The 144,179-nt window shown below is 41.6% G+C and overlaps 1 protein-coding gene across 1 annotated transcript; it reads right to left on the bottom strand.

The window, feature by feature from the left end:
* Positions 1–51,592: 51,592 nt before the first annotated feature.
* LOC138598003 (complexin-2-like) lies at positions 51,593–114,730 on the bottom strand. The gene is made up of 4 exons (XM_069669634.1): positions 114,421–114,730; positions 113,377–113,494; positions 61,309–61,484; positions 51,593–55,216 (listed from the first exon to the last, which is right to left on the bottom strand). Exons 2-4 carry the CDS (start codon positions 113,405–113,407, stop codon positions 55,022–55,024), a joined length of 402 nt encoding a protein of 133 aa, XP_069525735.1. The 5' UTR covers positions 113,408–113,494; positions 114,421–114,730; the 3' UTR covers positions 51,593–55,021.
* Positions 114,731–144,179: the final 29,449 nt, after the last annotated feature.

Genomic DNA, 144,179 nt, shown 5'->3' with positions numbered 1-144,179 from the left:
TTGTAGGGATCATTTCTGTAATGTTGTCGGACACCTGGAGTAACAATCTGCCAGTCAGCGGTAAAAACAAGCTCTTTTAGAGGACGCACTTTAATCGGGTGCAGTTGCCCCGGATTACATTGCAGCCATTGCGGCTGTATCGCGGCTACGTCGGAGGCTATCTACTGGACTGTTTTTGTTCCTATGAGTCATTTCAACCCACACATTTGTACATAGGACCCAGGTTTAAAAATGCTGAACGTCTCCTTTAACATGTTACTGGTCTGATTGAGACATTGTTTAACACTGTCAACAGACATATGCAGGGTTGTGTCTAACAGGACCTTTCACATGTCGTGTTTTTTGTTGCAGTGATGGTGACAGAGCCCGAGAGCGAAGAAAAAGTATTTAACTTTTAGTTATTTAAGAAATTCTGGTGTTTTCTGTTGACAGCTCTTAAGCTGACTGTCTAGGGTCTGTAGTGCAACAAAGGAATGAACCATCATGGACCTGTAAGTGGGACGAGAAGCAACATGAGCTTTTGTTTCTTTGTTTGCTCGTCTACAGAGAAAAACATTTCTCTGTATAAACACATTTCCTTGGTAGAACGTCATCCACAGGTGCATTAGTGGTCTTTTGATTTCAAGTCTGTTTGAACTAGACGACAGACAAAAAACCATTACAGCTAATAATACTTTCTTTTTATGTTGAACTGAGCATGTTTTCTCTTGCAAATGTTCAAAGACATTTTCCTTAGTGTACGGCTAGATTGTATTTGAATACAGAAAATGTCCCTCACAAATTAGGGTTCACTCATTTAAACTTTCAGACACTTAAAACAAAGGAGCACATGGCTGTTTTTACTAATGCATATTTTCTGTTTGGATGCCTCACATGTGTCAGGCTGCAAGAAGAAGTCAATTTGACCCAGTGTAGACTGGGCGGTACGGCGGTGCAGTGGTCAGCGCTGTCACCCCACAGCCAGAAGGTTCCAAGTTCAAGTCCCAGCCTTTCTGTGTGGAGTTAGCATGTTCTCCCTGTGCATGCATGGGCTACCTGCTAACGGTCCATTTCCCCACCTTTTTACGACATTTCTTACGGCATTAGTCCCACCATCTATCCGTCCATGGAATAGCATGAAACAAAAGGATGTCATATAGCATGCACAGCATGTCTGCATCAATGTGCAACACCTCTCTGCAAACGTGTGCAACATACTGAGCTGTATTATAGACAAAAAGGTCAAAAGAAGAAGTGTTATAAATTCCAGATCCTCGATAACCCCGCTGCGTGCTGCACACACAGACATCCTGGCAGCTGGTCGCAGATTGCAGATGATACATGTTTGCTTCAGAGCAGCTCAGTGGCCGATCAATCACATGCACACGCGGCTTAGAGAGGAATTTACTGCCTTGGCACGTACACACAGCCGCAAAAAATAAATAAATAATAAACACTAATGGGAATTTCCCTGTGTGTTCAAAGCGACCGAAGATAGCTTTGGGGCTGTCCACATGAAAAAGAAACCAATCACTCTGAGCGAGATAACATGTCGGATAGGACAGTCATGGCGGGGATTGTTTTCACTGCAGACGCTGCGGCTCGGCTCCATGTTGAGGGATCTGCAGCCGATAAGGAATACTGTTTGAGTGGAGCTTGACGGTGATGACAGATGGAGGGCTCCGTTTGGTGTCAACATAGAGAATACATACAGAAAATCTGTGTTCTCATACCTGTCACGATGCAGAGGACGGCATGTTGCAGTGAATGAAACAGAACAGATAACTGGGGTTTTATTTCTAAGATCAATTCTTTCTGTCAACAGACAGAATAATGGATTTGGTTGCTTCTGGGCAATTTTCACCCTTGTATAAAACATGGACTGTGTGGTAGCAGCTACTGTAGAGTCACTAATTGGTTTGTCAACTGCCTTTTTGGAGCCTCGATTTCGCTGTTTTGGTGGTTCGGTTTTCTAGAGCCAGAATGTTTTTGGACAAGAAGGTGGCACTGGAGAACGCTGGGGAATGAGCTAGTTAACCATCAGGTTTCCCATTGGTTCTGACAACCTTTTTGTGGTGGTAGCTAACCAAACATTTTTTAACCTAAGAAGCCAAGAGGAAGTGGAATGTGGTCGACTAGCTGCTCGCTCACCCACACCTATGTGGAGAGCAAGATGCGGGGAAATTACACAAAACGGGTAACTTAAAAGAACCTGTCTTCTGATTACTTTGGCCCATTGGAAGAAGACGTCTGCAATCCTGACTAACCAGCTTGAGCTGCTACAATAAATCATTGTATGAGAACCTCTACCTGACACAGATAGCTGCTAAATAGAGCCAAACAATACATACTTGGATTTTACCCACTTTGACACGATTGTAGCACAGACTTCTTGGACAGCCGGTTATTAACTGCAAAGCAAGCCATATTTTTTGTAAGATACCAAATCTGCTTTTGTAACTGGCTTAAACATGTTTAATTAAGCTGAAAGGTCAGGTGTTATTATGGAGCCAGCCTCAAGTGGCCACCTGAGGAGCTGCAGTTTTTGCCACCTCTACAATGACTTGATTTCCCTGCTCGGTAACAAAAGCAGACTTGCAGCAGAAATGTCTCCTCACTTACACTCTCTGAAATGTAATCCTTATCAAGAAGAGGATAATTTGCAGTTCCCCCGATGCTATCACCAAATAGTTAAAGGATTAAATGTTCAAATTATTGCTTGCTGGGTTAGTCACTGCTGTAATTACACCATATTTCTGTGTGTGTTCAGGCACAGAAAGACTTGGAGTGCAGCCCGCGTATCAGACAATGTGGTTCTTCACCGAATCCACGATCACAAGCAGGGGCAGCAGGGAGGACTTGAAGGGGCTCTCAAGAGCTGAATGTTTGGGGGGAAACGAGGGAGAGAGAACCCGTCAAGTGGAACTAAGCACCCAAAACATGATACATTGACACGTCAGGAATCTTGTGATTTCCAGCCAATTCAATTATGATTAAGAAGCCGGCGCCATTATTTTACATCAGAGTGGGAGTGGGTGATTAATGTGCAGCCCTGTTTGAGTTTGTTTTTTTGTTTATCCTGGTTTGCACAATCAGTGGGAGTGTCTACAGGCACAGCACGCTCATTAGTATGAGGCTATTACTGGTGTGGTCTCTTATATTAAGAGTCTTGGCATTTAATGGCTGCAGAGTGGGTACAAAGGACCAGCCTGGTATCAACAAATGGAAATGAAAAACACGTCAATGTCTTTACTCATTTTGTGCCATCACAATGCTTCTTTTCGAATGTCATCTCATGCCATTGTGTCTCTTCTCTTATTTTACCATTGATGGCGTGGGTCAGGATAGAGCGGGCTGTTGAGGGTTGTCGAAGAGTCCTTGGGCAAGACACTGAGCCCCATGTTGCTCCCAAAGGTATCGCCATTGGTTTATGAATGTGTGTGAGTGTGTTAAGAGCAGAACTGATGGCCAGCTTGGGCGTTTGCATTGCAGCCTCTGCCATCAGTGAATGAATGTGTGTGCAGACATGTAGTAACAACATGTAGGAACATTAAGTTGCACCTTTGACAACAGTTTTGGGCAAGTTACACAACTTTGCTCATCTGAGAGATCTAAAGTATTGAAAAAGCAGCTCCACAGGACACAGGCAAAATTCAAATATAATTTAACAACTTTTCCGTTGCAGATACAAGAAAACAGCTGTTCAGGCGCAGCAGCACAGCAGCCAACAGCAGGAATCTGGTGTAGTGTATTGGGCAGCTCCCTGCGAATGAGTTTAATTATATTAATGTACAGCGGGGCTACATGGAGCAGAAAAGCTCAGCACAACCCTCCCCTCATAAAAATAATGGATGAAAAAAAAAACTAAAAACATTTTGTAATAATTTTAATGCAGAGCAGCCAGCGTGAAAAAAACAAATGTGGTTAATGTGCTCTCCTTCTGTTTATTCCCCGTTGGTTTGAAGGAGCTGCTCAGAGCAAAACTGCACAAGTGGTTGTCCAGCAGCAGCTTCTCCCCCATGCAGCCGGTGTAAATAAGAGCTCTGTTTCGTAAAAGGGGAATTACAACAACAAGAGCAGAAAACGTTCTGCATCATATCATTAAAAGACTCCAATATGCCTTTAGGTATACTTTAGTGGTATAAAACATTGATTCCTTTCTATACATTTTATACTGTCTCCATAATTTATTGCTTTGAGGCACACCACTGAGGTTTACTGGAAAATATCTCATTATTACTTGCATCACAGTTCACAGAAAACTGGTAATGGACATGAATATGTAACAGCAAAAAACACACATATAAACGGACTAAGCGATCACCACTGTGTCTGGTCCTCGTCCAAGAGCATGAAAGTAAATTGAGGCCATTTGTTAGCATTCCCATCACGCGGAGGGGCTGGATAATTAGCAGCCATAATTCAGGAACAATCATCCAGACTCCAGCTGCCCGTGGCGGCCTCCAGGCACCGGGAAGGACGAGATGAACGGCCCCGTTCAATGGCTCCACACATTCAACGGCACCCATGGGTGAAGTCCAAAACCCCCCAGTGACAGATTCTGTTTGTTATGAAGTGGCAGCGAGTAACCGGCTCCCACTCCCATGAACGCAGCCTGGCAAGTCGTTACTCATCAGGTAAGGGGAGGTAACTAATTAATATGCTGGAGCATTAATCATTGTGTAATGAAGTGCAGTTCCTACGTTAATTGAATGGAGAAACAATTGCCCGCTGAGGTGGTTTAAACCTACCAAATGTAACCTGATACTGCCATCAGGACTACACGGGGTTTAGCATTACATACAGCCTTGTACAGAACACACAGATAGAGGTGGAAATGGATTCATTAAACAACATTAGTCCATCTTTCAATTTGTGCTCTCATGCTTGTACTTATAGTCAACCAGGGCTGCAATGTTGGGATACGGTAACCTTTGATTCTTGTCATTTTTAAGGTTTCGTTGAGACCGAAAAATGCACTTTAAAATGTGCTAATGTTCAGCCATGCCCATAGTTTTGGTCTAATTCACAAGTCTTTTATGATAGATTATATGGCAAAAAGAACATGAACCTAAACATTTTGTCCATGCGTGAAAAATGGACAATAATCTGCTGCTGTAAGACCTCTGACTGAGTTGTTAGATCTCTAATAACACTACAAAGCTGCTTTTCTATGGTGAAGGAATAAAAACACTTACTCAAGACTCAGGCAAACACACAATGTGTTTTGTCGAGCTACACTGAATGCAAACAGCACACACAAGTTGTTGTTTTTCTGTAGCCTGACCCTTGGTGACACTGATGTTGGCCTGACTTACAGATGTTGGTCCAGGGCATCCTCACGCCGTTGGATGGAGCTAACGCAGAAGTTGGGGAAAAATGTGCAATTCCTCAAATGGCCACTAGAGGCTTGCTCCAAAAGCGAGTCAATCTCCATAGAGACTCATGAAAACAGCAGAATTATAAATCTTTACAGCCTGGTACAAGGCAAGTTATTAGTCTTTATAGCTCATTCCATTCATGACAAGTGTATAGGGGTTGAATTCGTATATAATTCAAGGGATGGAATTTAAAGTTATGAATAAATAAGAGCATGGCACTTTGAGTGATAATTAGCTGCCCTCAGTCAGCTAGGTGTCACCTCAGCTAATTTGTGTCCTTGAACTTGACGTCCGTCTGTGATTGTCAAAACTGTGAAATGTTAATAATAATACTAGAGTATTCTTTTAACACGTTTTCAAGCAGCAATAGTTTGGATAAAACCGTCTAACCATATGTTTTTTCCAGCACACACACACACACACACACACACAATGATTGGAGCCGTTTCAGTGTCTTGCTTCTCGCTGCATCTCAGTGATGTGCAGAAGTTGAAGCCGTGTCACACTGTCACATGTCAGTTCTTCCTCTGTGACAAACAGATAAAAAAACACTGCAGCATTTTCCTCCTGCAGGTAAACAAAGAGACTGGGCCGCCTGAGTGATGACAGATGACACCTCTGAGTGACAAACACAACGGTGGTCAATAAGATCACGGCTATCTGCTGCTGCTTAGAATAAAAGGCCATATCATTACTTTTGTAAAGCCATCCATCTTCCAACCAGCCAGAACAGACAGATTCGTGTGTGAAAACACAAACATAAATAATAGATGACAGCAGCTCACAGCTCCATTTCTCATATTTTTTCATTTAAAGTAAGTTGGAGGATTGGAAAAGTTTGACAATCGGCTCTCGCAGTTTGTCCGTGTAAGATGTATTTCTATTTAAAATGCAAAAAACAAAAAAAACATGTAGGCTGAAATAAAACACAAGTATAAACTTTTTCCAAAAGGTTCTGATATAGATTAAAGTTATCAATTACATGATATAATCATGTTTTCTTATGGTCAGTGCAGGGCGTCGGCCCGTATCAGCAGAGCCACTGTTTGGTGAATTTTCTCTCTGGTGTATATTTTGAAACTAAAAGTATCTACTCGCATGTAGCCTTTGACATATATGATCACATGTTTAGTTATTCTTTGTGAATTGGGAATAAAACCACAACCTTTCTATCTATCATTGGCCTTATTTAAAAACAGCTAAAGCTTCCCTGTTGTTTGTGGTATAGCAGCAAACTAGCAAGCTAGCTAGCCTAGAGAGCATGCTGTTTGAGTCACAGTACTGAATAAGATATACTATAAAAGAAAATGCCAGGGGAGTATAGATAGCAGAGGACAGATGGCTCAGTACAGAGAAGAAAGAGAGGAGCTTGCTGAAATATTGAGGCTGACTACAGCTAGCATGTTATCGCTGTTTAAGTGGTTAGCCGCAATTTGTTCACCAGTTAGCATTGCGCCTGGTCTCTGTGTCAGCCCCTAGCAGTGCCTTTTTTTTTTTTTTTAAGGATGTGTGGATAAGCTGTAAAGAAAAAGAAGTAAAAACATGCACCTCTCACCCCCCAGGACAGAAGTAGTAAGAAATGATGAACACAAACACACTGACAGCGTCAAGAGGAGAAGGAGTAAAGTCATGTAAAGTCCGTGCAGGTGAATATTTTTTGCGTGGGAGCTTAAAGTAAGCCTCAGAGGAAGTTTACTTTCAACACTCAGTAGAAGTGTGTTTGTCTTAAATTTGGATATTTTGCTGATTCGCTCAGCCAAACAAATTGTAGTACAATTATTAATAACAGTGAGTATTTATGTAATATGATTGGGATCATCAGTATGTTATGAATTGTCAAACTAACCTAAAATATATTTGGGTACAGGGCGATCAAAAGAAGTTTGCATGGCAGCGGTTTTCACACCAGGTTTCAAGGGTTTCCACAAAACTAGTCACTTTTGTATGCATGACAATGATTTAAGACCTAATCATGAACATTATCTTCAACACAAGATAAAAGAGATTCTTGCATGACAGAATAACTTCTCTGAAAACACTTAGCAGGATAAATGTTTGCCATTAACTTCATTTCTCTTGTTGACTGCAGAGGATTTGTTCGAACAGCTATGTCACTGTTGAGCCGCCTAATTTAATTAAGATGTTATCACTTATTCATAGACAATTACATGGACACAGAGCTGTCACCAGGCAGCAGGCTGCTGCCCTGGCTGCCTGCCAGCTAACCCTTAAAGACACCTCCACTGCTAAACAACCTGTGTGAGACACTGCAGCACAGGGTGGAGGGGCCTGACGAGCCCAGGGGTAGTGACAGACACTAACCCGAGCAGGAGGGTTTAGTCTGGGTTGGACCACATGGGTTCGCATTCTACAATAAGCCTGTTTTGAATCCGGGCTCTCGGCTTGCTATGTGACTGCTCATGCAACCGTGGAGTAACTGATTAGAATAGATTGGAATAAACTGGAGATCATTGAAAGTAAAAACCACTAATACAGCTCATAAATAAGCTAATATGTGGCTGCAAACCAAGTTAGAATCTTCCCAAGATAGCTCTGTGGAGCACAACATGCCCTCTTTTTGTGACAATTCTTCCACTTTTCAAATGGAATCAAACACAATTTTGTATTGAAACTGAGGTGTCTTCATACTGGTTTTGCTGGGATTTTTAGAGTGGTGCGGGGCGATATTGAGCAGATATGCTGTGTATGTAAAGTAATCGTCTCGCCAATAGAAGTCAACGTTGTTTTTATAACTCGTGCTTGCTTTCACCACAGCTTGACATCGTGGCCTGCCAATGGCTTTCATTGGTTTTCAGACCAAAGAAAGTGTCCCATATCATCCGAGATGTCATTCGATTTGTTGAATTATCATTATTATTCTTAAGTCTTGACAAGGCAAACTATTTTGTCCACCCATCACTTACACTTAAAAGCATAAGGAGGGGATGTTTTAATGAATATGAACAGGAGGAATAGATCTTGCAGAACCTTTTTAGAATATTCCCAAAGGCACCTGAGCTCGTTTCAAGACAACATGTATCTGTTTGCCATTCAACTACCAGAAACACTTTACTACATTATAATGTATCAGCACATTTATTGATTTGATTGAAGATGAACGTAAAAGTCTTGAATCTCTTTTCACTGCAGTTTGCCTTTTCAGTGATGCAAGTTTGAAGAAGTGTGATGTCATCTTCAAAGTCTTTTCACATCTATCACTGCTGATATAAGACAGAAGGGGGAAGAGAAGAAAAGAGAGACTGTAGTTTGGTCCTTCATTAAGTCGCTGTGCTGCAGTCAAGTGACCCCACTCAAAGGGATTCTCCCAGCTGCTGTTGAGAAGGCGCTCCGCGTAGCAGGTGCTTCCTGTGCCAGAAGCTTTGGCTGCACACCCTCTTCAGAAAGTTTCCCTCTCGAGTTCACCACTTGAGCCTGAAAACTAAAATATAGAGCAGCAGTTTCATGTTTCCAGCCGTGTACACACAGAAAAAAGTTCTACTTAGAACAAAAGAGGTCTACTCGAATTGAAGCTTGTGCTGCAGCGCCGTGGAGATATAAGCGCTTATTTTAAACATGGCTGCTTTGACTCAGCTCACAGCCTCTTTGTGCAGAGAAAGAGAAGAAGGCTTTTCCTCACCTCGCAGAATGAGTTCACTGGCTGTCTCCTTTTTCAGAAGCAAACACAGACGTCTGGCCTCCTGGAGCCCTCGTTTTCCCACAGAAGGCCCACATGTAATTTATGCTAATGTGATCAGGCACTTCCTCCAGCTCTCCAAAAGTAGGCTGTGCCCTCAAGACTTTTTAGAACTAAACTTCTCATTTGTGTAAATTCCCCCTGAACCAATTTAATAACTCCAAACAATACTCTCTCATTTTGGATTCTCTTTTGAGTTTTTTAATTTATGAATGCTGTTTACTTGCTCATTTGTCTGCTTTTACGCATAGTCAAACGTTACAAAGCTGTTTTGTCAGCAGCGGAGATGAGGAACATGCAGGAGGTCCCACTGGTACCGGCTCGCAGCACCCACAACACCTATGAATCATTAAAGGGAGGTTTCGCTTTGATGTTCCTGTGCGACAGTCTGATGACTCCCCCTGCACATCTCCCACAGGAACAGAGATTCTCTTCTGGTCCAGATGCGGCTGTAACCTGGCGCAACCCGCTGCTTTCATGTGCTTGTAGCAGACAGATCGGGACATCACCTCAGTTTGGGACTCATGAAGATGCAAATGCATAAATATAAGATGTTTATTCGCCTCAGGATCATTATCTAGAGTAATTACGTTGTGCTATACGTTGATAGCTTTACTTTAATTAACCTCTCTAAAGCTTTCATTATTTTACATAACACCATCAAAATCTAATCACAGTGCATGTGCAGCTTTATCGTGCATACATCAATGCAGGGAGTTAAAGCTGTTTGGTCACAGAGCTTACTTGAAAGATTAAAATCAGGCTCTCCTTCTGTTCTACTTAAATGTAAAGTAAACAAAAACATGCAGAAACCTCTGTTGTTCCAATGGAGGATGGAAATGCAATGAAAGATTTACACAATGTCTGCCAGGAGCACGATTAAGTTGTTGTTCACACCAGTCGAAAGGCGGAAGCATCCTCAGTGTTTTCATTAAAACCTGACAAACAGCAATAAAAATATTGTTTTGAAACAATTTGCCGCACACACAGTCTGTCTGCTGTGACAACCAGAGGCGATGAAGCCACAGAACAATCTGCGGTATATAAAATGGGCCTGTAAGGAGGGGAGCACGATGCACTTTCCTGATGAGGATGTCACTGTTGGGGGTTTATTTACAAAACAGTAGATATCAGATTATTGTTGCTCTCTTACATGAATCACTTCTGTTGGAAAGGTTTTGCATTTCTGAGGGGATCGGTTGTAGTGCTTCAGTTTCATGCCAGCAGCTATTTTACTATACCAGACTATTTGTTGTTTTCCCCAGGTTGCAGCTCTCATGTACAATGAATGAGTCATACAGTATAAGCTGATGATACCTCAGCGCCTTTAATGTGAAATGTATCCAGTGATGAGAGGCACAGGTGCATCATGGCTGCTGCAACCCCCCCCTCCCACTCCTCATTCATTGGCTCTGCATCTCTGTGCCTGTCCCCGAGCTGGCCGCCGGGAAACAGCAGAGCGAGCCGGCAGAAATCAAACAGGAAAGAAGGAAACAGGGTTTAACGTGGCACCGTGCCTCGCTGTGACAGTTCAATCGGAAAGCGTTTTTGGAACGAGCCTCTGATGAGTTACACAGCCTGTGTGTTTGTCCGTCTCTTTGTAAATGTCAGAGACAAAACACAAATGCCAGGCTTTTGTGTATCTCTGGCTGTCTCGTGTCCTGCAGCAGAACAAAAGGCTATATTTCCATAAACACTGAGCTGATGTCCGTCACGCATGTGACTTGGCAGCGTGGAGCCTCCTGCAGGAGGGAGCACATGCGGCACATTATGGATTTGTTATCGTTTCAAAGGCAGATCTGTTCCTGTTAAACAAGGGAATCTCTCTGTCATCACGTGTTACTCACACGTGTTGTATAGGTGACTGTTTTTATTTCCACTCTGCTGCTCTGTGTATACTGCCATTACCTTACAGCTCAGTGTGCTTTCTGTGCAATTTTTTTGGTGGATCTTAAAGGGAATATTCACCAATTTTTTGAGATGTCCAACCAGTGTTGCAGGTAAATGTGATCAATTCAAACAATAAATATGTCAGTGCATACTGTATTGGCAGAGGAAGCAGCGCCTATATGTAGCAGGATGCATTGTGCATTGCTGTGCTGCATTTATTTGGCTGTATTCAAGTAAACATTGTCTTTCCGAGACCTTAAATAGCGACTCTTTGTCACTGCTGTCGGTGTCTCATACAAACGCACAAGGTACCCAACAGGGTCTTCATGAGAGCCATTGGGTTTTACGGCAATATTAGACAAGCTTAGAGAAGCTGTCGTTTGGGATGGGGGTCAGGGGCGATGGGTAAAATGTATCCTTGTGATAACATCCTCTGCTCTTTGGGATACTATTTCCGCTGTTTGTAGCATTGTTCTTCCGGGTCACCAGCTCGGTCAAATGATGGCGCTCATGTCGGAGGAGCAGATTTTCAAACTAAGCATCAGAGACATCGGCGACTGCAGGCGTTCAAACTATATAACTCGATAAGGTACAAAATCTGTGAAATTTCCTGTTACAGATTTTGAATAAGAACTGGTAGATTCCTGTGGTCGATGGATCAGTATTTAGCGTCAGATGAAGCTGGTTTCAGTTTGAATTTGAGCTTCGAGGCCTGTGTTGTAAACACAGCAGCCGGGTTTCTTCACGCGTCCCTCTGGGTGGTGTAGTTTGTATTGACGCATTTTACTACCAGACTACTTCTCCTCCCCAGGTTGATGAAACAAAGAACAAGTTCATGTTCCCAGTAAGCTACTTGAAGAGCCTGTTATGCTTTGTATCATTCAGGAGATTAAGCAGCCTTTAGAGTGCTGAAAGAATTGATTATCCACAGTGGAAGTGTAACGGGCCACCTTTGAGGAAAATGCTCCCGTTAGAAACATCTTACATGAGTTTAACTCCTAAAAACAGATAAATCCAAATTACTGTACGAGGCGCCGTGAAGGAATTAAAGAAGTCATTGGCACTAGTTTCAATGAAATGTCTAAATGTTTCAGAGATCCTTGAGCAGTTTTGGAAAAGCTCTCAAATTAAGTTGTCTCAGACGACCGACGTCTACAAATCATAGAAACGCTGTTGTTTCTGGAGGGTTTCCAGTTTGAATCTTCTAAAACCCAGGAGTGAGAAAATTAATAACAAATTCATTTTCCTCCATCTTTCCTCACACACACACAAACTGAGTGAGTCAGTACTAAAATATTCATTAAGCAGCAGCTTTATACACTACTGGGTTTTTGTGCATCTTGATTAGAACCAACACGTCTTCATACCTAAATGACAGAAGTGGTCGATTGCCCATGACTGCCCGTGATCTGCCCCAAGGCAGACAAACAGGGGGGGGCGTAATTTGGTTATGATTAGACACAAAATAACTTAATTAGGTTTGGCAAAAGATCATTGTAAAACTTAATGTAACTATCTTAATTATGTGTTTTAATTATTGTTACACTGATCAGCCGTAACATTATGAACACCTGCCTAATATTGTGTTGGTCCCCCTTTGCTGCTAAAACAGCCCTGACCCGTCGAGGCATGGACTCCACCAGACCTCTGAAGGTGTGCTGAGGTATCTGGCACCAAGACGTGAGCGGCAGATCCTTGAAGTCCTGTAAGTTGCGAGGTGGGGCCTCCATGGATCAGACGTGTTTGTCCAGCACATCCTGCAGATGCTCGATTGGATTGAGATCTGGTGAATCTGGAGGCCAAATCAACACCTTGAACTCGTCGTTTCTTAAACCATGTCTGCAGTGTGGCAGGGCGCATTAACCTGCTGAGAGAGGCCACTGCCATTAGGGAATACTGTTTCCATGAAGGGGTGTACTTGGTCTGCAACAATGTGTAGGTAGGTGGTACGTGTCAAAGTAACATCCACATGAATGGCAGGACCCAAGGTTTCCCAGCAGAACATTGCCCAAAGCATCACACTGCCTCTGCCGGCTCGCCTTCTTCCCATATTGCATCCTGGTGCCGTGTCTTCCCCAGGAAAGTGACACACACTCACCTGGCCATCCACATGATGAAAAAGAAAAACGTGATTCATCAGACCAGGCCGCCTTCTTCCATTGTCCCTCATAATGTTATTGCTGATCGGTGTATGTAAGCAACATTATACGCACAAGAGCGTCAATTTTCTGTGTTTGGCCCCTCCGTCCATTCAACCTCGACCTCCTCCTGATAGGTGGCCTCTCTCACTCTTTATACTCGCTGTCATTTTACTAAAGCCAGTAAAAAAACACAGGAAAAAGTGTCATAGTCCTGAGTTTAGTTTTTAGTGTTTCCTGTTTTTGCTCCTTGTGTGTCATGTCTTGGTTTACCTGCCCTTGCATGTTTTCCTGGTTTTATTGCCCTTATTAGTTTCACCTGTTCACCAGCACGGACTCTCCTACCAACACACCTGTTGTACATTTCCTTAATCAGCTAAGCAGCGTATGGCCAGCCAGTTTTCTTTGCCAGTTCATTGCATGTGTCTTCCCTGCTTTTGGATGATCGCCTTTTTGTCCTGTTTCATTGCCCTGCCCACCTGCCTCTCAAATTATTGAGACTGCCCGCCTACTTCACTGGTAAAAATTTACAAAAAGACTAATATAAGTCCATCATAAGAAAACCGTTTGTTACAGAAGCTAACTAGCCACGCTTAAACGTGGTTTACAAAACAACATACAGGGAATAAGAAGGCCTGCATGGCTGGAAGGCTTCAGCAAGTAAGCATGAAGCAAAGAGAAAATGAAAACAGGAAGTGGATGGTGGATATACTCTGGGGTTTAATGAGGGGATGAGGGACAGGTGTGAATCAATAAGTAAAACGTTGCAGATCAGCTAAAAATAGACCTGAAGATAGTAACACTCCAGTGTATTCTGCAGTGTTTAACAGTGAACATTTGTGTGGATTCTGCTGCACGGAGAAGAAAGTGATTGACAGCTTTATGTATGTAATCTACACAGGTAGCACTCCACCACATGCAGCTGCAGTCAATATGTACATGTATGAAGCCTGAGGGGTCAACATGTTCTGTTATTTACAGCGCACACACATGTGTTGGTGTCAGCACGCGCGCTGATTCATTTTAATTTCGGCTTCAGGTTGTTGGAGTGACGGCAGGAAATTGATTGCTGCTGTGAAACGGTGAAAGGAGAGACAGGATTAACATTTACTGTATAGGCTGTATGAGAAACAGCCATGTAAACACTGCCAAAGGCTCAGCACGTGTTCATACATTAAAGACATATTTCATACTTTCACCGCTTTATGTAGACTCAATATCTCTTCGTACTGACGGCATGTTGGCTCCATTTAAGACACCCTCAGTTATTTGGTCAAAGGTAAACGCAACACAAAATCATGTGGTGTTCTCTCGACCATTTCTTTTGAAACATGTCTCTAATTTGCTGAGCCAAGCGTTTCATAAAGTACAAAAGGGACATGGGGCGGGATATTGCCAAATTCTTATTGTCAAGAAATGACAAGCTTATAAATACTTTTAAAGTCAACATCCTATCAGAAAGGATGGGAAGAACTGAACCAAGTCTCACAGCAGCTGGTGAAACAGTCACAAGATGTATTTAATAAGATTTATGCACATGTTTAATCTAGTTGGAAGTATATTTCGTACCTGCAACTTGAAAGTGTTTAGGAGGTCGGGTGATGTTGTAGAAGGACTGTCGATCAGAGGCGATGAAGGGTCAAAGAACACAGGCCTTCCGCTTCTTAAGAAGGCAGACGTGACAGGAAATTGAGTTCATATCCGATCACCTGCGGACAGTTCATGTAACCAAGTACTTCAGTTTCCTTTACTGACGTTGTAGGCCGGAGACATACTTGCTTTTTAACAACCTGTCACGTCATCTAGAAAATGACAAGTCAGATGATTAGAATTGGCTCAGTTATATGTAATATATATATATAATAATTCAGCTGATTGAGTCCATCTATTCATAAAGGACTTAAATAACCACACCTTATAATCACTGTAATTCTTCCCACCACCACCAGCCGTCTTACATAATCTGAATACTTCATAATCAGTTCCTTTGTTTCCTGCTGAAGAACATCGAGTTTGACACCATTATGAGTTTCACTCAATATTACCTTTCTCTCTCTGTTCTTCAAAAGTAAGCACAGGGCTTTCTCACTTGATGATAGATGGCTCGATAGCAAACGATCCTTTACTGACTTACAAAGTGTTATCAAACGTTGAATCGTGTTGTAATAAGAATATCTGTCTTTCTTTCATCTGAGCGTTAAACCATAGTCTGTATAAAAAGATGGACGACATGACAGCTCCCTGAAAGTAAAGCCAAACCCTTTCTGTCGCCCCCTGCTGACTGGCTGCAGTATAGGTCATAAAGCCCGCCTCCTCCATGTTAACAGATGGGACATGAGTCAAACTATAAAATCAAAATACAAGCCAAATGAAATGTTTCTGTCATTATAGTTAGTTCTTATCATGCTGATTTATGTCCAAGTGTCCATTTTCTGACACTTTTAATTAGCTATTTGATGCTATAAAAAGGGGGTGTGGCCTCATGATTGACAGCTCTGTTGACAAATCTGGCTCCTGCAGCGTTCTCTTTCTGAGTAGCAGAGGAGAAACGGTGAGAGGAAACATAAATAACACCAACACTACAGTCATGGAGTAGATGGAGATGTGTTGTCCATCTTTATATTCATTGGTTTAAACAAGTAGAGAAACCTTGAGTCAGAGAGGTATTCCCCGGTGGTTACCTAGTTGTACCTGCACAGCTGTGTGCTCTCTGAACTGAACCAAAAACCTAAATGTGACAGCCGTTCCTCCCATCACCCAATCACCCACATGGGTAGAAAGTCAAAAGTTCAAATGCTTCAGTAAAACCCGCCGTCTCTTTCATCTCGCTCCTCTTGCTCCGTCCTTGAAGTGAAGACGGTGGACCCTTCTCTCAGAAAGCCCAGAAGGCAGCCGGGCTCGCTTCTTTGAAGTTATTCTCTGCGTCTCACATCTGAAGGACCTCGAGCTCAGAGAAAGCGGCTGGAGAGTTGACAGATGAGATACATGAAAAGACAAGTCAGGAGTCCTGTCAATACGATAAGACTGCACTTAAGCAATGAAAATAGCCACTGCATCCAGATTCCTTCTATGGAAAATTAATGATGCAAACAGAGAATTATGATCATTGACAATAAAATCATCATCTCCCTCTTCTCTTTTTTACCTGTTTGCTTCAGGTAAAATTAACACTTTAATTTCAGCACATCATCCATACAGTAAAAGAACGATGAGGACACAGCATCTGAAGATTACTTTTCATCATCGCTTTTTATTTTAAGTCTGACCGAAGCAGACGGCCGATGATCGCTACTTTTGTGCAGAAGAAGCGTCAAATGATGCATAAACGCCCCTTTTTCTGTGAGCACGCACAGAGCCTGAAGCAGAAAGCCTGGGTTAGCAGAGAAAGTTCACAACCACCTTTGTGATACCCGTTATCTCTAACTGATGCTGGAGGCTTCAAAATATCATGGACTTTGAATGTCCGACAGCCGACCGCTAACATTTTAGTCCCGTCTCGTCTCATTAATGAAATCAAAACAAACGCGTCAGAGTTTTTATTATTGGGCGGCTGTGGCTCAGTGGTAGAGTGGGTTGTCTCTCAATCGGAAGATTGGGGGTTCGAGCCCTGACTGCAACGGTCACATGTTGAAGTGTCCTTGGGCAAGACACTGAACCCCAAATTGCTCCCAGTTAGCTCGTCTTTGGAAAAATGATCGTCGCTGAAATTTTTTCGTGAACAAAATTAACACGGTCTGTAGGGGCGCTCCAGCAGGTCATATTAGAGGGTAGAATAGAAGACAAGTGGTTCTAAGGTTTAGCAGAGTTGGAATAGTTTTGGATAAGGGGGTTTTGGGGAACACCAACAAGCACTCAGTTTCAAATCATGTAGACCACTTAAATTAAACCCTTACAACAAATAACCCTGTAGTCCTGGCCACATAATAAATGGTTAACCTTGGGGAAACACCTCGCAATGGAACTACAAGTTTAAATGATAGTACACATGGACTTAAATACATTTCAAACATACTTAAAAACACAACACGTGCAATAAAACCGACACCACACCAAGTGACAACACAACATCAAACATCCAGCCGTCATCATCCAACTACGCAGTCACTGAAATAACATCACTATTACCGTCCTCCATTGGAGGCGAGTTCCTACACACACTGAAAACACTCCTTCCTGTTCATCACAATTGTTTGACTCCTCTGTGAATTCATAACTAAAAACAACTGATCCATCATGTCTTCCATTCAGCTGACGTCTCCTGAGAAACCCGCAGCCTTGCTGTTCATCCCTCATCTTTACTGTGTGTGTGTGTGTGTGTGTGTGTGTGTGTGTGTGTGTGTGTGTGGTCCTGCATCGCCTGAGTACTGCAGCAAACGCGTTCAAAGTGGAAATGTTCCCTCTCTGAGTGAATATGCATGAGTTTGATCAGTTTGTGTGTACAGTCTCATTGTCCCCGGTCTTTGTCTGTGATAATGAGCCGTTCTGTTCTCACTGTTTTTGTCATCACTCATCCATCAGCCTGCGTCTCTGTTCATCTCCCAGCAATTCATCACTCCGAAAAAATCCTTCCTAATAAATCACATTTGTCATTTCCATCCAGAGACAGACAGCGCTGCTTATTGATCTGTGAACGTTTACATTACAGACATCACAGGTCTTTCAGGTTGCTTCTTCTGAAACAACCCCAAATCTCTTTGACAGTCACATTTACCCACACCTACGGGCAATTTAGAGTCCCCAATGAACCTTACGAGTATGTCTCTGGACTGAGCCGGAGGAAGCTGGAGTACTCGGAGGGATCCCACGCATGCACAGAGAGAGCATGCAAACTCCACACAGAAAGGCCCCCTACGCCTGAACCCAGATATGAACCAGGAACCTTCTAGCTGTGAGGCTGATTCTGTGTCAGTAGTCACAGTATTTTTATTCTTCCTAAAGATATCCAAAAGCTCTACCCAAGTGCAGGAAAAATCAGGCGTATCTTCAGGGTATCTACACTCTCAGCATGGAGGTGGCAGAAAGGCGGGGCACAGTTTGGCAGGAAAGCAACGTGTCTTGGAGAGCTGCGTGTTCCTCTGCTCCCAGCGGAGAAGCTTTTGGTTCAGTCAGTTTTTCCATCCACTGCACATTAGGTGGATACGTTTACTTGCTTTGCACCTTTCACCAACAAGACCGTCAATAGGGCTCGAAAGACGTAGCCCTTTACAGCTCCCTTAAGTCACATGGTATATCATTGCTCTTTAGTAACTACACTATGACGTATCTTTACTTGGTGCTTTACTTGAAACTTAATTTTTAATGATTCTTATTGACTGTTTAAAGTCACCCTAAATAAAGCAGACAGACGATAAGGCCTTAAGGTAGGATTTAAGTAAATTTACAACATAATTGTCCTTTTGATGACTTTGGTCTCTGTGTGTTTGCACGACGCCCCACAGTCTGCTCCTCTGAAGCTCCCTCTCTGCACTCTTATCTCTCTGTTGAGGAGGAAACTGTTTTTCATTCAGGGTTTTCTTCAATGTATAATGAATGTATTCCCCCCGAACAACCACTTTTATCTGTACACACACACTCGGTGCAGACGGCGTACCCCGCTTACTCTTCTTCTTCTGCTTTTTGTTGCTCCTACGTTTACCCTCTCTCTGCAGAAGGGAAAGCTGAAAAAGCAGCTGCAGCTTCAAACACTACAGTCAGTCTCTGGTAAAAAGAGGAGGGAGGTTAGAGGATAAAAAAAGAACAGTGGTCTTTAGTCAGGGGAAAATAAATAGGGGATATAGGGGGCCAATGTTTAGCTGTTCCAACTCCTGTGGCTGTTATCACTTAAAACAGTCACATAGGGCTTAAACAGAAGGCCTTAAAAACAAAATTTGCCTCAGAAAATTCTCTGAAACAATCTTTTTCATCAGTTGTGTGCTAAGATCCTAATGTTTGAAAGACTTTCAGCTCTTTCAGGCCAAGAAACTGCAATAAGAAGGCAAGAATAGAGATGTAAAGCCGCTCTGTCAAACAGCAAACAGACGCACGCTCAGACACCAAATAGCATACGGCAAGTGGTGTTAAATGGCTCCAGCGTCGAGCAATAACAGCGTTTGACGTGCTGCAGAGCCCGGTGTTAGAGCGAGGGTAATGGCTTCACAGGCGTACAGAATGTGGAGGTGTCGCTGCTGGTAATCCCGCCGGGGAATGGGGGCCATTATGGAGATGTAGTCGGCAGCGCCCTTGGCCTGCTCTGCAGCGCGGCGAGTGACCTCTAAGCGCTGGCAAGGCAATTAACAGCAAATGAAAAGCATGGAAGAGGCCTGATTGGATTATTTTGGTCATCCCTGTGCTGAGGTTTTTTTTGGCAGGGTGAAATGAGGAGGGAGATAAGGCTTAGGGAGCTGTGTAGCACATCGAGGGAAACCTATTTTTGACCCAATTACTGCGCTGCCTCTGCTTGTGTGTCTTTTTACTAGACAGACGGGAGGGAGTGCACCATGATACGGCTCTCAGGGTGAGCACAGACTCGTCGTTGTTCTGGCTCAGTAAGCTTTGGACTACTATAACATCAAACCATCAAAAGACTTCAAAGCTTTCTGTCGTCATCAGAGAGAAATCCCTACCAGGAGTAAAACCTCTGAAAGGGCCAGACAGAGCAAACAGCCTCTTTTCATATGAATGCCCTCCAACGCCCTCACCAGAAACTTTAATTCTTCCTCTGCAAAAAACGTAATATCCTAGTATTTGGGCTGACTCAAAAAGCATCTCTGCATGCAAACACACCCCTACACCAGCAGCTGCTGTGACTTTGGCAGCGCAATCAGGGTCAACACTTACAGCCTCCCTCCTGTTCTCCATCTGTAGCCTTTGGCTCGCAATATTCTCTCACTTAGTTTCAAGAGTTCACCCACTGACTATGTATGGTCTCTTTAGTTAGAGGTAAGCCCTTGGGATATATACATATATATACACACACTTCAAAGACATGCATATATAGTGCGTTCTGTACTTGGTCAAACCTATTTGCATAGATTGTAATGCATTTATAGGCTTAGTCCCCATATAGCAACATGTTTTGCACTCATTAGACTGGTGGAAGTTTTCAATTAGCAAGGCGGTGTTAAATTAATCATCCAAATGTTGATGAGAGTTTTGTCTTGTTTAAGATCAAATTATGCAGCAGTAAAGACCCAAACACATCTGTCTAAAATACACAGAATGATCATTTCAGCATATATTGCGTGTCAAAGGAGATATATTCTACATAATGACCACCGTGAGCATCGTCCTCTCTGTATTCTCAAAATGCATGTTCAAAAGGTGAAGTCTGAAAGCACTCACTGCATCTGACCAGCTCTTTCCAACTGGTCCACAGAATTAAACTGGTGTCATTCCAGTAACAAATCATTTTCTGCTGCCTTCAGGGTACCTCTGACCTTTGAGGCAGTCAGGAGCAGAGTGACTATTCCTGTAGAGATCCCTAAAGGGCTTCCAATAGAGACTGTAGCCAGCGAGGTGGAAGAAAATAGAGTAAGAGATGAGCTCCAGCCAATAGAGGGGGAAAAAAATGAGTGGTGTCTGGTAGCTGAGAGGTAAAGATGTATAATATAACTCCAACATCACATCTACTCCGGCCTTTGGGGCTTGTGTTCTCCTCTGTCTCCCTGCATGTTCTGACTGTCTCCATCAAATATAGGCATACATGAAAAAATAATGAAAAACACCACTTTTTCTAAAGCCAGTGTCGTCTCTAACTATTTTATAACTGAAATCATAACGTTCTCCTCTATCCATTTAGATCGATATTTTGCACGTTTTGGCAAACCAACAAAAAACACAAACAAGACCTCAACAGCCTTTTCATGAAAAGTATCCACCACGCACATGCCAAACAATGGCTTTGAGTAGAAGAAATACATGCAACATGCAGCGCTCTGCAATCAGCTTACGGATAATAAGTAGTAGTCAGTAATGGCTGGTTAGTCTTCAACATAAAGCTTGCTATGAAATATTTCACATTAAAGGAGTTGTCGTCCTGCAGCCATGATTAACATGTGATTCACTTTGTGAGACAGTCACGGTTTGCTTGTATTTAGGAACTGACACTACTTGGTGAAAAGGTGTAAGTAGGATTTTCCTAGAAAATAAAATATGGACTTTTACAAATATAATATAATATAAATCATCGCTTATGTGTGTTGGTGAGTGTGTGTGCAGACCCTTGTGAGACCCTTCCCTCTGCATCTATTCAGTTGTTTGCTTTGCACAGGACGTTTTCAGGAGGGGCGCTGTTTTGGTTCCCCGAGCCAATCACAGCGTACAGGTGAGTGTGGGAGTGGTTCAACTGGGCCCCATTCGGACCGGCGAACATGGCGAAAGAGCGATGCAGAGTTGGCCTTCTTTCTGCTGGACAGGTAGGTGCTCCAGTCCTCGTAGGACAAAGCTAGCGCAAAGCTAACCGGCGGTTAGCATGATAGCGCAAAGGTAACCGCGATGCTGTCGGTGTTAGCTCGGCGGGGAGGGCTTGTTCTCGCACGAGAGAGTGAGAGTAAGCTTCTGGTGACGAAGAGACCAGGAGGAGGGGCCCAGTTTGAATGTGTTGTTGACAAAATGCAAGGAAAAAATCCTACTTATTATACCTTTACATTTAGGAGTTTATCATGGTTTAGGTTTAAATAGCTTCAGTGAACACACAACTCCCAGTTTAGCTCCTAGCTGGTTATCTATATCCCTAGACCATCAGCAGGAGTTGCATAAGAGTATTGGGCATGTCAGTTGAGGCAGACCGTGGGGCAAAAAATGCATTAAAAACCAAAATAAAACAATCAATTCTCAGAGCAAAGAATCACATCTCATAAAAACATCTGACGCTCTGCAGTGTAAAGACGCCGTATGTAAATCGTCCCTTCTTCTTCTTGAAAGACTGAACTTGTTAAGTCGAAGGAGGAGAGTTTAAGTGTATGCATCAGGGCTGTAATTATGTCTCTACAACCCATCAGTGCTGTGCATATTGCCCAGGGAAGGAGATGTGAGGAACTGATGAAGGCCGGCCCCTCCCCAGTCACTTGTTCACTGCATAAATTTGAATATGGAGTGTCTCTTTACTCAGTGTGACACCCAAATAATAAGCCTCAGAATTTGTTTCCTTCATCTGAAACTCAGTATAATAACTGCTGCAGAATTCATTCTGATCTTTAGTCTGTAAGTGGTAAAATAACCTCGGGATGGACTTTCAAATCAAATCAAAACAAACAGCCGACATGGAAGACGAACTGGAGACAAACTGTGATTAATAATAAGGCTTTGTTTCAATGTAAATTCATGTTATTCTTCAGTGTACACACATATATCTGTTTAACGTGAACACGCTGGATGTGTACATTGTAAAGCTTAAATGTTAACACAACATTTGTGTTTCCTGACAAAAACAAACATCAATACGCTGAACAACAAGCTTCTCGTGTTAAGCAGCAGTGCATGAAGGAGCATCCTCTCCTATTTAAACGTCACCTGCTGGATGAACACACTGAGGCCGCTCGAGCTGCCACAAGCTTTATTACAGAATGCACGAGCATTGGTTTTATTTAAGCGATATTCTAGATCATAAAGAAATATCCCCCATCTGTCTTTGCTATATTGTATGAACACATTTTTTAAATAACTGGATGCATTATAATCTACACTCACCGGCCACTTCATTAGGTACACCTTCACAATCTAATGCAGTTCAATCCAACAGCACTGCCATGAATTCTGCTTTTATGAAGTTTGGTTTGTGTTGACTTTTGTTTTGTTGAGAGTCAGAAGTGTGTAAATTCCATCATGTTTATTAGTGAGGCCGTAGTTAAAGGTGGTGTTGTACTGAACTCAATCATATTGAGATGCGTCTCTTATTTTCTGTCCTCCCTATTTACATACATGAGGGGGCCAGAGTATTAGAAACACCTCTGAATATAATGCAGCTCAGTACAGCCCCACCACCAATTATGACCTTAATGCTGAAATATCACCTCTGTGACTGCTTAGAAAAAAGCCTGTACATTACAGGCAACTTAAAAGCAAATTGGATTACGTTAGATTTCAGGTGTACCTAATGAAGTGGCTGGTGAGTGTATATGAACGCACAAATGTCATAACTGAATAATTTCCTCACACTGAGAACCGAACACTGTATTCTTGAAATACATGGCAACGTGTCAAGATGCTTAAAAACATAAAACCGAAATCAAATCGATCAGAAAATACTAACTGAGATCTGGTCAAAATAATGTGCTCATATCAAAGATACATCATTTCACAATGTATTAACTTACAGGTGATGCCTCATCAAGGGCTATGAATGAAGGATGACCCGATCGTCAGCTTCACTGCTGCACACGCGCCATTTTCTTGACACAGGAAGTAGAAATTCAATGCTCAAAAACTGCACTATTACAAGTGACCAGCAGGAGTCACTATAAATGCTGAAAAACTGGCAGAGCCAGAATAATGTATATTAATGCAAGGAATCTATTTATCTCTATGTATCTACAAAACTGAAGCATCAAGTCTTCTCTTATCGCTGCTCCTACTTCTTAAGATGTTTCTTATCTTTTACATGCATCTTAATTTTCTGTCACATGCTACAGGAAAATCCAACATATAGAATCAGGTTATATAATTAGCAGGATTGATAAGACTGAACTTGTGAACGTACACGGATGCAAAGGCTTAAATGTGGAAAAATATGCAGATTGTGTTGAGGGGTTCAAAACACTGCCTCAAATTGTTTCTATTGGACTCCAGGGAAATAAACATGTACATACATATAAGAACACAGAAAAACATTGCATTTCTTTTAGACCTAATCAGTAAGAATCTTATTAAGCTGCGCCTGCAAAACTGGCTGCAATCAAACATGAAATAAGAAACGGTGTGATTCCAACAAAGATATAAATGCAGTAAATTGGACCTTTGATATCACCACGGAATTCTCTATATGAACATATTCCACTAAATTACAATTCAAGCTACCCTCTGAAATTGTGTACAGGGAGAGAGCAGGAGGGAGACGGAGTTTATAACAGAAAGATTTCAATATTTAATCAATTTCAGCAATTAATTAATTGCTGAATATTTCCGAGGCACTTAGAGCTGCAGTGTTTGCGTTCCATCAAAGTTACTGATTCAAGTTTGTCTTGCCAAGTACCATGCTGGGTTACTGATGACAGATACCAAAATGATGTGATTAAGCCTCCAGACTAACGCACATCAGCCATCAACTAAATCTGATCAGGAAGTTTGTTTCACAGTTCCTCAAGCTGGAGGTGCACCATTTAAAAAGTTGTTTTAGATAAGAGTTTGCCTTACAGAAATTTCAACCCCTGATGGTTCAGTTATTATTGAGTCTTTGGTATTGATCAAAACCCTTCTCAGACCCTTCATACAGATATATGATGGTCAGTTTGCGCCATGATGTAACAATAGTCCATATGCCCCTTCTTTCTGGCTACAAATAGTTGTGTAAAAAAAACACTATTTCCTGTCTTGTGTAATAAAACTGACCCTCATTCGACCTGCTTGGCCGCTGCAGGGTGAAGATAACCACAGCGATACTGAGCAAGATAAAGAAAAGCTAATTTCCATTGTTGTCTGTGACTTTTATGTTTCACTCGTCCCGACAGCTGGATGAGATTTTAGGCGCAGAAGCCCATAAATCAATCCACCTGGGAGTGCGCCTCCAGACAATGCTTTCATGGCACACTGCAGTCGCAATGCTAAATTGGGTGGATAAGGACAAAGGCACAAGGAAGATTCAATACTTTTCATGTAGCCTGGAGTAGAGAACAACAGCAACAACACAAGCTCTAGCAGAGCAAAATCCCTTGTAGTATCGAACACTGACTTTCAGGTAGCCGTATGCAGGATGCAAGATAACCACGACTAAAAAACCACGACTCTGAGAGAAGCTTATCATCCTTTAAGAGATTACAGAGTTGATATGTTTAACACAACATGTCACAAGAACCACATATCATATTTTGAGCATCTTGGTGGCGATTAAAAGAATTAGTTCATTACAAGCATGTATGAGTATGTTTGTTGAATTAACAGCTGTCGTAGCTATCACTCTGAGCTGTGATCATTTTGCTATTTGACCAAACTTTTTCCAAAACCTCCTTTATGTGTCCCAGGCTGAACCCTGTACTTCAGTGCTTCTTCACACTCCTGGACTTTGCAGGCACGTTCCTTGGAAGTCTGTGCATGCTGAAGGCTGTTTTTACCCTCAGTTCGGATCCTCAAGTGGACTTCCTGCCAACTTTCACAAAACTGCTTGGGTTGCAGACTTCACTGGAATTCACTCATTTAGTTACCAACAATTCATCCAGCTTGATGATGGAATAGGAGCATTACAATGTGCCAGAGGCTACCAAATTCAGCTTATACATATCCCTGTGCCCAGCCCTGCAGCCCTCGATCCTCCTCAAACTCATTTAATATTGTAGTCTTTAGGCCTGTCTATCAGTGGCGATTCATAACCAAACCAGAAGGTGCCAAAACATCCTCACAGAAAGTAACATGATCAAAGCTGTTAGATGCAAAAGTAGTAGACTAGTGCTCTCTCTAAAAATGGATTTTCTGTCCCTGGTAAAGGAAGGTAACACTTTTCTTCCTTCCTATGTGAGCCCTGGGGCCAAAGGCAAGAATTTTTCTGTTTGAGTCCCAAGCTGGAAAGGTTAAACAACCTGTGCCTCAGGGGCAACTGGGTGATGGCAGCCCGATAGAGAGTAGCTACTGCTACTAACATGCTGGACTGGCAAGTAAAATGTAGCTGGACGACTGTGAAGTCTCAAATGCTTCAGTGCAGCTGCTCAGCAGACGGCTATGCTAGACTGTGGTAGTAATGTTAAACTCCAAAGTACACATGTGAGTATACTTGCTACACACTAGGAAATCGGAAGAAAAGGGCAGCAAAAACTTTGATGAGTCTTGTATTCTCTGGACATATAATTTAAACTTAACTCGTCATTTATATGTTGCCAAAAAATAACTTCAATCAGCCAGCTCTTGTGAAAAACATTTCTTTAAACCAATAGGGAGTCTTTGTAACAATTCAGAACCAAAACTAGGACTCAAACGCGCAAGGACTCATAAGTTCAGGACACAAAATCCAGTCAGAAAAAGTTCTTTACTTACCGTTCGGAGGTCAAACACAGTAAGGCAGTCAGCGAGAGCAGAATAGTCCAGCAAGGGCAAATCCACAAAAACCAACATCCAGAAATCCAAACAGAGTTCAAAACCAGGCAAGCAAACACGAGGAACAAAAAGGCTGGAGAGCATGAACACACAAAGGCGACAAAGACAATCTGGCAGAGGGTAGGTGAAAACACAGGGGTATTTATACAGGCCGGACTAATTGCAAATGAGACACAGGTGTGGACGGGAAACTGGCGGGAAACTGAACAATGACAGGAAGTAATACTAGACATAAAACACAAGCACCAGGATTTACAAAATAAAACAGGAAGTGAACACAAAACAAATGAAAACAAAATACAGTTGTGTTATTGTGTTTCTCACAGCAGAAAGTGACAATAATAAACTGTCTATAATATATTAGGCACAGACCATCCTGAAGAGGCATAAGCAGAACATTGGCAGCAGCAGCAGAGCTTAACAAGTGGTCTGACACCTTAAATGGACCGCTTTTGGGAAATAGTTCAGTTGGATTGATGTTGGAGTATTTCACATCATCTCTGTGAAGCTTTGCGAATTTGGGAACATCCATCACCACCCAAAGCAAACTATGTCGGACCTTTGCACTTCTAATGCCACATCCCCTTACTAAATTTCATCAAAATAATAAGCTAGACAGAATCCACAAATGGCTCTAGATGGATCCCATCCTACAGAGCCAAATTTCGAAGCCTCATGCCACTGGCCAAGCTGCCATAGATGATGAATTGGGAGTGAGCATAGTCAAAATATAAAGCAATATATACAGAATATCCTTTAGTTTGCTAGTGACCTTTTAAACCTAGAATGGCATTTTTTAAAGCATGCACTGTTACACTACATGGAAATATTTTAACTGCCAAAATCGGCCCTGTGTATGTGGTATTTGTTAATACTTTTGTAGAAGAAGAATTGAAATAAAGCTGTGTGGGTTAAACCGAGTCTTGGCCTCCTATCATGGGTCTGAAAGCAAAGCTGGAGCTACATGTGTGTCTGTTAGGGTTCAAGAGACTGATTTAGATGCCTATACAGCCACACTAATAAGCCCGCCAATGTACTTTCACACAAAGGTGCGTCTATAAATTGGTGGTAAAAAAAAAGAAAGAGAAAAACTTTGAAGACTCTTGTTTTATTTCCTCTCCCACTCCTCAGTTTCTCTTTCTGTTTTTCCCTGTTATTGCCCTCAGCGGGTTATTCTGCCTCCAGGCCTTGTGATGACAGCCAACGGGCACCGTGACCACTGATGTGTTTCAGCTGGCTGCCTCACTTGTTTTTTAAGAGTTATGTGGAGGAGAGTGGGGTTTTGACTGGCCTCCCAGAACAACGTGGGTTATTATTGTCGCCCCCTGAAAGCCCACGAGTCCAAGCAGTACTTTGAGAAAATTTGTGGCCGGCTGCTCAATCAGATCCCAGCATTCATAGCTGGAACCCATGAGAGCTAATTCTGATTTATCTGTTTTCAGCCCTCATTACTTTTTAATACTTCTGTGCTCTAAGGGGGAAACACTTTATTTTTCCTTTCCTCTGTATTTTGATGGAGAGACAAAGAAGAGGCAAAAAAGTCAATTCTATCCTGGAGGCTATGCCAATTAGGAAGTCAGGAAGCTATGGAGGCAGAGAGACGTCTCGGGGTGTGAGGATCTTCTACCTCAGCAGTTTGCCAACCAAGATGTCTCCTGGAGGCATGAGATCGCAGTACCCAGGAATTTTGGAGATCAGCTTGATGCAACACATATCTTCCCAGGTGAATATATAATTGATAATAATATCACTATTAAATATGTTGTAATGTGTAAACTTATAAGACGAATGAAATGGTTTCATGGCTTTGCATACATGTGTTATGCCAGACAACATTTTTTTTGCATCAACAAAGTCCGTGAGAAAATGTTTTAGACGTACATTATGAAGGAATTCTGGTTTTAGTTTGGTTTCATCTGAAGACTGACTCTAACAGAGACTGACGATATTGATCTATGCTCCTGATATCAGAAGGCCATCATTGCATCTTTTTACTATCCTGCATGCTATGAAAACTTCTGAAGCAGTAAATTAAAAAAGGGATTGAACCACCTGATGGCCTGGATAAATCAATGGGATATTTTTCCATTAAATGTTGATGGGAGGTTAAGAGTAAGATTGAAACACATTGTTGAACAGTGTTGCAACTGAACAGCAGCACAGTTGGAAACCAAAGAAACCATATTGTTATTGTTTGGGGGGGCAAGAGCATTTCGCATTGGGTATTTGTCCAATGGAGAACATAAAGCCCTGAAGAAGAACAGAACAAGATCCCAGTTTGGATTCACCAAATGTTTTCAGAACGTATTCCTTTTACATCGGTTCATGGCAACTACAGTAAGGGTAAGGAATATATCACCTTAAATAACTGGTTAGGTTTATAGAAAGAATGATGCCCAACCTCAACAAATATTAACTATATTTATATTCCCTACTTAAAGGGTTCACTACATTCTGAATCGGCATCAACGCTTTGGACATAAACAGCATCCTGTTCCCCTAATGTGGACCAAATGAATTATTTTGGAAATTGGGCCATGGATCAGTTTACAGTTTATTATTCAATAGACAATGTAGGTCTGCTAATTCTAAACGGGAGGTAATGGTGGTGGATGCTTCGACTTCCTTGCCGTACTTTGAATTGGAATTAAAAACCAAGAAGTGGCTAAGAGGCGATTACTCAATAATGAATGCCATCTTTCAGCAGATAAACTCTGCTATCATAAGGTCACACTATCCACTTACCAAGCAGGGCCATACAGCCTGGTTTGTACTGACCGTGGTGAGGTAGAGGTACTGTTTGGTTCCTGATATCACTCATTTTGCTCTTATTATAACCTTTGACCTTTCTGCATTTACAGCAAGACTTTTAAATATGCATCTTTTCTCTTGGACGCATTTTTATTTTGACAAGTGTTGAAATTATTCTCTCATTTTTTGTTGACTGTTCTCAAAGGTTGGCACAAGGTCCAGACCTCAGGGACCTCACTGTGTCCAAGATCCTCAAATGTAAATACAGTGTCCCCTTTTTCAGTGCACCCTCTTCCCTCAATACCTCATCCAAATGTGCAATTAACCTGGGTCATCATCCGTGACAAGTTGTGTCAGTCAACAGTGCAGGTCTGCCACAAACAAATTAGTCCTTGAGGTACCTCTAAGCTGCCCACATCAAACATCACACAACTAATTGGGCACTTGAAAGGCGATGAACAGCCCATGCAAGTTGAATGCTGTCTCTCAGAAAGTGAAAGTGCATAATTGGAATGCAAAACAGGCGCCCCGGGAGATCCGTCTCCACCTGAGCGCCTTCCTGGTATATTTATTAACCTTTATCGCATCAACAGATGATGAACATGAACTTCTCTGATGACCTTTCTGTGTTATCTGTTAACTGTGCAGGAGGAAGTCGAGGGCAACGGAGTTCACTAACAGCTTCAGAAACAGAGGAGAGAAGGTCACAAGTTGAATGTCAGAAAGTTTGAAAGTTTTCAGCCGCCTGGGTAACAGGTGTGGATAAAGGCACATCAAATACCCTTTTGCACACGGTTGCAGCTTTTTGGTACTTAGCTCGAATTGATGAGGCTCTCTGCGAATAAAAGGCGGGGGAAGATTGATGCACCGCTGTTCCGCATGTATCACTGCCTCCCATGCTTGAATGATAATCTCGCCCATCAAAAGCAGAGCTGGACAACAGAGCAGCTGCTCCCCATTTTTAAACGAGCTCTTCCTCTCTCGCTGAGTCTTTGAAGCCTGAACAACTTCTCTGTCAGTCTGATGAAACAAGTCAGACATACTTCAGTGAATCGAGGTTCTGCTGTTGCACTAATAAGTGGGCATGACAGATTCTAGGGCAGGCGTGTTCTAGTTTGATGGGTATTGAATCCCATGTGTTCAGAATACCAGTGAAGCAGCAGAGAGGAGGTGAGAGGAAACCCTGAGATTACAGACACGTGCTTATGACTGAATTCAAATGAGTTTTTGGTAGAATCAATTGAAAATGTGTACTGTCAGGATGCCCTTGAACAAAGCAATAAATACTCAATTCAAGGCTGCTGTTGCCAACTAAAATGAGTTACTATTCAGATTCATCTTTTCGTAGGGGATAAGTGTCTACTTTATTGCAAAACCAGTAAAAATTGGATTTCTTCTAAAGGCATTTTCAAATTGGAAATTCTTAATGCCATATTCAGATTTCATTTTAGCACACATCTTCCTTGGAATAGGTGTGATCACACTAAACAAAGTGGTTATTTATTGTCTAGTGATGAAGGGCCCTAAACTAAATAATATGATAACTGATGATGGTAATAACACTTGTACAAAAAATGGAATACAGAAGCCCTCAAACCTGAACAATAAAATAAGTTGTTTTTCAGTGTCTTAAAGTGACCATTCCAATGAATCATTAGGATTTCTGATCTACAGCCTCCACAGCAAAGCTCATGTAAACCCAGGCAACTAAAACTACATGATTAAGGGTAACATAGGTTAAAGGATGCTGACTAATGGACGCTAGGCTTAGCATACCAAACCATCCACCCTGACTGACTCTTACATATGAAATAACCTGTTGTTTTGGGGCACGAGCAACCACTACAAACCCACCAGCCGTCCATGTGATTAGTTAGCATAGAAGCTTTGCATCTGCTAGAGTCACGGTTTGTTAATGGAGAGATTGAAGAGACTGAACCATGTTGTGGAAGAGCTACCTTGGTCATTGCATGCTGAATAGTTTCTACGCCTTAACGCTCAAACTTCAGTCAGTTTCATCTGGAACTTATTCAGTGGTAAACCTTGAATGTTTCAGCACAGCATGACAACAACGCCCGACATTTTAAATGATATTAAAGGGCAATGGTAATGACGGGAAATTGTTGTACCAAGATGTCTCGATTCTGGGACTTTCATTTTGAGCCTCACAAAGCAATGTCCTCATCCCATTTTTGCATGTTCGTTTGCAGCGGGTCACTTTCCACAAAAGAAAAAGAAGACAAAAGCCGCCTCGGGGACCCTTCCTCAATGAGACAACATATTTTAAGAACCTCGCCACATTAATTTCCCATTTTCCTCTCGATCATATCCCCGTGCCTGTGTTTGGAGTGAGCATGCTCCATAGGGAATCAATTAAATTATGCATGGGAACAAATTGATACTCTGAGCTAAAGGTGGTCCTTATCATTAATTTCTGTCCTCTTTATTATGCTGTTTTGATTCAAATGAATAATTGAAGATATAATACCATCACTCTCACCAAAAATGTCTCTCTGCACATTGTCAGCCTTTCCTTTTTTAGGCATTATGGGATGTCATGGGTGAAGCAGGCTACAAAGAGTGAAGGTTTAATGGATGGATTCAGTTCTGCTTTTATCTGTCTCATTACCAATTCTCTCAAATCTTATTTTTTAATTGCTACTGCCATCGCCAGTGTAGCAGAGGCGCTGATCAAATAATAGACTCTTGATTAAAAGAGTCCCGATGATGTTTTCAAGGGTATTTCTTGCATTTTTGCCTTTTGATGAGTTTTGCCAGCCTCATGAAAATGTGCATTCATTCTGTGCTCATATGACCCATTGTCTAATGTCACTTCACATTAAATATTCATCAAGTTGTTGAATCCATACATAATGTGAAATTGTATAGTTGTGAATACACAGGGATACTATATGAAAATATATCGCCTTCCCACCACTAATGGCTTCTTTTTGGCAGAGAGTTAACGTGTTGTTTTCCTCTGCATACAGTGACATTTCTTCCAATGTAAGAGTTTGTTATTCAGCCTTGAGAGACTGATGGGGAAATTGTTGAGGTGATGAAATAAATAAAAAAATAAAACATGGCTGAATAAGCAATGCAAGTCTTTTCAACCAGGTAAATAATCCACTACATGTAAAGGTCGAATTAGATACACAGTTTATTCGTTTTTAGAGTTTTTGAATAATCTTAAATCAAGTATTCAGCTGGCTGTAGTTAGAATACTAATGTAGCTCAGCGAAAGTTCAAGAAGGAAGACCATCATTCATCATGTCACGTTCTCTCTCCCTCCCTCTCTCAGTCCTTTCCGTCTGCTGATCAGCTGATTATGGGCGTTTACTATTTAAGTACTAAACCAACCAGAGTTAGCCTTGACGTCTGTTGACCAATCATCAAATTTTAAATCTGTTCTCCACTCTTCCGCAGACAGTTTTTAACATTTCGGCTTGATCACTGCGACCCTCCTCCACTCCGTTCACCTCCAATTCATCTCATCAGTGTCCAAGTCCAGCTCCTCAGCTCATCCTGTCTTCACCATCATCACCACCACCAGTGTCTAGAGTCCATCGGAGGGGGAATCCTATCCTGCTCTCAGCCTCTCCACATCTTCAAGTACAGGAAGACATCACGGTGGAGTCTAATCGCCAAAGACTTTGCACATTACAGGTTTTCCAAACTTGTAAATAAATAATTGTTCAATCTTAATGAAGTCTCTGCTGATTGAAATCTATGTGAAACCACCAAAGAAAGCACCAGCAGTGTTGGTGTATCACAGCAGAGCATAGCATATGAACAAATAACATAATAGTTGTGTATAGAGTTTAAAGTAGGTCTTATGTATGTTAGTCCTGTGAGTTTTCTACCATGATGGTTTAACATATTAAAATAACTGTTACAGGCTGAAAATAAGAAACCACAAACACATGATGACACTTTGATGCCGTATGCTTTCTGTCTTTTTATTATCACCATCCATCAGTTTTGGGCATTTGAAGAAACTCCTGGGAGATCCCAAATAGTTTTTTCAGTCTTTTTTTTGGTCCTTTATTTCTTGATCACAGAACGCATTGGTGGATCCAAAAAAGGGACAACAGGACTTCTCAACCTTAGTCCCAGAATGAGGTAAGCCACCTTGCCAAAGAGGCACATTTTTGCGATGTGCATCCATGATCCCATTCTATCAGTCATTACCAAAGGCTCAGGACCATGAGTTGGAACGTAGATCGACTAGTAAATTGAAAGACTTGCCTTTATTCTCAGCTCTCACTTCACCAAGATTTCACCTGCATTACTGTTGATGCTGCACCAATCTGTCTGATAATCTCAAGCTCCACCTTACCTTCAGTTCTGAGCGAGACCCAAGCAGTTTAACTCTTTAACTTGGTCACAACACAATTGAAACTCTGTACATCCCTTTATTTGGATTAATTTGTTTCATTACGCTGAGGAAACTATCGCACATTTTTCTCACTGTAACACAAAAATATTATCATCACTCTTCAGACTATGTGTTGATAAAACCCTGATGTGAGAACGGTCTTGTACAGCAGAACATGTGACGCTTAGCGGTATCACAGGCTACACAAAGGCTGCTGAAGGGGACTGATCGATGCTCGAGAGGAGGAGTGGGTGTTGGTCATCGAGGGAGTCACAAGCTTCAATGCAACAATTCATCATTTTGGGTGCGCTGCATATTGATTACCTGGGTGATACACGGTCACAGGGTGCTCAGGATGTTTGATTTCAGAGCAAAGCATATGGATTTTTTCTTCAAAGACAGAAGCACACGTGCCCTTTAACCACTCCAGTGGTCGGGTTAATAATTTATTTGCCATCTTTCCTGCGGGAGCGCTCGTATAAGTAGGCCAACATGTCTGACAGCTGGTGAAAAGCCTCCTTTGCTTTGCCGGTGGTAATTCTGTGCATTAAGACTTCATAGCATTAGATATTAACTCGCTCTCTTTCAGCTCTACAGTTGCGCCTTCGATGCCAGGTCTGCTCAGCGTTTTGATCTCAGAACAGAGAAGCCTGTTAAAAGCAGTCGCGTGGTTTGGCAGTATTGTTCGGTTCAGATGGTGGATCAGGGGAAAAATATTATCCCCCATGTGCAGACCCAGAAAACACAACACTGATCACATCAAGCTGGAAGGGAGTCTGTCGCTCCCAGCTGGAGGAGACTCCCATCAGACTGGATGGTTGTTGCTGTGAAGACATCCACTGTAAAATGTACCTCCAACTTGTTGTCCTTAATAAATAAATGTTTAGACCTTTTTCCTCAAGAGGTAAGAGTAGTAAATAGTATTTTGTCTATTTACTATCAGCAAATCCCCTCAAGAAGGAGAAAGCTCATAGATGGAAGTTAGTCTGATAAGTTAAGTGTTGTTTTTGTCTTTTTACTGGATTTGTTGATGTTACAAAAATAATAGAGCAACATCATCTTAATTAAATGATCCTCATGCGTCTGAATCTAAATGTGTTACTCAGGCAACACAATAATGTCATGGAAACAGATGTATTGACAATATTTCTAAGTTGCTTGTTATTATTCAGGAAGAAAGGTCAGCTCCATGATTGACACGTCTGTGCATCAGCCATTATGTTTCTATAAATCTATTCATATCATTGTGGATGGCCACATGAAATGCAGCATGGTTTTGACTTCACCAGCTGGTAGTTTAATTTACAACACATAATTAAACAGTGATCACTGTATTCTTTAGTTGCCTCCTACTACTCAGGTGCAGGAGCTGGCGAGACAAAAGCCTGGTGCACCAGTTGGATTTCCTTTAAACCCCAGCCAAGCCCTGCAATGTGACTTACAAAGCATGCCAACTTCACTCCCAGCTTGTCCAATATGGCAGCCATGTCATTGGACCAACGCTTCAGAAATGATGTTGGTATCCCTCTAGTTTCAATACTGGGCACTCTTATTTATTTATTTTAGTTCTGTTATAATTGTTCTGCACCAAAACATTAGAACAAATTCCTTCTATGTGTAAACCTTCTTGGCAATAAACCCAGATTCTGACTCTGAAGTCACGGGGTGAAACAAACACTGGACTTTCACCCATGAAACTGGGCTATAAGTTTAATGTAAAACCAACAGTATTTTTTGAGCTCCTTAAAAATGTTTACTTCTTACTATGGCTGAAGTACTTCAAGACGTAATGCCTCTCATCAAGAAGTTCTGAACTGAAGAAGCATCTCAGATGAGAGGCGAAACATCTTCAAGAACCTAAACTTTGAATTACCATGACCTATATAACTGAGAGCCTTCACAGACATGTTAGCTTTTCATAGCCAAACTGTAGCTGTTTATCAGGGAACACTGCAGATGCAAGAGTGACAGGGATACAAAGTTCATCGTATTATAAAGTCAGGGCAAATGAGCTGCTTTGGATTGACGACTCAATGTCCATGCCCTCTTCCATCCATCTGTCCTAATACAGAAATAGAAACATCTAATATTATTGGTTATTATCAGTGTCTCTGTACACTTTAGTGTCTTGTTCTCTTTGGCCCACGAAACCTCTCAAACTTCCTGATTTAAAATGAAGACTTGCATGACCACAAAAATGAAAGACAGCTTACCCCTCAGTTCTGAAATATGATGTCTGTTCAATTTTTCAAAAATGATTAATGACTTTAATTTAATAAGACTTATAAGGGGATTATCCTAATGGAGTTAAAGGAGCTGAACACCCACTAATGCCATTATGGTTGCTCATGTGTTGCCCTCATGATTTTAGTCCAGCATTATCCAGCATGTTGTGTCAGAAATGTCCAGCAGTAGCAGCTGGTGGTGGTTGTCCAATATGGCAGCCTTGTCATTGGACCAATGCTTAAAACATTATGTTGGTATCCCTCTAGTTTCATCTTCTCTTATCCATCTTAAAGATTTTATTTATGAGAGAGGAAAAATGGGGCTAAACAAACTCTTGACTTTCACCGATGGGACTGAGGTTTATTTTCAGTGAAACCAACATTATTTCTGATTTTTACTTCTGTTTAACTCACATAACATATTCAAGTTTAATCCAAAAGGCAACTGGACCTGGTGGAAGTTCTTGAAGACATTTCGCCTCTCATCCAAAACTTCTGAACTGAAGAAGCCTTTCAGATGAGAGGCGAAACATCTTCAAGAACTTCAACCAAGTCCAGTTGAAGAACCAGAACCTTCATAGAACATCTTACGTTACAGACAGCATGTTGGTAACTTGACAGAGACATTAGTCCTAAGCACTGTTTTCCTAAGCATAACCAAGCAGGTTTAAAAGCCTATCATAGCCAAACTACATCTATACATCACAGAACACTGTACATGCAAGAGTGACGCTACAGGGATACAAAGTTCATCATAGCATGAAGTCAGGGCCAATGACCAAGTTACTGCGGGCTCGATGACGATGCTCACTTCCATCTGTCCTGATGCTGTCAGGCTTACACAAACTGGTGGACACACAGGGCAGATTGAGACGGATGGCAAATTCAGGGTCTTTAATTGGTCTGAGGTCAAAACACAGGTAATCAAAACTGGATCAGGCAACAGGATCAAAAACGGCAGGCAAAAGGCTGGTCAGAAAGGCCGAACTGGTCATACACAAAACACGAGGAAAGAATGCTGGATAAATCTCACTGAGTAGCTCGACAATCTGGCACAGGGGAACAGACACGAGGGGTTTAAACAGGGAGAGACACAGACGCTAACAAGATGCATAAAGGCAGGGGAAGGCAATCATGAGAGGGTACGTGACAACACAGAACAGAACGGACAAGGGACTTTCAAAATAAAACAGGAAACACAAAAACTGATACTGACAAGAACTTAACTAAACAAGACATGACAGATACAGAAACAGAGTTATCTAATATTGGTTAAACACGTTCAGATATCAATGTCTCTCTACAATTTCAGTGTCTTGTCTTCTTTGGCCCGTGAAACTTGTCAGACTTCCTAATTTAAAATTAAGACTTGCATTGCCACCAAAATGGAAAATAGCTTTTCCTTCAGTCCTGAAATTTGTCTCTTAAATGTTTTACAATAAATGGCTTTAATTTAATAAGACTTATAAGGGGATAATCCTAATGGATTTATAAGACTTAAACGCCCACTAATGCCATTATGGTTACTGGTTGCCCTCGTGATTTCAGTCCAGAATTATCCAGCATGTTGTGTAGAAAATGTCCAAAACATGGAGCAGCTTGGCTGAAGTTATATACATGAAATCATCTGTAAAAAGGCAGGTCCAGTCAGAATGCAGCCTTGCTGTACATTTCATATTTGTCACGTTCCCATCAGATCATTGTGTGTCTTCCTTCAAAAAGTGTTGCTCCTCTCCTGCACAGCTTCCATCAGCTTGTGACAAGATACCACAAGATACTTGGCAGCTGTCGCACATCATCAGGGAGGGGGAAGCAGACATGGAGGGTCCATGATAGAGAATTAATCTTCTCCTTCTCGTCGTCGTCACGGTTTAGTCACAGCTGGACTCTGAGTGGTTCAGCGCTCTCGCTGGGGATCTTTCACTATAAATCTTATTTGCACATTTATGGCTAACCATTGCTCACCACATGAGTACAGTTAGCAATATGCTGCTGTTAGGTGAAGGGAGCTAAATCACAGTGAGACTGTGTTGTGCAGGAGGAGCTGCTATTCTTATTTTAATCCAGGCCACGCCCTTCACGTGAGGATAAATACAGATCTCTGACTCATTCAACATGTCTCACTCTGGCAGGTTTCACTGTACTTGTGTTTGCTGGAGGTGACTGAGAAAGCGTGCAGCACCAGGGGACAAAAATGTGTGTGCCTTCCACATCAATGTTTCAGGATCTGTTCACTCCACTGGTCCCCACAGAGGCAGGGGCTCGGCTCGCTGCTGCCTTTATGCTTCAGGCCACCAGCAAACACACAGAACTATAAATGGATCCGAAGCTGGTGTGAGGCAGAGACCAGTTATTCTACTGCAACACAGAAACAATGCAAGTAGTGACTTCTGTTATATTATGAAGAACGTAACAGGAACATTCAGTATCAAAGAATATAATCTGACTTACCAACTGATGTAAGCAGGAGCATGTATTTGCATAAAGCGCCAAAGTAACAGTAAATGATATGACATGTAGATCTGAATCAGCTCCTCCTTTCCAGGCAGCTTTTGTTTCATTTGAATCTTTAATTGCATGCAAATGAGACAAACCTCCTCCCATTCATTGGGATCAAAAACAGGTCGGATTGTTTTTGCAAAATCCGCTGGTTAATCGAAAAAGTCAACGTGTATATTCTATTTTAAAGCTGCTGTGAGGAACTTTCGGCTTGTGTTGATTTTAGCGCCCCCTGTGGACGAAGCCGTACCTCTTCTCTCTTTGTTGATTTTGCCCTGTACATTCTTAAGGGATGTTTTTTAACAACAAATATTATACATATGACTGTTAAAGAAAGCAGGATAACTTACTTTAAATGTTTGCCCTGGAAAATGTAAACTAAGGCAGCGTGCAGTTAATTGCCTGACACCCCCCCCACACACACTCACACACCCCCCACCAGCGGCTTCAGGCATTAAAAATAACTTTATAGAAATCAGTCTTGTTGCTGATGGTCTGGTTTGCTTTTGTAGCTCATATAGAGTCATCAGAATTAATTTCAGTCTGTTTCATAACCAGCGAAAAACTCCTCACAGGAGCTTTAAGCATCTATTTAAGAGATACAGTGTTTATATACGCCGTCTGACATTGTAATCCTGATCACTAAAAGTGGTCCGACTGTTTAAAATGCAGGTTTGAACTTTCATCAAAGTTTTTAAACCAACAAATATAAACATGATATCTAATAACATCTCTCTGCTAAAGAAGATCATGTGATCGAGCTGAACGCTGCAGCACAGCGACCCAAACCCTGTGGACGGATTGTTTTGTTCAGTTAGTTAATGAGTTCAATGATTGACTTATGAGAGGATACTGTAAGTGCATTATACAGACGGATGACCTCTGCAGCATTTAATTACACATGATTATTACATACTTGATTATAGTCAAGATAATTATGGACCAACTGAATATTTATGGGGCATAACAAGAGGCCATTATTGAAGGATACTGGTGTTAGGAGTGTACCAAATGAGATTTAAATGAGCAGGCTAATTAAGCACCTACAGTAAGAGGACCGTATCTATGACTGCACGCAGTGCCTAAAAACTGCCATACTGCTTGGTTTATTTCCAATTAAAATGTATAAGTTTGTTCCATGCACTGTGAGGTCATATTAGACAAACTAAACTAAAGGAAAGAGTTGGAATAATTCTTTCAAAACGTTGACTGCGTACCTAAAGTTCTTAGAGAACATTTTTGGAGCAAAGTGAACCCACGCTTGAGTCGACAGTGGACAAAAACTAACCTCAGAAGAGAACAGAAGCTCCACACTCACACTTCACATTAAGAAATGCATGTGTATGCAGATCCCGGTATGGATCCCCTGTGACACCACAACACTTCCTGTTTGAGAAACAAAAATCAATCCAAAGCATGTCTAGACATGATGAATAGCAGCCCCAAGAAACACAACACGATTTAATCAGCTTCATGGAGAGGCGGGTTGGAGCCGGGTGTCAGGCCACAACCAGAGACAGAGGCCCCCCCGAGGTTAATCTGAACTTTCAAAGAAATCCAATTAAAACGGTGGCGCTAAAGAGACAAACACTTGCGGGGCATCTTTTGTGTAACACTGCTTTTGTAACAAGAAAGAATCAGGTATTTTCTCGCCATGACACCTGAGGGAAAAGGGCCCATTTGCCGCAGCTATTATAGAAGTCAGCGCTTCCTTTTGTGCCGTGGAAATGTGGAGTCTGTGCCGACACAAAGACTCTTTGTTTATCCACTCAGTTTGTTTGCCTGAGGTCACTATGCCATCTTTCTCTTGAGCGACAGAAAGGAAAGATAAGACTACACTGGTATCCACAATTGAGCTGTGGCACAATAGAAACAGGGCTGTACTGACTGTATCTCAGATACCAAATCTCTCGTCACTGCCTCCCGTTCTGAAAAGAGGAGAGTGAAAGCTTTCCAAATCTTTTCTGTTATCAACTCACACACTTTTCATGCAGACATATTGAACAGTACGTGTGAGGAGCTTTGTTCCAGAGTGAGACATCCAACGTTGTGACTAAAAATAGCACAACTCTCGTTGTTGAGATGTGCTCCAAAGGTGTGTGAATGTGTTCTCACCTGTGCTGTGTTTCAGACGTGTTACAGAAAGCTGAGATAAAGACGTGTCGGGTGATGTTTCTTGTCTTTCTTTTGAAAGTTTATGCAGAGAGGATGCTTAAAATAAAAAAGTCATCTTATGGCTGTTTTGGAGTGTAGCGCAAAACGTGCACAACATTAAGCTCTGCACACCCACACAGCATTTTCAGACTGGTTAGACCTCAGAGAAAAGATCGGGCAGTACTTTACCAAGAATATGAACTCTGCTTGAGGTAAATGAGGATGAATTAACTCCTGGCTGGAAGTGATTATGTCTCGCCACCCTTCTCACTGAAAGGATTAGGGAGCAAATTTCATTAATGGCGGAACAAAACTTTGAGGAGAATGAGAGAGATGTCAATCACGCGCTGCCTGAACAACCCACACAGCCCTGACAAGATATCACACCTGTGAGTGTGGATGGCGGCTGTGTAGGATTTTTTCATGATTTAAGGATATGTTAAAGTTACAGTGTCGATTATGTCAGTTATTGTGCTCGTGAGCGCCACTCACTGGCGATAATTAGAATTACAGTAGGCACTTCAGACGTGTACGGCTGGCTCCCTTTGTCATGGTTCTAACTCTTGATTTTCCTCGCTTTCGTTTGTAAACTGTTTGCCTTCATCGAGTGTCAAATTTGTTTCTTTTAATTTTTTTTGAAGTTGTATCTGTTGTCATCGATCTTTTCTTTGTTTGTTCAGCCACAGTAGATTAACGTTTCCTTGCTCACAGAAATCTGAAGTGGAGCAACTTAGCTCCGCCTACCCTCTCTGGCAGACCAACCACTGCTGGATGATGGAAAATGCGTCACTCACTGGGCGCTGCTTGGGATTTGTTCAGCGAAAGTCGCCACAGACACCCAGTCTGTAATAATACTGTATACTGCAAATGCAAGGCTTTCATCAGTGGGCCATAGACTCAGTCACCATTGTGTTACCTCATTCTGATAGCTAGTGACTTAACAGACATTTATTTAAATGAAAAAGTTTGAGATTGTATCTTTAATGAACTAATCTTGTCCAGATACAACTCATCCAGCTAAAGACATTAAATACATAATAGAGAATAAACAATAAATGTAATAAACATTCAGGCTTTATAGAAAATGCAGGCAATCAGATGTGTCCAGAGTTGTGTTATGAGCTTATATCCACCATAACTGCTGTAGTAACAATGGTCAGAACTATGTGCACTGGTGAAGCTGCTCTTTAATGCAGAATCATGACAAATGAGATCCACGATCTTCACGTCATGCTGCTGAACGCCACCTCTGCACCATGTCCTCTGACTTGTCTTATATTTGACTCTGCTAATAGCCGAGCAGATTCTTACTTCACTGACATTTTGAATTAGGATTCAGGCTGTCATCTTCCAGACAGAAACTCATCTGTAAAAATCAGAATGGAGGCACAGCTGTGAAGTTGTTTTTCAGGTGTTTTTTTGTTGTCCAGATTCTATGAAATCAATGAGCACAATCTGTATCTGGCAGTCAGAACAGGCGCTTAGAAATGCAGTCAGATGTTTGCTATTGTACAACAGCTGTGCAACCTTCAACAGGGCTGCCAGACGGTATAATGTTGCATGAAAAGGCCCTGTATGCTGATTTTTGGCTGCAGATCCTGGTGTTGCTGTGCCCGTTTTGCTGAGTTGTTTCTGAATTGGAATATTTAAAATAAAAATATGATTGAAGCTATTAAAAAACATTCTTCTAATTTATATTTCTGTTACATTTCAGGGTTAAATATTGCAGAGCATTTCCAAACAAACTGAGTTTATTGGGTGAAGTTTTACACAAGCTGTTCAGCCCGTATGCTCTTTGATACTCCCTGAGGTTTTACAGGAACTCTTAACGTTAAAGTATCATGTCTTCCCTTTTTCCATATCCCAATTAATGCCCCTCTCACCACTCCTTTGCACTTTAGGAAGTGGAGCATATCTTGTTACCTCCCCCTGCCTCACACATCTCACCTCACATGCTACACGGCAGTTCATGTGATTATTTGATACAGTTCTCACCCAGTCTACCGTCACCTCTCAGCGTTTATTTATAGGTGTAATTCCAAGTGTTTTGCACTATCTGCTGAGAATATTGTATTTGTTTCAGGTGCAGTGGCAGTAATTCAACGCATCCAAGAAATCTCCTGCAGTTTCTGACTTGCTACCATACTAAGCGTGATCTAAGGTTCCGTAGTATGCGACTAGCATTTACAACTAGCATGTTGCAGCGCCGTGAACAGCAACAGTTTGAAACCTAACACCCATATCACTTCCATTACATCTGCTCTATCATTTCTGGGTCAGAAAATACACCCATATCCCCAGAAAATCCTCTGATATATCAGTAAAATCATCTCCTCCACCTTCGTCAGTTGATTCTCAGCAGAGCTAAACATCCATACGGAGTCACAGATAAGCGTGTGCCAAAACAACACTAAAAAAGAAAGATCCTGCCGTCCCATTTTCATCTGGACAAGTTCGGAGTGTTCGCTTATTGTGATCAGACTGCCCTACTTCTTAATGAGGTATCTGTCTCTTCGTGCTTCAAAAAGTAGTCCATTAAATAAATCAGGTAACTTCTGACTGAGTTTAAAAAACTTTTTAATGATTCACATAATGATTTTTTTCAATGGATGTGGAGCTTTCTGGAGATGTGCTGTGCATAAAAATCCTAATCCTCATTATGACTGAAATGCTCCGCAGCATTCTCAGTTTGAAATTCAGTTTGGAAGCCCTGACTGCTCGGAGGAAGCGGCGATGTGACAGCCCATCACTCAAACGTATCTGCCCTACAATTTACACGTCTAAGAGTCATGCACATGTCTGTCTTTCAGACCTGTGTGTGTGTGTGTGTGTGTGTGTGTGTGTGTGTGTGTGTGTGTGTGTGTGGCTCATTGAGTGAAAAATTGAATCTCCCCAAAGTGAATTAATGAAGTAATTTGTCTTCTCTTTTTTGTTACCATTCAGGGCAGAGCCACAGCATTAGTCCACTTTAAGTAATGGGGGAATCTGCATTTGAAGCACACGTATCTATCAGAATATCATGCATCGACAAGGATCTCAAATTAGATGACCTCCTCTTTAAGCCACTGACTTCAAATAAATATCATGAGTTGCCCAGTGCTTCTCGCACAAAAGCCAACATTTCAATTTCAAAGCAGCCCATTTGCTTGAAGCGGCGCCGGCCCTCTCTGCATAAATCTCTTGACTGTGGAACAAATGAGTGCCTTAAATTAAATTTGAGACAATTAGGCTGCCTGCTATATGTAATTGCTTTTCTGGATGGATCAGACGGTCACAACTCAGGCCTGGATGAGAGGACATGTGGGCGGATTAGGAGATGCATCAAGGGAACTCAGGCTGAGGAGTCCCAGATGTTTCATCAAACAGTTTGGTAATAAGATATCGCAGCGTTTCCGTGGGGAGTCAGTGCAGTTTGTATCTCACACTTGCATTTCCTCCTTTTCTTTTTACACTGTTAACACGGCCATGGTTTACTCTACACAACTCTCTGTCACAGCCGCCTCAGAGTCAAAATTCAGATGTCAGGCTCAGAGCGTTACCCTCTGTTATCTAATTTCCATAGACGACTGCCGTTCAATTTTGCAGCTCAGCAGAGCTTAATCCAATAGGAGCACTTCCTGTGAAGTAAGGCTGCAGATTTAAACCAGTGGAAGGTGCTGTGATATTTAGTGCATCATGTTAGAAAGCAATAAGACCATGCTGAGGAAAAGATCCAAACCAAGTCTGTGAAGCTACAAATAGGCCTGTTTATGAACATATCACGTATAGTGCAGTGTTAGGAGGAGTAGAAACTCAGAGCTGAGAGAGAGAGATGTGAACAAGTGAGGATAATGTAGGAGGGGAGTACTGTCTTCCCTCTGTGCAGGTCTATGGAGGTCAGCCCATTTTTGCTTACAAACTAAGAGGCTGCAAACAGAGAATGAGGGTGTTTTTAATGGTCAGACATTAACCATGTCTTTATGGAAACCAGATCGCTTTGTAGCATAAACATCCAAAGGTTTTTGCTGAATGCCCAGATCTTCTTCCGACTCCTCTCCTGCACCATGCCTTGCCTTGTCACAACCTGAAGCCACCATATCTTCACTGGCGCCAGAGTAAGAGCAGAACTTGTTACCATTTTCAGTCCAAAGTTCTTTGCTAGTGGTGTAAAAAATTAACGCCCCCAAGGTGGTCCGAGCTCTGAGTCTAGGCACTAACTGAGCTAACAGGCAAAAGGCCACAAGCAAACAACCCGTCCATCAGAGACTCTGTAAATAACCAAGACTTCAGGCAGAGCAGCCAGAGGACATCAAAAGGAAAATATTTATCCATAAAACATGATCCAGCTTCACTTTAATTAGTGAATACATTTTTAAAGTTGTGTTTTTGTACAGGTCATGATAGAGAGCCTGGACAACAACCTGCATGCACATTCAAACCTCTGCAGATGATCCAGAACGCAGCAGCGCGACTGGTCTTCAATCAACCCAAAACAGCACACGTCACTCCGCTGTTAATATCTCTCCACTAACTCCCAGCTGCCGCTTGCATTTAATTCAAAACCCTGTTTCTCTCTTAGAAAACGGCAACAAAAATGGCTCCCGCCTACCTGAACGCCCTCATCCAGGTCTACACTCCCTCCCGCCCACTGAAAGGCGCCTGGTACTCCCATCACAACAGGGCCCTAAGTCTCCAACTAGACTCTTCTCCTCAGTCGTCCCCCGTTGGTGGAATGAGCTACCAAACTCCATTCGGTCCGCAGAGTCCCTTTCACCTTCAAGAAGAAGCTAAAGACCCAGCTCTTTCTGAACACCTCTGTCCTTAATGATATCGATGCTACTGATGATGATGATATTAAGGATGTTGTTGATGTTGATTAGGATATTCAGGATGATGATGATGACTATACTGATCTTGTTGATGCTGCTGATGCACTTCCTGTTGGCACCAGTGTCCAAAGGTGTCTGTTGGCACTTACTGACTTTGTTCCCTCCTGTCTTGATCCTTGCTTGTGTTGCATTAACTCTCAGATGTAGGCTACGTCGCTTTGGATAAAAGCATCTGATAAATGAAACTGTAACTCTGTAATAAGCTTAGAGGATAACATGACTTCCAGCTTCTACTATAGTCATTGTCCCAACACAATACCCAATCACAGTTCACTTTAACCGATCAGATTTTGAGCCACTCGTCTCATTGCTGTTGGTCAAAACTCTCTCATTTCAGTGTAAAGTCAGTGACGACCACCTCCAGCCCCATCGGATAATACCTCTCTTTAGTATGCGATAGAGGAAGACAGAAACCAATCCAAAAAGTATTGAAGATGAAGCAACAATATTGCATTCAACAATTTGTGCTCTAAATTGCATCACCAAAAACAGCTTATATTGTGAGACACATTAGTTGAATCTGCACCACACCTCAGTCAGAGCGCAGGTTGATGTCTTTTTTTGCAGACGGGAGAAGCAGCACACAAACATGACAGCTTGAAGGAAACGCTATTGAAGCGCAGCAGTATTTATAGACCCAGCAAAACATCCTGTTTACTCCCTTCCAATCCTTACGGAGGAACATGCAGTATTCATACTCCCAGTCTACATGTTCTATTTGTGGAGGAAATTTTATATATAATGCAGGCCTCTGCACAGGATTATACGGCTCGGAGGTTGCGTGTCAAAGACTTAGCATCGTCGTGTGCCAGCTAGCACTTGAGACTCAGAGGAGAAAAGCTCACTAATTGAGGTCAGGAGTGCTCTTTAACCGAACTTTTAAAAAGCCTTTTCAGCCTATTTGTCCGCTCATTTTACCATGCTGAAATGGAGGAACGTCCCCTCGGAGTCCTGGGCTGAAATTAAATGTCTTATAATACGTCAGACCTTTTGTCACTGAGGTGGATGGAAAAGCAGCTCTCAGGTCTGTCGCTGATACGGGTGGGGAACTGGGCTTCTTTATTCTTTTAACAGACCTATTATAGCTTCATCTGAGCCGCCGTGGCTGCTGTGATCTCATGTCAATGGACTTGTCAATCAGAGTCTCCCCAGGACCCCGTGATACCTATCTAGGTCTCCTAGCATTAAAGCTAAAAGCTGGAGAAAAAGGCGGTCGAGCAGCAGCCTGATCTGGAACGAAGCACATTTACCCCTCAAGAGTTCATTTGCATATAATCAAAATATGCAAAATAGAAGAGAATGTGTGTCTTTGAGCATGTGTCGAGCCCACTGGATGCAGTTTGATAAGAAAATAAACAATTCTTTTTCAGGGTGGCCGCCTGCCTCTGAGTATTAGTCTTGCAATATGGAAATTCAGCCCCACTGGTCATGCACTATTGCTCACACTGAACATTTCCATCTACAGCTGAGACCCTATTGTGCTTCACACTGCTCTCACACACAAAGCTATTTCATGTGTAAACACACTGTATATAGGACGCTGTTTTTGTTGTCTTTTGGTGCAGTGTGCTGTCTGCAGAGACTCCAGACTGAAGATTGAGAACAGTTAATGAGTTGTACTCACTTTTATCTCAAAGGGTGGAACAACTTGTAGAACTTGTAGAAATGGTGAAGAACAGTTTAAACCCCACAAACACAGTTTATGCATATTTAGTTACACATAATATAAAACCAATCGTTCATTCATGTCATAATACGCAGCGACCAATGACTATATATAGATGGAGGACACGTGTCCATCTGCTCCCACTAGACGACAGTGATAGCCCCCGTGATAGCCGCTGCCATCTAACCAAAACACACACTTAGCTTACTGAAAAAACAGCAAGGATCTCGCTCGCCGGCGTGTTTAACAGCAGAACAGCTTCTTTGTGTTGGTCTGAGGTTAACGTTCACAGGTATGTAAACTTCAATGACTGTAGTGATTGTTTTAGTTACGTCTCCTCTCACTGTTCGTCCTCCACTCTGCTAATCCAGAACAGATTAGCTGCAGGAGCCGGATTTGTCAACAGAGTTGTCAATCATCATTTTGACAGCATCAAATAACTAATTAAAAATAAACTTGTCAGAAAAATGAACACTTGGACGTAAATCAGTTTCTATGAAGACAGGAACCATGTTTGAGAAAAATGTATTTAGCGTGTATTTTGATTCTATAGTTTGACCCATGTCCCATCTGTTAACATGGAGGAGGCGGGCTTTATGACCTATACTGCAGCCAGTCAGCAGGGGGCGATAGAGAGGGTTTGGCTTCACCTTTAGGCAGCTGTCATGTCGTCAATCTTTTTATACAGTCTATGGTAGCGACCCCAATCAACATCTTGTTAATCTGTTGAACCTTAAACCTTAAATTTCAACACTCAGAGGTTTTTGCTGCCACTGCAATTTTGATCAGGCATGGTCCGTAGCTTACAGTGGCTAATGCTAGCCCATGTTGGTCAACTATAGATGGATATACAGTATATTCTTTTTTTTTTTAAGACGTTTTTTATGGCTTTTTGCCTTTCTTAAACAGTATAGGACAGCTGAAGAGAGACAGGAAATGTGGGGAGCGGAGAGAGGGGAAAACATGCACCAAATGGATCGGCAGACCCGGGTGTCGATCAATGCGTCGAGGACTGCGGCTTCTATACACGGGGTGCCTGCTCCACCAACCGAGCCAAACCAGCGTCCATACACAGTGTATTCAATGGTTTCTGATAAATGTAGTTAGTTAACTTAGAAGAAGAAGAAGAAGAAGAAGAAGAAGAAGAAGAAGACATACTTTATTATTCCCTGAGGGAAATAACGTTTTTTCACTCTGTTTTTACAAACATGCTACACACACAAAGGCCCGAAATACACACATGCACAAACAGAACCCTGTGGACATGCATTAATGGAAAGATGTCAGAGTTAGGGGGCTGCACATGTACATGCACCCAGCAGTTGGGGGATTCGGTGCCTTGCTCAGGGGAACCTTGTCAGTGCTCAGGAAAGGAGCTGGCACCTCTCCAGCTACCAGCCCCAATTCCTGGCTTGGTCCGTACCGGGACTTCCCAAGCCAAGTCCCTACAGACTAAGCTACCGTCAACCCCATTCATAACTCTTATATACTGTTAAACTATAACACTTATCCTGCATTGGTCACTGTGGCCTCTGTGACTGCTGAGTCACACTGTAGTTGCCATACAGGGCTATGTAATTATAAAAACACAACACTGAGCTGTCTGATTGCTCAATCTGTTGACTGTTAACCTGGAGTGTGCAGAATTATTGGTGTCAATGTTGTTTTTTGCAGGATAAAGGTAGATGCAACGAGCTAAATACTGTAATCCAGATGAGAGGCTGTATTTACCCAGTTTGAGGCCAGAGTACTATGATTCATATCAGGTGCTTTTTCTAAGGGTTCAGGCTAATGTTGCTAAGCTTAAAGACTCCATGCAGGCTGGAAATCATTTGCTTCCCATTCTTTAGCTTTGTCTGTAATGCAATGCAGCACCTGGTGTGTGTTTTGCTGGTTGCCCAGGTGCAGGATTTTGATGTTTTTAGCTCATCCAATGGGATTACTCCTGCCTCTCAGGCTGTTCTCAGATACATTTCAACCAGACGTCAGATCAGCACTGCAGTCAATATCACACCTGTAACCTTTACGGAGCCTTTTTCAAATTTATTTTGTCATTAATTCTGAGAGTTTGGCGCATCTTTAGTAAATTACCAAACAGTATATCAGCAGTGAAAGCAGCCAGATGGTCACTGATAATAGTCGTTCTGTCCGTGCTCCCATGAAGGAAAATGTCTCCATCCAAACTCAAGGAAAAGAATCCCCTCTTCAGAGTTCAGTTCCAGTCTGTGCTCACTGCTGGATTATGGCTCTGGTGCCCAGTGGAGAGCAGTTAATTGACATTGACTGTTGGGACACAGGACACCAATAGAGCCAGGGCTCCCCTGCAGCCTGAGTGCTGCTCAGAGAGCATAAAGGCAGCTCGCTCTGAAAAGGCATCCTCAGAGCATGAATACTAATGGAATTGATTTATACCTCCATTTCCTGCAGGGAGGCTTGTGGACTTTTATTGCCGAGGTGGAGCTAAGACCCCAGTGTGTGCTCAATGGCCTAAAGTGGAGGGAAAAGCAGCTGCATAGTGAAAACTGCAGAGGCTCTGCAGTTCTGTTACAAACTGAGCTACTGGGTCTGATTCCATTATGAAGCTCCACTGTGAGCGGTGAATATAGATTTACATAATCGTGGCGTGACTTGAAGAAGAGAAACCTAATGAAGATGTTGGTGGGTGGGTGCATTTCAATTTCACCTCCACCAAACTTAAGTAAATGGGAAAGTAAGGTAATGTAGCTTTGTATGACCAGATAACAGTCTTGTCTGTAGTTGTAGTCTATTCTATGGTATTACTGAAAGGGCTTGAATGATCAGCAGTTATTCAGAAGAAAGCTGCAGAATATCTCTTATAACGAGTCTTTCAGCAGCCATTAACAAAGCTAGAGTACTATCCACTTTGGAGTCTTATGTGTATGTTATTAGTTTGATATAAAAGATGGTTGGCACAGAAAGCTTTTTTTTAAAGATTATTTTTTGGGGCTTTTTGCCTTTAATTGACAGGACAGCTGAAGATAGACAGATAGGGGGACGACATGCACCAAATGATCGGCAGACTGGGAGTCGAACCTGCGATCAGTGCGACGGTGCCTGCTCTACCAACTGAGCTTAACCAGCGCCCCGGCACATCACATGAACCCAGTCTCGCTTGCAGGCAGAAATTGAAGATATGTTTTTTGACCTCCTTCCAAAATAGACCCGAACAACTTCCTAGTTTGTGGTTGAGATTAATTTTCTTAATCTGGATGTCAAATGTGCTTCTTTACTTTGGATTTGCACTCATTATTAAAGATCCATCGACTGTAGTCATTAATCTGTGTTTGAGACACAGTACACTGCTTCCTCCTACTCTGTCTGGTGGACCAACCTTTGCTGGGTGATGAACACTGCTTGTGATTTCTTTTTTGGAACGTAGACTCGACCACCATTGCATTAACTCACTCAGCACTTGTGACAGATATTTAACTGAAAATCTTCAATACTGCCCTTTAAAGTAAAGATACTTGAATTAAACTGAAGACTTAAAATGCACTAAAGCATGTTGGTTTGCAGGACAAAATGACTCTTAGTCTTGCTTCTTTGATTTGGTTTGAAGGGAATTTGTCTTGAAGCCTTTTTTGTAGCTTCACTTGAAATAAAAGTCAGTAAAAGTAGCGTCAAAGTAATAACAACAAATGCATGGCTTTTAATCAAGGTACCGCACTTAATAGTTAATCTTAATACAGCTGCTTTTGCCCCTGGTGTGGCACCATGCAAACGATAAGAACCTGTCTTAATGGGAGAATCTCTGTGGAGGAACTGGCAGAGCATAAATCAGTCAACATCTGTTAAAATCTCTCTGTTTGTTGTGTTTCCTCCTGCGCTTATTGAAGCCTGAGAGCCTACCACCAAGTTGTCAGATGTATCAGGATAATGAAAGTACTTATTTGTGAACCAACTGAACCACGAGATAAATGTTCAATTGTTCATTTTTTAAAACAAGTTGTGCCTTTTTGTAAAAACAAAACTGGGCTCGGCATGGCAGCTAACCTTTAAAAGTGAGATTTACTGATTTATCAGTGGAAGGTAAGTGATCTGACGAGCTACGCACTGTGAATCTGAATACAACCTTTTCAAAGAACCTCATTTAAACATCCGAACTAAAGCTTTGAAAAGCAATAAACCCGGAAAATGTCAAAGTATCATAATCAATTTTGTCTTAATGGCCGCCTCCTCTTTGTGCTGGAATTAAACCCAACTCTGAAGTCAGCGCCATCCCTAATCCTTTCTTGGCTTTCCTCCATTATCTTTTTAGTGCATTTGTTTGATGTAAAGGTTCGCCGATACCAGTATCACAGAGCCACTTATGACAAACAAACTGCTATGAGAGAGAGATGCTATTTGCATCGCTTTGATGTCCCTGCGGGGGTTTCTGAAAAACCATGTTTGAACAACAACAGTGCATTCTGTTTACAGCCCTTTTCGCTTTTATTGAATAGATGTTGAAATTCCTTCTGAGAAAAAATAAAAATGCACAATGTTGAGATGAAACACAGGATTGACTGACAGAAACAGTAACATGTGATATACATTGAAGGTTCTTGCACATATACGTCCGTAACGAATGCCATGCACTGTTCCATTACTGCAGGTCACGCCTCGCCCTCCCTCTCTGTTGCCATACGTCACTACTGCTGCTTGCATATTGATTTCTTAATGTTACACAGTAGGAGCAGTCGCCAGCGGCCTGCTGCAGCGCTGTTTAAATGCAGAAACACAAGACGATGAAAAATTATATGAAATCACTTTATTCTCAGAGTGTGCGGTGATTCCATTTTTGCAGGAAAGTTACAGACTGAAACATCTGTCTAAAATGGCATGCAGTGAGGCTAACAGGTGGAGCTCTGAAACACACAAAGGACACAAAACGACTTTATCAACAACCTTGCCTACATCGCACACCATAAGCATGCATACATTTTGTCAACAATAGGGAGATAGAGAGAGAAGGAGGGAGAAGGGTGAGAAGATTTTTGCAGTACAAAAAGATTTCACAAAAGTAACTTTTTTTTTTCTCAAAATACCAACCACCAGAGGACAAACAGGACCGGCTACAGACAAGAGAGAAACTAAATACTGCACAAGAGTAAGCATCTTCTCAACACGTACAGAACAGAGAAAGACAGATGCAAGGAGAGAAACATCAGACAGTTACATTCAAGTCACATCAAAGGAGTATTTTTCTAAATGGCATATTTTTCAGGCAGTTTCTTAATCATATCAATGGCTGTATGAGCGGCACATAGGAGCGACTTCCAACTGAACTGGAGTCGACTGGACTGCTAAATATTGATTACGCATGACTTGGGCAGTTTGTTTGGGCAGTGGTCTATAAGCCATTAGAGCGCAATCAATTGGCATTTACAAGATGATGATAAATGGATTTATGATGGCGTTGATGGACGAGATGTAAAGGGTGATCTGGTTTCAGAGCAAACCAGTTTGCAAAGGGTCACTGGTAGCCCGAAGGTCTGCACACTGATGCTCACTAAGGTTTTGTTGCTGGGAAAGTCGTGTACGTGGGTTGACTGGACAGTAATTGTAGCTTCTGGAATATTCTAGGGGCCAAACAAGAGATATGTCATTCAAAAGTAAAGATTGGTGTAGGCTTGCGAGGCCCCTGGCAATGAAACAATTTAACTGTTTGCAGAGAAGGCTAATTATGCTAAGAGAAGGCTAGTTATGGTTCTAGTAAAACTTAAAGCTAGAATACCTGAGAATTTCAAAACAAATCAGATATGCAGTAAATAAACTGTATGGAAAATCTTGTCTAAGTCTACGTCTACCAGCACTATTCTTTGGTTTGATTGGATAACTGCTCTGAAAATGGGTATGAGTGTTTTTGATGCATGTAAACAACTATCGGTTGCGAACTATCTGCTAACACAGAGGCTGGCAAAGGCAGTTTACGAGTACAATAACATTACAGGAAGTTCAATAAATGTGCTCTATAGTCGACTTAGATGTTTTTCCATATATTCAACATGATTACAGAGCTCACGAAGCGCTTATAAAAGCTACATTTCCATCATCTATGCCACAGGAATGCTTATAATTAGTCATTTCAGTGTTTAGCTAGCTTAAAAAAAACTGGCACGTTGGAAAAGAAGCTTTTGAAAACTGTAAACACGCCTACAGCTACTGTCCACATGTGAATCACAAAAACATTTTCTAGCAAAAATTATCACAAGATTCAACTGATCGCCGCTAAATGCACATTGATGCTTCCCTTAAACGTCATGTGGGATTTTGTTCTGTACAAGGCAGCTAAAGATACTCTGCTTTTACTTGGTCAAGTCATGAATCTTTACCTTTGATCCATTCTCTTTTTTTTCATGCTGTGAATGTGTCAAATTTAAGTCCTTCATTGTGATGCACTTGTAGGCTAACAAAGGCGTCGACTGAGGCCCACTGTAAAGTTTGTGTGTTACCAGCACAAGTCTGTTGGAATGTCGGAAATATCTGGAATGTTAGAACAAGACACTGTGGAATGATGAGAGAAAACAAAAACAAGGCATATGGAGTAAGTTTAGATTTTATCCTCATATGACCCCTTTAAATTTGTGCGATTACATTTTCCAGCCGGGCGGACTGGACTCGACAGAGCAGGTAAACATTTTTGTCGCCGGTCATCTCATGTAGCGCTTTTGCAAAAAGTCCTTCATAATTAATCTCATTTGTTTGCCTTCAAGGAACCTTTTGGTTTGTGATTTCGAACACAAATCCTGGTTGTGCTCGTCATTCATGTGACTGAACGTTTTATTAGACACGGAGCAAACCGTCCCACCTTCCCCCTTTTCTCTTTTTTAATCAAATATGTCTGACCTTTAAAAGGCGTCACCGTCACTAAGCAGACACACCTGTGCCTTTTACATCGACTAACACATTAAGGAGTAACTTTAAACACACAACAATGAAGATTGTCTGTTATTGCTGATTCACTCCCATCAGTTAAACCAACAGACACAGGACAACTTCTTTCTGAACAATATATTGCACTATTGTCACTGTCTGTTCACATATATTATGTTTGTGAAGTTTCTTTTTCTTACAAAAAAGTGATGGAAATGTAAAAAGTAATCAAACTTTACTAGCCTGGTTTACAAATTTAGACGTCCTACTGCAGAAGCAGAGCGAGCGACACCTGCCACGGGACAAAAACTCAACGTTCAAACCACCGACATGTAAAGCGAGTGAGTTTAGAGTACGAATTTCACTGAACTGCTTTGAGACAAACTTCATTTTATGGAGAACATTTAGAGTTTCCCCAGTGGAAGAACATTTCAGACACCTACTGTACACGGTGGGTGAGATGTCACTCAAATAAAAGTGGAAAACCAGTTATTGCCTCAAATATCGTGTATTTTGCTTCATCGTAACAAATGAAATGGTCTCCATGTGTGTACTTCACTTCACAAAAGTTCACTGCATGCTTAAAAAAAGGAAAATAAAACAAAAACAAAAAGTCACTTCAAATAAACTCCGTCACTTTCTGGTTTTACAGTTGTTGTTTCGACTCCACCAGCGCTCATATTACACACTCACAATAAACCGATAAGAACATGAGGGACAGTTCATGGGGTGAATCCTCACAACGGAGAACTAATAAAAATGTTTAAGTATTTATATACACTGTATGTATCAAATATTAGCAAGAACGCAACAGGAAAATTCAATCAAATTCGATATGATTTGGATAATTTCTTAAAAGTTAAAAATATGGCTTATACTCTTCTTCGTCATCTTGTTATATGTCACATTTCACTTCTATATAATTCTCTTGTTTTATAACCCGAGGCTATTTACAAACAAAAAGGGTGGATGATGGGTGATCTCTGGCCTGGAGAGCAGGGCGCATGCTTTGCCTTGAAGTAAAGAAACTCGATCTGTGTGGGTGTTACATACTTTTAAAATGCAGTTATAATCACAGGTTATTATCTGTGTATGCATCACCATCAGAGATCGGACAGTTTACATCAAGGGCAAAGTCTTGGCACGTTGCTCAAGTCCAGGACACGCAGAAGTTGGGTTGAAGGGTTGGTAAGGTGGGGGCGAGGGGTGAAGAAAAGTGTGATGCAGGTTTGGGCGGGGGCGGGGTGGTACAGCATTAGTCTTGGTTAGATGAACGTTGTAAGAATCACATTTCACCCAAAACACTGTTACTTTTTATTGAACATATCCATGAGCGGGGCCGGGATGAACTTCATGACCGTATCCACGATGCTCTCCTCTTCCTCCTCGTCGCCGCAGCCGGTGGGAACCGCCTTCTTCGGACGGGTGAGGCTGCCCTCGGAGGCCTGCTCCATAGCAGCCGCTGCCTCGGCTTCCTTCTCCTCCTTCTTCTTGATGCCGTACTACATAGAGAGGAGAAAGAGGAAAACAGGCAGAGGGATTAACCCTAATATGCATGGGATTCATTTTGGAATTCGCTGGTCGGATTAAAGTTAAAATGGGTTCCAGATGCTTCATCAAATCCAAACAATCACTTCGGAAGTTGGTTCCTGATTAGGCAGAAAAATAAGCTGACACCTGAGTTGTTATGAAGCCTTAACCTTCATAACACATCAGGTATGCCATATATTAGTGGTTTTAGGGAATGTACAAGTCTGCGATAAAATCACATATACTCTAAACCGCTATCAGTGTGTTTTTCTAACAGCAATTATATACAGCCCGTCTTCTTTGTAGCAACCATGTTGTTTCTGAATGATGTCTTAAAGCTCATTAACACAGCAAAGTCAGAAGAACAACTTCCCTGATCGGGTTGCAGGTCCATCCCAGGAGCTTGTGAAACTTCACCTGAAACCACAGGAGTTTGGGGGGAAAGCCAGGGTACTTGTTTCCCTTTCCTCGGGAAGCTAAGCTAGGCTAATGGCCTCCAGCCTCCTGCTGCATAATTACAGAAATGCGCGTATCAGTGGCTGTTTCACTCTTATCATCGAACTCTCTGAAAGGACATAAGTTCTCAACGTGTCTTTTTCTTTGAGCACTTTAGCACAGACCCAAATGTGAAGGCCCACCTAAATTTGTATGTATGTGTTATGGTGGAGTTAGACACCTCCATGCTTGATACAGTGGTGGCTGAAAATCCCCTTTGAAGGGCTCTGAACTGTTCCTCTGGCCCGATCCCTACACCTTACCTCAACACAGGTGAAGAAAGCCGCCCTCTTTTTATTTCTACCTGCCAGAAACTTTGTATATGTCCCTAACTTTCCAACTCATTGAGAAACTCTGTAAGTTGCAAAAACGGCTCCATGACAAAAGTGTGTTTCCTTTGCATCCTAAACACTAAATGAGTCCTACATACTGTACAGAACAGCAGTGGGAACAACTTGTTCCCTCACTTCAAAAGTAAGTGACAGCCTGGTGCTCGCTCTCTGCTGCTCGCTCTCTGCTGCGCGGCTTCCTGTGAATACTGAGACTGACTTCAAAATGTTTGCAATTTCCCCTCTAAAAATAGAGGCGCATGAGGCGTGACACGATCATTTCATGCATCTGAGGTAAATTGGTTGCAAATGATCACTTCCTGTGCGGAGTGATTCACATGTCTTCATTTACATTCATTAGCTTCAGGATGCTTCCTGATGAAGTTTGAGCACAATGTATTGTACATTTTTGGGTCCTGCATGAAGCAGTTACAATCAATTTCTTCAATTAGATGTTGCAGAGCAGAAGTTTGGTGCCTGAGCGTGTGTGTTTGTAGAGTTTAAACAGCTTCTCTTCTAATTTTAACTTTCAGGATATTTAATGTACTAATTACAGGCAGAAGATCTCAGCTGGTGGTATGGTGACAATTAGCTTACAAACCCCCGCTGAAGAGAATTCTGTTAGAACTAAAGTGCTTTTAAAGAAGGAAGTTTAACGCTCTATAAAGAGGAAAAACAGCAACTTTAGTATTTGCCTTTCCTGTTGTCACTTGATGGCATCACATCTAAAATACTAATACTTCAAAAATGTAAAGACCGCTGAGCTGACCCCATGACAGCAAAATCCACATGTTGATGAAGAGTATGACATGCAGCTGGAGCTCTGTGAAAGCTCGTGAGCGGAGCTTGACTTTGCATTTAAATTAGGACTTTTTTTCAACTTTTATAAGTTCAGATGATTTGACAACATGGACACTGGCCAAACAACGTCCACTGGGGAAGATCAACCAGAAGATTCAGTAAAGCTACTAAATAGAACTCGTGGTCAGAGTGTTTTGTCAACTCCTGCTGCTTTTGTTCACACGGCAGCTTTCACCATCGGACCAAAAGTTTTGATGCAAGGGGACACTGCCCTCTGATTGATCAGAATTTCCACTTGGGAGAGCTCCCTGAAATGCCTGGCTGCATGTCTGTCTCTGCAGGTGTCAACATCAGCTAACAACCCACAATGCACCGTTTTTTTTGGTTTGCTTCCTGTATTTTGTCTTACTTTAAGTCCGTTTATGTTCTCACCTGAATCCAATCGGACCGTGGCTCATTTGGAGACGAGTCCCGTCTTTTCTGGCGGACCATGGTCAATGTTCGGTTTGAGTTGTCTCACCTGTCCTAATGAACAGGCCTTTCCCAGTAAAGTCAGAAAGTCTGACCAAAGCTGTCAGGTCTGAAAGCACCCTTACACTACTACATAAGGTCTAGGGGAAGTCTAAATACTGTTGTGTTGTTGTTGCTGAGTAAAACCTTTGTGTCTCCATTTTTCCATCATTTCCACACCGACTTACAGTCTGAAAGAAATTCTGACAGAAATGATTAAAAAGCCCAACACAAACAGTAGAAATTACCATGTGATGTGAGGAACAAACTTGTCATTAGTTGATTAAAAAAATGATATTTTAGAGAAACAAAGTACAATGACAGCAGCCTGAAACAAACAAGACAAGCTCAGACAATTAGCACGAATGCTCCGTGTCAATTTGAACCCATCTTTGATAATTGAGCTTGAAGGTTTTATGAATCTGAACAGATGGTGAGCGGATGATTTTCATTTTAACTTGGATATAATTGGGAACTGTGTCTTGGCGGCTTCTGTTTTCGTGTGAAAGGTTCTGGATCTATGTTCACTGTTACCTAAAGTGTACTTTGTGCTTGTGTTGTCCCAGTCTGAGTAAAAGTCAGTACAGTCGGACTGCAAGGAAAAGGTTGCAGGTCAAAGGAAGGTCACAGGCTGAGTGACGGATCATTTTGAGGCAGAGTTGCGGCAAATGAGCTGGATTCCACCGTGACCTCTTCGCTGCTCTCCCAGGCGAACGTTAATGTGATTCTAGAGCAATAAATATCTTAAAGGGAAACTACCGGAGTCTATTTCAGCTGTGGAGTTGTGCATGGGGCAGGAGGTGTACCTCAGGGGAAGGACGGGGGCTGAGAGGACAAGAGTCAGAAAGAATGCTAACGCTCAGGTCTTTAACCTCTTTTTAAAATGTAAGTGATGGGCTAAAGGCTAAAAATAACTCATGTTTATAATTGACGACTTTGAACAACGGAAAAATAGTTGGTCTTACATTGAGCTGTAGACTGGATTTAAAGGAGTCATCCTGCAGCCTGAGACTCCTTCTCCTCTAACTTCTTCATCCGCCTTGTTTGTGACCCTGTCTTATAACCATCATCTTTATCCTCAACAACATAACAGCAGCAATAAAACGCGAATAAGTGCTGCTATATCGCTCAGGTCAATGTGAGGAAACAATCGATCAGCAGGAAGCTGCAGCACATAAAGCCAGCAGTGAAAGACAGAGCAGAAATCGTTACGTACTGTGGCTGGTCTTCATCCTCGGCATGTTTACAGCTGCAATAACTTTACACCAGTTAAACTGTTGGACAGGACATAAATGCTTTTATATTTTTCATGTAGCGGCTTCTGTCTGAAGAAGAATTTCCCAGTTTCTGGACTGTAGAGACACCCTCGTCTCTGAGAGAGCATGCATGGAGTGTGAAGTCTTCCTGTTGCATTCAGACTAAAAGGATGGCCTTTCCTTTTTAACTGCAATGCTTAAAGTGGTAATCTCAAAGATATCATTCTGTTCGGCGCCAACTATGGCAATAAACGGTAATTGCGGGAGCACACTTCCCAGATATCCAGACAGTGCTGCATGTGTGACGTCCACGGTTGGCTCCGGTTGTAACTCTTGATTTTCCTGGCTGACGGTCGCTTTCCTTTATAGACTGTTTGCTTCATCTGAGCGTCGAGTTTGTTTCTTTTTCTTTGGATTTTCACTTATTTTTGAAGTTGTATCTGTAGTCATCCATCTTTTCTTTGTTCAGCCATAGTAGATTACTGTTTACTCACAATACTTGCAGGGACTGGAAAAGCAGCCGCTTAGCTCCGCCTACCCTCTCTGGCAGACCAACCACTGCTGGCTGATGGAAAACGCGTCACTAACTGGGCGCCGCTTGTGATTTTTTTCCCAGAAAGTCGACACCCAGTCTTTAATACTGCAAATGCAAAGACTTTTATCAGTGGGCCATAGGCTCAATCATTGTGTTACCTCATTCGGCAATAGTTAATGACTTAACATTTATTTAAATTAAATCTTTGATATAATCTTATACTAAAGTATTTCAGACGTACATATGAGCACATCTATGTGATTTTTAGTTGTCATTTTCAGTTGTATGAAACCATTTCATGTGTATGTATGTTTAGTATAGTAAGTGAATGAGTTTAGTGCATGTACGTGCAAGGTGATTCTGAAGAATGTCCCTCACGGCTCCGCATACTAATGCAAAACAGTTGCTACTTAGCCAGGGAGCTGATCAAGAAGAGAAGATAATCTAGTTATTAATCCTTTGGCATTAAATGAAACATATTTCTCTGCTTGACAGACAGAGAGATAAAACACAGCAGCCTAATTAGCTGCATGGTTGCAGGCACTTTTGCACAAGTTATGAGTAAAATCAGAACTTTTATTTAACACCTTGTTTCTTCTTGACTTTATGGCAGTAAAACCATCGCTGTGATTGGTTGACGGATATCTCCTCTGTATCTCCTTCTGCTCCCTTGTTTGTTCTCTGTTCTCCTCCGTAGTGCTCGGATCCATCCTCTTGCAATCTGTCATATCCAGTCTCTCTCTCTCACTCTCAGACTTGCTCCACATACACAGGCCTGCATCAGTGGAAGTGAAGACAGTCACGCTTAGTCAGTCCCTCTCCACTCGCTATAATCAAACACTTTCCAAAGATATGCTGTCACATCGCTCCGTTTCCATCCTCTCTATTCTTTCACGATTGTTCCAAAGCCAAACTAAAGAATGGCCGGGACTCAGTGGAGTGTGGAGCTGATCCTCAAACTCCGAATATTCAGCTTCACAAGGACAAGCATGGAAAAGTTTAAAACTCCTAAAGCTCCGGAGTGTTCAAGTCAAATATTCAATGACATGTTAGTAATGTCAAGAGGAATATTTGACTACAAGCTGCACACACTGATAAATTCATGCTTAATATTTAATATATCTGCAATAAAATGTTAATTCATGTTTCGAAGACAGGCAGACTTGGAGAAACAAAGAGGTCATCAGACAAAAAATCTGTTTGAAGCTTTGAAAACTGGAATGAGTGACAAACCATACCAGTCTGAAATAGTGTATCGCAAACTAAAAAGCTTTACGTTCGTTATCTCTTAATTGGATGGTCAAACTAGCAGAGCCTCAGTTTGGTTTTAGATAATCCAGGTTAACTTAGACATCGTTGTATGAATTGAAATGTAATTCATGCCATTTGAATTCTAACACTTGCAGAAGAGGCAGTCACAGAATCTCAACCTATCTGAATGACAGGATACTACGGAAGCCCTAAGTGGACATGCATCCAGACATTTTGTTTACTCCATCTTCCCGTGATAACGAGTCATTTACGATTGTTTTCTCGAGATCTCGACTTATTTATCTCGTTATCTCAAGATAACAGAGCTGGTTTTCTCGTGATAATGGATCATTTTCTGACGATGTAGAAAACAAAACGGTTGGTCACTGTGATATTACAGACCAGGACATGCCATGCTGCCGTGGCACACACTAATGAGGTAAGTTAAGCCTTTTTCTGTAGCCTCTTTAACACTGCCATTTCAAGGCGGGACTATTACACCTCTGTCACGATTCGTCTTCTATGTAAAACGCACTGAGGCGTAATGCTGGGGTGAAGTCGTTCCGCCTGTGAGTCGCCATCGGAGGTAGTAACAGAGGCGTAACAGAGGCGAAACGGCGTCAGTGTAAACAGCAGTGCCAGCAGGGAGGAACCAGCAGGGCGGAGCCAACAGCGCCGTGTGTGTGTATTTGACGCACGTCCTGTTTGTTTCCACCTAGCTTCCGCAACTCCAGAACGCTGAGTAAAAACACACACTGCAGCGGCTTTACGCCACCGTTGCTTGGTTTGATGTAAAAAGGTTCTTCAACATCTGAGGTGTAAACGAGGGAGTGAGCAGCCTTGAAAACAAGAATGTTTCCTTTGCAGGTGTATAGATGTGTTTTTACCTTATCCCTGATGCCCTGTCGGATGTTTTCTCTCTCTGACTCCATTTTTGCATATTTGGCCTTCCTCTCCTCCTCCTGTTGCCTCAGCGCCTCTTGCCTTTCTTCCTCCTTTTTCTGAGCATCGGGATCCTTCTCCTCCTCCCCACCGAGCATCTTGCCCATGTCTTTGGTGGCCCCTGTTGTAGAGAAACAAACAGATAAATGAAACACATGTCAAGCTGCCAGTGACACTTGCAATTCCCAGTAATTACAAACCATAGATCTCAGCAATTGGCTGTTGCTGAGCGTTTGAAGTGACCATGGTCCATCTAATATTTGGATGATTGAATAGAGTTTGCTTTGTAGTTCAGTCCTCTTTCAGGCCACTGAAAGAGCAGCTTAATCTGCACTTGACTGAACCAAAGACAAAAGAGTGTGACAATAGAAAGAACAAGAGGTGAGCGCTCCAGCAAGAGCCAAAGATTAAAGACACTGCAATAAATTATTTGCAGTTCTCTTGATTGCCTTTGTGCTGCTCACATTGGCCTTTACGATCTCTAACAGAAGTTCTCATGCACAGGGACCGCTTTGAACGCGGGTCAAGGCGGTTTGAAGTGCTGTTGAAAGGACATTAATACACAGATATAGGGGCGCTTTCTGCTGCTGATGCCATCTTCTGTCTGCACTTCTTAGATATGCTAAACAGGTCATCATGCACAGGGTAAAATGCAGTCATTAGTCTTTGTATATTACACTCTTGATGCAGATGTAGATTTGACTTTTGCATCCCTTAATGATCAATGTCAATAAGTCAATTTGATCAAGTTCTCCTCTTGATGCTTATTATTCTCTGGATCCAGGATCCTTCAGCTTTTAAGCATCTAATGACTTGCTTTAAGTGATAATCTCGAAGATTTTCATGTAAATAAATGTCTGTTGACACTATCTATCGCCGAATGAGGTAACACAATGGTGATTGAGCATATGGCCCACTGATCAAAGCCTTTGCATTTGCAGTATAACATACTGGGTGTCTGGTGCGACTTTCAATCAGCCAGCAGTGGTTGGTCTGCCAGAGAGGGTAGGCGGAGCTAAGCAGCTGCAAGTGTTGCGAGTAAACAGTAATCTACTATGGCTGAACAAACAAAGAAAAGATGGATGACTACAGATACAACTTCAAAAACAAGTGAAAATCCAAAGAAAAAGAAACAAACTCGACGCTCAGATGAAGCAAACAGTCTGAAAAGGAAAGCGACCGTAACAACCGGAGCCAACCGTGGACGTCACACATGCAGCACAGTCTGGATATCTGGGAAGTGTGCTCCCGCAGTTACCGTTTATTGCCATAGGTGCCGCCAAAGAGAACAAAAACTGAAATCTTCGAGATTATCACTTTAGTACAACACCAAAGCCAAACATCTTTAGATGCAATTTATGTCCTGTGTCTCAGAGAGCAAGTATGCCTCTTTATGAAGGGAGCTGGAGAGTACGGCTGTGTATCCACTAAAGCGTTCTTATCCCATCTGGGAGTGCTTGAGCGCTCTTTGTGGGGGGCAACATTATTAAAACTTTGTTGACGTTTGGCTGTCAGAGTGAATATCTGTAGACAATCTGTAAGAAATGTTGGCACCAGCACTTTGTTGGGGTCTTGCTTTGGATAAAAGAGAGGCTGACTCACAAAGAGAGGAAGTAATCTTCATCACACAAAGATGCAGCAGCGAAGCATTAGCAAACATGAAAACGTTCTGCTGGTGTTTGCACACCCTCTGAACTGTTGCACCTGTCAGGACTCAGATGAAGACATTTCCTGCCTTTCACTCTTGTGCAACATTAAAACAGCCGTCAGAGAGAGAGGTAGAGGGAGATGGATAGCCCTTCAAAGTAAACATTTTGTTTTGTCAGTCCTCTTCTCTTGACATGTCGGTATCAGTCTCTGGAAGACTTCAACAAAATGGCAGACACACACACACACATAGATGCAGGTCTCCCCAGGAAACTGAGACTCTTATTTCCTCTACTGTTATGTTTATGCTTCACTTTAATCGTCGGGAAATGTGAAACAGCGTTCTTTTGTGTGTGATAAAGACAAATGCAAACATTGTATAACCCTGCTCATTATGATGTAGACCTCAACTGTCTTACTCTAATTAGCTTAAAGTGTTACATGGAAAAGAACTTGAGCAGAGCATACTCTCATTACACTCTGAGGAGTCAGAACATTGTTGATTTCACGTCTTAACATAAAACAGTAAAAAATGTTGCTGTTGTTATTATACACAGCTCGAAAAGCCAGAGCTCAAATCAGGAAGCTGCACAGACTAATCTTGAGTTTCGTCCTGCATGTCCAGCAGTGCTTGTGAACATTGCCTCAGCACCGGGCTCTGGCTGTGAGTTCACACTTCAGAGACATGAGCTTCTCTTTCCAGTTCAGTGGCTGGAAACAAGCCAGTGCTCCAACAGCTGCCCGACGACCCCTAAACCCACCCTGACTCCATTGCTCGCTCCCAACTCGCAGGTAAGAAATTAACTTTAACAAGAGCTGGACCTCCTGGACCACGCCTGGCTCCCTCCCATGCGCACTTCCTCTCGCTATTACGACCTCTGTCTCTGCCCCGTCTGTGCTCGCCCGCTATGCTCCGGCTCGCGGACTCTCCGGAGGAACGACTCAAAGACACAGCCATCTGCTTCAGCCGTGGAATTGATGAGACAGCAGTGACCTTGAGGTCTTTGGCTGCAGTCCGAACTCGCTGCGTTGACGGACCAGGACAGGACAAGCCCCAGTCCTTCATCACACGCTGCAGGGTGACGGCTAATTAATAAACAGACATGTAGATGTTTCCTGTTTTTTTATTCACTCCTTCTTGTGCCAAAGACATGACGTGTTGACATGTTAAGAATGCACTACATTCATTATGTCATGGCGGTTACGTGTCAGTTTCACATATGTAAGATGTTGAGTAACATGTTATGAATACAGGGGCTGTTAGTCTACAGGGGATTATGCAAATTACAAAGGATCAAAATGTAAAAATATATTAGATATAAACACTGACACGAAATGTACTTCATGATGATTTTTTTTACTGTTGTTGTTGATGTTTTTACATTTTGAAAACTGTAAATTATGAATGTGACCCAGACAACTGGCCCGTGGGTTTATCCACACGTTCCTTTAATTCCAGTCTTAGATTGAAAACAATGATGGACAGAAACAGTATTTGAATTAATCTCCAAATTAAGGGCCTATTGCACGGCATTTTCGCCCACTTAACCTGTGCAAATGACACAAAAAGACTCCACCTCATTCTCCAAGCACAAGCAGAGGGTTTAATGCACCCAACCTGCGCTGCAGAGCAAACAGCATCTCTGTGCTCCGATGCTTTTTTGCGTGCATTTAAATGAGTCATTAAGCAGATACATTTGGGACAAATTTGTCCCTTTTCTATGCAAATGAGCCTCGTGGCAAAAAGTGTCTAATTCACAAACCAAGCGCTAACAGCGACGCGCCGTTAGAGTGAAAATATAACCGTCTGCAGAGAGCTGGTGGTAACTGTGGTGAGTTTCCACTGATTATGACAACAATTCTACCCTTTGACAACACACCTTTTCTGAGTCACTGAAACGTATAAAACTATTTATAAAAAACCTCACGCCTCCTCTCCCTGCTTATAATCGCTATATGGACGCAGTGCAGCTCTGTCAGTGTGCAACTCAATTAATGCCTGAGAGCGCAGCACCGCGCAGCAGAGAGTGGAGGTGCAGACAGCTCCTCTCCACAATTAAGTTCTCCTAACAACATTTTTCTGGAGCTTTTAATCAAACCTAAAGACAAACCCAAACTCCTTGCTAGTTTCCTCATTTAACTTTAATATTTTTGACTCAAAAGGGGTCACCAGTTTTTGAGACTTGAGGGCAAGCAAAGTTTCCTTTAGTCACCAAGAACCATTGAGGTTTTAATATTCATTACAGTCTTATTTTAATTTATAAAGCAGAGCCTTGTACAGCTACTCTCTTGCAGTGACTCTCGCAGGAATATGTGTTAAAGATTCTTGTTTTGTCCCTGTGCTTCCCCCCAGGCCAAACTGAACTGCTGGATGGGACTGCAAACTTTCATCTGACTTTGTCGCCTGTAGCTCGAGGAGATTTCCTATTCCTCAGTGATCTTTGCAGAAGCCGAGCAGACGTCTGTGGAGAATAGCTCTCATCACTTCAGGGAGAATAAATTCCTCTTTGGCCGAGTTGAACAGAGAAACTTCGAGAATAAGCATTTCTTAAACTTTAGAGTCTGCAGGTTCAAATTAGAAATAGCATGACGCACTTTATTTCTTGTTACAGTAACTTTCCTCCTACTTTTTTGTCATTATGACCTCACTCTTGGAACCCATTGGCTATTGTCTGGCTATGATTTATCCTTTGGGAGTGAGGGCAAATATTTGGGGTATTCAGGTGCAGCCCGTGGTTAGCGATAAAGACTTCCAGCCAAGACTTCCTTTCCCATGCACTGCATTGTTTACAGTCCAATTAGCCACTTGTGTTCAGATGAAACCTGGTTAATTTAGAAATGTGTCTGCCGTGCACGTCACCATTGTTCCAAAATGTCCATGGTCCAGTGTTCAGGCTTCATCCGGCTCATACAGGCAGGAAACAGCTGTACCATCAGGCAGATAAGTGTCTTATCTATGGTCTACTGTTGCAATTGATGCCACTTTATCACGTCTCAGTGCTTCTCCCAAACCTCCACATGACTAATCTTGATGCTCAGGGCTAATTAGCTCGTCTGATTGTGACAAAGTTGCTGTGTAGCCAAGTGAGACAGTTGTTGTTCCCTAAAGCCTCGGTGTCATCAGACGCTACCAGCTGTGGAGTCTGGGAGCTGGGAGCACAACGGGAAAGCTCCAGAGGAACAGCTGAGAGCATGGTTAGAAAAACACTGAAACATGGACTAAAGTGCTTAATTAGAAAGAGCAATGAATAACTCATTCCTTGACACATAGAGAGAGCTGTGTAAAGCAACATGTTAATCCCTGTTAGACGTCGTAAAAGACAACTTTAACTACAGTTCTAAGAGTCCTGCAGAAAGACCAAAAAATCATTAAATCTCACTTTCTGGCATCTAATCAAACTCTTACATGTCATCTCCATTAAAACATTACAGCTCTACTAATGCAAAAGATAACATGTATCTAAATGGAGGTTTGATGATGCTGATGTTGTCCCTGATATGTCTCGTAGCACATGAGAAACACCACATGGAGATGTTTACAAGGTTAAACACTGGATTTTCACTGGAGGGGGGCTTTGAATCAGGGATAACATGCTTATTTGTTATGATATAGATGGTATTGTACTTGCATTAGATATGAGATTGGTTTTCTTACAGAAGGAAATTAATCTCAGAATATATTTGTTAGGGAAATGTAACTTTAATTATCTGCCAACTGTTCTGTTTGTACTTGTACTAAGTTTAGCTCAGAGCTGACCTTTTGCAGTTCGTTGTAAAGCATCTCCTTAGAAACAAATAAAGCCACATCGTAGTAACACCAGATGCAAAGTTAGCTCATCAGGCATCATCATCTTGTCATTGCCATTTGTACAATAGTTTGAAGGGATTTTTCTGCTGCGACAAAAATGCCAGACTGGCTGACCAGAAATGCGACAGACATCGCCATCCCCTGAACCATGCAGCTAAAACCATATTTTCAGTCGTTGCAACACACACAGTACACACCTAACCTGCTTAGTGACATCTGTAGCCCGGAGAGGAGAGCTCGGTAACCTCATTTCGACTTTACAAAGGACTTCTGAGGTCAGCTGAGGCCACAGGGTGAATTTTAAAGTAGGAAGAAATTTGGAAATTGTAAAAAACTATGTAAAGTTACATAAAGGATAGCTTTAGATTCAGAGAGAGTGCAAAAACATGAGGAGAGAGTGTGTCTGGAAGTATCTGTGGCACTATCTGTGGTACTTTGTGTGTGTGTGTGTGTGTGTGTGTGTGTGTGTGTGTGTGTGTGTGTGTGTGTAGATGAGGATCTGGTGGGTGTTACAGAGTGAGAACAAAATGTACAACTCTTAATTCCCACTATGCATCTGTGCGTGTGTGATGAGTGTGTCACAGTGAGCGTGCACACTTGCTGTCAGAGCTCAGAGAATAATCGAGTGCTAGTCCTGCAGGTTTTCGGCACAGAGAGCCGAGTTTTGCAGCTCGTGTGTATTTTAGCGTGTGCTTCGGTTGCATGTTTCACGCTGAAGGACGGGTGAGACCACACGAGAAGAGTCCCCTGTAGAGCCCAAAGGCACACAACGAAAGATGGGAGAGAGTAAAGGAGGAAGCGAGGGAGCTGAAATTGAAGGAGAAAACCAAGGACAGAGGAATAGGGATAACTAGGATTATTACTGCCTTTACATCACAGGACATTAGAGGAATTGCAAGAGAGAATATGTGAGCAAAAGTTTAAATAAGAGAGTAAAAATTTGAGAAGAAAGAGAACAAAGAAGATCGAAGGCAATTTAGGGATAAAGACAGTTGGTTCAGGGAAAAGTAAAAGAGAAACAGAGAAAGAGAAAGTGATGAAATAGGGGAGTAAGGGTTTTGAGAGAAAACAGGAGATTCTGCAGAAAAGAAGTGATGGAGTAAGAGAGCGGGAGGAAACAGGGGGCCAGCTCAAGGACTCTGTGTTCCTGCTCTCCCATCTGTCACCAGTCCTCAGCAGTCCCACGGCTGCCGACAGGCTGGTCCCTGCTTCAACCCCCACAGCCCACAACACCAGCCGTCCAGGCCGTCATCATCAGCCTCCTGCCCCGGGCCGGGCAGTGAGGTGGTCCAGGATCCCAGAGGGAAGACCACAGAGGGAACCTCACCGTAAGGCTGAAGCCGACATGGCTGGGTACAGAGAAAGCAGGCTGAGATATTAGCTCTGTTCCTTCATCTTTCAGCGTCGTTTACAAGAGTTGGATTTCGAATAAAATGCTTATTATTTTCCATCCACATCCACCATTTCCAGCAACAGCTTTTTTTAGCACCCAGGCTCTGATAAACCCGCTGTACGTTACTTACTGGGCACCAAACACCAAACAAAATTAGAGCTCAGAGGTAGACATTTTCAAGAGTTGGTGGAGAAGAAAATGGAGCTAAAAGAGAGGGAGTATTGTATTTTTCTAGGAACAGAAACACGACTCAAATGGAAGCTAATGTTGCTCTGTGTCTGCCAAAAGGGTAAATAACAAACAGGATTAAAGTCCATCCATCTATTTTCTTCTGCTTATCCGCGGTTGGGCCGCGTCGGCAGCAGGCTAAGCAAGTTGGCCCTGCCGTCCCTCTCCCAGCAACATTTTCCAGCTCCTCCTGCTGGTTTCTGAGGCGTTCCCAGGTCAGGTGGGATATATAATCCCTCGAGCGAGCTCTGGGTCGACCCCGGAGTCTCCTCCCAGTTGGACATGCCCTGAAAACCTCCACAGGGAGTCGCCCAGGAGGCATCCTAATCAGATGCCCGAACTGACTCCTTTTGATGTGAAGGAGTAGCTCTACTCCGAGCTCCATCCGGATGTCTGAGATCTTCACCCTTTCTCTAAGACTGAGGAAGCTCATTTCAGCCGCTGTATTCCACAATCTCATTCTTTCGGTCACTACCCAAATCTTGACCACAGGTGAGGGTGGGAACGTAGATCGATTGGGAAATTGAGTTTCACCTTACGTGTCAGCTCCTTCTTCACCACGACGGTCCGGTACGATGCTCACAATACTGCTGACACTGCATCAACCCGTCCGTCAATCTCACGATCCATTTTACCCACAATGGTCCACAATGCCCATAATAAGGCCCTCACTGTTGGTGATTCAATGTTCAAAGAAGGCACTAGATACATGAAAAACACAAAGATATGAGGTTTTTTTTAAGTGGGTTGTCTTAATCATCTAAAAATGTTTCATCCGTGTGCCCTCAAGGACCGCACAGGATAACACACAGACTTAGCAGCTTGGTGTTCTTTGATGTTGATTTGATGTTGTGTAGATGGCTTTTGAATTTGCTCCGACTTGATAAAAGCAGAGTTGCTGAGGTTGAAGAAGCACTCAGGTATAAACGTGGGCGTTCATAAAGTGACAGAAGTTCACTTCCCCATAACTTCTCAAAGGACACGTAGAATTTATGGCTGCATCGTGAGGCTTTAAAAGATCTGTGGCTGTTTTTTTAACTCCCACACAAAGTTTCATCGATGTCAAACCTCAAAAAGATGAAAAAAAAGAGCCTTTTGTTCAAGCAGCACTGAGTCACTTTTCACATTGAGCTGTCTGTGCCGGTCCTTGACGACTATTGACTCCATCAGGGAGGCTGGTGTGGTTTTTGGAGAACAGTTGTCCATGAAGAGCTCTGACAACACTTTGGTTAAAGAAGAGAAAGCAGTACAGAACATTGCTTTGATATATGAAAGAATGGTGAGGGAAAGATTATTTTATAGCTGAAAGGGAACATCTTCAATCTCATCTCAAGTGTCCTTGAGTAAGACACATATCCCCTTCCTTTTCAATGTCTGTAGCTTTAAGAGGATGCCGTTAAGCAGGGTCTTTTAAAAATGTCCTTGAGCAGAAAATTGAACCTCCAAACCAAAAAGAACCAGAAAGTCCACACTGATAGCAAAAGGTTTTCCGATTTGTTACCGTGTGCGTTGTCTTCATTTTAAACATTTGATCATCTTTAGAATAGCATTATATTCCCTTGAAAAAAAAGACATAACTGTGTTGGGTGCAAAGAAAAGTATGAGGCGCAACAGAAGTTATAGATAATCTGGTTTCGAGAATTTCTCCATGACAATATGGTTATAAATATTCTATCCCCATCACTCTGTGACACCGCTTCTTTATCTGAAAAGCTACATTGAATAAAGGCATAATGGAGCTGCAGGAGCTGCAGGAGCACAGAAGCTGGTAAACATTTGGATTTGCAGACGGAAATGTGGCACGATTTTTCCCGTGTTGGAAGCAAAATGGAAAGAAGACATTAAGGAGATGTGTAGTACCCTCCCCTCCACAGTAACAGTCAGTAAATCTCTTGGTTACACGGGAAATAGAGGCTTGAGGTGCACTATTTCTGTGCTTTATCACCCATTCACAACCATTATCATTGGAAGACAGCCCCACAGAGCCTGGCCTTGGCGATTCGGAGCCGGGACAGGCCACATTTATCACCTCTGAGGTTGGCACCAAGGACGAGGCGAGCCACCCATCCATACACACACACACACACCCACACACACACACACACACACACACACACCCACACACACACACACACACACACACACACACACACACACACACACACACACACACACACACACACACACACACACACAGAGACTGCAAGTCACCAAAACACGCATTTACCTCTAGATTGCTTATTCATCTTAGTTATATGTGCAGACAAAGCACATTCAACTGGATAAACAAGGCTATCAATCATGTTAATGTGCAAATACATCAAATTAGATTCAAGACCACTCAATATAAGAAAACCAAAGAAAAATGTCCGATAAAGAAAAATTCGCTTTGTAAAAATACTCTTTACTTTCATCACTAAATATTTGATTTAATCACTTTAATACATCAAGAAAAAATACACCAAAATGCAATAATTTCACCAGATTACGATCACTTTGGCAGCCACTTCATCACCATTATCACTCTCTCATTATATGATAACTGGCTCTGGAAGGACTTTAGCTCCTTCAGATAAGTGCTGTCGGTGGTGGAGCGTGCTCTAACAACCCCCGACAGCTCGTCGGGGTGGCACGTTTGGTCGCGTGCCAGAGATCACGGGGAGCAATCGCAGAACTTCACAGGGAATTACTCTGGAGTCACTGCAGGGATGAGTTATGGTGGTGACGCTGCTGTAGGCTTTCACCTACCACAGAGTCATAGAGGAAGTTAAACTCGAGAAACAGAAGGGAACTTATCCAGCAAGCAGAACAATTTAAATAGTATATATGAGGCTGAGAAAGCTCGAAATGCTGTATGAAGTGCACCAAACCTACACTTCCTGAGAGTGGATGTATTAACTGTTCATGTTAAATTGTTATTAACTGCTCAAAGAGGCCTAAATTGACTAACTAATATTGTAGTTGGAGTTGGAGTTGTGTTGGTGTATGTGTACATTGCAGTAGGCTCATACAACATATGAACCTGCTGACGTGTCCCTGAACACACACACGTGACTCCTCAGAGACCGCTGCTCTATGAAACTAATAAAACACAGAGCTGTTATGGCTGACCCCAACCACCACGTCGACGGGGGATAGGAGATTGTTTTTTTCTCCTACAGGGATCAATAAGGTATCAGACGGACTTTGAAGGCATAATCTTACACCAGGGCTTTTTTTTTTCCAGGGCTATGTCTGGTTTTCTGATCCCTGCCTGTGCTTACATTAAAGAATATCTAAAAATATCCTCCCAGACAGCTCATTAAACGCATCTGTGAGAGAGAAAGGTATTAATGCGGACTTTCTTAGGATAATGAAGAGTTGTGCGAAGACTTTGTACATTCAAGGACGGACATTTGGGTTTAATCCTGGCTAATAAAAGAGGTTTTGTTGCTTTATGGTTATTGTTCACATTTCTATGTAGTTAATTATTCATACAATAGCTGTTTTTCTGGTTAGAACTTGAATATATTTCAGTTTGGAAAGTGGATTTTTCCATATAGACGGGAACTACCTTCTTTCACCTGTCATTTCCCCTCAGAGATTAAATTGTGTTCATCTGTTTTGACAGTTCAGTGAGCTACAGTATATCAAGCTAGTGATCCCTGATGGTGTGCATCCTTGGAAGTAATTCACATGACACCAGTCTGCAGAATCGCCTGAGGAAAAAAAGGGCATTAATGGCGTCTTCTAGGTGTCAGATCTTCGGCTATTAAAACCTGTTAAACTTGTTTAATCAGTGTGAAGGCATTATGTGTTCTTGATTGTCTATCCCATAAAGTCTTGCTAATGTCATATCTCAGGAAGGCCTGAAGGGAATGTCTTCAAATTTGGTAAAACCATCCGTTTGGACTGAAGGATGAAGTGGATAGATTTTTGTGGTTAATGGTCACTGTGAACTCATGTCTGTCCCATTCTAGTGAACACTACATCCATCGGTCCGCGGTATGTAAAATAGTCCCTAAAAGATGACTGCACATTTCTAACTGAAAGTTTTTAATTGGAACTAATTAATCAAGCAATCTATTGTGGGGGCAAAAGATCAATATCTCATTATCTTTTATTAAATTCCACCTTCATTACATTTGTCACGAGTCTACACAGAGATGGATGTAAGCTGTAAACTGACTGGCTGTTGTTATTCTAGTTCGCATGTTAAAAAGTATGCCAAGTAACTTTATTAAACTTACATATTTCCATATTTTTGTGTGATAATGTGTGTTCATAGACAACTTCTGAACCTTAAAGTCACTACTAGCTGTTTGTTCAATACTTTGCCTGTTTGATCAGTAACTGTGCATCTTTAGTCATCAGTTGGTGGTGAAGTTTATCGAGGAATCAAACAGCAGCTGTTGACAACAACAGAAGATATCTTAAGGACAACAACAGAAGTCTTTAAGATATTTAGAAAGAGCCACATGCCTTTGACTAACAACCTTGTGATGTAGAAACAGGTCTGTGTCATCAAAGTCCGATGCCATTTCCTGTTTGCTTCTATGACTCGACGCACCCCCTTTATGAGGGTTGAGGTTCTTTCTGATAGCATGTAAAGTTCCTCTGCTTAATCTTCCATATTTGAAGATAATTAGGTATCAACTACAGCAGCTGCTCTTAGATTTAAAACCCTTCATATCTTTCATGCTTCATTAGCATACAAAACTCAACAGCTATGGCTCAAAGATTTACCAGCATGATTAATACACCCTTCTAAGAATAGTTTTCTCCGCCAACATCATCCCCACATGTTCTCTTGTGCTGTTCTCCTTCCACCTTTTTAGTCGTAGTTTTTCCATTTGACCTGGAAGTTAATGTTTCCTTTCAGCTTCCTATTACAGGTATGATGCTAATGCTAACAAGCCAGCCAATTAGCTTTGTGGAGACTCTGTTATGTGACAGAAAAAGAAAGCTCTAACCGTTCACAGCGATCATTATGTCTGCCAAAGTTTGCAATGACTTTCTGTAGAAGTCTACAGTTCTACGATGGAAGAAAGCCTTAGATACTGTCAGAATATAGAAACTTTTTATGGTTATTTCTTTGAAACTTTGTTAAACACAATCAATGTCAATCAATCCAATTGCTGCCGTCTAGTTAGTTCATTCTCCCACATGTTATCTGAGGCCTAATTATAACTGCTTTGTTGTGCACTGCTGCAGTTTGCTTTATCCTGTCAGGTGGGAGACCTGAAAGCAATTATGTCCCAGTCAGGTACGACGAAGATTAGTTCGACTGTTTGTGGAGATGGATAATTGCTCCTGATAATTGCTTTAAGATGGATCTAAGTGCCAGTGATGGGGGAATATAAAGGGTTGGATTTGTCAACTAAGTAGACAACAGTTACTACCATTTTAAGAAAGATGCACCTTTGAGTGCAGGAAATTTAAGAAGATTAAATATTTTGATAGAAATGACTTTACAGGAATGGTAGCAAGGTTACTAAGGTTGTCAAATTTCTTCTCAAAGATTAATCAGCGAGTGTGAACGGTCACGATGAGTCTGTTTCAGCGCAGATCCATTCACAAGATCTCTCATCAACATGCTCAAAGCACTGCTCTGTTATCCGTACGTCTCTTCTGCTGTTGTGTTTCACTTTATGACACCTCCTCCTGAAAATCTTCACCTTTATTTTCATCTATTTGTAAACTTCCCACACACCTGAGATGAGACTTCTAACACCTTTGAATCCTAACATACCAGAGCCAATTAACAGGTTACCTAATTAACAGATCCTTCTTCTTGCTCTCGTTGTTATGGATTTAAATAAACATGAAAGTATGTTATTAATATATTTGATTAACATGATATTGGTACACAGTGTAGAGACCATTTCTGCTGCACTGATTTAAGAGAAGACGTCTAAAAACTGAGATACTTAATTGACTTCTAACATGTCTGAACCCTAACATAACAGAGCCAATTAACAGGTTACCTAATTAACAGATCCTTCTTCTTGCTCTCGTTGTTATGGATTTAAATAAACATGAAAGTATGTTATTAATATATTTGATTAACATGATATTGGTACACAGTTTAGAGACCATTTCTGCTGCACTGATTTAAGAAAAGACGTCTAAAAACTGAGATACTTTTACTGACTTCTAACATGTCTGAACCCTAACATAACAGAGCCAATTAACAGGTTACCTAATTAACAGATTCCTTTTTCTCCCTTTGTTCCAGTTGGAAATGCAAATAACATGAAAGTAAGCATCAGACATGTCTGAAACTGAACGTATCCTATAAAGATCTTCAGTATCTCTCAGCTCTCGAGGGTCCCTGACCAAAAGCAGCATGGGACATTGATACTTGACATGAATCGTGAGTCTCCTTTTGCATTCCAGCTTGGAGGATTAAGTATGTCTAAGTATGTTCTGTACAGTGTCAAATATGTTTGTGTATGTAGCAAATTTCTAGCAGAAGCAGAAGTGATAATGCATTTTTTCTGCACAGACCTGGTTGTTAGAAATCCTCCAATGAGAGCCCCAAAGTTCAAAGCTTGAACTCTTCCCCACGCATTCACAGAAAACGGGGTTTGCTTAATCTAACAACCCTGGGCGACGTTCAGGAGAATCCAGCAGTCCTAGATTTGCATTTTCAGTAGTGGTATTTCCCACACGACTACAGATACTAATGCAGTGTTCTGTCTCCAGCTCTGCAATAAAACTCCTCATCATCCGTGCAGCTGAAAGACTCTTTCACATTAGGGAGAATGGCTTCTGATATGACTTCCATTTCCATCAATTTCCAGATCTATCATCTAGAAATCAATGATCCGATCTCTGCCATGATGATTTCCATATCCGTTAGATTTCATCTCACAACTGAAATAGACATGTGACACACCAGAGGAGGAGATAAACCGAGCTGTGAGTGGTGAAGAATCTAAGCTTTCTGTCTCGCTGAACAGTCGAATGAGGAAATAAAATAATAAGCTGCAGAGCTTTACAGGCTGCTCGGGAGTTCTTCAAGTGGCTCTACAACTTTTTTATGAGTTTACTTTATTGACAAGAAATTGGGACGGCAGAGAAGCCACTTCTGCTGCATTTCAATCCATCAATCTTTATTTGTACTCGAAAGATCATAGAGGGGCAAAAGACAGAACAGGCAATACTACATTGAGCTAAACAAAAAGCTAATTTTGAATGATATATTTAATAATATAAAGGTCAAATGAATGGTTAGCGCTGTCGCCTCACAGCTAGAAGGATACTGCTTTGGTTTCTGGACCCTGAACAAGATAAACAGTGTGGATAAAGGACGGATGGATGGAAAATAAAGCCTTAAAATCTTGCAACTAGGGTTAATAATTTAGTACAATCAATGAATCATTAAAATGGACAACAATAAGTCATGTATCACAATAAAAATGGCGGGTTGGGGGTTTTAAATCAAAATGTACAATGTCTAACAGCTAACAGTGTATTGATTTCAAGGAGGTGCTGTATTGTGTTCGAGAAAAAACATCCGCCCTGAGATGAGATCATCTAAAACGTATCAGCCAAAGTAAACAGAGAATCATATCGTATCAGAAATTGCAATACGACCTCTGAGGTCATCTTTACAAAGCTCTGAGCTCCTTTGAGATCGCTGCTGTCACCTTCTGAAACAGGCATTAACCATGAAGCCCCCCCCGGAGCTAAGCTGGCTGAGATTCTCCTCGGGTATGTATCCTCAGCATTATGCAAGCACATTGATCCCTAAGACCCGAGGCTCTGCTTCCTTCTCACCCCACAGTTATGCTTCCAGCTCCCATTTCGCCTCCTGCCTCTATGCTAATATCGAGAGCTATGTTTCAATCCTCGGTGCCTCCTCGAGCTTTGGGGAGCCTCAGTCTGTGAATGAGCCCGACGGATCCACGGCTTCCCATGATGCATAATCACCCTCGACTCATCCTCTCCCGCCACTACCTAAGCATACTCATCAATCACATGGGGGGGGGGGGGGATCTGATTTCAATAGTAGCTAACACCATTACTCAAACATGAGATCTGGCGACCTCCACGCCGTCACCCGGGGCTTGGATTTGTGTGGCTTCGGAGCGTTTGTTGAGCGTGTGAAATATGAAAATGCAATTCATGCCAATCCCTCTCACAGCATGAGTGGTCATGCAGGAGCAAAGACAGTGCAGCGTACATACAGAGCAGGACTGTGGAGCCCTGCATGGCTCAGATTAGCCTGCGATTTCTAAATGTGCATACACAAGAGTGGAAAACGCCCGCTGTCCTGTTTTGTATACGCCACATTTGTTAAATTGTGTGCATCTGCAGTTAGACAGGTTCCACTAATGCTTGGGCCATCAGTGAAGACCAAATCGCCAAATAAGTAGCAAATAAAGCCGTCAGATACACTAGATGCAGTGGAGAATAGAAGCCAATAGGTACATCTTGCCATGTAATTGTAGGGTACTTGAGTGCTTACTACTACGTCTTCTTTCTGTTCATATGGAAATATTGTGCATGTTCAACATTAAATATTTACAGTCGAAATTAGAGAAAATAAAGATTTAATTCTCATAATTATATAACCAAATTAACCAATAAAGATGGTAAACTATTAAAATACACCTTAGATGTGCATCAGCAGTAACAAGCCAAACTAAGAACTCGTCAACATGCACACACACACCTAACTTTCTGCAAAGGTTTAAAAAGGAAATGCAAATGCAATCTGGAATAACAAATCCTCCTCCAAGCCTGCATCCAGGACACTGCCTGTCAGGATGAAGGGGTTAAGTTAAACTAGTTAACATTACATTACAAAAAGCTGTTACGTGTCAGTATGAGCCATCAGTCCTCAAGTAACACAGTTACCGCTCTCTGTTTCAAGGCTGAATATTCCTTTTGTCTGGTTAGCCGAAGTCGGCAGAGGGAATTTAAAATGTGAGAATCAGAAAGGGGACCATATCTATCCCTTGAATTCACTTGTTAAATCTCCTGCATTTCACAGAGACCAGGTGTCCCTCATATTTAATTCATTCAGTGACACTTGGTGAGAACAAGAGAAAGTTAAAAAACGCTCCACTTCAAAGCCGAACCGGCCCTAAAACACGGCTCCGGCTGGCAGAGGAGATGAATAAAGATGCACTGAATCTGTGAGCATCGATATATATTTTTAAGCCTCGTCACGAAGCGAGCTCAAACTCTGATTTAAAGTTGAACTTCTGACTTTTTCACCATCATCCCGTCTGGAAGCACAATGACAGTTGGTAATAAAATGCAGCAGGCCTAATTCATTCTGTGAATCAGAGCCTGCTGAACAGCTCTATTAAACCCTCCATCCAAATCATGAGGTAGTAATGAAACAGATCCTGTCCTTTCATAAAGCACGGACACATTCATCCTCAGTTTCATGAATTTGCAGCATGCTGTGAGACAGCTATTCTGTTATTACTTTTGTTAGCTGAAAGCACGTACGTCTTCATTATCAGTCGTACCTCTCACATTGTTCTGTGACCTGTTTCTTTCTGTGCTTTTTCATCTCAACCTAACAGGAGGGACTGAAGATTCTGTCTTTGTTCAGAGTTGTTGGTTTAGTCTGTTATTTTGCCTGTTTGCTATTTAAATGCAAATAAAAAGTTCACTTATATGAAAACCTGAAGCCCAAATCTGATTGTATTACATGTAAGACTTACATGCCCAGGGCAAAGAGGTGCAGTAGTTCCTAGTTCGAAATCCCAGTCTGTGTGGAGTTTGCATTCCTCATTGCTTCCTCCCACAGTCCAAAGACATGCTCGATAGGTTCATGGGTGACTCTAAATTGCCCGTAGGTGTGAGCGTGAAAGGTTATCTGTCTCTGTGTGTCAGCCCTGTGATTGACTGGCGATCACTTCAAGGTGTACTCAGCCTCTCGCCCAATAACAGCTGGGTTCGGCCCCCTGAGCAGGATCAGCGGTACAGATAATGGATGGATGGACTTTGCCAATCATTGTGTAGTTTCCACCAACTGCAACTATTTGTCCCTAATCTGTATTTCAAACAAATTCTAAGCAGATTTAGAGCCTGCACTTCGTTCTCATTTGAAAGATAACACGCTTAAGAACACTGAAAGTTGTCGGTATGCAAATTAACTGGGCTTTGAGACAAAAATCGAATAACAGAAAAGGCTGTTTTGATGGAGGCGTGTTTCAGGTACCAGTGAGACAATGACAGTTGATCCTGGAAATGATAGAGTTAGAGTATGAAGCCTTAACACTGCACAGCTGTTTACTATACACCACAAATTGTTAACCCTCTGGGCAGTTAACAGCTGAGTATCAGTGCACAGAGTATCCAAAGTTATGCACTGGGAATGTGTTCATTCTTGGTGTTTGACAAACACTTGCAAATTTCTGGCTGATATAGAGCATCGCACTGTAGAAACAGTCGAACCACAAATAACTTTTTTGCTGGATGACCTTCTATTATTTTCCTCTTTTCTCTTGGGCGCTCTCCATGGTTCTGATAGCTGCACAGTGCACTCTGCAAAGCGCTAACCTACAGCTGCAAAGGATCCGAAGCATTGTAAAGCTCTGCAGACAGCAGTAACATTTTGTATAACTTCTTGTCAACATTGAGTGCACTGATTTCTTATCACTGTATTAAAAAGAAAACACTATACAATAAATACTGTATGGTTTAATAAGGACAGTGTAACTACAATAAAAACAAAGTAAAAAGGAGGTGAGGATGTATCAATGAATAAAAAGAATCCATTTATTCAAGAATTGTTGTGTTTTTCTATCATTTATCTGTCCGTCATGGAGACTTACTGTATTTATTATGTAGTTCTTTTAAATGTCAGACCTAAAAAATGCTCATCCTCTTTGGCTCACCTTCCTCACACTCCTACTTGTCACCCTGTGTGAGCAGCAAGTAGGCGCAGCTGAGAGGAGTCCAACAGCAAATCAGCAGGAAGGTGAACTTTCTGCAGCACACAGACTCTGATGTTACTGTCTCCAGGCTGTGCTGCATGATTATACCTCAGAGGAAGGCTGGAAGCTGCAAATATTATTTCAGAAACTGAAGGTAAAGCATAAAAAAATGAATGCATTTTGTACTAAATGTCCTTGTTTAACTCTGAAGCTTGGTTTGACCTCCAGTTTTAGAGCCATAGCTGTGGCACATTCAGCCAGTTAGGTGTGAAAGTGTGACTGTAAAACCTTCCCCTGACTGACTCTCAGTCACACCACCTGCTCTGGCTCAGGCTAGGTTGATGTTCTAGTATTTCTACATGTCCTCTGATGTTCGCCAGGCCACCGGACCCCTGCCTCTCCCTCGGCTCTTTGAAGTTCTACTTGGGCAAAAGAGCAAAAAGAAACGTGTAAGGAGTGAGCTGAGAATTGAGGTCAGTGTTGGATTCTCTGCAAGTTTTCCGTGGCGGCGTGGCACTCGCTGATCTCTCCCCGCCGTCTTTTATTCCTGAATTTCAAGAAATATAATCCCCGAGTGATGGAGGAGAGAGAGGAGTGAGAGTGAAGGAAGGTGAGAATGAGAGACAGAGAATAAAGCAGGAAAATGAAATAAAGAGAGAGGGAGAGAAATTGGGGAAAGTTGATTCTCGCAGGGGAGAAAGAGGAAGTAGAGTGTGACGGCGGGGTTTGGGATGCTGACTCATCCGTGGCAGTGACCTTGGCTGGCAGAGGAAGGGGAGTCGTACAGAATATCAATGTTTCCTCCTCTGCTGTGGAGATGAAGCAGATGGGCCGCAATTCACATGTTGTCAACCGTGTTTGACAAAATCTGACAAATCTGGTTACAATAAGCTTTTAAAGAACGTCAGGGATTGTGTTACAAAGCTTCGTGGCTAAACTCCTTACCAGGCCTTTCATATTTCAATTCTACCATAAATACTGTGGGAGGAATGAAAATCTTACAGGGGAGATTTACAAAGACAGTTAAAGCTGATATGCTAGCTCGGCTTTGTAATCAAAAACAAAGCTGCATTTTAATTTCCCATAAGCAGCCATATACCAGCAAACTGATGGCAAAGAAGCAGATGTTAAGGTTAAGATAAACTTACTATATCAACTGCTGCCTCCTGATGATATGTTCGTGAAGCCTTACATACAAAGTCACTGAAAAAGCACAAGTAGGTATGATTGGACACCCAGGCAGCATGGACTCAGTGATAATGAATTACCTTGTTGTTAATGTGAAAGTGAGCAGAGTGTTGGTGATAAAGTGCTGACAGTCAGTGGTTAAGCTGGATATTTCTTTATATCTGCAGGCTGCAGCTCTTGTTCGGCTTCTCTGTCACAAGGACGGATACAGGAAATGTTTCCTGCCCAAAGCAATAACTCTTTACAACACCGCACCTCTGTCAGACAGAGAACTCACATCCTGAGAGTCTCATGCACACCGCACTCTGTTCTGCTCATGCTACAACTTTGCACATGACTTTTGCATATCAAAACCTCTATCTTGCTATTCTGTTATATTGAGTTATAATATATTTATATTATAATCTAAGATTTTTATTTAAATAAATGTCTGTTAAATCACAGAATGAGGTAACACAATGATTGAGCCTATGGCCCACTGATGAAAGCCTTTGCATTTGCAGTATTACAGACTGTGGCGAGTTTTGTCGGAAAAAATCCCAAACAGCGCCCAGTTAGTGACGGGTTTTTTCCATCAGCCAGCAGTGGTTGGTCTGCCAGACAGGGTAGGCGGAGCTAAGCGGCTGCTTTTCCGGTCTCTGCAAGTGTTGTGAGTAAACAGTAATCTACTATGGCTGAACAAACAAAGAAAAGATGGATGACTACAGAAAATCCAAAGAAAAAGAAACAAACTCGACGCTCAGATGAAGCAAACGGTCTAAATAGGAAAGCGACCGTCAGCCAGGAAAATCAAGAGTTACAACTGGAGCCAACCGTGGACGTCACACATGCAACACTGTCTGGATATCTGGGAAGTGTGCTCCTGCAATTACCGTTTATCACCATAGGTGCCGCCAAAGAGAACGAAACAGAGATCTTTGAGATTAGAACTTTAAGGTTAGGTAGAGGTACAGGTCAAAGGTTAAGAGACGCTGATGGCATTGGGTAACACTAGAGGGTGCCAAAATATATAGATCTAGAAACGGTTTACACGGAGGTGAGCAGAGTTACAAGGACATGCTTTAGTAACACATGAATAAAAATCCTTAACCTCTTCAGCGTCAACAGACCGATTCTGGTTAATGAGCCAACACGCTGACATTATCTGAAAGGCTAGATCAATCAGTCATATCACTGACAGGCCAGTCGCAAACAACAGTGATTTATTGAATCTAATTAATGTAATTAGGTTGTCATTGTCCGCCTCATTCTGTATCCATCATTTGTGGTAATATTGCAGAACTTATGTGGACATTTTATGCACTTTGTTTACATTTAAACAGCACAGACAGTGACCTAGTTTGTTCCATAAAATCACCTAATCACACCTGTTGCTTTAAAGCCTTTAGCACCTCCAACATGGTTCTGCTTAGAGATGTTCATCACCACAAACGACTAAAAAAACAGGCTGATGGTGCTAATGCTCTCTTGTTCTCAGCTTGCTTTGACAGCTTATATTTAGTCCAGCTATTTGGACTGTGGGCGGCTGCAGCTTGTAAAGAGGCGACACTTCAGGTACATTAAATGTGTGAGAGCGGTTGTGTTTGTGAGGCTGAAAGCGTCCTCCAGCGAGACACTGAATCACCTCCAGCTGCAGACCTGCTGCTGTTTTTCTGACGTCTGACCTCAGAGTACAGACGGACAGTAACCATAATTTAGCATGAAAATATTATTGCATCTCTTGTTTTGGCTTCATTATGACAAAAGATATTTAATGAAGTGAGTGAGCGTATTTCCAAAGCTCTGACCTCTGAATAACAACTGTATCAAAACACATTTCAAAGCTCCTCCACGAAAAATGGATCGCTGGTGTATCGAGGGAGGCCGTCAAGGTAAGGTCAGCCAGGACGCTGTGAGGTATTATTAGACAGAACAAAGACGGATGTGCTATACTGGAACTCTTTTCCTCTCAGGGACAATCATTAATGCAGTTTATCATGTCTTCATTACGAACCTTGATACAATTATCTCTAAAAAGGGAGATTTTCCACATTAAGCACAAGATTATTAGTCTGGGTATTCCAGTAAACCTGCATCGCTCCCAGTGGGAGGGTTCATATGGAGGTTTTCTCTGCCGATGTACAACTTCCCACATATTAACTGAATCTCTTTTTCTGTGCAATAGAGCAAAGACCCACTGTTTACTTGTACATTTTCTAAGAGTGTATATTTTATATATTTTGTTATCTAATTTTGTACTTTTTTATATATATACATATATCGATAGATATATATATTTTGATCTTTATTTTTTACCCTCTGTGTGCTGATTCTTTCCTATTGTATTGTACTGTATAAGCTGCTGGAGACTGAATTTCCCAGAGGGAGTCATCCCAAAGGGATCAATAAAGTTGAGTCTAAGTCTAAGTCTAAGACAACACATGAAGAAGGCAGCAAACTATGGTATCAATCGCTAGGAGAGTGCAAAATGCAAGGTTACAGAGGAAGTTATAAACTGGGTATATAAAGTGGGTTATTGGGGGACAAATGACAAATCTAGTGCAAAGTACAAAGAACAGGAGTAACAGAAGTGCAGATATCACGGAAGACTCATTCTCTTACAGTAACATTCAACAGATGATTCTAAAACTAGAAAAGAGGAGTTCTCACGCTCCCTTGTCTTGTAGGTTCCTGGGGATCGTTGCTGCAGACCACCTGCTGCTGTGGACCAGGGGTCCGTTTCACAAAGCAGGTTTATTGAAAACTCTGAGTCTGTTAACCCTGAAATGAGGGAAACTCTGAGTTTTCCGTTTCACAAAGGGAGGTAACTTAAGCTCTCGGTCAGTTACCGTAGTAACAGACTCTATGAACCTAACCTGGTCACGAGCAGGTTTTCTTCAGGAAACTCAGAGTTTCGGTCCGTCTCCTCCCTCTAGAATATAAAACCCTCATTCGACTTCCTCATTCATTCAGCCCGTCTCACGCGTGTGTTGGAGCGGTTACCGAATTAAAAGAAGAAATGTTGCGTCTCTGTGCTGCTCTGACCGCTTTGCAAAAGTCTTTTATAATTATAATTAAAAAAATCAAAAGACAAATCTGTGTCAAAGTCATCATTTTTAGATTTTCCACCACCACTGCTGAGAGCGCTCAGATAAGACGCCGTAAGTTATTGGATTTTTTAAACTAACACATTCCGTTTAATCAACATAAATTATAATGTATGTGAAGTCAGCATCATGTTAGGGATAAAGCTAATGCACATTAAAACAACCACTGAATGATATTTAATCTGTTTAATATTTAAAATATGATCGTGAAGTGCTTCCATGTACACTTTTTTCTCCTGCTCGATTGCTCCTAAATTAATATACATTTTAGCTTCCGGTCGTGATTAAGTATTAAATAAATAGACCGGTTCAAACTTGCATGTTTACTCGAGCAGCAGTTTCTTCCCACGCTGCTTCTCTCTCTTTTGCAGCTGCAGCCGTGTTACTTTATTTTTCTAAAAACATGCTCGTACTTGCTGAACGTCCGCGTGAGGATTTCGAGCTCCACTGGTGTGACGTAGGAAGACCTCTTTTTGTGTACCGTTGCCATGGTGAATCGTGGTATCGGGGCTCCATTAATGCTGGATTTTAATAGTCAGCATGCACGCACTTAACTCCGGGTGAACCTACTCAGAGTTAATTGAACTAAATCTGATCAGCTGTTCTGAAACCGAAAACTCTGAGTTTCCTATCTCAGAGTAGATCAACTCAGAGTTCAGGGTTAGACTCAGAGTTTGTTGAACCTGCTTTGTGAAACGGACCCCTGCTCGACTGCAACAACTACTAACATCAGTCTTCTCCATAGAATCTTTATTGTTGCTGCTAATGCTAATATTAGACCTGTTGACTTCAACTGTTACAATTACGCTTAATACAGCCTTTATCATTACTCTGCTTCTCTCGCTAATTTATTTTTTGCTAATCTTCACACTAGTGTACAACTATTATTGGCATTGTAAACACAAGTATGTATTACCTGTTGTTGTTGATGTAACAAGAACATATGTTGTTGTTGCTCTCTTTGCCTGTCTCTATCCTGCATCTCTTTCTATCCCATTTTCAGCCCATCCAGTCGAGGCAGATGGCTGTTCAACATGAGTCTGGTTCTGCTCGAGGTTTCTGCCTGTTAAAAGGAAGTTTTTCTGCCAATGTGCCGAATATAGCTAAGTGCTACTCATGGTGATTCATGTTGGGCCTCTCTTCAAATAACATAACAAAGAGTCGGTCTAGACCTGCTCTTTTTGTAAAGTGTCTTGAGATAACTCTGGTTATCATTTGGCGCTATACAAATAAAATCTGATTTGATTTGATTATCACTGTAGCTCAAGGATGTTTGTTTGTGAAGGTGCAATGGATGAGTTGCTCTGAAAGTTATCCACACACTTGCATTTGTCATGGTTGTGCTAACTCTTATAGACTAAATATCGTATTTACTGAATATAAGACAACCCTGATTATAAGACACCTCCCACTTTTCATGACTATTTTTTTCTAAGAAGACTTCTTGAACACTAAATTTGTTTTTACCCTATAAATAAAATCACATTTTCAATATCTTTTACATTAAATTGTCACATTTAAATGAACGAAATGGCTTTCAAAACTTCAATCAATTATTAACCATTAAAGTGAGGTTTATTTATAGGGCAGTCTTCAAACAGCTGGATGACCGCTCTGGCATCGGGCGGACCTTCATTCTGATTTTCAGTAACACTCTCTCCCGTCAGTCTCTGAAGCGGCCGCTGTGACGACAGCGATACTTTTTTCTCTGTTAGCATCTGTTAGCTAAGACAGTTAGCATTTTTAAGATGATCTTTTTGGGCTCGCCGTCTTCGGACATCACCCTCTGTGACACCATATTTCTTGGCTGCTTGACAAGGGGCGACTTAGTGATAGAGTCGGTTGTCTCTCAATTGGAAAGTTGGTGGTTCGATCCCTGACTGCTACAGTCACATGTTGAAGCGTTCTTGGGCAAGGCACTGAACCCCAAATTGCTCCCAAAGGCATAGCCATCGGGTATGAACGGGATCCGATAGGAGATTGGCACATAGGTCATTGCCATCAGTGTGTGAATGTGAAAGTGTGAATGGGTGATAACCATTATCTTAAAATTTGCACTCCTCCTCCGTCTTTCATCCCCCTGGCTCTGTAGTTGTGAGCGTGGCCCCTCAGTCATGAGGGGTGCACTAGCTTTACAAGTGGTGCCGTCTACAGTTGTGAACATACAGGATTACGTTCAAAGCTTGTTCCACTGCTCAAAAAACTCTAAGTAAACCAATAAGTAAACCTCCTTTAAACCAATAAGGAAGTATTTGAATCAGAAAGTGTGATTATGATAATTTTTCTGACCTCTAAGCAGAGAATTTTAACACTAAAAAACTTTACAAGGAGCAGATTTATTGAGCTATCTGGATTACTTTACTGAATGAATCTTCTAATATATCGGAGCAGTCCATATTTGAGAGTTCTGTGTTGTTCTCAGCATAAACTTCCTCCTGGAACAGAGCCTAGCTTATAGGAACAGCAACATATGCTCTCACACACACACTTGCTGTCTGTTGCATACAAACACAGGCTCCGCTCCCTGCGTCCGAGCCGGTCAGCAGCTCCAGCGAAGCCAGCGCTCGCTTAGACCTTCTGACAGGCTCGATGTCTGAGAGCCGGCGGCCGGGTATGACTCACAGTCAGCAAGATGCATCCTCCGCCCGGCGCCGCGTACATTCCAACACACAGCCACTACACCGTGTATGAGTCAGAACATTAATGCATGTGACAGGAGCAGCTCACTCGGAAAATTAACCTTTACTCCCCGGGGTTGAACGGGGGCTGCTGGTTTGTGGCAGACAGTGGTGACCCGAGGAGGAGATGCTTGTGTGGGCCAGGTTTTAGGAGGCTAACGGGAGCTGGAAGGTGTCAGAGGGGGGTGAGCTGATGTCAGAGCAGCTTAGATCGCTAAGCTGGCTCATGATAACGGCTGGCAACCTGGGACTCGAGCTAGGACACATAGCTGTAAAAATGACAAGTTGGAAAGTCACTGTTTTTATACTCTGTAGTTTCTGCACTTTACTTTAGCATTGTATTAAGACATAATTTCTTTAAAGTAAATGTTTATTTGCTGCTCTGAATGCAGTCTACTCCAGCCTGGGCCGGTTTGAGTTTAAAGTGCTTTATGTCCTGTAACTGTTAACATAAAGTGGATGTAAACACCCTCAGATTAAAGCTGAAAGGCAGCATTTAAACCTCAGGGTCATTTCACACCCAGTGTATTAAAGTACAGAGCCAGAGGAGCCAAGAGAGGAAACTCTCCAAACCTCACAGAATGCACTGCGATGTTTCCTTAGCCTTTCCTTAACCTTAGTAAACGGAACAGGTGGTGAGTTTGGGGCTATATGGTTCGTCTTTTTCTATGAAATGTTGAAGAAAACCCAAGAAACAAATGCTGTGCGTACTCCACTCAACAATAAAAGCCTGGCAGCCCCGTCGAATCAGGAATTGTTTGAGGTTTTTTATAGTTTGCCAGGAGAGTAACAGCAACAATCACTAATCGATCAATCAATAAGGAAAATAAATACCGTTACCTACAGAACCTTAAAGATCATTTGGACGTAGCCTTACAGCTAGAGGGTTCCTGGTTTAGCTAGAAGGTTCTGGAGCCTTTCTGTGTGGAGTTTGCATGTTCGTGCATGTGTGGGTTCCCTCTTGGTACTCCAGCTTCCTCCCACAGTCCAAAGACATGCTCGTTAGGTTCATTGGTGACTCCAAATTGCCCGTAGGTGTGAACGTGAGTGTGAAAGGTTGTTTGTCACCAGGTGTAGCCCCACCTCTTGCCCAATGACAGCTGGTATAGGCTCCAGCCTCCCCGCAACCCTGAACAGGATAAGCGGTATAGATGGATGGATGGAAAGCATAGGAGAAAGTCTGAATCTCTGCACACATTAATTATCTTTCAGAGGATAAGTCAACACACCTCAGCGTTAAAGAGCTGAACAGATTAAAACATACTGCAAAGATTCTCCTCAGTATTTTTTATCACCTCAAGTCCTTGTTTTTTTATCTCCTCAAAGGGAAACGATCTGCGAGTTGAGTAGGATTATTTTAAGTTGTTTCATTCAAGTTTTTTTTCGAAAACAAACTTTGATTTTATTTATGTGTCAGAAAAAACTATTTGAAACAGTTAGAAATAACTTTACTGTACTGACACACACAGTCACAGTCATGTTTACTGCTACTGAGCTGAAACCAAACCATTATATTCATGCGAGCCGTCACGCTGTCACTTTTTGTGCTGCAAATCAAGGTTTGACACTCTGTGTGACTTCTGCTGTTGTGAACAAAGCGAAGCGGCTCTGAACCTGTTGACTCAAACTTCGCTCTCTTTGATGAGACGAGATGCCACGCCGCAGCTGCTGCTGCCGCACAAGTGATTCCCCTCGAGGGCAGAAACAAGGAGAAACTAATTAATCAACACTTCTCAAGTCACATGACTCGATATCATCTCTCTTTTCACCCCAGCTGGAATCATCAGTAATTAGCAGCTTTACCATTAGCATACCATCACCGCTGCATTCGAAATGAGCCGCTCGCTCATTTGCAATCTGTTCATCACGTCTCCACGCAGCTCAGGCACTAAGGAGACACAAGGCAGACTTCAACTGCAACCTTCTGTTAATACGTATGTTTCCTTTTTAGAGATGTAATGTCAGGGTCAAAAGGAATCGCCTTTGACTCCATAGTGGCTGACTTCAGTGAAAAAGTTAACTGCAAAAGTTTTGGGCAAAATTAGACGAGTGAATATGGAATCCTGCGATTTATAGCCAATCTCAATCGTGAATTTTGCACATGCAGAATGAAACTTAGTGTCAAGACACAAATACTTTACTCAGGGGGAAAATGAAAAAGGAAGAGAGAAAATAGATTTACGTTTATCTTTCCACAGCAGACATCATTCAGTCTTGTCTGGAATCGTTGTTATTTCTGTGACGGTCTTTCAGCTTCTGTGTGTTAAAGGAGCAGTTCGACCCTGGAAAAAGCTGTCAGTCAAAGCTGGTGTTCTCTGTAATCGATAGAAGCAATAATATTTGAAATTGGCGCCATAGCTGTGGAGAAAGTTGCACGCACAGCTCGTGGTTTCGCCCATTCTACATTCACCAAGCGTGCATTGTGCCCCGCCCTCTGAAAGGAACGGCCAAGTGAGAGACGCTGGAGAGAAATACTACCGTTTTCCAGGCAAGGACATTGCTCGCTGCAGGCAACGGCTCAGAGCGGTACTGAAATACGACGAGAATATACCGGTGGATCGTCTAAAAAATCTTCAGGTCTGCAGTCTACATTTCAAGCCTGACGATTTTGAACGAGACATGACATCGGAGGTGGGCGTCCTAGATTGAGGAAGTGTAGTTTAGCAAACTCCCTGGCCAGGTTTTCCAGAGCCCATTGGAGAAGAGGGTAGCGTCCTCCAAAGGCACAGAGCCAAATGGCATTTTGTCCTACCATAATGGCATCAGCTCCCCATAATAGCGTGAGAGGACTGAGGTTTAAATCTGCAAACTGGCCCTTTAAGTAATGACTACTCTGATGGCAACCAGCTTTAAGCAGTAATTAATAATAATATTATAATTAAAAATAATTTGTTTTCATCTGTGTGCACCAAAGGGCAGGTTGAACGCCGGCTGTGGTAAAGTGTAGTAATAGACTGAAAGTCAGGAGGGAGTTTCACTGTTCAGTGTGGAGGCTCTGATTGTAATGTAAAACTGTGTCAGACATTTTAATGTTACAACTATGACATGTTGCATAATGCATTGTGTCTCTTTCTTCCTGTGAATTAGACAATCACTATCACTTTTTCTTTGTACAAAAACATTCAGTCTGCATCATTCAAGCTACATAAAAAGAGCAAAATAAGATTATGACATTAAATTAACATTTACAGATACTAGAATCTGGATTTACTAGATTAATTTTTAAAAATCAGCAACTCATCTGCATTTTCTTTTCTTTTTTACTGCCCACTTTCAATTACAGGAAGCGTTTCCGAGCTGTCAATGTCTTGATAAGAATTCTTCTTTGTCAGCTGCAACGATCAGCATCCTTTGGCAAGAGGACAAACATGTTTGGGCGGCTTGGATACATAATATTTGAGTAAGAATAGTTCAAAAAAAGAAAATCCTGTAAAAAACAGAAATTGTATACACCAACACAAGATTTCCAACACGGCTGCTGTCGTCTCCATCAGTAGTTTTCCAGCTGCTCAGTCAACTACGCGCTTGTCATCTGCTCTTTGGGCCTGTGGGACATGTTTCTTTGTAGCGCTGTAGATATGGATTGAGCCGATATCTTCCCCTTATTGTCTTGGAGGACAAAACCTGGCACTGATGTCTGAACTGTGCACCGCCCTGATAACAAAGCTGCCAATTCACTCTCATAATCACTCTGCTAACAGAAAGAGCAATTCTCCTCTTCAGCATGACCCCCCGGGCTGCTATTGATTCTATCATTTTTACCTCCAGGGAATCAGAGAGGTGACATGACTGCAGTAATGTCACACTAACGCAAAGTGTTACCGTATGTGAAGCGTTGACACTGAGTCAGTGATAGTCTGAGCCCCTATGGAAGGGCTGACCTTTACAGCACAGGTTTGTCTCCACTTTTCTTTTCCCATCAGAGAAAGTCTATTCCTGCTGGTGCTCTCTGGCATCCTGGCAGACTTCACGGTGGCCAGGGTGTATTAAATGTCTGACAGGAGGTCATCGTCCTCGCCCTCAGTCCTGACCCGCTCAGGACGGGGGAATAAATTACCAAACTGCACACTGCCTGTTTAACGTCAGCCCCAACCTACACCATCTGCATCGTCACCATCTACATCCTGTTCAGCCTGATGTTTCCATCCAATCGCTAAAATGCTGCACGAATAACATGCAATGATTGAGGAAGAGAATATTTTTGTTGTTGTTTTTGAGGTTAGCATACAAGAACTATATCATTTAATTGTGTTTGCAGCTGTATATGTTCTCCTCTTTCCTTGTGCTGTGAATTCTGGGACAAACTTATACATCAAATGGGTTAGATTTCAGCATGCATACTGACTTTTGAATATACTTCTCCAGCTGCAAGGACACCAATGGAGACAATAGGAAGTTACTTGTTTAAGCCAAAAAATAGTCGTGACTATAACTCTAACAACTGACATGCTATTTAGTGAGCTCAAGAGGAGCTGGTAGGCAGATTTAGTTATTTTTGGTCGGAGCAAGGCTAGCTGTGTTCCATTTTTTCTAGTCTTTATGATAAGCTAAGCTAACTGGCTGCTCAAGCTAACTTCATTCGCACTCCCATACATGCTTAAACTCTACCTGTTAAAAAGACAACCTTTCAAACGGTCCTTTCAAAGTATTACAGTTGGACTATTAAAGTTATAATCTCGAAGACCTCAGTTTCGTTCTCTTTGGCGCCCCCTATGGCGATAAAAAACAATATTTGCGGGAGCACACTACCCAGATATCCAGACAGTGCTGCATGTGTGACGTCCCCGGTTGGCTCCGGTTGTAACTCTTGATTTTCCTGGCTAATAGTCGCTTTCCTTTTCCGACCTTTTTCCTTTCATCTGAGTGTCAAATTTGTTTCTTTTTCTTTGGATTTTAACTTATTTTTGAAGTTGCATCTGTAGTCATCCATCTTTTCTTTGTTTGTTCAGCCATAGTAGATTACTGTTTACTCGCAACACTTGCAGAGACCGGAAAAGCAGCCGCTTAGCTCCGCCTACCCTCTCTGGCAGACCAACCACTGCTGGCTGATGGAAATCGCGTCACTAACTGGGCGCCGCTTGTGATCTTTTCCCACGAAAGTGCCCACAGACACCCAGTCTGTAAAACTGCAAATGCAAAGGCTTTTATCGGTGGGCTATAGGCTCAATCACCATTGTGTTACCTCATTCGGTGATAGATAGTGACTTAACAGACATTTATTTACGTGAAAATCATTTACCCCCCTCTGGAGCACAAGGTATGGGTTGTTGCATTATACTTTTTTTGTTGATTTTCAAATTAAAATTTAACACAGAAGTATGGGATAAGGAAATGCTCACTACTAAGGTCAGCCTGAGATGTATCACCTTTCCCAGCAGCATCCTTTCAACCTTTCATGTTCTTCTCTGTACTTCTTTTCGTTCCTACAGCTCCTCGCTCTCAGAAACACGATGTTTTCAACACATCCAACACTCCTAATCCCTCAGTCTATTTGATGTGGTGGTTTGATTTTCTTGTCTTGTCCCTGTGTTCGGGAATGTTGAGGGTTTATGTTAACTTCACACCTTTATGTTATTTTAGTTGGTCCTCAGTGATTTAAACCATCTTTGCGAGCAGACTAATTTCATGCCTCTCTCCTTCGCCGCCAGTGACACATTTAACGTCCCCAAAATCGAGGCACTTGTCATCCACTTCACATCTGCGAACTAATTAGAGCTCCATTGTGTCAGCTGGCTTCTTCTCCCTCTCCGTCTTCTTTGTTTTTTATAGACTCGCTCTCTTTTCAGTGGCTTGGCGTCCTGAAGAGGATATATTTGCTCAGTGGCCATCAGTGATCGAGCCTCCCTTTTGTTTATAGCTGTTCACAGCATGCGCACACTGTTTGACAAAGGAAATTATATTAGCAGAGACCTAATTCCTCTTATGTGGGAGCGTCCAAGCTGTTTTACAAAAAAATAATCTTCTGAATTTGCAGTAAAGCATTTTTTACCGCCAGGAGAAAACCCCCGAAGCACTGGGAAGAGATATGGAGTCATAGTTAAAGGGGGTTTCTAACCCGTGACCCCCTGATCCAGTAACAATGGTACGACCTGCTTTCTCGGATGCCCGCCGCTGCTCTTTAGGAGGAATGCTCGAGGGAGCTTCATAAAGCTTTTTAGCAGTCAGCAGAAGTTCACACTCCCACTCACAGCAGCCATGGCAGCCTTTTTCTCAACACCCACATCTCCCGAGCCTGTGTACCTTCACAAAGGTTCACAGTGAGCAGAGAAACTGACGCAGCTCAGAGACCTTCAGCTTCAGCGCAGAGCTCCTCTATTCATGTCTGATACACGGCCTGCTTTTCTTCCCCGTCAAAGACCAGGAGAGAAAGGGCAAACAGCTCTGATCTCTGACAAAGTTCCTTTCTAAACTGCTTGTTGTGCAAAAACCCTTTCTGCTGTCACACAATTCAGCCTTTTAAGTATTGATCTGCTGCATCTCTGCAACTAATTGGAATGCTTTCACAGTCACGGGTTTTATGCTAAAATCATCTGAAAGATATTATTATAAATTGTTTTTTGTACCAGTGTTGTTTCTTTCCTTTGCAAGGTTTATTAAACGTTGCATCTTTGCTAGGTATCAAATATAATGTGAACAGATCACATGGACTCTCCTTCAGTGACTCGGATTTGTTATGTTTCTGTTGATAAGAGTTCACTGTGAATTCTCACAAGTTTGGGAAAAGGTAACTCTTTTATTCATTGTTAAAGTAACTGCAATAAATTAAGTAAACAGTTCCCATTCCACTCAGTGTATTGAACTTAAAATGAGAGAGAATTTGAACTAATCAATTAAGTAAGATGAACTTAGTTCAAGTAGTTTATCGACTCATTTCAATCGAGGAAAGCGATTACCTTAAACCTTTTAAGTTGCATTAACACAAAACAACACAGTAAAATTCGGTGTATAAGACGAACTTTTAAAACATTTTTTTTCATCCATTTATAGATACATTTATAGTTTTTTAAATAGCGCCCATGTCATGTGACCCAGTGTCCTCAAATCAATGTCAGATGGTAACACTCACTTGGACAACTAAGGCACACCTCATTACACTGGAATTGATCGCTGCTAATATTTTTATGTAAAATCTTGTGTTATTTTTAAATTTTTTTCAGCAGACATGTATCATCATGATCGCCATTGCAGCCGCCACCCGTACAACAATCAACGTTACCGTAGGCTGTACCATAGGTAGTTAATGTAGCTAACTGTAATCAATTACTACAACTTCAGGTGTTCCAAAAATTACTAACACTCAAAATGAATAAATTCCACAATAATAATAATAATTTTTGAGTTCCTGCTAATTCATTGGGATGAGTTACATCAAATTTCTTTGAGGATTGATTTAACTTACTTCTTTTATTAAGATAGACGGTTAGGTTTTACAGTGTTGTTTAAAATCCAGTTTTACCTGGCTTTAAATGAATTCAATTCTATACATAAATTGTAAGACTTCAGTATGATATAGATGAATTAGTATTAGTAGGTATTTGTGGTGCTAATACAAGGCTGATATAACACAGATATACTGTTTTAATTCAAAATTACTTGGATGCTGTTTTATGTTTCTGCTGGTGACTTTCTCGTCTCCTAAAAATCCGACTCTCTCCAAACTTCTACAAAAGGTAAATGCTGCAGGCAAACTTTGTGAGCGTGGGTGTCCACACACTGCATGCACAGCCCACCACACACCTGTGTTTTAGACAAATCCCAGACTGCAGCCTGCTGTGCACAGCACATTCAGCCTTTGAAAGCTTAGAATCAGCTCCAGGTTGGTGAGAGTCGATTCCCTGGAGTCGTCACCTGAGTTCAGGAGTTTGCTGGGAGGCAGATGAATCGTACCATGACTCAGCACTGAAGGGATATGCACGAAAGTCTCCAGCTACAGTTATCTCAAAAAACAAAAATATGGCCTCAGGGATTTCAGCCTAAACTGCACTTTAAGCTCCTCTGAAAGCACCTGAAACTTAAAGAAAAATCCAACAGCTCTGAGAGCAGCAGCCTGGCCTGAGGCCTGAGCTATGGAGCAGGATTTGGGGTTAGAGGTGCAGCTTCAGGTTTTACCCAGGGATTCGATGGTGGTTCAACTTGTGCTGTACACCTAACAGAGCAGATTATGTTTGAGATAAGAGATCAACCAATATAAAAGCTGAACGACCAATCAGTTCTCTTGATTGTGGAGCTTGATGCCTGGAGAAGGTTTCTAAAGAGGTTATAGATGTTCAAAGATGGGCAAAACCTTTCGGCTTTTTCTGACAATTTTTCAAACGAGATATTTATTGTGCTTTTTTCCAATATCAGAATCAGCTTTATTGACCGTGTATGCAAACATGTGTAAGTAATTTGACTCAAGTTAACAATGCTCTTAGTTTACATACACAAACATACGGTTAAAAACAGGACACCTTATCTCGACAAAGGTTACAAACTATGAGAGCCGATTTTTTCCCCTACGCTGGGGTCACCTTCTCTTGTTGCTGGGTTCAGAGCAGTGAATGAGGAGTTTCCCTGAGACAGCTTGTAGATGACGTAGCCCCAATCTTCAGCAGAGTCAGGGCAGTGTTGTGTCCTCTCTACCTTCCACCATAACCCCCCTCCTCTCGTCCACATGTCCTTCTCCCCTCGTCGCTACCAGGCCAAATACCACAAGCTTTTAATCCACGGTACCATACAATGTCGTGAGTGCATACATTTTCAGCCTGGCTTGGCCCAGTAGGAATCAAACAACAGAAACCCTGGCAGCGTTTGGGGCTAACGGCTGTTGAGGACACTCTGCGTACGACTACCAGCGGGACATGAGGCTTGGCCTGTACTGACTCTATAGAGGGAACACTTAAAGTGGCCATGTGGAGAAACATATAAACCAAGTATCTTATGACTTGGAAGAGCAACAAAGCCATATAAACCGCAGGGATTAAGTGCATTAATTTTTCTATTGTTTGGTTTGCAACTTATTTGCACAATATCTTTGTCTTTTAATGTAAATTAAAGATAAACCCTGCAGGAGTTACCAGCTCAGTCCTTAGGATCCAGAGACCTGCTGGCTTCTGTTCTTGCCAGCTAATCAGGGACTGATTCTCACCTGGGAGGCCAGGTGGATGCTGTTAACACCAATTAGCTGGTAAGATGGAACACCAGCCGTGCTCTTATCTGTAGAATACAGGGGAGGTAGAATACAAAGGCAAAGTGTATGCTTTATGTCTGTATCCAGTGACAACCTTTTGTCTCCATATTTATATTCAGACAAGTGGAAGGAAATGGTATATCATCCAGGTTTGAGAAAGGACTACAAACTCTAAAGTCCCTGCAAATATCTGTTTAGTTTCCCTTTTTTTTTATGTGGTGGCCATAAAAAAATTTAATGCAAGGATCTTTTTCTGTCCACCCAATTTAATGGACCCACAAATTCTTATTTAAGCCAAAAAAAAGGCACAGTTTATGGACTCATTATAGTATTTTTTCAAATGGTAAGTCATCATGTTTTTCTTCTTCTTCAAAGTCCTTTTATTGGATTTTTTGAAGCAAAACAGTTCTGATATATTTATAGAGTACAGTTAAGACTTTAAATCCCCCCTCACTCCCGCCACGCGTCTTCCAAACATTATCCCCACTGGTCATATAAGAAAATAAGTAAAATAAATAAAGTCAAGTAAATAAAAATAAATATATATAGATGTACAAAATTATAAAATATAAAATTGTGTATGTGTATATATTGAAATTACATATACTTACCCATAAATGTACTTATACACATAAATATACAAATACAGATACTGAATAGAAATTATCAAAGTAAAAATAAATATGAATAAAAATAAAAGCAGTAATAATAATAACACACTGTTACAAGAAAAGCTAGTCCTGCATCCCAAAAATTGTCAACTGGAAAGCTACATGTAGAATAATAAAACCTTGACTAAGAAAATGTGAGTGAAAAGAAGTCAAAGGAGCAACAGGAGGCAGTCAAAGGTCAACTACTCACAAACTGTTGTGGCAGACTTCTGAAAATATGTGAGAAAAGCACCCCAGACTTTAAAAAACCTCCGACCTGATCCGCGTATGGAGTACCTTATCTTTTCGAGATTTAGGCACGACATCAAGTCACTAAGCCATCTGGAGTGTGTGGGAGGGACTGGCTCCCTCCATTTGAGTAATATAGCACAGCGAGCTAGGAGAGAAGCGAAGGCAAGGGCATTACGTTTGGCAACAGGTAAATTTTACTCCTCAGGTGAAACAAACAAAGCCACCAGAGGATCAGGTTTAATAGTGCATGTCAACACCTGGGACAGAGTTTTAACTACCAGTTTCCAAAATTGTTCTATGCTCGGACATAGCCAATACATATGAATGAATGAACCATCTGCACTCTTACATTTATCAAGTGGGGCTAATGTCAGGGTACATTTTAGACAGATTTGGTAAGTCATCATGTTTTGACCAACATTACAAGACAGACTGCTAATTTCAGCATTGCTTTGACACAAGCAAACATTCATCCAACGTAAGGTCGAGGTGACCTAACAAGATTACACTTCAGAGCAATGGTTCTGGACTGTTCTAGCCTCAGGACCCACCACCACCTCCTTAATGACAAATCGCGACCCAACTGAAATTTATTTAATGAAAAATGTTGCAGTTTGGACCTGAGACGGAACAAAAGATCACAGTATGTTAACGTCACAAATACAAAAGTATAATAGTCAACCAAATTTATCAGCAGGTGGCAGTGCAGAGAGGAAAATATTACCTCAACAGTTCATTCAATTAAAGCCATTGTTCAACAGAAATGAACTAAAAAAGTGCAGCATAAATGTCTGTCGGTCTTTAGTAAGTAAATATGGGGTGTTGATTATTTTATGGACACGTTTATCTTGTGTCCTTGTGTTCAGACATCTTTGAGTGTCAGCTTAAATGTAATAATAACACTGATCTTGCTGCAACCTTGAGTGAAGTCTCAGTGGGCGTTCTGCTGCTGCACGTCTTCGATCTCCAAGGCCTTCAGCTCGACCCTGTGCCATATTTCAGACAAAGTCACTGCTCTGATGCCTCCACACGCTCCCGCCTTTCAAACCCACAATATCGCCGCAAATAATTCTGATAGAATAGATGTGTGTGGGGTGAGAATACACACACACACACACACACACCTGCAGAGACAGTTTGCAGGGAACAGTAGAAGTGTTCTGATTGATGATCCAGCGGACCAAATGGAGCGGCGCAGTTTAATGGACCTACAGCAGCTCAGACTGTCGTCGACCTAATTGATGAGCCTTTTTGTTTGTTTTTCAGGGAGAGCGTGCCTATGTGTGCATGTGTGTGTGTGTGTGTGTGTACATCTACATGTTGTGTGTGGGCGCACAGTGCAACTGATAGCAAATCCGTCCTAATCCTCCAAGTATCTGTTGATGACAGTGTTATTAAAGCAGAAGAGTGATTTTATGCCAAGGTGACATATTGAAGAGGGCGGCCATATTGGATCCCAGTCAAGAAGGTGCAGTGAAGGTCGGCTGTTGCTTTTTGCCCTTGCCAGAGAATTTCACATTGTTCTCACTGGGCAGGGCAGCCCAGCGTGTTTGTGCGAGAGAGCCAAGTGGAAAATGAGTGGTTATCTAAGGAGGGAGACGTCACAAGAGTTATTTTAGGCCATCGTGGTTCCTTTATATAATCAGATCAGATAATCAACTTTGATTAAATGGGAATCAAGGAGGGCCTTCACTACCCAACGGCAGAGAATACAATTTTAAGTAGTAGGAAATGATTTCCATGCTTTTAAATATGTTTTTATTCATCTTTATGCCATTTGAACAGGCTGATGGTCAAGTTCAAACTAGCCTGTAGCTATCCAGGTATGCTAACGATATGGAAGAACGTCCAAGCCTTGTATGAACATAAAGATTTCCTGGTAAATGTCAGTTTACTTTCAGATTCTGGATCAGTTTCAGATGAATCTTAAAAACATGGTGCAGCATTTTGTTTCAAATTGCAACAAAGAACTCTGAATTTGCTGCACGTCTGATTTTCCTCTTCTTAGCAGTAACGGCTAAAGCTATGGGTATCAGAGCTTTAAACCCATTTGCCAAATACATCCCATCACATGCACTGAATCTTAACAGGATCCAACTCTCCCATGTTGAGAAATGTTGAGGATATCCTTAAAATAAAGCAATGATAATTGTGGAGTAATCCTGTGTGAAACCTGTCCGCTGACGAGCTAAACAGCCCTTTGCAGTATTATCCCACCCACTAACCGTCCACCCAATCAGATTGTTTCTGCTGTGAGAGCAGCTCTGCCTTAAAGAAATGTTTATGAAGCTTAAAAGTCAAACTTTCGAAGTCCCTGCAGCGCTACAAGAAAAGTCTTGTACTTATGTTTTTATATTTTCATTTCACCCTGAAGTTATTAAAAAGCTACCTCTGTTTTTAACTCCCCGGACCCAAACTAAACTGTGTTGTTTGATGTTAAAATCGTCATAAACGGACAGTGGAGGTCGGTGCAGCGATGTTGCATAATGTAGGTGCAAATATTCAGGCCAAACAGATGACTCATTTCCTCACAGCACAGCCGCTGCAGAGGTAGAGAGGGAGCCCATCTGTGGAGTGCATGTGTGCGACTATGTGCTGGTGTGTGTGTGTGTGTGTGTTTGTGTGTGTGTGAACATGCTTTGAACAAGTGTGTTTATATTCAAACCTTTAAAGTGTTCATATGGATCTGTTGTTTTTATTGCATATGTCAACACCTGTTTGTTTATGTGTTTACGTTCCCGTAGTTCCCTGTTGTGCGTGTGTGTTTTTTTTTTGTGTGTGTATATGAAAGTTGATTACGTCTCTCCAGTATGTGTGTACTATCATATACACATCTTATCTATGTTTATGTTTATATGCCATCTCTGGTGGACAGACATATGTTTGTGAGTGTTTGTTTCATCATCATGAAAAGAGCAATGAGTTGATATTTGCAGCCTGACTGCCCAAACTGCCCCCAGTACATCTGCAGGGGTTGCTGAGGTTGTTGAGCAACAGCAGTGACTCAGTGGTTTCTTGGCCATGTGCTTAAAAACTTCACAACCAAACTTGTGTGGGAGAAAACAAACTCTGCAGATTTCGGCGCTCCTGCAGCGAGCACTGAAACCTTCACGGCCCTTCCTGCGTGTGTCACAGCAGCAGGTGGCGTCTCTTTGCATCAGGATCCTCCGGCGGCTCAGCAGGCCACAACACATCACTGACTCCTTCTGCCCCGAGTTCAGACAGCCCTGCCACTGCCAGTGTGTGTGTTTGTGTGTGTGTTCACGTCAAGTGTACAGCTGCTGTACCTACAGAAAGTTGCAGAAGCTGCCGGGTTGAAGGACCTGCTGTTCAGGCCAGCTCTTCTGCCTGCTCTCCATCTGTGTACTTGTGCAAAGTCAACTCTAAAGTGGAAACTACACACTTAATCAAACTGTCACTAAAATAAAACACCCTGGAAAGTTGCCAGTGTGTGAAATTGTTTGGCGCTGTTGTCTTTCAGTTCTTGCACACTTGAGGCCAATAACAATCTGCAAGTGCAGCCACCATAAACGTCTACCTGCTGCATTTCTTTCTAAAGTCATGTTTGAGGTGGCTGTTCTGTTTTGCTGGATAAAGTCGGATATCAACATTATTGGTCTAACAAGTCGATATTATTTGCTTGTTCCTGAGGCAGGTCAACTATTGTTGCCTCCATGTCTCAAATCTGGATCTGCCCCAAAGTGTTATGGATTCGTCCTTGGCCCACGCTCCACTGTTCCAAGTTTCATAAGTATTTGTCCAGTAGCTTGTTCATACTCCTGCTGACAAACACACAAACAAATGGCACCAAATACATAAAAACATCTACAAGTTGGTGGTTGTGTGGCAGTGTGTCTGATAATCCGAACACAAAAGCTGCCTGCAGGTCCATGTAAGCAAAATATCTCTACATGCACATATCTACTCTACAGTAGAAGTGGTTGACGTTGGTCTGCTAAGTGTCGGTTGTCTACAGCAGCAGCATGCCAAAGGAGGATCAATTAGGCCTCATCAATTATTTGTCTGAGATAGTGACTCATATCATACCTGCATGAAGCCTTGGCAGCACTGCCTGGAGGTCCATTAGCCTCTCCTGTACATTAGCTGCTGATGTACGGAGCTCTAATATTCACAGTACTAGTGGAAGACCATTTTTGTTGTTTTTCTTCTCATTAAATATCAAAAACTTTTCAACGTTTTATGATTAACGACGTAGGAATCCTATCGGTAAAGAAGCAGTGAACATGTGGTTAAAGCAGAAGTCTGCTTTGTTTATGATCTCACACATGAATCTATATGTTACAATCGATGGAAGACTACTTTGTTCATGCACTATTTCCATAAGTATTATGTGTTAAATGTGCAAAACTGGTATTGTCCTTGCTGTTCCCAGTTCTCAGCAATTAAACAGGTTAATAACAGTTTTCATAGCTGATAGAAAGATGTCCAAAGCTATAAAATATGTTGTTAAAAAAAGAAAAGAAAAACCGTTCTCGTTTTAAAATTGATGCCTTCCATTTTCCGATGCATTGCTACTTCCCCACTTAATCCCACCCAGCTGGCTGGATGTGGCTGGACGGATGCCAGCTCGTGTTGTTATAGATTCTTGGCATTGATCTCACATTAGTGTATGTGCTGTTGGTGTGCTGCCAACAAACCTGTTGGAAACATCTACAAATACTGTCCAAGATACGTCAGTTTTCAAAGGCTCCTGCCTCATCTTAATTAAAAAAACTGGCATAAATAATATAATGGAGGTGTTGAAGGTCAAAGGTAGTGTGCAGATGCATCTACAGGTGGTGTCAAAATGCAAAAACTTTTACTGTAAATGGCAACACCTAGTAAAGCAACAAGGCCTGCACATTTCAGTAACTAAGCCATGATAGCAGGGCCTTCCTGCAGAATAATAGATGAGATACTGAACATTGCATACATGTGCAAAACACGCAGGCACTAACACAATCAAGTGGGTGCTCCGTAACGCGATGTGTGCCTTCCAGTCATCCCTCTCACAGCGTATAGTTAGGTGTCATGCAGCCTCAGCGATCGCTATTAACTGCTTTCTAGGTCAAAGCGTGAATCAGTGAAAAGCATCAGCGGCTGTAATGCAGCCCGGCGTCTCTCAGCTCCTCGCCAAAGCAGGTGGAGTGTTTTGAGTCTCTGAACCCGTCACCAAGATCAGAAAAAAACATTTGAAGACGTCGGTAATTAGCACCAAGAAACAAAACAGCTGATGTGTTTGTGTTTTTAGCTTCAAAGAGGCTTGTTTGTAAGGATGACGTTCGTGTCTGTTACAATAGATGTGTGGGTTTATTTGTCATGCCAGTGGCAGTCTATTAGTAAACTAACATCTAGCTCGTGGAAAAATTATAAAGAAGCTCTGTCGAGTCTGTTATGTCCGAACCCTGATACACACAGAATGAATTTGGATCATTATATTGGGTGTGATTTATTACTTATCTGATGTTTTTGTCAAATGTTCTCAACCCACTTGCTTGTAAGCCATTTTTATTTAGCGTTTTTCCGCCTATTGGTTTTGTCTTACAGCCAGAAGCTTCACTGTTACGGTTTAGTCTCAGTGTTCTCAAACACATTTGCAACAGCAGCAGGCCACGGTTTTCATTTAAGCACCAAACAGCAAACTTAAACTTAAACTAGTTTTTCAGACCCGCTTATTGATGCCGATTGTATCTTTTCCCATTGCCAGTGAAGTATACTCCTGTCGGTCTCTTTTCTGCTGCGTCACCAACTGACATCAAGAACGTGCCGGAAACACGGTTAGTAAACAGTGAAGATGTTATGGTGGTTAGGTCTTTATGGTATCTATTACTCATTCAGTCTGTTTATCAAACTCAGCGGTGACAAATTTGTAGCTGTAGGAGCATAGCATCACACCAGGAAGGGGGCGGAGATTAGCGCGTCGACCCGGGTTTTGTGTTCCCATCAATGCCGATTGGAGTCGAGGCGATAATTACCTGGGTCTAATGCAGAGTCGTTTGAATGCCGGAATGCCGATTGTAGCCTTTTGCACTAAGCAAAAAAAACCAGGTGCTAGCGGGTGTTAGTAGATTTTTTGACCAGTGGGAAAGTGGCAAAAGAACCTAGCTAGAAAACATTTTGGTAGATGTGGCAGCTAAATGGCCAGATATTACCCCCAGTAGTTAATGGAGACCAAGGTAAAGCTAAAAGTAGAGGGATTGTTAGTTTATCTAGGCCTGCTCACATGTTTGCTCACATGCCAACTTTAAATGATGTTTTATGTGTTGCCTGAAAGTGCCCACTATTAAAGCCAGGATTTATCTATAAGATCACAGCCTCCAAACATGGCCCAATTCCTAACATTGGAAGTTCTTCCCAGCTCCTCAGGTGTCCTGGTTTTTGACATGTGATACAAAAAAATAAATCTCTAGGTTGCCCTGCCTGAACAGCCTTTCACTATCGCTAAATTGGGCAGGAAGCATCATTCAGTCTGACATGTATCCTGGTCGAGACACAGTGATCGCCTCCTTTGACACAGTGACTATCTCAGACTGCATGAATATTTTATAGTTCTATCCCACCATTAGTTCAAACTAAGAATAGAAGGCATGAGCGACCAGGGTAGTAAAATACTACCCTTGCTTGGCAGTATGAAACTCAGTTTCCAAACCAAAGTCACTTAACTTAAATGTTCTTAACATCCAAAATCAAGTCATTTAAAGAGTTGTAATTTTAGCTTTTCATTTGCAGAGGACGGGTGTGCATTAAGCTTTCTATGGTGGCCACTCTGCTCATTCCTCTCGTGTCCTTGCCACAGTTTCCGCATGCAGAATACGTCTTTGCAGGATCTGATTGACAGCCATGCTCACCACATGGGGATTCCCTTAGCTGTTGTTGGACTGCCCCGGCAGGCTGGTGCAGGGAAGAAACCCCCACAGATTGGAGAATGTCAATCATTTGGCATCATTACATAAAGAAGAAATGTAGTTAAGCGCAGCACAAAGAGTCTGATTAGTTGCGAAACGCTGCAGCCGTAGTTAGGGCCAGGACTGAATGCATTAGATTAGAGACATTTGTGTTGCTTCAGCACAGGTGATATTTTACAGCAAAGGGGCATGCTTCTCTGGTTGGTTAAAAAGTACTTCAGTAAACTTAATTTATTGTTGCATTAAGCCAACTGTCTTTTGTCTTCTGTCTTATTTATTGGGCTTGTTTTCATTTGGGTGTTGACTCCACGGTGGCAACCACTGTTTACAAGATGGATTTTTTTTTTTTCTCTTCTCACAAATATTAAGGATGTAGGAAGGATGTTTCCTCCTACTTCTTTACATAGATAAGTCCACTTTTTCAGTCATTACTTAGCAGATCTTAAATCTATAAGAGTAGACATTAAGTACAGTTCTTTATGCAGATCCTTTAGCCACTCCAACATTTACATTTTGGCAAAACTAAGTCTTGAAAAGGACTTGATGAGGACCAAGCTTTTTCCTTCTGGGTTTCTCTCTTGGAAAACCATAGGAAGTTGCCAACGGTGAAAGATTTTAATGGCACTGTTTAAATGGTATTAAATACAGTATTTTACTATGGGGCAATCATTTGCAGCAGCCATGTGAGTCATGCTTAAACACTCCAATAACCAGCCTGCGTTAAAAGAAAACCCTTTCCTTTTATAATGGTGAAAACAGTCCGGACTGTTAAAGCCTCGGGGACCTGGAGTTACTAAACTAGTTCTGTTCAACATGGTTGCTTCTGAAGACAGAGATCTGTAACAACAGCTCCAGAACGTGCCTGCAGGTCGGTCACTGTCACTTCACCATGATTATGATACAAATGACGCACACAGTGTGACACGAACACACAGACCCTCGGGGAGCGTTGCTGGACCATGATGACATATAAAACATCGATACATCAATCATCTTCAGCCTGACACTGTTTTATATTGCACCGTCAGGTGGAGGACTTGTGTTTGTGAGGATGAGGAGCCGGGAGAGTGGGCTCCTGACATACAGTTTACTCTGAAAGGAGCGTGGGGGTCTAAGAAACAAAATGAGCATCCATTACAAATACACACTTCTGTGTAATATTTGGTCAAACATCTGTGAGAACAGACACAGGGCAGAAAATGAGCCAGCGTGCAATTTATCCACTCAGCTGAGAAGGCACAAAGAGATGTGCATCCTGCTCAGCTGTCACATCTCAATCAAAAACACACACTTATATTCAAAAGACGTACAGTACAGTAGTTACAGTAGTCAGATATTTGTTATTGTTTGTTTCGTAAGGATCAGCCACCAAAACTACCTGGTTTAGTTCAGAAAAAAGATTTCTGTTTGGGTTGAAATAAGTCCGCAAGTTCAGTTACATTTTGTTGCGCTTGCAAACTTTATATTTGGTGCACACATTCCCTCTGCAACATTTGGTTATTTTTCGACTCACACAGGCGGTTACAGACACAAATAGACAAAGAAGCTATATCTGCAGGTCTGGAAAAAATAAGAGACCACTGTAAAAATAAGTTTTTCTCTGGTTTGTGTAAAATGAGTTTTTGTTTTATTGTAAACAACATTTCTCCAAATCAATCATCATTGAGGTCTTTTATCTGCAGAAAATGACGACTGGTTAGGAAAACAAAAAGATGCAAAAAATATGTTTTTCAGAGCTTGAATAAAAAAGACTTCATGTTCATATTAAAGAACAGAATACTTATGTTTCACTCAGGAAGAGACACAAAACAATCTCTGGTGGAATAACCTGGTTGTTAATTACAGCTCTCGTGCATCTCTGCATGCTCTCCTCCAGTCCGTCACAGTGCTGTTGGATGACGTTAGGCCGCTCTTGGAGCAGCTCGTCTTTGTTCGATAGCTTGTGACCATCCATCTTCCTCTTGATCACATTCAGGAGGTTTTCAATGTTCACATCTGGATTGGGCCAACCATGACATGAAGAGAGAGATGCTGATTAAGGAACATTTGGGGTGGTCTCTTTATATTTCGCAGAGCGGTACATCTAAAAACTGTGTACTATGTTCTTTAGTTTTCAACTGTCGAACATTTAAATGGAGCCAGAGGTAGATTTAGGTTAAAAAACGAGTTAAAATTGATGTCTTGTTGTATGTTTTCAAAGCACGGCTCGGCACCGTACATCCAAAGCACCGTGCTGCAGCAGAGGTGTCTAAAGAGGGCAGATATCATTACTGCACATCAATTTATCAGGATTGCATTGCCTGCCTTCTCGGCTCATTTCTCTGAATCGGGTTAAAATAGTTTGATATCCGCCTTAAAACATTATTCTTACATGCCAAGTCAGCCCAAAGCCAGTTAAGTGTGAAGACACTCATTTGAATTGCTCACACAGGCTGCCCACCCAAGCGCACAGGTTTTAAATGAAATCCAGCAGGAAGCGTGTGTTACACGGAGAGTACATGCCATGTTATCTAAGCTGCTGGTTAAATGGTCAACTCTTGTAAGGAGGGCCACAAATGTTGAGTGCACACAAGCTGCAAGTCATTTTTAAAATAAGCAAATTATTTTGTTTGTGTGTGCAGAGCTGAAGGGCATTAATAACACGCCGTGACATCACAGGCATGCTGATGGAACATCCCCGTTCAGCTTCATGTGGCCGTGTCTCCATTCTTCAGTCTTTACAACAAAAGAAAAATTATTTCACTTTACAATCATCTCTCTACCAGCTGTACAAAGGCTGTGTGCATAAATCTGTCCCACGGCTCGATTGAAGGCAGCAGGAGGACGGAGGCCATGCCTGCAGCTTCGAAAGGCACAGTCCATATCAGCCTCATTAGCAGAGAGTGGACAGAGCTAAGAGAGGAGGGAGGAGGGGGGAGGAAGTGGGGATGAAAAGGGAAAAGATATGGGGATGAGCAAAGAGGGAGGGCATGCAAAAAATACATTTCTTTAAGGATTTGTTTAAGTACATACTTCGAGGGCGGGGACGGACATATCGCGGAACATTTCAACATCAGCATTAAGAAAAGCCAGATTTCAAAATCCTGACACGACAAAGAAACTATTCATGGGTCCCCCTTTCTTTCCCTGTTTGAAGAAGTAAACAAATATCAGCTCATTTACCTCGGGCGGGTTGTAAAGGCACACAGGAGTTATACTATATCTTCATATAGCCACATATCCTCCAGGGTTCTGCAGCTCATCCTAATTAATCCTGTAGGATAATTATGTTTTATCTCCTATGTGACCGCACAGCCAGTGCACAGGGAATTGCCTCATACTGTATACTGCATATTACATTTTCACACTATCAATACTAGACATGACACTTTACCATTAATGCATATTTACATGAGTGTGTCTGTAATTATAACCACACATACATGACCGTTTACATCCACTTTAGTATCTAGCAGCAACAATAATGTGTATAGGCCGGGTCTGTTGTTGTGATGATAACAAAGAGAATGCTAATGCAGTAGAGAGAATTGTTTCCTGTTTGGTTATTTAAAATGTGTATTTCCTCAAGTCTAAAAAGGGAAAGGGCAGTTAAAGTAGTAATCTTGAAGATCTCAGTTTTGTTCTCTTTGGCGGCACCTATGGCGATAAACGGAAATTGCGGGAGCACACTTCCCAGATATCCAGACAGTGTTGCATGTGTGACGTCCACGGTTGGCTCCGGTTGTAACTCTTGATTTTCCTGGCTGACGGTCGCTTTCCTTTTTAGTTTGCTTCATCTGAGCGTCGAGTTTGTTTCTTTTTCTTTGGATTTTCACTTCTTGTTGAAGTTGTATCTGTAGTCATCCATCTTTTCTTTGTTTGTTCAGCCATAGTAGATTACTGTTTACTCGCAACACTTGCATAGACCGGAAAAGCAGCCGCTTAGCTCCGCCTACCCTCTCTGTAAGACCAACCACTGCTGGCTGATGGAAAACGCGTCACTAACTGGGCGCCGCTTGTGGTTTTTTTCACAAAAGTCGCCACAAAAGTCTGTAATACTGCAAATGCAAAGGCTTTCATCAGTGGGCCATAGGCTCAATCACCACTGTGTTACCTCATTCGGCGACGTTAAAATGTAGATTTCCTCAAGTCTAAGAAGGCGAAAGGACAGTTAAGTTGCCCTGATAAGCTTCATTACTCCTTTACTTTATTACAGAAGAAACAACATCGGTCAGGTGAAGGAGAAACAGAGCGATAGGGTCTGTTCATGGGGCGATGGATCGGTTAAACATCAATCAATAACAAAATACTAACAGACCATTCTGTCTGGATATCCACTCAAAGTGCAGCTGTGGCCTCAAGGCGAGAGAGAACCATCACCACAGTTAAAGTTCCCTTGAGCAAAACACTCAAAGTCCACTGAGTGAAGCCTCAGAGCCGACAGACCATTCAGAAGCCTTAGTGCTCAATGAAGGTGCATTTACTAAAGAAAGGTTGAAGCCTTGTCAGATGGAGAGCTGATTTAACTGTGCAGCATTAAATTGTTGCTCAGCATATGCACCTGATAAAGCAGGAGAAGTTAACGCGGCTTAACATGTTTCCTTCCAGAATAAGACGGAGCAGCTTTCACACTGCTGCTGTGAACTGAAAATGGAGCTTTGACAAGTCACGAAGAGGAATGCAAATCTCGGGTTGATTGACAGCAGTGACTTTTCTTTAGGCCGACTCAGTGTGTTTATCTGCATCCTGCCTCAAAGCTCTGCAGTATATCCACTCTTATTATACGCTGTTGTTTTCTGTTGACACACACAAGTTTGCCTTCTTACAGAATGTTTGCATGTTTGTCCTGTGGGTGTGTGTGAAAGGCTCAGCTGCAGGCTGCTCTCTCTCACAGGCGGTGGTTTTCTAACCGAGCATCCCACTGATTACGACTCCCTGTGTGTGTCTGTGTGCTTAGCTTTGTTTATCAGTATGTCAGTAGGTTTGAATTTGATGGCTTTGTCCTGGCATTTCTTGATAATTTTGTGCATTTTCTATGTTTTTAACGTTCAACAACTAAGGTCCCGCTCCACCACACACTCCCTCTCTCCTTCCTGCCACACACAAGCTAACACCGAATCACACACATGCCCCCGTTTCCCCTGTGGCTGCCTGATTGAGGTTTTCCGTGCCGCGCCCTTCAGATTTATTGTAATGGTCGAAGAGGGGAGAGAGGAGAGACAGAAAAGAAATTTAAAAATGAAGGATGAAAGAGCACGGAGGGGGTGAAGAGACTGATGGAGTAAAAGTACAGACATTTAAGGAAGGAGAGGAGGGAGAGCTGCAAAGGAGCGTGGAATAAAGGCAGTAAAAATGTGACCGAGAGGAGGGGGAGAGAGGAGTTGAGAAAAGAGTGATAAATGAAGGAATGAAAAGAACTGCAAGGCCGCAGAGGACAGAAAACATCTCCCATTAAATGGAGATTACAGCTTGTGCCGGCCGAGAGTGCAGTGCGACTTTACAACCTCTGCCTTCAGCCGCTGATGATATAACACCCAGTTTTAAAGATCAATTTGTCACTTTTCATCTCCTCCTACACCTCATTCTCCTCCTCCTCTTCTGCCAAGGCCGAGGCCAGAGACGCCTGAGGAGGAGGAGGAGGAGGGAGAAAGAGGAGGAGGAGGGGAGGGAGGAGCTGGGGTCGCAGCTTCGCAGAGAGAAAGAGGTGCGAAAGCCGACTTCTATTTACGAGCACTTTTGATGATGTTATACGGCATAAATCCTCCCGTCTCCCCCTGCATGGTTTTTGCAATAAGAGCCACACACACACACACACACACACACACACACACACACACACTACTTCTCTCTCTTTATGTTACTGATACAACTTGGCCATAGGTTTTAAAACTGTGGTTCAGGGACTCCAGCAGTCCCTGAGGCGATCAAGGGTCCACACCAAAAAAACATCACTGCTAACTTGCTACCTAGTTGGATACATGTTAGCGTTGGTCAGCGCAGTCCTTAATAACCCTTTCCCACCAAAATTAGCGCGTTGACGCAGGTTTTTTTTTCAGACCCGGGAAGACCCACTAATAAATGCCGATTGTCTCTTTTCCCATTTCCAGTGGAGTATACTCCTTTGGTCTGTTTTCTGCCGTGTCACCGCCTGACGTCACAAACGCGCCGGAAACAGGGTAAGTAAACAATAATACGCACAAAGAACTGTCGCCTTATTTCTTCTTCCCCTCGGATCAGAAGAAGCTCTCTCACCTTGCTGTCTTGCCAGTGTTGCTGCATCTTGCACGAAACAAAGAACTAATTCACCGTTGTTTGTTGTTCTTCTGTATTTACGCGACAGCGGCTGGAACTTCAATGCACGTCATAGCATCGCGCCGGGCGGAGATTAACGTGTAAACCCAGGGTTTTGTGTTTCCATCATTGCCGATCGGAGCCGCGGCGATAATTACCCGGGTCTACTGCAGAGTCATTTAACCAGGGTCTGAATGCCGATTGTAGCCTTTCCCACTAAGCAAAAAAGCCAGGTGTTAGCGGGTGTTAGCGGTTGTTTTTTGACCAGTGGGAAAGGGGCTTTAGACGTACACACCATGCTTGTTTATGAAGCACTCAGCAGGTTAAAAAAAGTGGATTATTCAACACAGCTAACAGGCTGCATTAGCCTCCTGTCAGGTCTCTAAGGTAGCACTGTAAGCAGCACCATAAAGACATTTTGCTAATAGTCAAAGGGGTCAGTTAACATGTCAAAGTAGACATAAGCTTAACTTGACATGTAGCTGAAAGAATGGATTAATGCAATTCAATTATAATACAATCATTTTGTTTTTATTGTTAACCAGGTTGTCGTTCATAACAGCTGTGGTCTTCAAGAACTTCAACCAATCCAGTTGCCTTTTGGATTAAGCTTAGAGTTACCATGACCTGGATGACTGAGAACCTTCACAGACACATGTAGCTACAACTTTTTCAGCAGCGCATGGAATGTAATTCTTCTGGGTGCAGTCACACTTAAATCCACATGACTGTTGGTGAACCAGCTACAACAAACAAAACAACCAGATGGTCTTTCTTAATATACCAGCACAGCATGTTTCCTCAGATGAGCCTTCATCTTCTGGGAAAAACCTCTGATCTGTCGTGCATTTGAAAGGCTGAAAGGATCGAGGGTGACAGAGTTGAACGCGACCTTGCTCTTCACTGTATAAAACACACAGAATACAAATCACAGCCTTGATGGGAGCAGATGGAGTGTGAGTTTTTCCTCACAGTGAGAGAGAGAGAGAGGGAGAGAGAGAGAGAGCGAAGTGAGATAATAGCCCACAGCTAATCCACTGCACACTGAAAACTCATTACTCCTTAAGAAGAAACGGAAAAACTTGCTCCCCAAGACGGAAAGAAATACTCTGCTTAAGGTGGAGACCTTGGCACAAACTGCCTGGTTTCCCTCATGTGTGAAATTTCTTTCATGCACAGTTGAGCCGCTTTTTTAACTCGTTGTCTTTGTTGACGAGGAGCTTTGTGCGAGCCCGACGGTGGGCGCCCACGGCTCTCCAGGACTCCCACTAACGCACCCACCAGCGCCAGCACTGAACCACACACGCACATACACACACAAACACTTCTCTAAATACATGATGAGCGCTCAGCTACTGTACCTGACACAAACAAACAGAACACAGACAGCAGCAGCCTTAAAGCAACAGACCAGAGTGTTTGCATAAATCATTTAAACTTGGTTGCTTAATATATTTGAATACAGGCTATACCATTTCATATTTCTGCATATATTTAATACCTCTGCTTTTAGTGGCTATTTGTTCTGACTTTATTGCTCCAACAAATCATGCTTCAGTCTGTTTATTGATTTTCATACAGAAATGGATGGAAATCAATAGACACAATGGAAATGAAAACATAGCATGTTTGCAAATGAGTTGACTGTGATGTTGAGTTTAGGTGTTTTGTGGTAAATACAATAAATCCTTCAACCTGTAGGACCTTATAGGTCATTTGTTCCCATCCTCTCATACAATGAAGATGATACTTTGTTGATCCCCAGGGGGGGAATTCAAGTGAAGAGGAGCCTTTACTAAATTTGCGCCCCTACATTTGGAAGACAACATGACGTACTGTAATCTAACCATACTGTACAAACACGTGGGGAAGGTTGTTAAGGTCCCAGTTTGGTTACACTCAGGCACCTAACTACCAGGTAAAGTTAAATAAAAATAAAATACTCGTACGTTATTTAATAAATATATAAATGACATTACTTACCTAACTTAAAAGATGTCAAGGTTGACCTTTGATCTCACAAGAGACTCAAGCTCCAGTCTCCACAGTGAAAGACTTTGTTTGTTGAACCTATTCAGCCTATTCATTGGCCCTTCACCCACATCCCAAACAGACTTAATATCTCCAACACAGGTTGTAATAAGACAGTTTACAGTCTCAGTAAACAGGTAAACACATGCAAACAGCTGGTGATCATCACAGGGCATTTCTGTGTACTATCTGTAAAGCATTGTTTCTCTGCTTCTAGAGATCATTAACTTTCGCTCTAATGACACACAATGTGAAATTCCTGACTTTAATCTATAGAGGTATTTAAAGTTCATATAGTATTCTGTAAGACATGAATAAGAAATTTCAATTCAAATACATGTTTTATGTTTTTGAATTAATCAGAACGGCCCCACTGGACGAAGTGAGTAATCAGGTCCGTGTTGTCCAATGAAAACGTAGGGAAGTAGACAACAGACTGCGGCAGCGTTGGGTACAAAAGGGGAAACACCTGCCTTACTGACAACACGACAAGCTCAGACAGCTTCATCCAAAAATTGGGACCAATCAGATTTAAGCAACTTTGAATCAAAAAAACAGTGACAGTTGGAGGGGTTGCTTGCCTTGAGCGCCAGGCAACAGTCAATTAAAAATGATTACACCACACCCACACATTCATCATGTCACAGATTAGCTGGTTTTTATCTCAGATATTGTGTAAATAATATCTGAGGATGTTTTCTCATAAACTTTGATTGTCACTTAAGTTTTCAGCAGATGTAAGAACAAACATTTTGAGTGAGTTAGTTTAGATTTCTTTAATAACTTTAGACATCAACAACATGGTAAGGAGCGCAGACAACATCACAGAAGAGACAAAACTGGCACGTTTAACTTCAAATATTAAAACAAAAGAAAAACAAATCTTTTCATGGGAAATAGTCAAGTCTTAAAGGGGTGCTTATACTTGTTAATAACATGCTTGAGGACCAAAAGGAAATTTCAAGCAGTTCAGTCAGAGTCCGATATACTGACCACCAACAACAGCAGAGCAGAGCAGCAAACACTGGCTCTGAGGGCCCTTCTATGGACAAATCACAGAGCAGCATCTCTGCTGTGTGAAAACCATTAAGGCCCTTTCACCTTCACTGCTTCATCTGCATATTCATACATGATAACAAGTTCATATTCCTTCAAAATTCATTACTCTGTTATGATAATCTCATGTCCGGGGAGCCTTTGCAGCACAAGCAATTAGAAAGTCATTCACATGCCTGCACGCAGGAATGAAATTATTGAAGATTAGATTCTGCTTTGATTATCTTTTGTCCCCTTCAGGTGGAAAATGTGTACTCAGCATGTGGAGATAAGAGTCACTGCAGCGTCCAGTGAACACGCACCATCCAGTGAACACGCACCATCACAGCCTGATTAATGGGAAGACTGAGCCACAGCAAAGACCTATTTCAACACCTCTTGGTAAGCAGGTGGTACCCACTGGAACGTGAAATGCCCCTTTGGCCATAACGGCTCAGTCTGCCTTACAAAACATAAACCTGTTACAGTAAGCAGGACTACTCAGCGCGCCTCAGGGGGCCACACGCGCAGCAGATGTGCAGGAAAAACGCAAAAAAAAGTGCAAAGCGGGAAGGAGACAAAAGAGACATAAAACATGAATGGACTTCTTCTGCAGCTGTCTGAGACTGAGAACAGTGCTAGATGAATATGTGTAAGAAACTGGGACGTGAATATCAAAAAGTCAGGCTGAAGTTTTGAGGAAAAATCCAGCAAACACAATCGGACCCACACAGCACTTATGAATGTCACACTTTCAGAAGCAACAGTACAAAAAGGTTGTTCTTACCTCCTAACGCTTGTTTCATAACGAAATTCATGATGATGGCTTTTAATTCCCTGCCTTCTTTATCTGAGCGATGTTACATTCAATGATACGGAAAAGTAGAAGTCCTTTGTTGCCAGATCTGAAAAAGAAAATGACAAAAAAATGTAGATTTCTGTCAGAAAATCCACAATCCTTCTTATAATTATCCTAAAATGTATCAATAATACAGAAAAAGCAACGACTACACAATAAAGGTGCATTGATTATTACTTAAAATGCCATTATAGGGTAAGGAGGTCACTACAAACTCATTCTAGAGTAGGCTGCTAGACACGCTACCTATAAATTATTTAAAGGAGATTGCAGAAATGATCTTTAAATGACTACATTTAGCTCCAATTACAGCTTGCACGGAGCTGAACAGCTACATATAACCTTATAGAATCTGCTTTTGTGTGTCAGGCACGTTTTCTCAATGCACCAATTGAAGGACACCAAGGTCAATGGTTCAAACACAACCTGAACACAACGGGGAATAAAGAAAAGGAAAAAAAAGACCTAAAATCTATTGATCAAATCAGCAGCTTCGGTTAATCTTTTCCTTGCAAATGTGAATGAGAGAATAACCTCTCTTGCCGCGTTAGTTTGGTGAAAGTGCACCGTGCAAGTCCTCAGCCTGACAGGACAGTGTGTTGTCATGCATGTGGCCTGAACCACTGCTGTGTATTTTTCCTGATCATGTGGTAAAACTTTCCATCTTCCATTGGAGCGGCATTGGACACAACCATCCCACTCCGGCATAAAAAAGCTCCTCTTAAAGCGTTAATTAGGCAACAATACGGGCTTATGCATGCATGTTTGCAGCTACAAATACAGTGAACGTGCAGTATATATGTTCATAATCGATCGGATGATGCATGCAAAAAGAAAGGGACGTTGTAGAAGCACGGAAACACATGCACTTCCTTGTTTGATCAGCGCCTGCTTTCAGCACCATCGCGAGTGGATAGCTCCCCTCAGAACCGATGAATTGCACTGAAGCAGCCGCATCATGCATCGATTTACCTCCGTCCGGCGACAGGCTGAATCCTCCTCACACACTTCACACACCAAACAGCGATCAGAGAGCAGAGCTTCTTCAGCTGCAGCACAACCCTCCACAACCAAGTTATCCTGCAGCACGTAACAACAGCACGGGCTAATCTAACTGCTCGTCCCTTGCATCTCCGGCTCCCGGGGCTGGAAAAAAAGAGGGGACGTCCTTGGTGGTGCTGGTGCTTCGTCTTCCTGCACACACACTCTCTTACACACTCGCACGTAGAGAGGAAGAGGAGGAGTAGAGGGTGGTGATTTACGGAGGCTGAAGCTGTTGTCGTTCACACAGTGATGGGAAGGAGCGACTGAATCACATGGAGTGATGGAGAGAGAGAAACGTCCCACTAACGTCCTCCTGACCGAGAGAGAGAGATCAATTATTCAACCCTGACGCTGGCTGGCTGCTCCGACAGCCCGCCCCCCTCCTCTGCAACGAGGAGAGGGACTCGTTTAAAACGGTAGTGCAGGATAAAAATTCACGGGGTAAATATGTTGTAGCTGGATGTCTTATTGTTTGCCTACATTGTCTTGTTTAATGTCACACACATTCGGTTTGCATCCAGGAGGTGTGGTGTGAGAAATCACAAAATGTTCCTCTGGGGTTCCTCTCATGTTTCAATGGGGACTTCCAGTGTGTGCTCTGTCCTGTACATCATATTGTTCTTTGTTATATTGTGACATTATAATTTCAATTACATACAGGACACATCAGTGGTGTGCACAGACTCTGTAAGGGGCAGAGGCAACAAAAAAAAGAGGAAGACGAAGACCCCCACCTCTCTAGGTTCAATCTTATCCAGAGTCACATCAGAGACGATGCTGAAGTATTCTCTCAATGTGTGGCTTTGTTTTTTGCACTGCTCAACAGTGTCGTGTAGGCGAGTGTTCATGGTCACTATAATATCACTACAGTCTAAAATTCCTTTAGCGGCTCAGCATGTGAGCCTGATTTCACGTGGAGAGTTGTAAGTACAATACACTTTATTGTCCCTGTAGGGATTTTGTCTTATACTCTAATGCTGCACACAATTAGCTGCCTCCACCGTAATATTCTGAATGATAAACAATTACACAAGTACTTTCATAAACATTTATATACTCTTTGTCTACTATAATCAAACTATAATCTGCATAAGCTTAAAGGGGCTCTCCACTGACTACAACTGAGTTTCTGCTTATAGTTCATGGGGAGCACTGCACAGCTTGTGCAATAGTAATAGCCGCTGTTGGTCTGTCTGAAAAACTGACTCATATTTGGCTCTGAGGATCTAACAGAAAGGCTGCAGGGCAAACTGCTGCAAGAAGTTTGAAAGGTGTGGGCATTTACCAGGCAGGGGGAGGTTAGCAACACATGCTATTGAGATGCATATACGATCTGTGTCCTGCAACCCTTTCAACTGATATACTAGTTTGCCCTCCAGTATAATACCTGTTATTTTTTCTCGCCACATTGTAGCGTGCATGTTTTGCAAGATATGTTAAAACTATTTGCTTTTTGTAGAATGAATGAGGCAGAATCTCTCAGTTAACTGCCGGGAAATCAAGTGAGTAAGTTAGTTCTGTAGGCTGAGTCTGTAACCGTCTCACTAAAGGTGCTGTCAGCTATTGACAGGTTCTATAATGAGTACTGTAGGTAACAATGTGAGGAAGTGTGAAGCAGGATGGATCAGGGATTTAAAGTGAGTCTCTTAAGCTTTACAAGGTCAATATTTTTGGTTTTTGCATTGGTGTTACGGTTGCTTTGAATGTGTAACCATTAATTGTGCATACATGTCTGATACTTTCCCATTTAACCAGGTGTCTTCCATTCTGTTGAGTAAAATGAATAGGTTAATTGTGGAGCATTTGGTTCACAGTCTGAAGGCCGGAATCACTGAAGGCACCGAGGTTTCATTCATATTTTTTTTTTTTTTACCCTATGTTAGAGCATCTCTTTGTCTGTAAAGTTATTATAGAATACTTTATAAATTAGTACTGACTGTCAGGTATGAAAAGGGTGCAAGGCCGACTCATAGGCAGGTTAATACATGTGTAATGCTGTTTATCAAAGAATTACAGTGGCTTCTTTCAGAGCCTGCAAAATAATTCACTGTCACTTATTTACATACAGTATAGATTCTGTATCCAACAACACTTAAGTTTAGATGTTACACCTGTTATGGCTGCTGCATTACAAGAAATGGAAAAATGTATGTTCCATATGACTATAATTTTTGGAACATATATATGATTACGTATATGAAATTGAAGTCAAATATATGATTTGGTCAAAAGATGAATGTATGGGACACTTAACCCTTTAATCCTTCGCAGACATGAAACGATTTTATGAGCTTGTTTCGGTCCGTAATGCTGCTTGAGCCCTTTTTGTTCCCAGTTCATAACATTTGTTCTTATCTGGAACTCCCTTGCAGAGGGGATATTTTTCAAGCTCATCTTTTCCATGACACCCATTATAATAGAATATTAAACTTTACCCTAATACATGATGTGTTCGGCAAATTTATGCAAAGCTGTGACACTAAAATGTCTCATCTTACACCCCCTGAGCTGCACCTCATTTAGCCTCCCATTCAGCATCACCAGTGTTCTTTGGTTTGCGTGATTTGTATGTAAAATGGTGCCAACTTGAAGCCCTTCACCGTTCAGCTGTGTGACAGGGACTCGACATGTTTCCTGGAATTAGGCTGCACGAGGAGAATTTTAAACCCTGCTCTTGTTTTATCTCACCTGTTCAGTTCATGCGAGGAATATCAGAAAGAAAAGGGTGAACAGGCTGCCAGACTCTGCTAATTAGAACTTCCCCAACAAGGTATTTCCCCTCATATACTGTAGCTCACATGGAGAGAAAGTTATTGCTATGTTACCAACATGAAGCAATGTGCCGTGCTGGTAAATGATCATGTATTAAATGCAAAGGTTATTACCTGCATGGAGCCATTGTGTACAATGTATAAAGCAGGGAAGGGAAAGAATCTTATATTAAAATGGACCTGTTGAATGGACCTACTTCCTGCAGCAGAGAGGGGATAATGCCTGTTCAGTCTTATGTAAAGAAATTGTTGCATATGCAGAGAAAGATTTATTTAAATCATGTTTAGTGTAGTTTACTTATTTAAATGCATCTGTATCAGGGACCATTTACAAAGTACATTCATCTCAAAAAGGAAGAGATGCTTTGTAACAGATGAGGCTACAAGCTCATTTTCTTTTAGAGTCCTTGGGCAGGCGAACATAATCAATAAAACACTGAAAAGAATCATCATCTCCACTTTAAATGGACCAACAAAGTGTAATGAGGTGTTCGGAAGCTCAAGACCAAATTATAAAATGAAAAGAAGAGGAAAAGAGCTTCATTCAGGAGTGCTAAATCTTTCTCTCGCCCCTTTGCTTTCTTTTCACGTATAAAAGCATCAACGAGCAGCTGGGCGGATTAGCATGAGCACATTGTGCCTGTCCAGCTGATGTCAGCTTACAGGCTGTCTGGAAGTCTTTAAACTTCACAGTGACCTCTTTTCATCCGGAGTGCAGCTTTATTACAGAGGTCATGCACTGTCCTTTTGTATTACTCTTTTCTTTTGGCAGCAACGCTTTATAACTCTACTGCTGACCTTTGCCTTCCTCATCATGGGTCACTTCCTACATCAGGTTGCTGTTCCTTTGTTTTTTGCTTCAGAGAAAAAATGGACCTTGCAATTAGGATTGATGTGAAAAGTCTCCTATAAAGTACATCAAAACTTCATTTTCCAAAACAGGGCTCGGTAGAACTGTATTCACGACTCTGAAGCCGCTCTCCATTCATTTCTATTAGCCTCACCTGTCACACTGCAGTGCTGCTGACGCCATAGGTCACCTCCCAGGATGGCTATTGACCAAAGCAGAGGTCATTCCGCGTCCACCCACGAGCCTCCAAACGTCCCCTCCATCAGCCTCTGAGATGACTATTGATCAGGAGCTGAAGTCAATACTAACTCACATTAATGGATTTCTTCTAAAGCTATTACTGTCATTGCAGTATTGTATTGCCAATGGGAATTTAAATATATTTGATTTGTTCATGTCTTCTGATCAATTTTAATGATCAGTCAGAGTAATGTAAATATGCATTGAGCCATTTAAGGTTAAATAGAAGATAAAGGAGGTGGTTAAATGATCTTTAAAGGGATTCTTAGTATCTTTATTCCAACAAAAGCCGGGTATATATCATCATCATCATCATCTGGGTTTTCTTAAATAGAATAGATTTAAAATCAACTGTTGGTTACCAGTTGGCTTTATGTAAGCTTTAAAACATGGATGAACAGAAAGAAGACGATTTGAGAGAAGATAAACTTTTGCTAGTTTTCTACTTTTTATGGTAAATGTGTCTTCTTCTTCTTGAATATCGCTCTTTAATATAAGGAAGTGCTTTTTCTTCTTAAGTATTGGAGTTGTCGCTTTCTTCTCTGCAGGCTTGGTAAAGCAGGTTTGCTTACAGAAAATAACTGAAGGTTATGGCCACAAATCCTGGTGTTTTTCACCCTTTAAGTCCACCAAAGAAACATGAAACTGAAATATTGTCGTATAATTATGTACACAGCAATTGCTAGAGACTATCTTTAACCTTTCTACACACGCTGGTCAGCTCACAATGTCAAGTGTTAGGTGTCAAATGTTTCAGATCCGTTTGATTTTATTGTGCAATATGTGCTTCTTTTTCTTATTTGCTGCTGTGTAACACTGACATTTTCCCGGTGTGGGATCAATAAAGGTTTATCTTGTCATATCTCGTGTACATTTACAAATGAATGGTATCCCATAAACGGTCTCCACTGTCTGTAGTAGTGTTGCTTGGTTTTCTTGCATTTCCCTCAAAAGGTTGATTCTGTCCTGGTCAATGAAGAAACAAACTATTAACTTCAGACAGCTTGCAAACTTGTAAAGGTTAGGTTTGATCTGGCAAAGTAATACTCATTGATACACACTGACTCCTTCTCGAATTGTTATTCCAACCCTAAATCGAACCTGATGCAATTTCCCTGAGAGCTCAGTTAGTTAAAAGGAGCGACAAAATAAAAACCTTGCTTCCTCCTGGGCACACTTTTGCTGCAAGGACCGAGCACAGGAGTGCACACACACCATCATACACTCCTCTCTCTCTCACATACACTCCCCTGACATCTTGTTAATGCACCTCGAGCCCACTTTAATGTTCTGTATTCTCCTCTCTCCCTTTCACTATGTCCAGCCTTTCTACAGAAACATCAAAGTAGGTCTACAACTTTGGCTATCAGTACACAAGGTTCAGTAATCCTGCACTGAATTACTAACATTAGAAGATCCTCACTGTCAATGTTTTGCAAGTTCTGCAAGTTTATGGAAGCTAGATATACTAACTTTATCTACAATTATTTAAGAGAACATCATCATCAACATCATGGTAAGTAAACTACTTAGAGAATCAAACTTTTAACTAGGTCCAGCCAGTTAAAAGCTTGGAAAATACCAAATATTTTTTAATGCAATTAGTAAGTAAATGCGGTGGTAGTCTGAGTAAGATTTACTTACAAAGAATTTGTAAAATCTACTGATGAAAACCAAAATTTGCAAGTAAACTTCACAAGCATTTCTTGGTTAAGCTAAATGCTTATTCATATGTAGACTTTACTGAGAATATCCTCCGTTAAATTTACTGTGAATTTCTGTGTAGAAATTGTTAGCTAGGTTTTTCTAAGTAAATCGCACTCCCAATTTTCTTCAGTGTATAACTATGTATATGCATTCTCAGAAGTTTGAGGGTATAGGAGTGGTTTTATGGTGTATGAGTATGGACATAAATAGCCTTGATGGATTGTATACACATACTCAACCATATCTTTTTTTTTTCTTCTCTCCCTTCTTTTTTCTTTTTTGTAATTGATCAAATATTATGTTGTAAATGAACTTCCTGTCCCCTGAGCATGAAACTAATAAAAAAAAAAAAAAAAAAAGCTGATCCATTTATGTGGCGAGTTGGGAACATGTGAAGCCGGCACGATGCCATTGATGTATTGCCTTTATTCCCCTGTGTGGTTGTTTATCCGAGATCCCCTCACAAATTTCCCCAGAGGATGAACTGTTTGACATGGAGGTTGGAGAACAGGGGATAATGTGTGCTGCTGTTTGTGTTTGTATACTGTTGTTCCTGTTGACTTGCTAAAAGTCCTCCAGTAAGTACAGACAGAATGGAAAAAAGAAGATAGATCCCAGCCCTTTGTCCACATTAGATACAGCAGCTTGGTTAGTTGATCAATGCTCCAGAATATGATAGTGTAGGTTCTTCTCTATTATCATTTCTGGACGGTAGAGATCTAGCCTCTAGCTAATTGTTTTGATGTGCTGTTGAGTGCAAAAGGTTGGTGGTTGATGCAATGTGTGGTTACAACCAAACACTGAACTTTCTTCCAGGCGACCGACGTTTCAATCCTGTATGAAACCACAAATCAATGTCGACTTCTTTTAAAGATAGGAGTGAGAATGTGTTATACGTTCCTATTGAATTACCCAAGCAAAGTTAAGGTCATTTCCCATGATGTCATGGCTATGCCCATTCTCTAAACTGTATGTTTAAGGGTTGGGATGAGGATCAGGGATAGGAGCACCCTAATCCTAAAACATAGCCCTCATAGAGATGGATACTTAAAGTCCATCCCCTAATATTCCAGTGCACACAAATAATCAGCCTCCAGCAGACAAAGGAAATCAAAGTCATCAATTACAAGGAGCTGCATGTTACAGAATCTGCCAATACAGCCAATAGTCAGATCGGGACACTTCACCAAAGATGATTACAGACGAATCATACCTGCGAGTTCAGTCCCTTTGTTGCTTTTTATTGCGTGTAAACCTGGAGGAACTGAAGCTTTATTAATATGCATTCACACTGACTGAGCTTGTGTTATTAAATTCCTCATTATGGGATGCTGCTTTGGAATTAAAGATGTTTTTTTTTTCCATAATAAAACCAAATCGTTCTACTGGGCCATCTCATCCCACCCAAAGGGCACATTGAGCAACACACAATCCAGTACACGGTGAGGTGTTTTCTTCCAACTCAGCAGAATTAAAAGTCCCTCAGAGCTCTGACATTCATAGTGGAGGAGGAATTGTGCTAACAGTCTTGTGGCTAGTGCAGTACCTAGAACACTAGGTAGCCAGGTGGGTATGAAACCAGCTCTCAATTTAAAGGTAGTCGAATACTTGGGCGATGTCATGTTCCTTGCAATGCTGTGCCTTTACTCCACCTCACCATTCTGTTTAAAAGGCACAAAGACTGAATGGGGAGTTCGTTTAGGAGGCAAGTTGACTTCTGTGTAAACGGGGCTCTGAAAAGGACTGTGGTGTTTCATGTGTGCGACCTGCCAGCAGTTAGCAGCTAACTCTAGAAAGAAGAAGAAGTTGGTGGCTAAGCTACAGCAACCACAAATGTTTAGCTAATTGGGGAGACAACCAGAGACCAAGGACTGGGAGATAAAAAACCAAAGAGGGTCATATATCACAACAGATGGGTAAACATTGGAGTTTGTTAAAGGCCTGGAATCTGTGAATCTGTACAAGTCAATGAGGGCCATCAAAAAGCATCGACAATCAGGGAATGATAATGGTCCTAGCAGCCTGCAGCGTGAGTATTGAATTAATTCTAGGACAAGAAGCCTAATACCTGATTGCTAATCTTATATCATTATCAGATCTCTTATATTAGCATGCTAGGTTATTCTCTCAGTAGGGACCACAACAGCAGCTTAACAGCTTTGAGTGTCCACACACAGAAGTCAATAAGTCAATCTCCAGCAACTGGAAACAGAGTTGGCATCGACTCTAGAAATGTAGCCGTTGTACTCCATCACCTCTTAAGCCTGACAGCTTACTACAGCCAAAGGGAAAGCTAGAGCAAGGAACAGAGACAAATGTGCTCACAGCTTTCTGCAGAGGGTTTCTACATACCCTCTCATTTCAATGGGATTGGATGATTTGTCCACTGCAGGGTCATTCTTAGTAAGGCTGTGTAGGCTGGGCTGAAACTGCTTCTTGAGGTCTCTAACAATACGACTCTTACTGGTACCAGAACCTGAATTCTCAGGCATTTGTCTTCACACTGGGGAAGAGATACTCATGTATTTCCTAATGCCTCTAAGCACTGTGTTACACATAACAGCCAGCTAATGTTGCCATGCAACCTAAACATAGATTTTGGGTAATTGTGCTTAGCAACAAAAATCATTCGAGGTGATATTGTTTCTAACTGGAGAAGCTGCAAAAATAAATCAAATTCAAAGCACGTTGTCACAGACCATTACATCCCCTTCTGTGGTGCCTGATATGTTTTTGCTGGTTGAAGTTCAGCTTTATACCTACTGTATGATGAATAAAACTCTAAAACATGACCACTTAATGAGTTTTAAAGCAAACATCTGCCCTCATTGTACCTAATGCCCCTATGAGACGCATCAGTAATTCATTATGTAATAAATATTTTAATTTATAATCAGAGTGCCTCAGATTCCTGTCAACCAATACCATTGACTTCTATTAAAGTAAGTCAGGAAGTTATTGCTTCTATTTTTACTCCACTACTCTCCTTTTCATTCAAGACCTGATTTTTTTTACCTCAGTACTGTTTGACCCCGTGCAGACCTTCTTATTTTTTCTGCAACCTAAAATACTTTTGTAATGGCAGGAAAGACAAACACAAGCAACAAACATTTAACCAACCCAGCGAGCACTGCGAGAACCCTGCATGAGAAAATATTGCAGTAAGTGACACTGACGTAAGTTGTGAAGGGCCTCTCAGGTCTGATGTCTGTCAGGAAAACACTCAGCATTTATAGCAACAAGCGCCTGTCGGCCTAAGACTTCAGACCCTGTTAATCAGGTTTTCAGAAACAGAATAATCACAACAGTTCAAAAACTTGGTTCAGAACTCTGTGTTACTGTACTCAACACAACACAGAAAGAAAACTTACATAAAAGGGGGTCTCCAGCAAACAGACAAAGATGCCACATGTTCTTCTTCTTCTTTCGTGTTTTACGGCAGCCGGCATCCATGAAGTTGCATTACTGCCACCTTCAGGTTTTACTTTTCCTTATTTTCCAATTGTTTTAAATCCATTTATCAAGTCCAGTTGCCTTTAAAAGGCCAATATCCACTTTCTTCCTTGTATACTGTTTCCACTTTCTAAAATACTTTTGATATTATTCTCTTCCCCACTGTCCATCTGTGGTGTATATATTCTGTGCATGATACCATATGTTCTACTGTCTCATTGCACAAAACCTCGTTGGATGGTTTCCTATTATTTGAAGTGTATGAGGCCACATGGAACAAACAATAGCTTTAAATACTTCCTTCAAGCCACATTGCTAATAGCAAGGGTTAAAGTTCAACAGACTATTAAAGTTTCTGAACATTTTAATAACGTCAGTTTTCCATTAAGGCATTAAAGGCACAATAACTCCACAACATTGTCTTCAAGCTAAAGTTAATTTTACTACGGCTGGTTTGAAAGAAAATACAAAAAGAGAAACCACTGCATCCTCCCCCATCCCAAAGTCTCACTTGGTACAGTCCACATTGCCGACACTTGGTGGAGTAAGGTGCATTCATGTGCGCAACTGCGCGTGTTTATGAGAGCACCATCCTCAACCAGGAAGTAAGAACAATGATTAGAAATCAAAGAAAACATAAAAACAAATAGTTGAAGGAGAACATACACAATGAATGATATGTATGAATTGACTGAATATATAAAAATATATCACATGACCACAACTAAATATTCAACACATGGTTAACGTTGGGAGTTGGATGCAGTTTGGTTAAGCTGGGTTGAGAGGAAGAATATTTTAATGTATACATATAATTACTTACAAATGTGTTGTTGCTTATTTAATTAAAGTTACACATACAGTGTGATTATACAAGAAGTCAGTGTTGACTTTTGACTTGAGCTACAGTCATGGATGAAAGTCCTCTGTTTGGTTTTCTCATTCACCGCCCGGAGCGCCGCCCCTAACAGACTTTCACGCATTTTATTTTATGTCTCCTGATTTCTTCCTTTGCTCCCGTCATAATTACAGCAGCCGCTAGAAGTTGTATGCTTACTATAATCCTACATTTGCTTGTGTTCAAAGAGCAACTTTTACTTCTTTCTTTATCTTCTGTTGTTATCTTCTTCTTCTTGTCGCTTCCTTCCATGTACTTCTCCAGTGCTGTCTTTATAACCCCTCTGTACATATTACACTTGCTAAAGAAATGTACGCTGATCTGAACCCGTCTCTGAGGTCCTGTGGACTTGTCAGCCTGAGAAAAGAAGCCCCGTGACACAGAAACCACCTTCATGTGTTAACTGCACTTCATCCATCATGTTCAGTGTTGAGGAATCCATTTCTCTCCCTGCAGTCTGCCTGCATTTATTATTTCTGGGTCACACGGGGAGCACAGTGTTGCACATTGCTCAAATTCTCATTAATTTGACGATCAAATTTTGTACGCTGACATTGTAATCCCTCTTCTACAGAGGAAATTACAGCATAATCTGCAGTCAGATATGTAAAGGATATAATACCTATTTTTTTTCTCCATCATTATCACATTTTTATACTCCAACATGCAGCCACTGCTCCTAATGATGAGGCTATGCATCATGGATAATAACGTTCAGTGAAAGGAAATGGGCTGCTGAAATGAACTGTGGTTATGATGTTGAACGGGTTCATCATTTGGAGTGTGTCTGTTTAATTCACATGTGAATGGAGGACCGATGTGTTGATGCATCGTGACAGAGAGGGAAAGTGTCGGCTGGAATCAGAGGAAACATCAGCAGAGATCAGAGTGGATTTATGATGGCTGACGTGCACATTATTATGAGAACTGTCACTATTTTAAACACAGAAGGTTGTAACAATATGCAACATGATATTGAATCATGTTAGGCTATTGTGAACAGTGACTGTTTAATCAGTTTCCACATTTTCATCAAAATCATTTTCAAAGATTTATCATTTTAAAAACAATGAAACTACAGTACCTAATGTTGTTTTGGTGGATGGGGAGCAGAAGTTAATTAGGCGCTCAAAATCATTTCCCATCCAAAAATAGTTGCGATGTAATGATCCATGAAGATGTAAGGGAAACAAACAAACGGGATAACAAGACAATGCAACAAGAGCCTTTGTGTACAGATAGACAGAAGGCAATGCAGGTTTTCGATGACAATTTCTCAAAGATTATCTACATGAAAGAAAGGAAATTTAAATGTACTGGTAAGGATCAAAGTGTTATCAAAAGTTCTGTAAATCTGTAAACCTAAGCTTTGAATTCCTGTCCTCTATAACAAGTGCATCTTCTTTACTGGTGCACTCTGCACTAGGTATTCACAGGTGCAGAAAGGCAAGCTATGACAAAAATATAATGGGATATCATAAAAATAACGGCTAAGATGCATGTGAAAGTTTACTGTTGGCAGTGGAGTTAAGAGATTGATAGAATAATCTTAACCAAAAGAACGCTTTTTCTTGAGCTTTTGAGCTTTGATTATTATTATTATTATTAGCTTATTAGCTTATTAGCTTTGATGTTTCAAAGTTTGAATGATGTTTAAGACACAAATAATGTGGTGCTCAAAACTGAAAAGGGTAACATTTAAATGTAGCTTTAAACTCATTCATTTATATGGTACTAAAGTCTTTTAGACAATTGGGAAAATGAATTTTTGCACACCTTGGCAGTTTCCTCTTTTTGATTCCCTTTAGGTAGCTTTGGGAAAAAGTATTTTTTTTACTGATTAATCATTATAATCAAACCTTTATAAATAAAAGTGGATGGAGCCTCCAGGCCTGAAAATTGAAGCCAACACAGAAATGCCTTAAATGTGTACTGTGTCTAATCACCAGCAGCGTCCAACTTCAATGGTTGAGGAAAAAAAGTCAGGTAATAAATGAAGTGAGAAGTAGGGTCTATTTCTCTCATTATTCAATCTAAGTACGTTTTCCTCGTCATTTTGTACATTTTGGTCCCGTTCAGAGAAAATGGCTTGGTTACCTTGTGATTGACAAATAGCCACAGCGGCCACCTGCAAAACAACTTGTTCAGTGTTTGGTTGTATGTACCATTTTCCCAATACCCATAATTACCATTGCAATTAATATCCATGTTACAGTTGGGACCCATCTTGTCCACCAAGCTAGCAATAGCATCAGGTGAAAACTTAAAGGTATAATAAGTAGGATTTTTCCTTGCACATTCAAACTGGGCCCCTCCTCCTAGACTCTTCGTCACCAGAAGCTCACTCTTACTCTCTCGTACGAGAACACGCCCACCCCGCCGAGCTAACACTGACAGCATCACGGTTGCCTTTGTGCTAGCATGCTAACCGCCAGTTACTGTTGTGCTAGCATGCTAAAAACCGGTTAGCTTGTCCTACCCGGTTTGAGGCACCTACCTGTCCAACAGACAGAGGCCAACTCTGCATCGCTTTTTTGCCATGTTCGCCGGTCTGAATGGGGCCCAGTTGCTAATTTGAAACACTCCCACACTCACCTATACGCTCTGATTGGCTCAGGGAACCACAACAGCGCCCTTCCCATTTAAAGCAAAACAACAGAATAGATGCAGAGGGAAGGGTCTCACAAGGGTCTGCACACACACTCACCAACACACATGTATAGAGGCCCATAAGTGATTATTTATATTATATTATATTTGTACAAGTTTATCTTTTATTTTTCTAGGAAAATCCTACTTATTAAAGCTTTAACTTTACTAACCCCTCTTATGCAGCTCCACCCTTTTATCCATATATGGTCATCTCTGGCCCAAAAATATATAAGATGGCAAAAATGCCAAACTTAAAAACACTACTCCACAAACCAATGGTTGACATCATAGTAGCTCTGTCCACTAAAGTGTTTAAGTCCAGCCAAGTACTCCATGTAATTAATGGCTATATCATTGTTTTTTAATGGCAATATAGAGCACTATTTTATAAAGTATGTGTTTGGATGGTCATGTTATTGGGGTTATAAAAAGGCACAAGTAAATCTGACCCCAACTCCAAATCGAATTCCTCCACCATTACAGAGAAATGTACTATCTACTTTACTTTGTTTAACTTCTTTCTAGTTCTCCTTCTCTGCCTTCTTTATTAGCGGTAAAGTATTTCTCTCTCTAGCATGCTAATTTAAGCCAATGTGCTCCATTTCACAAACTTTCTTGGGACCAGCTCAAGAATTGAGAGACAACAACAAGAGAACATGAACATGATTATTTTGATATCTCTCTCCGGGCCGCTGGGAGAAAATCCGCTCACTTTCCTCTCCTCCACTCCCCAACATCCAAAGTCTGGAGAGGCATTTGATAAACAACCATTTCTGCGCCCTTGTGTGTTGAGCGTGGGGTGTTGTGCGGGGGTGAAGTTTATTAGATGTGTATGAGGAGTGTGTAATTGGCTCCTTGTCTTGAAGTGAAAGAGCGGGTTTGGTAAAATCTAATGCCCTTGTGGGAGTCTCTGAATAGGTCCTTTTGTTGGAGCGATGACGAGTTATTGTGGGCTGCACAAGCATCATCATTTCTGCAGGGAGCTTCCACAGCAACTTACAGGCTGGGGGAACTGAAGCTTGTTGTTATCAGTTCTCTTATCATTCAATTATCAATCCATCCATCCAGGCAGGTCTCAGTCATGCTGACAGCAGGGTAGTCCAGGATGTCCAGAAAGAAAGCAGGTCGTCACTTATCCAATGGTTGTAGGTTGATTCATGGCTCCTTCTGCTGTTGGGGTGTGGACAGAGATGTGGACTTGAGACTTGGTGACTTGGACTCGAGTCGACTTGAGTCACTGTTTTGATGACTTGAGACTCGACTTGGACTTGCAAGCTAATGACTTGAGACTTGACTTGAGGCATGATGACTCGGATGATTTGAGTGTGTCCATAAGTTTGAATGTTAGCTGTTAAATATAAAATAATATAGTTCAATGTTGTCAAGTTTCTGTCTAACTATCAAGTATGTACGCAGCACAAACTGGGAATCATGATTGGACGACTCAAAAAGCTCCCTGTATGTGATTGTCATGATTGGATGACTGGCTGTCAGTCAAACCCCTTGCTATGGCAACATGCAACATTAAAGACCCCCCGCTCCCCAAAGAGAAGCCTCATCAGTCGTACTCGTTACTACTCAATACTGTCTCAGAGCAGACCATCATCATGGCTGCGTCTGTGCTAAGATAATACAGATACAATTCATTGTCATACTTGTTGAACAGGTTATATAAATTGGCCAAAAATATCATTATTAGACGGGCTGCTAACACCTTGCCTTTTCTCTTTATAAAGACCAGGTACTACAGGTAAGAGTGCTGGATCTTGGGTGGAAAAAAGTGACTTGACTCGGGACATGACTTGCCTTAACTAAGGACTCGACTTGACTTGACATAACCTGTGACTTGACTAAACTTGACTTGCCCAAGAAAAAATGACTCGACACTTGCTTGAGACTTGGACCAAATGACTTGAGACTTACTTGGGACTTGAGCAAAGATGACTTGGTCACAACACTGTTGATTAATTAAAAATAGAATATGATAGCTAGAGTTTAACAGGATCACCCTGATTCCTCTTGGCCCTGTTTTAAATGTTCCTTGACCCAGTACTGATCTGTATTGTACCATTACATCAAAAGCTAACAACTGGGTAAAATGCTAATGGAAACGGTCCTTGAATATACCTTGCACAATGATTCTGAACTCTATGTCTTTGTTTACTATTTTGACTCAATGCAGGAACAAGCACCTTCTACCCATTAAGACACTTCAGCTCTGGCCTTTTGCACTCCTCAATATTGGTTTCTCGTAATATGGGTCATGTGGGAAATAAGGTGCAAAAGAGAACTTGTACCGCTGAACGACCCCGGTTCTTAAAATGTCGCTCAACAATTCTTAAAGTTATATTATTTTCACTTTGTTCAACTCTTGTCGTCCTCTCGTATCTCAGACGCTGTTGGAAGTTATCTTCCTACAGTAAGTTCACTTACAGTTCATTAAGACACTGTCGCTGTGTCACGGTGGATCAGACGTCTGCTGAAGGGAAACACTTCAGGGACTGAGTCATACTCAGACACAAGAGAACAAATAAATAGCTGTACAGGATGGAGCTGTTTCTCAGACTTCACTGACAGTCGTTTGGAGAAATGACATGAAAGTCTGCCAAGTTTCTACAAAAGTTCTGCAGAAATGTCTTACAATCAAAGTATGCCTATCTTAATTGATAGGGGTTTTACTGTGCCTCTCTGCTTGATGGTTACTGCATTTTATCTTCCAATCTAGTTTCTTAATTCACTTTTTTGAGCATAACAAGAAACGATTAAGAGTCTGACCTTGATGGAGTACATGCTAAGTATTCCCATCTCATTCAGTGCCTGCAGTTTTATCTCTCTCTACACATTAGAATAGGACTGTCTGACCACAATACACAAAGACCTAGTAAAACTAGTATTTAAAAGTTCTTAATAAAGTTGCTTGTGAGGGTTAAGTCCAAGATTGTTTGGCCTCTGTCCCATTAGTGACTACACTTCACTTATCAGTTTGCTAACATCACTCATCAAGAGCTCAGGAGCTAGATTTTCTTTCCAATAACTTTTAGTTCAGCAAAATAGTGTACGGAGAACAGAGAAGAGGGTAGGAGCAAAAAGTACACATAGGTCATTCACTCCTAACCTTCAATAAAGCACACAAAAGGGTTTCCTGAAATTGCGGCCCATACTGATGGCAGGCAAATTGTCCTCATCTAACACGAGGTATATGCTGTGATGTTGTACGTGTGCAAGGTTTAGGAATCAAAATCACTGGGTTTAATTTAGAAAAAGAACTATAGCTTTGGTCAAATTAAGTAAGCCACTCATGTTAGGTAAACTACTGCATCACTGCATAGGTGATGTAAGTGACGATACAAAGGTAACTTAAAAGAAGTCAGTGTTAACTGTTGGTTTCACATTGGACCTAAGTCCTGAGTCAAAGTCTGATGTTTTTGGTGACCAATCCATCACCCATCAATATAATTGCATCAGCTGACTGCCACCTTTTCATCCTCAATAACTACTACGGTAACTAGAAGTCGCCGCCCATCTAAATGTTAATCCATCCATTCATCATCTACATCGCTCATCCTGTTCAGGGTCGCTGGGGTCTGTCATTGGGCGAGAGGCAGGGTACACCCTGGACTGATCACCAGACAATCTCAGGGCTGACACATATACCCCTTTCCCACCTAAATGTAGCATGTTGACAGGTTTATCAGACCCGGGAAGACCCGCTTATAGATGCCTATTGTCTTTGTTCCCATTGCCAGTGAAGTATACTCTTGTCGGTCTCTTTTCACGCCCGAAACAGGGTTAGTAAACAGTGAAGATGTTACGTGGTTAGATCTTTATTGTATCTATTTGAGAGACCGTGACAAGCCCTTGCACAGTAGAAGGAATCAAGTTTACACCTGAGCTTTTGTATTTTCGTTAAGAAGTATTAACAACATTCATTTTTCCTATATTTTTTTTTTTTTTTTTTTTTAAGATTATTTTTTGGCCTTTTTTGGCTTTATTGACAGGACAGCTGAAGATAGACAGGAAATGTTGGGAGTAGAGAGTGGGGGATGACATGCACAAATGATCGACAGACCAGGAGTCGAGCCTGCGATCAGTACGACGAGGACTGTAGCCTCTGTACATGGGGCGCCTGCTCTACCGACTGAGCTAAACAGCGCCCCCATTTTTCCTATATTTAACTTCATATCTGTAACTTGTTCTTTCCAAAGAATCTCATACTAATAAAATATACCTACAGCAAAGAGTTTGTGCGTCATCTGTAAGTCAGGGAAATGATGTGATCCCATGTTTATTTCATTAAAATGCCACATGCTTCTATAACATGAATGCTGGCTGTTTAATTTGCATTAGTCTGAGAAGGTGAAGGAAACAAGTTCTCACCTCGTAGCTCTCCCAAATGCAGGCTGCAGTGTGTAGCAGCTGAATCAAACTGATAAAAGGCAATCAGACCTGAGATCAGAGCTGTGAGGAGGTGTCAGGTTCTGTTTTTTTTTTCACGTCTTGATTGTAGGAAACCTTCCTCCGCTCCTCATGCATCACAGCATGAAACCAAATAGGCTGTCGCTGCACTGCAGTCAACCTCAGTCGGATATGGGGCCACTGATGGTAAAAATAAAATGTTTGATCAGGGGCTGACTCATTTTGGCTGATTCCCAGACGAAGACAGAAATAGTCCTGGCATGCACGAAGAAAGGCCATGAAAGGCCAAACAAACATTTTAGAAACTTTTTATGAATTTAAAATGAGATTTCAGAGGAACACAAATGTAAACACAACAAAGATTAAAGACATGTTAAATGTTTAAGCCTTTCAGATCCACAGTATAAATTATAAAACAACTCGTGAGAAAGCTGCTTTTGCACAAAGTTTCAGGAGTTTAAAAAGAAGGATTTCCAGCCACAAAAAAGGTTTTGAGCAAGCTTTCAGCATGGTCATGGATAACAAATAACCAGCCCCCCAATGATGCATGGAGGTGCCTTTGTCCCTAAGCCAGTTTAATTAAAATGTTCAATCTGGAACACAGCAGAGGTTTGCCTTTATTTGCACACCATGCCCTCATATTGCATTTATAGAAATGATTAATATTTAACGTTCGCTTGTGTGGGTTTTCAGGGAACTTGTGTGGGCCACAGGTGTGCTGGGGGAAGTGTTTTGAACTCAATTTATCAAGTGTGAAAGAAATTTCAAACCTCAATAAATCAAGGTGGTGAAACGTTCTTAAAGGTCATCGTCAACTTTCAGAAGTGTTGAGTTGCTGTCTTTGTTTCTTATTACTGGATGTCAGTCTATACAATAACTTGTGACTCATGAAGAGAACACTGAAGACGAAAATATGAAGAAGCAAACAGCAACATTACTAAGTTGGACTGTGCATTATGTTCCAAAGATGTGTGATAACATTAACAACTGCAGCTTGACATTTCAGAGTGCAGGCATCTGATGAAGAGGGCAGCACTTACAGCATCACCTTGCAGATGCTTATAATTTGCATACACTCTGGCTCTGCTTTCTTTCGCATGTCATTTGTCAGACATGGCACCTTTTATTCGTGCAGAACATCCTGGCAGAAACATCTGCGCAGAAAAATGAAAGTCTTTTCCAGAAACACAATGTACAGGCAGGAAATGGGACATCATTTTAACCAAATTATGTCAAGCATGAAAAGTAAGCAGGGGTGTGATGAAAAACACCGAACAAGATTTTGAAGAGCACTTAATGAATTACTACTTGTACTACTCGAGGGTAATCAGCGAAAAGGTGCATGAGGTGCAAAGTGCAGCAGTTCTTGAAACATCCGTGTAAAAGTTGTAAATCGTTTTGGGTAAAGATTGCTTGAATGATTTACTTTGACCACTGGGGTGTGTAATGTGTTGGGTTAATTGGTCACATGATAGGTCAGGTCACAGTTGATGCCATACTACATATGATATACTGTATACTACTTACTGTGTTCGACTGTGGTATGTAGTATGGAGCTGTTCAAATTTATTTTGCAGTATACAACGCCAGGCGCCAGTTTCCAGTTTTGGAAAGTGGAAGTAAACAACAGCCCGCCAATAGCAAAAAGCTGCTTCTTTAGCTATAGCGGCCCCTTCTGCTCTTCAGCTGCCGTCTGCCATTTCAACTGCCACTTTGACTTTTCAGCGCTTTGCATTGTGGGATACAGTAGGGGAGGTAGACTGGTCCGATGCATACTGGAGATTTTTCCAAATGAGTACGACATCATTCGGCTCATGTGGTTCAGGCTCATGTGGCCTCGATTGCTGATGTGGATTTGGCCTGTACAACATCAGGAAGATCAGTAAAAGTTGTTTGCGATAATGCCTCGATGGCGCCTAAACACGCCACATGTTAGATTGGGTGGCTCTGAAACAGGTTGAATGGAAGTCTGTCTGAACATGAGGAGAGCCAGACACATCTTCCAGAGCTAATTAAAGTCGAGCTGAAACAGCATTTCGAGAGTATCTAGCTTCCGTATCGTGACGTATTTCCGAGTGAAACAGGACGTGCAGGCGGGACATATCATTGGAGGGATTTGATTTGATCGTTGAGAAGTGGGCGTAGACAGACGTTCTCCACAGCGCATTAGCTAGCCAACTGACCGAGCGTTCTTGGTTCTCTGCGGCTAAATGTTGCTGGTTAAAATTGGTTTTGCTTACGTAGGCACACGTGATATTTTGTTTTATAGGAAGAAAAAATGATCAGATTTTGATATAAGAATACGAAGAAATGGATTTTCTGTATTTTTTTTGTCCTATATTGTCAAAAAGATGCACAATATTACCGGGCATGTGAGCTAAAAGGATTAAAATGACATTTTTCATTTCACCTCGACTTTAAATAAGAGTTTGCAGATTTGTCCACTTCCCGGGATACGTCTTGAAGCTACCACAATGACGACTTGGTTGTCACGTATTTTAAAAGATAGCCTTATTCTGTGCTCTACTTCTCCCTGTACTTTTCCATCACTACTTTTCACATGAAAAGGTCAAGTCAGGTATTTTCAGACCACTAGCAACATGTCCACCAAGACCAGACAAATACTGTCAGACACACACAGAGACAGGGGATGCAGAGATGTTGTCCTGTCAGATTCATTAGAGCCTTAAGGTCACTGAGACTATCATCACACTGCCTTCATTTGATTTGGGCAGAAGGGTGAAATCTTATTATACCACATAATGAGCAGAAAATAGTATCCAGAACCCACAGGGATGGCGAAGGCCTGTCTTATGCTGCTGACATTTTTGTCCCTGCTCAGGCTGCAGATGTAGGGACAAGGACGAGGTTGGGGACAGAGAAGGCACACAGGAACACACACAGGGACACACACGGGGACAAGCCATGTCTGCTTGTTTTTTTCCAGTGAGACGACCAGCAGACAGCGAGTACAGGCTGCTAATGAGGGCGAAGCTCGCTCACCGTGACTCCCAGCTCGTTGCGAAGGTCGCTGTCGTTACCGGAGCGTATTCTGAAATAACTAAGAAGAATATGGTGTTAAGGAAAATGAAAATGGATTGTCTACACACTGAAAGAAATGCAATCCATTTTCATGAGACATATGCAAGGTTTTTATAACCTATTTTTATCTTTTAGTCATTAGTACACCAGGTCTAACACTGCATTTGTATCACACCAGCTTTTGGAGCTTCAAGACTCCACTATTCTCGAAGTAATTGGCACCATGTTTTTCATATCTTTTTTTTTTTGAACATATAAAAGATTATACTCACAGTACTCTGAGTGGTGACGGGGTATTGAGATTAGAATTTTAATGTACTTTACGATATCAAAAAACTGAAAAGCATGCTTTGACAGGATGGCTAATGTATGCCATTAGTGCTGAAACGAAGAGAGAGAACCAGGATGAGAAATAACATTCAAAAGGAACACAGATGGACCCACAAAAGGGAGAAGAGGCAACAATACTGCAGCTTTTATGTCTGAGAGTGCAATGGATGTGTCACGTAATACTAGTGAATTATTAGTTCACTCGGCTAGCTCAAATTCAGACTGTCCATCAGACATTTAGAGCAGCTGTGGCTCAGGAGGTTGAGTGGGTCATCCATTAATCCCAGGGTTGGCAGTTTGATCGCTGGGTCCTTCCAGTCCAGCGGTCTTGGTGTCTTTGAGCAAGACACTAAAAACCCCAATTTGCTCGTGACTGTCTGGCCTTTGACTTGCATGGCTGCTCCAACACCTTTGGTGTTTGTGTCTGAATCAGATGCAAAATTGTAAGTCGGTTTGTCTGATTAAGCTTCAAAAGTCTGTGCATATATTTAGACTATGCACAGTCTATTGCATTCAATTTACCATACACCCTGATCCTTGCAAACTTGCCCTGCAAATTACATAAAGTAAGATGCATATTATATATTGGAAGGAGAAGAAGTGCATTAAATATCAGCATATATTGCAATATAACGAAGCAATCAGTCACAGAATAAGTGTATTATTTTTACGTGCTGCTGCAACTTCCCCTTCTTTTAGCTCAGATAATTTTATATTGCAGCAAATGTAATATTGTAAAAGTTGTTTCAAAGATGTTCTGACCTAAGCTTTTCCTCCCTCCTGATTGTGCACATAATGTACCACGTAACTTATCTCTTAAAGTGATTCAATTTAAAGTACCATTAATGCTGCTGATTGTAAACTAAATCAATGAATTCCAACAACAAATTGATCCTATAGCGATAAGATTTGTCTGTGCAACTAAAGCCCCATGAAGCCCATTCTTCTGTATTCCCTGTATGATAACGGTATGAACATTAATTAGCTGCAACAACCTGTCGTTCCTGACAGGTTTAGCCTGCATGATCTTTGAGACTGCACCCTCTGCAAGCTTCTTCCTTTACAAGGTCTTGAGGTATCACCTTATAAACGGGTGACTTTTTTAATGGATATAGTAAAAAATGGAAGTAATACTTCTTACAGTCTAACATTTTAAAATCTGTGTGAGTGTATCAGAGAAAAATGACATGGAGGTCCTTACAGGCAACGACGTCAGCTGTGTTACCAACACTGATTCAACCTCTTTCTTCAGTTCCACATCAACGGCAGATCTTTCTTCAAATAATAAACATAATATACAATGTATATACATTAAAACAGTTGGATTATGTGGATGCATATGTATAGTGACAGATCATCTGTGCTGATATAAATGCTATCTTTTGCTAAGGTCTGTTCATTTATTGAAGAGCTTTTTCCTGCACTCATAGAAACACTGGAGAGAGGGCCTGCTGAAGCTTGGCCCGGGCAGACATCCAATTTCATCACAAGGGGGGTGACACATATTTGTAAAAAGGAGTCTAAGTGTTTTCTCCTCTGCCTCTACTAGAAATCTGTAGTATATGGAGGTTCCAATGTTGATGAATAGAATTTTAAGTTATAAGTATGATGAATATTTATAGGTTGTACATAACATCCTTGCTTTGTTGTGTCACGCCTCATTTCTACTTCTTACCTAAAACCAATTTGCATAAATGAATGTGTCATGTCACCTGCATGAGAAATGTGTGCCTGTTTTTTAAGCCTATTGTCCTCAACATGTGAAACTATGGACATGGATGCTATATTATTGGCACACCACAGTCATACTGGATGTACAATTATTGTGGCTATTTGATGAACTGAAACACAACAGTGTTTGGTTTTAGATGTATCTAGAGGCGTGGGTATAGGCGGGTTGTGTATAACCAACATGAATAAACATAAGTGTTCCCATGGTCAAACTTGAAGAGGAACACAAGGCAAAATAATTGCTGACCAGCGCTTTCAACCATTGCCTATGCCTAGCCCTCAGTAACTGACCTCAGTTTACCAACTGCAACCTTACTGAAACATGGATGACATATACTGTGCATGTGCATGCAGATACAGAATTTTTGAATGTAATTGTTTGCTTCATGATGGTCTTGTGGGATGGTACCAAAGACACATTCAGCTCTGGTTGGATTAAAATGTTCTCCTCTCTAAATAACCACAGGAAACAATTAGGAAGACAATTGAAATTTTGCAACACTGAGTTTTGCCGATGTGCTAAATCCCACACATTTAGTCTTCAGTGCAGGTCAACAAAAGCGAAGCATTATTATTATGCAAATACTAATTCACCCTGCCTGTCTGAGGCAGGAGCAGCAGTGGCTGCTCTCCCAGAACTCTCAAGCTAATGTAATATTACACAGAGGTCTGCAGGCATCGTGCTTATATCTGAGCCCCCTAAAAGCCTTGAATGGACTCAATTATGCCTTCATCAGAATGAGTGAATCAGAATGTATTTCCCTTATCTTTCTTTGCCCCAAGCTCCGTTCTCCCCCCAAGAAAAAGACAGTAAAGTCTCCAAATGCAGCTTCTAAAGAGATTAAATCCACACAGGCCAGCTCTGCTAACATGGTCACAGATGGAAAGTGAACATCTGCCACCAGCTAAAGGATAAAATAAGAAAAGCTAATGGTGGTTGGCTTTAGCTTCCAACAAATGTAATGGTTTGATGATTTCATATTACCACATTTATCAGCCAGCCAGTGTCAGCAACTGCTCAGCTGATGAGGTTTTCTTTCCCCAGCAAGATTATGTGTGTGAATTGAGCAACACACTGTACAGTGCACAGCATCTCCCTTTGCCAGCATGTATAAAAACACCCTTCATGCATGGGAGTATCCTTTGATAATACATACAAAAACGTATTAAAGCAAAGGTAAGCCACAACAGCAGGATATACTGTCGTTGGATTTGAGATGCTGCCTGAGCTCTGCCACTGTGCCATGAATGAAGCAAGAAACAGGAAGGATTGGAGTACTGAGATTGCTGAAGGATAATTCATGTTATGTTTGCACATGAGCAAGCTCTCCATCAGTCTCCTGCCCCATGTGGTGCCAGTCACAGTCAGATGAATACATGTCATATTACCTCGCACACAAAGAGGAGAAAATCCATTAAAAAAGCTCATGTCATGGGAAATGACAGGCTGCAAGAAAGAGGAAACAGTAATCTCTGTTTCTCTCTCTCATTCTGTGGCTAATGCAGTTTTTCTCCTCGCAGGCTGCAGGGTTTGCATAGTGCATGAGATGAAAAGCCAGCAGGTGTGTTGTGACGACCCCTCCACCTGGCCACTGGATGTCTCTATTTGGTGCTGGTTTTGTGTGTGTGTGTATTTGTGTGTGTGTGTGTGTGTGTGTGTGTTGCAGGGGAGGTGTGTCCATGTTGGAGGGTTGATCAGCGTCATGAGCACCTGGACCCGGTGCGCTCTGCCTGATAAAGACCTCCAAGATCTCTCTCTTGGTCTCTCTCTGGTTGTCAGATGGGGCCGGCGGGGCCATATCTACATTTACACGCATCCATACACACTCTTCATTACTGATAACACGTTATGTTGAGTTTCTTGTTATACTTTTGTAAATAAAACTATTTTTGTACTCGCCGGATCGTGTTGTCTCCATCTGAAATGATTTCAAAACTCAAGCAGATAGCTCAATGTATAGAGAGCCTGATACTTGAATCAAAGCCCACATTCAGACCCGGGTTCGACTTCGACCTCTGCCAACATTTCCAATTCCTGCACTGGCACTGAACGGTGGTATTAGACATAAAATCCTGAAGTGCAGAGTTACCCATCATGAACGTAATGCCTCTGATACTAAGCTGACAGGCTCGGTTCAGGTGTAAATAGTCTTTCCCATCATCAGTTACATCTTCAAGGAGTATCTACTGAAGTTCCTTCAGCAAATTCAAGCAATAAGAAACTAAACCACAAAACTACATCCCTACACTACTACCATCCATCTCCTTCTGTTCTAATATTAATCATGCCTCTGGGTTATTGTAGCATTCCTTTCCTTACCTATTTAATGCTTTACCATTTACAAACCTCATCTCGTACAGGGGGTTTATCTCTCTCTCTCTCCCTTCTAGTTTCTTGGCACCACCCCTTTGATAGCAAATGTAGGCAGCAGAGCTAACACCAAACCATATGTAGACTATCCACAGTTTATGTTAAATAAATGTAAGCTGCTTCAGTCTCAAGTGTCTATCCTGCTCTAAAATGTTCAGCAACCATGGATTACATGCATATGCATGGTTTCAATTTAATGGGGCAGTACATTCCCATGCAGGAGGTGACAGTGAAGTGATAGTGAAGGTGAGGAGATCGTAGCGGCAAACTGACACTCGTTGGCTTTAGGTCATTCAACTGTAATTTCCGGGCTTTTCAAATTCTACATGACACGATTGGGACTCAGACAGGTCAAGATATTCAACCTGCTTGACACCTCTTGGACATCTGCCCAAAATATGCACAGATTCTGTTAGTTACATCTTTTACCCTTTCCTTTTCTGTAACTCGCTTGGTTCTCGCTCTCTATTCTCTGTCCTGTGTCGGAATGTGGCATTTCTGTAATGTCAGCAGGCGCCAAACTTATGCACTTGCAGGGTGCTGTCAGTTTGAGGAGTCAGAGTGTCTGGAGTTGAGTGTCGGAGGACTGTGAACTTTCAGCGCCACAGGCAAGTCCAACACTCCTCAAACACCCTGATCTCTCACATCAGAGTCCATGATGACATCCATCACTGAAGTGGAAGTTATGCTCTCACAACTTTTACAAGACTTGCAGGCTTGTTTCTCTCTCACCAAACTGGATTAAATCTGGTTCTGTTTATTCAATAAAATTGCTTCTTCACATTGTTATTCGACCCTACTATAAAATTGTATCATCTGATTGATTGCACAAAAGATTTCATACGACAAAGGATGCAAAATTGTTTATTGGTATCAGTGAATGCAGCAGCAACTGCAGAAATCACGTCTCTGTTTATACTTGTATAACTTATCAACAGCTTCTTTTATTGTCATGTAAAGTTTAATCTCTCAGTTGTACAGCTCCATGCAGGCTCACTGAACATTTTTCCATAGGTAAAATACAGGTTTTAGTGTTCGCTAAAACTGGGATGTAAATAGTCAAAACGACCCTGGGCTCTGTGGGAGCTAAAGCACAGACACGATATTAAAATCCCCCGCAGAGCTCAGTGGGGAGCAAACAATGAGTCAGCAGGTAGTTATTATGTGCTTTGCAAATGGACAAATTTCATTTACTGATAATAGAGAAAATGGCTGTGTTTTTCTTGCACACACACACAAACAAAGGCTTGTAATGTTTTAAAGTACACCAACATAAAAACATCTACCCTCTTATCCAATAAACGTGGTTAACATGGTTAGACTGAACAAATGTCCTGATTCTGATAGCTCTCCATTTCTCCATGTATAAATCTTTTTTGGCAGGTAGCATGAAAACATCAGTTCTTCTCTTTAGTTTATCCAACATCTGCAAAACCTCAGACTTACACAACATTATTTTGAAGTCAACAATCTGTCAGCCCGTGAAAAAGCACTGCTCTTACAGTTCGGGATCATTATTCCTGTCCTCGTGTTGGAGGTAATCTCAGTCAAAGGGTGGGTGGCTGTAAACCTTTTTCTGGCGGATGTTTTTGCTCTGAACAGGAACATTATGTTGAATGGTTTATTCAGGGTAACAAGCAGAGTCAACTGCACGCTGTCAGAGGTTCAAGCCAGCTCAGCCACTATCCATGCATGTAAACACAAACACTGGCTTGCTGTGAGGAATAAATCCCTGACATTTAAGGTAAACAGAATAGAAAACTTTGTGGGAAATTCAGTAAGAGATTAATGTGGGGTACAGACGACCCGATAATGGGCCCGATTCCCCCCTTCAGACAAAAGTAAGCAAAGTCGAGATTCTTTGATGCTTCTAAAGATGATCTCTCCAGATGTTCCTGCGGTGTGAGGGATGTTAAGAGTGATTTAACTTCCCCGGATTTGCTCGGAAGGCCGTCATGGCCGCACCAATTTCAAATCGTAAATATTAAACATTCAATATTTACGATCAGATATCCTGTTGAGTGGGGGGAACCCCGAGGACTGCCGAGCACACACTCTGTGATTTTTCACGTTGAACGAAATCAGGAAGCAAGCTGACTGAAGAAGGAAGCACAACAACCGCAGCCATGGCGGCAAAAGCAAAAAAGCAAACGTGAAGCATAAACTTGTACAGCCCGTGTTCACACCGTCTCCGCCACTTCATCCACAGTTTGTTCTTTTTTCTTCGCGAATTTTCAGTAAAAAGTCCAAAAACTATCATCGCCAATTCTTCCTGCCCGTCATCGGCTGTGTTTGTTTACTAAAGGCTCGTTTGACCATGAGAGATGTTGTGAGATTTCCAATTGTGACAGTCGGACATTCGGTTGTTGGTGAATGAATCTGTCAGTGTGTGGTGTGCTGTTTGGGTCATATCTTTGCTCTCCACACACTACAGGAGCAAAACTGTTCCATCTATCATTATTTGTCATGTGTGGGGCTCTCTCACATCTTCAACATCTGTTAAAAATCTTTTAGTGTGGGCAGCCTGAAGTGTTCCAGAGGTTGGATGAGTCTTTTTTACAGTAGTTCCTCCCCTTGAGATGATTATGTACAATTGATCCTAATACCGGTTATAGTTTGTGTTATTTGCACCTTAACATGACTGGTCAGAGACTAGTTTACACCCTCACTCAGCTCTGTCATCATGACAATGGTATGGAGCCTGATAACATGCGATGCTACTCGGCACAATGAGATGAGATTAAATGCTTCACAGTGATTACAGCCCTGTCGTTATGGCAATAACAGGAAGACTCATGTCATCCATATGATTACATTACTGTTCATTAGATTACAGAAAAACAGATTCATTTTCTTTTAATCAAGTCAAGTTATATTAGACTGATGCAAATTCCTCAAACATAATACAGAACACACGTTTACATGTAAAAACACAGTAATGCAATCGAGTGCAGCAAATTGTGCAGCTTCATCTGCCTTCCTTATAAATCACCAAGTTTAACTTCGTCTTCAGTCCTTGGTCTAATTTAAATCCCCAAACTGTTGTACTCGCTACCTTCACTTTCATTTCCTGATTGTCCTACATCAATATCCCTCTGACCTTCAGTCCTCAGTAAATAGCAGAAGAACTCTGGAGACCTGATGATTGAAAGCGGAGCTTCCCTTTAGCCTCGGCCTTAGCTGGTTTAGCTTTTAAGGAAGATTGAGTAAGAACACAGTTTTATTTACAGCAGGGTTCTGAGGAGGGGCAGCTGAAGGGAGCGATGAACCTGCATGATGTGTTTCAGCTTAAGTGCTACAGTATATTTTCAGTTGTGGAAAAAACACTGTCAGATTTGCATTTTTAAGACTATATTGTTTTTTTTAAAACTTAGCTAAAGCCTGCTGTTTTATTTCAATTATATTTTCATTGCTTAAAGGGGGCGTATTATGCTAATTTTAAGCTTCATATTTCACTCTGTGATACCTGTGGAGTAGCTTAGCATAATTTACAATAAAAAAAACATGTTTCTCACACTGGTGCTCTGTGCAGGCCCTCATACAGCCTCTGTCTGAAACGACTCAGCCAGCTCTGTCCCTTTAAGAAACCCCGCCCCTACAAGCCCACTTTCTTCTGATTGGCCAGCTCTCCGAAGCCTGCTGAGGCTGCACTCTGTGACGTCACAAAGTGAAGCGTGTCGAAAAAACAGTCCTAAACCTGGCGTTCACAGCAGCCTGCAGACTGAGCTGAGGAGCCTGGGGATTACTCCAACATACTTTTACCTGCTGATTTGAACCTTCACCCACGTTTACTCTGGACATCCAACATTGTAACATTATATATATGTATTAAAATGTGAAACAGTATAATACCCCCTCTTTAATTGCAGTCATTTAATGGACACATTCCCATGACAACAGGAGAATGCAAACTAAACAAGTTTAAATTCATTCGTAAATCAGAAAAGTATCAAAGGAGAGGGGTTTTACAATCGATTTTCTGCAGAACAACCCTTATTCTTCATAACAGCTGTGATATTTTCTTGGCATATTCAGTCCAATCAATACCTTACTAAATTGAATCCAGTGTGGGGCTAATGGAAGAGCTGCAGAGCCTCAACAATATTGCCTCATTCATATTCAAAAATGTGGCATTTTCTCTCTTTTATTTATGTATTTATATAACTGAATATGTATGTATGAGTAAACACAAACCAATGCATCAATTATACAACCTTAAGAATGACCTTTAATAACATTAAGTAGATAAACTTGATGTACCCAGAACCACATTATTAAATTAAACATTCAACATATTTAATTTGTTAAACAATAAATGCAACAGAGGGAAAGTAAAGACCATTTTTGGAGCCAAAGTTTAACTCTTCCCATCAGCCTCCGTCTCATCCTTTAGCTCACATTGTCTGAAAGAGAAACACTTACTCCCATTTGCATTCCAATCACGTTTTATTTCACGTCAGCTCTACAACTGATTGGAGCCGTAATGACAGAAAAAGTGTGTTCTTTGTCTGCAGGATGTGGTGACAGAACATTTTGCTGGCAGTACATACTCTGATTTGCATTCTAATTAGTGCTCTAACAAAACGGCAATAGTCTCAAAACTGTTGTTGCCAGTTCCGCCTGCACACTTAGCTCGCTCTTAATGGCAAAACACATTTTGGGAAGCAAACTTTCAGATCCTGCAGTCGTGACAGCTTTCCTTTCTTTTCCCCCCCTTCATAATGCTAAGTGTGTCTCCTCCACAAGTTGGCATTCCAGCACACATGAACCACTTACACAACCATAAAATAACAATATTAGATGTCTAATTTAATGAGTTCAGCTCACATTTAATGTGCATTTAAGTAGATTGTAGATACATGGTGAAATGGTTGCAATGCCCAAGAGGAAACAACGATTCTGAAGGAAACAACAAGAATGATTTTTAGTCCCCTCAGGAATAAACTGAGCATGTCTTTCTGTTCATTGCAACCGTTTGAGAAAAAACACGTCATTAAAACACCCAGAAACAAATCAAAACACAAGTAGTTCTTTTTTTAATCATCATAAAGGTCATTGCTAATTTCACTACCATTTTTATAGATTGAGCACAACCTTGTGAAGTGAAGAAGACATTTTAAATTATAGGTCTGTATTGGTTTTTATATTGTGTCATGCCATGGACAATACTCGATTCTGATTGGTTTGCAGGGAGTGGTTCGATTCTAAGACTACTTTTATAAGTGT

This window comes from Semicossyphus pulcher, unplaced genomic scaffold, assembly GCF_022749685.1.
Source record: "Semicossyphus pulcher isolate SPU_LCO1_2020_fin unplaced genomic scaffold, fSemPul1.0.p SCAF_2, whole genome shotgun sequence".
In the NCBI taxonomy this organism is placed as follows: domain Eukaryota; kingdom Metazoa; phylum Chordata; class Actinopteri; order Labriformes; family Labridae; genus Semicossyphus; species Semicossyphus pulcher.
Note: the sequence above shows the minus strand (reverse complement) of the source record. Positions and strands in the feature narration are given on the sequence as shown.

Bases quoted from the DNA above. Each gene is read 5' to 3' on its own strand.
- LOC138598003 (XM_069669634.1), bottom strand. From the start codon at position 113,407: ATGAATTTCGTTATGAAACAAGCGTTAGGAG. The intron at 61,485-113,376 runs GTAAGAACAACC...TCTCTACAACAG, and splicing joins TATGAAACAAGCGTTAGGAG to GGGCCACCAAAGACATGGGC. The intron at 55,217-61,308 runs GTAAAAACACAT...CTCTCTATGTAG, and splicing joins GACAGGGCATCAGGGATAAG to TACGGCATCAAGAAGAAGGA.